The sequence below is a fragment of the Aythya marila genome, assembly GCF_965140915.1.
Source record: "Aythya marila genome assembly, chromosome: 9".
NCBI classification, from domain to species: domain Eukaryota; kingdom Metazoa; phylum Chordata; class Aves; order Anseriformes; family Anatidae; genus Aythya; species Aythya marila.
The window spans coordinates 25459848-25604026 of NC_139050.1; the positions used below are offsets into that span (position 1 = coordinate 25459848).

Genomic DNA, 144179 nt, shown 5'->3' on the forward strand with positions numbered 1-144179 from the left:
AGCAGGTGAGATACAGTCTGTCTATATGGTAAAGACACAGACGTGCTGGAAGAAGTTTTTAAGCATAATAATCAATGTTATTGATTACTGGAGGCCTTTGAAAACAGGTGGACAAACATCCTTCAGGCCTGCAGCAGGAGGACAGGTGGTGCTGCCCTGGTGCCTGAGGGTGACTATCTGACATCAGGTGCACAACTCGCCACAGCTGTAAGTACTCCCAGGCAGTCCGCAGGCTGTTTGCAGAGAAGCAGCAGAACTGCCTGGTGGTAGCAGCAGGCGAGTGCTGCTTTCAACATGAGGAAAACCATCATTTTAACATTGGTTGCAGTGTTGGGAGAAGTCTGTAGCACAGAAGAGAGGTGAGCTGCAGACCATGCACATGAGGTATGTGACAAAAGCCAGCCGTGCTGCTGGGCTCCATGGTCAGTCTTATTGCTCTAAAGTTCACGTGAACGTGTCGCACTTTAATGATCTCCACCTCACTGTGGACTAGCAGAAAGGACTGAAGCCTTCAGTCATACATTTCGTGCTTTATTTTTGTCATGTTTTTAAAGCCTCGTAGATGTTTCCTGCATCACTAAGAGGAGGAAGAGGCATGAGAGGACCTTTTCTTTAGTTTGATCCCAAGGTGGGCTGATTTTCTGAATTTCCCAGGTTTTGTGTTTTGGTGTCGGCACACTTCTGTGCAGTACCAAGGCAGTTCAGACTCTCACCTATCAAACTAGGGCAGTTGCTGGGAGGGTCGCAGGTCTTTAGGTGAGGGAGGCTGTACCATGCAAATGCTAGGAGGCATCGCATGACATACCAACTTGTAGTGCAGTCATTTGAAGGTATGATAGCGTTGTCCAAATCGGCCTTGGTGCAATACTCAATGCCTTTCCATAGAAAGTTGGCTTTACGTAAGACATCAATGAATATCAAACTTAGAATAGCTGCTACTAGCTAAGGAACCTCAAACTGTTCAGAATCATGCAGGAGTTAACTTGTGAGGCCTGGGGATGTATTTTTAGTCTTATTATGGGGAAAATTTTGTGGAATCTATCGTAATGAAACAGAAGCGTGCACGTCCTTCAAAAAGAAAACATCAGGCGTGTTTTAAGGTTGGGAGGTCTGTTCTACAGCATAGTGTGCCTAGAATTGTAGGTCAGATTCAGAATGGCATCCTGTTTATATTGTGCAAGGGGGTTGCCTTTTTTTGATTATAATTGGAGTTAATTATATTTACCTGCTACGTAATGTGCCTTGAGACTGTCCAGTGACCTGTTTGTTTAAAATCAGAAGTGATCAGATAATCTGAACTACTACATTTTCACAGCTCAATTTTGAGCCCAAAGATTTCTATACTAAAATATTTCTGTTCTTTCTGTTCTGTCGTGATTCTAACAAGATGTACATTTAAGGAAATGTGGAAAAAACCTTAATGACCCCTTGATGAGGTTGGGTAAGAAACTCCTGTGACTCTTGCTCAGGCGCTCTGAATTAATTCTGAGAAGAGGAGGAAGGCACGTTAATCAGACATCCTGTCTCCATCTGTGGTCACTGTCTGTTATCCTTTAGGGAAGTGGGGGAAAAATAAACGTATTTGGCATTGGTGCAACCATGAAAATTCCTTTGCAACTCCAGCAGCTATTAGCTGAAGCACTGACGTGTGACATTTAGTTTTGGGAATTGTAACACCAAGCTACCTTGCCCCTTTGACATCAGCTCATTTCCCAGGCAGTCTTCCTCAGCTGCCCCGAGGGGATAAACCCTGCAGTCTCCTGGAGAGCTGCAGAGTCCAAACCTCTGCGGCAGCTGCTTCTGTATGACACCACCCGCTCTAAGCTGTCTAAGAGGCTAGTCTGAGCATACATTATCTCATTTTAGGGACCAATGCCTCATTTTCTAAGACTGAGACTGTCCAGTCTTGCTACTAGCTCTGACAGTCCAAACAACTGGGAGGCCCCTTGAAGACACAGAGAAGTCGGTGCACAAGTAGGTCAATTTTATGGTGCTTTTGCCCAGAAAACCTTGTGCTGAGAAGTTAGGTGACAGCCATTACACCAAGTCCCAATCTCTTTTCTCGTGAGCTTGTTCTTCCCTTTGTGAGCGGACAAAGCAAGGAGCGAGGCTCTTAGACAGCTTGTCAGCTGTGTATGGTTTGCACCATGCCAGCGGTGTGACAGAGCCGACAGCAGCTCTCCTGCAGCTGCCTCATGGCTTTGATCCCAGCTCCAGCCTGCACAGCTGCACTGTGCCACTCGCCTGGCCCCAGCTGCCTGGCCACAGCCACCGCCAGGACAGGGACGTGCAAACCGCACCTCTTCCCAAATCTGGAGCAGAATGAACACGTTTATGTACCAGGCACTGATGAACATACACGGTTCTGAAAGATCCAGATGTCCCAAGCAGCTTTTTCAGGTGTCTAACAACATCTGACATTAAATGTTTCAAATTAAAAAGTACAGATCTAAAACATAAATAGTTTTAGCTTTATGTGATGTTTGAGAGCAGAAGGATCTCATTTGGAAAAGACAAATAAATACATACTCTCTTCAGATCGTTAGGTAGTTCCCAGTATCTATGTTTGCTTTTATCATTAGTTATTTTTATTATTTTATTTTTTTTGCCCTACAGACTAAGGCATAAGATGGTGAATTGAAATCACTGCTCAAAGGGCAAGGGTAGGGCAAAACAAAGATGTTTCTAGGGTGGCTCGTATATTGTTGAGCTGTCTGCTGTTCAGTGGAAAGGAAGCTCCTGCCACTAGTGTAGACTAATAAAAAGAGGATTATTCTGAGAAAATATGCACCCTACACACTGCTTAAAGCATGCTGACCACTATGCAAAGTGGCCTTTTGCATCTGTCTGCAGTACAACCCACTCATGCGCCTTTTCATTACGAAACCGTACAATGGACTGCTGAAACTTCCCACACTAGCAGGGGTGGATTGGGAAATAAGTTCTGCAGGTTTTTTTTTTTCTTCCCATAAATCACAAGCATCCCCTTCCACTTAAGAGAAAAAAAAAAAAAAAAAAAACACACCACTATTATTATTTCTCAAGAAAACATACACTTTGGATTTCTATCAAAGTTAAGGTAGTGCTGTTGTTGTGTGGCAATAGCTCCAGTGTCTTCATCGCCACACCAGTACATGGGATGTGTTGTTACGACACTGGGCAGGACTTTGGTTACCAGTATAATGCCATTGACATCTGAAGAGCTGTTTGGCATCACCTGAGCTCCAGTTCCCTGTAAGCAGAGCTGATGGCCTTTTCCAACCCTCCCCCCTTTTCATGACTTCAGTGGCTCTTGGCAGCAGGTTGCCCTTGGCTTCAGCATGCAGCTTCAGCAAGCTTCCCTGGGCAGAGGAAGCGAAGCTGCTTGATGGGGAATCACTGCATCTGTGCTCCTTGGCTGAATTATTTAGTGATGGTTACAGGTTGTGTGTACCTGGTTCGTTAATGCGTTGGTAACAAGCTGACCGATATCAGCATTTGCATTGCATGGATTAGCTGAAGTTTCATCAGGCTGCCGCAGTGGGAGGTTATGTTAACCAAAACAGTCCAAAGACATATTTATAACCAGAGAGACTAACTGTAAGCTTCTGCAGAAGCTGGCAACAATCCTATAAGTTCCTTGTTGTTTTTGAAGCCTTTGGGTGATGGTTTCCATGCCATATCTATAAATACTTCCCTGACATTAACATTCTATGAAGGAAGAACCTCACTGGCACTAATTAGTTTGCAAGCTGTGATGAAAGTTATATTCTGGTTGTCACTGCTTGCTTAATGTCAGACAGCTTGCATCTAAATTATTAGTGCTACGTTTCTCTTATGAAGACCTGCATTTCACTTCTGCATGTGTGAGGAAATAACTGTCCCTAGGTAGAGTTTGGCTTCTAATACATGCCCGGTGCATTTTATTTTCCTGTTAAATGCTGCTGTGTGGTTTTGCTGCACTTGGCTGCTGTGCCAGGTGACTTTAGGGTAAGAACTGGAGAAGACTGGACTGATGGGAGGTGCTGGATGATGTGCCGAGCCCCAGGACTGGTGCCAGCAGGCGCTGAGGGTGAGGGCTGTACTGCAGAGGCACAATCACTCTTGTTTTCCCCTGGTCCTGCAGTGTAGTTGTTTCCTGCCAGGGCTTGTTTTGGTACTCATAGCTATCCGCACTGTTCTCATTCAGCTGCTTTAGCCAGGAGTAGAGCCGAGCCTTCAATTATTTCCCCACCTATTCCAATGGGGGAACAAGGCGCCAGCAGCCGCACTCATTCCTGAAGGCCTGTGGCTGCCACAGCTGTATAGAGGAAGGAAGGTGGGGTGGGTCTCAGGTGGTGTTTTTGGAAGTGATTTAGATCCATGGGCATGCACACACAGTGATAAAATGAGGGCTTTAGGGAAAATATCCTGTCACTCATGAGTGTAAAAGCTGGGTTGTTCGGAAGTGAAAAAACTTTCCTGGGTACTATGCCTGCTGTTGAAAATTAAAAGAAGGCATCCCTATCTCCAACAACAATAAGTATGCTTTCCAGCTTTTTGTTTGTCCAGCAAGCAAATAAAAAATTAGCTAGTAAGTGTATCAGAAAAAGCTTGCTGATCCACTACTAAACAGACGTTAGAATTGATCTACTTGTAGTGATTTATTCATATTACTATAAAGAGATTTTATTTGCTATTCTGCTCACTAATTAGTGACTGTATTTATTTAGTTACATTTATTATTACTTATTCTGTATGTAATGATCCACTTCTTTATTTAGTTACTTTCAGAATTTCTTTACCACCCGTGAAGAGTAGTACCGTACTTAGCTGTACAACAGGGCTAACAGTGCTCCCTGTTTCATAGCTTTGTGGACCTGGGTTTGTAAAAGATTGAATTTCCTTTGAACACCATCAGGTTAATGTCTTTTGTAAGAGAAAGTTTATTGCGGTCGATTTTGGTGTGATTTCGTTGGCGACTACACAACCTATTAACATCTGGTTTTGAAACTAGAACAAAGTGATCTGAATTCTCCTTGTCAGTTTTTATAGATGTTGAGGGTGCAGTGCTCAGGGGCAGGTACAGAAGTTCATTTATAGGGACAATATGGTTTTTGTGTTTCTATACTTCCTATAAAGAACACACATTGCATTTGGCTCATAATTTCAGTTTATTATCAAAATGTTTTTATCAGATGACAAACCCAAAAAGCTAAAAGGAACATAGGTTTTCAAATGTACCTATTGTAGCAGTCATCTGAGGTATCTGCTACTTATTTTTGGAAATCTGTTTGCTTTGGTATACAAAGCAGTAAGTTCCTTTGCAATCTGCATGAGGATGTCCAACACGTGTCACTGCAGATTTAAAGCCTGTTACCTTCTTATTTAAAGCTCCGTTCTTGCAAGCAGCTCTGCAGCTTTACTGATGTGAGGACTGACATTGATCAGAACATATACAGATTATGTGCAGGATCAAAACCCTAAATACTGAGAAAGTCAGCCTGAAAACTGTACTTGATGGTACACTTGCTGGTGTACTCCATTGAAGAGCTCTGTTTTGTAGACTCTGTCCTATTGCCTAACACCATGCTTTAATCAAATTTCCCAGTTCTATGCAGACGCTGATAAAATATATTACAATACTTCAAGTCAGAAGTGTAGCTCAGATTTAAATATAAAAACTATGGTTTGTACATTGCTAGAAACTTTTAAAAAGACCAACTTTAGAGAAAACAAGAAAAAGCTTAGAAAACCGTGAAAGGGTCTTAGTCTCAATCTTACAGATTACATGTTCAAAAATTAATAAATTACCTACAATTTCAGTTTGGCTGGAAAGTACTAAATAAACTGTTGTAAATAGTGAGTTCAAATAATATACACTGGCATAATTAGTGAGAAATTAATTACAGCAGGTCTTTGGACTCCTCTTTTATAAATGGTTTCAAGTAGAAATGAAAGCATTTGGTAGAACAGATTTATCCTAACAGCATAGGGTACAAAGTCTGACACAGGATACCAACTGTTGTCTCATTATCATAGTATGATGTCTAAAACCATGTGTTACTTAATATTTTCTTCCTCTGCTTGATTGCAACTATGCATTCACCAACCAGTGGGAGATGATGCCTCGTACTTTGATATTTCAAAAAAAAACAATACAATCCAAAGTGCCAGCGACCCATGGGCAACAGGATTAACTATGAGTGAAATGTTACTGTACACTGTCAAGTGTTTTAGATTCTGCAGGGTTCAGTGATAGGAAAAGCAGCTGGTTAGCTAGAACAGCTAACTGCTGCATTGGTATTAGTCCTTCATTTGAGAAATAGATTGATTTGATATGTGATTGTTTATGTTTGCTTGTTTACTAAGAATTACAGTGACTTTTGTAGAACGTATCCAACAATTTTCTTCCCTCCTCCCCTTCTAAAAAGTAGTTCAAAATTTCTCTTCTTCTGGAAAGCTTCTTGAGATGCCAGGCTTGCAGCTCCGTTACCAAACTCGGCATTTTTTAGTAGGGTCCATGTAGTTTTTCGTGGTACATGAAAAGGCTTCAGAAAACTCCTGAGAGTTTTGCAATGATCCTATGACCCTTTAAAACAAAACAAGAATATCTTGGCATTTTTAATTCCCTTCATTTAAAAGCAAAAGCAAAACAAACAAGCAAACCAAAGATCCACATTTCATAACATTTCTCCCCCATCACTTCAAAAAACTGTGGGAAATGCATGTATTTCTCAGCTCTGACTGTTGGTTCCCTTTCACCTAAAGTGGTGGCTGTGTCTTCTCCCTCCAGTCTTACATTCCCTTTTGCAACCCCCAGAAATATAGGACCAGACCTTCCTCATTATGGGCTCTACAAAGACTTCCATTTATTTCTATACCAACAGCTTTACTGCCTGTTGTTTGTTTTCACTGAGATTTTTTTCATAGCTATCTTTTGTTGATAAGTTTCCTGCTAATGGGAAAACAAGACCCAGAGGTGGAGGAATATGGTATAATTTTTCATCGAATATTCATTTACATTTTTACACCAACCAGATTTTAACTAATATCGTATTGCTTCTTTGGGCGTTTTCACAAATGTTCCGGTGAACAAGTTTCCTGGAAAAAAGACTCATACAAACAGCAGATCTCAAGTGAGTATGAGGACGTAGCAGCTAAAGTGGTTTTGTAGTTGTAATTGTGAACATGTGTGAATGTAACTGAGAGGAGTTGCTCATTCCTTCAGGAATGGAAATATAGCATGCACATGTCTACGCTAGAAAACAACTTCAGCTGCAAATGTCAAACATAAATACCGATGCACATTGATTGTGGACCGGGAATTATTTGAGGGACTGCTCCTGTGAGTAATTTTTGGTTGTTCTGTGAATAATCATAATGATTACATTCGACAGAAACAGCAAGTGTCCGGAGAAATTGAGGTGAAGTTCAGCAGGTGACATCTGCAACGATTTGACAGGCTCCACAAGATCAAAAGCGAAAATATTTCCCAGCTGGTCTCAGCAGCAGTGCAGGAGGTAACTTTCTATTTTTTAGCCATTTTTCTGGGCTATGTATTTAAGTGATTTAGTAGGGCTTCACTGTTTAGTGGCCAAGAACTGCTAAAGCGCGAGTTCACCAGAAACAGAACAAGAAGTATTTTGGGTCTATTTGCATATGTTACAAACAAAAAGTGTACTGAAATGCTTTCTACTTCAGATCTCTTAGATGGGCCTCATCCTGAAAATTGCCTCATGTTCTAACTATGTTAGTATAGTTCCTCATTGATATTTGTGTAATTGGATATAAATTTTATAGCCTTTCATCCTGATGTAAAACAGCACAAGCATGATATAATGTGTCCAAAATATACACAAATACAATTATGTGAAGATGCTGAACTGGTAAACTTCAGGGGACTCGTGCTTCATAGAAATTAGGTATGGAAGGAAGAGGCAAAGTTCTGCAGAACTGTGGTAGAGTCTCATGAGTGCTGTGGCTGAACTCAGCTGCTTGTAGGACTTGTGCACAAACTGCCTGTAGGAGAGGTCTGCGTATGGTATCAAAACCACCCACAGTGAAATGTCAGTCAAGGAGCAACTGAAGGAACAGTCACTGCTTTCACCAAATATTTAAGCATGTGGGATAAGTGAAATAGTTCTTTGGTGAAAAGCCATTGACAGAAAGATGTTGGAATTAATGCTTTGAATCGTATCAAGCAAAATCAGTTACTGTGCATGGGAGTCCTGGAGGTGATTCAAAGTTTACAGCTATACCACTAAGGAACAGGTTGCTCTGACTTAAAATGAAAAGATCCTAGTCTGGTCCTAATAATTCACACCAAACAGCCAAGTTTACGGTATGTCCCTCTTGAATTCAAGCTCACCTATTCTTGGGAAGGATAACTGACAATACGAGGCAGAAAACACACATTTGCTTATTGTACCAACACATACAGGTTTGTAAGTAATCTTCCACCAAAACCTCACTCTTGCAAGAGAAAACAAATGGTGATTTTGTGTAGCTTTCTATATGCCTAAATCAACCCTGGTAAATGAAACCTAGCATTTTGTGCTGGATTTTATAATTCAGTAGCTAAAAGCTGTGTTGCACCTAGGGAATTACACTGAGGATTGTTATACATGCTGACCTGAATTTGCCTGGGCTGTGCACGTCAGTTTTGATGGAGTTCACAGCATATTCTGGTCTGTATGTTCCACACCATACCTACACACGTAACAAAGAAAAGCATTTGTTAGCAATAAGATTGTCCAGGATGAGTCCTGCTGTCATTTCACTATGGAATACTTAATATCTCGAGATTAAATTTCATTTTAGAACATACCAAAAGTACATATTTTTTTTTAAAGGATACAGTCAGCATCAAACAAAGGCAGTATGAAATACCTGTGCGAAATTCAGAAAAAACAGCTGCTGATGGTTCATGTCAAGACCAGGAAGAAGCTTCTCTTTCCCATTCTTTTTCACATAATTTTCATAGGCCTGTAAAATGAATTGTGTAGCAATGTTACAACGTCTACTCCATACAGTCAAAATGAAATGATGACAAGGAGGAACATCATGGAGTCTTTGACATAATTTATCATCAACTACCTTGGCCATCCGTCTTATCACATGCAACCTTTATCCCTGTGCTCCCAGCACAGGGATCCCCAACCCAGTGTCTGGGCCAGGTGTCCCTGCCTGCTTCTGGCAAAAATTATCTCCAAGACAATGAAGATGTGATCAGAGCATTCATTCCCCCTCCTCTTACTCATCTTTCCCTCCTACCCTTGTTCTTTCTCTTATGAGTTATTCTTGTTCCTTTTCTTCTCCAATAAGTTAAAAAAGTGTGGTAAGATGCTTCAAAAGTGGAAACAAAACCAAAAAACTCTTGATTCTACAGAACATGTGTGCTGGTCACAGTTTGCTTTCCTCTCAAATGTTTATCAAACAAATGAATATCATCTTATTTTGCTAATTATAGGGTTAGAATCTGAAATAATACACCTACAGTAAGATAGGCTTTCCTGTATACAATGCAGAGCTCCAGGATCCCATTTTGCTAGCATAAAACTGATTGTGCAGGGAGAAGATCAGTTTTATCAACTATTAAATCAATCGTATCAATTAATAATGCTATATTATAAAAAAACATTTTTTCATTTTTAGCTATGTTTGATTTTTTAATGGACTAGGAATAAATGTATTTTTTTTTTTCTAACAATTGCAAAATACTTTAAAACTTTCCATAGTAATAAAAGCAGCATTCATGTTTCTCATGAAGACCACATGTCAAACAGTAAATTGTTAGCATGTTGCTACTTATAGAAAGATGCTGGCAAACTGGAGAAATGTTCTGACTGAAGACGGTGCCAAACTACAGCAAGAGGAAAGCCAATTGCACAAGTGCAAATTGAAGAACGAGTGGTTAACAGGTCTAGTGACAAGGCTCCTGTAATTTTAATCAATCATAAGCTGAACAAGAGCCAACAGTGCCATGATACTGCAAAAAAAGGCAAATGTCATACTGGGATGTATAAACAGGAATGTCTTATACAAGTCACATGAAGTAATCCTTCCCCTGTACTTGGCACTGGCCAGGTCTCAGCTGGAGCACTCTGTCCAGTTTTGGGCACTGCACTTAAAGTAAGATGTGGACCAACTGGAGAGAGTCCAGAAGAAAGCAGCAAGAATGAGCAGAGGTCTAGCAAACATGACCTATGAGGAAAGATTGAAAGAACGGGGTTTGTTTAGTCTAAAGAGGAGAAGTCTGGGCCTTCAAGTATGTAACAGCCTTCAAGTATGTCAAACGTTGCAGAAAAGGAAGGAATCGATGGCTCTGTGTTCCCACTGTTGGAAGCAGAGATGTGACAGCACTCACACTACAGCATGGAGGTGGAGGAACCTCCCTTACTGCAGGTTTGGCTCTTGGAAATGTTGGTTGTGCCTGCTGGGAGGGGGGACTGGGGGAGCTCTCAAGGTTCCTTCTTGTCTTTTTTTCTACTATTTATATGATGTCATAATAAGTATGGATAGCCAATTCTATTTTTTAAATACTTCTGACTTTCTACTTTTTCTCTGCCTACGCCCATTCCTTTCAGAAAGAGAATGGCCTTTCATGGGTCCATACTGCTCTGCTTTTTTGTTTGATTTGTTTAATTCACAAATGTTCTGATAGTTCAAGATAAGACTGATGTAGTATGCCATACCGATGCCTCTTTTAGTCTTCCAAGTCATTCTTTAAACTCTCCTTTATGATTGTATTTATGTATTTACCCTCAAACGTTTGTATTTCTAGCGGTGTAAGTGTTGCTGATGGCCTTGTTTGCAGAAGCTGTGATGTGTGAGTTGGCCCATGCATCCCAGCAGGCACAGCATGAGGAATTATAGCAGTCTAGTTGTCAAGTGTGGAGTATTTTGCTACAGAACGAGGTGTTCAGGGAAGGAGTGGAAGGATCACGTTATGATGGCCTGCACTGTCAGATTTGTAAGTAAAAAGAAAATGGCCAGGAAAGGAAAACCAAAATGCTTACAAGTCCCCCATGGAAGGCTTAGCGCAAGGAATCCAGATGTCGCTGACATCTTTGGATATCTATTTAGGGGACACCAGTCACTTGTATGAGATGACATTTTGAGCAAGGAGTAGTGTTACACATAGGCAGAGACTGTTTATGGACAGAGCTTAGGAGGAAATAATTCTAGCCCTCCTTTCTGGCATGAAAAGGCTGGTGAAGGCAGACAGAGCTGCTCAACATCATCAGTTTAGCTAGGTGATGGTCCAAGAGTGGCATTGATTTGTTGAATGGTTTTATTCTACAAAGTCCCTATTCACAGAAGAAAGAAAAAGTTGAAAAAGATGCAGAGTGTGCTAGCAGTAAATAATATCTATCCTGAAACAATTAATAGGATGAAATACAACAGCTTGGTCCTATTCCTAACACAAAAATAATGTTTCTCCTTCAAAGACTCTGAAATTCATTTTCTTAATATATGATGGTTTTAGCTAAAATAGAAAAATGGATGCTTCTTACCCTATATGCTTGTCTAACACCTCCGTTATCAGCAATGTTTTCTCCTAGGGTGTTGATTCCACTCAGCTGTAAAACAAAAAAAAGAAGTACAGTTTTCTGAAAGAGGAACTTATTCAGGGCCTCTAATGCCAAACTTTGTGCTTTATTCACTTTTAGAGGGGAGAATTCCCTTAAAATATGAAGTTTTAGCAGAAGATTATGACAGTGTCTCTGAAAGTTATCTGCCTCCCTTGTCTCAAAATCCATGCAGATACTCTTGTTTTCCCTAATCCTCTTCTTCCCCATCCAGGTAGCTTTCTAGTATCTCATATCTCTGTTACTCGGATTTTCTGATGCTTAGTCGTTTGTTCATTCATTCTTCCTTTTTTCCCCATGTCTTTAACCATCATCTTCTTATCACAGTTCCAGTTAGAAATGGGCAGAATCTGTCCGTAAATTAAATCCAAAGTCCAGATAGTTGAAATTATCAGTTAACAGACCTCAGCACATCTGCTAGGAAGTTAAGTATTTTCCAGTATATTAGGCCAGTTAAGTAGCTCTTTGGTAGCAAGATGCATAGAAGATAACAATTTAGCTAATACAGTACTTGTAAAGCAGTGAAGTATCACTAAAGATTATGAATCTTTGGTAATAGAGAAATGGTAATTTTATTTTTAAGAAATTATACTTTTGACCTTTAGCCTGGGCCTTTGGCTTCAATATTCAAAGCTGCAAAACTTAGCATCATCATTAGATTGAATATGATATGTGAAAAATGGCAGACAAATTTGCCAAAAAAATCTCTTTTATTTTTAATGGCTTCTCTGTCAGTCCCAGCAGTTTTAAAAAGAGATTTAGGAGATCCTCAGGGCAAGAACATTTTTCTTTTCCCTATTCTATATGAGGAATATATTGTCAGCCTCTAAGAAGACCACACAGTGGTAGTCAGAGAAGTACCTTCTTGTAAGCATTTTCTCAGTGGCCACCTAACTGTAGGAGGTCCCAGCCAAGAACTTTGTTCCTTACAGAAATAGGTGGTGGCACTGTGCAGTGCCCTGCATGGTTATCCAGTGAAGTCTAGAACAAACAAGGTGGGTGCTGAAGGTAACTGCTCTGCCACCATGCAATGCCAGTGAGCTGGGCTGCTTCCCTTTCTTACTGTGCCGTGGTGACCCAGCAGCTGCCCAGGGACTTCCCTCTGGAAGGTGCAGGAGAGTGAACTGAAAACTGTCCTGGTGCACTGTGTGCCTCTGCTGACAGAATAAAGGCACCTCACCCAGAAACGATGGTTGAAATCTGCTGTCTGTAGCTTTGAAGAACACGCAGTGCCAACCTGCATCAGTTACAGCCTTGTGGCACTACTGTGGGGGCACCGTGAAGATAATTAAGCTGTTTCTATATTACTTAAACTGGCTTGCATGTTAGAGGTAATGTGGATGCATTAGCAGAGCATTTGGTCATCCTCAGAATGACATGGCATGGTATGAAGTACTCTGTGCTATGGAGACAGAGCTGGCTCTTGCCTGTGGTGGCTTTGCAGCTTGCATTCAGGAGGAACAGGACCGGTTTCCTGTTCAGCAAGAGGAATGCTCAAACAGCTCTTACCTGTTCCTTTGAGTTAATGTTCATCTTGCTGGGACACAAAACAGACCTGATCCTGCAAACTGTGCTCATGTAATTAGGGCTTCCAGACACAGCCATTACACTCTATGCCGAAAACACCTAATAGTTTTAACCCTGCAGAATGCTATAAATGCAGTTACATTTAGATTGGCTGCCTCTCCTAAGTCTGCATTTCATCTTTTCCTCGTAGTCCTACTGTACTCTGGTTCTCCTCAGGTCTTATTGCTTTGTAGTCCGCATGTTTATTTTCAGGAAAGAGCAAGAAAATTGTGAGAGAAAGAAAGCAGCAGGGAGGATCTGTTTTCATGGGAGTATACATTATTTGCACACCAAGCTTTAGAGAAATGAGGATCAAACATTTAAGGTATTTTTTGTTTGTTTGTTCTGCCTTGTAAAGAATAGCCTTTGAGGGTCTAAAAAGGCTTCTAGGGTAACTACTCCTAGGACTGTTACTCCTTTGGAACATAAATCCTGCCTCTTTCAGCACAACTAGTGTATGCGTGGAGTTTTACCATTATCTTTAACAGTCTCTTACTGTTTTCCCTCTTTTCTTTTTGAGGTGTAGGGGGTGACACTGTTGGCCATATGCCAAGAGACTATTTATGTGGAAAAGGGTTTGCACGTGTAGGACAGAAGATTTTGTGTTCCCTCATTACAAACAACATTGGTAGTTACAAATAAATGCAACATACCTGCTGTCCCCCTGCTAGGTCCCATGAGAAGTTTCCATACTGGTACACCATACACTGCGACAGTTCCTTAAAATTGCGTGCTGATTCTTCGGTCCACCAGTCTACGAGGTCTCCATTCTCATTAAAATTTCTGCCTGTAATAATGTTTTAGCAGAATTAGCAGGAAAAGAGGTTTTTTGATGCACTAAAATGGGTCGCAAATAATTACAATCACACGTGCAATAAATAAATAAATTTCTGTAATGAGGAAGTCATACAGATGATGCTCTTAATTTTCCTTTTTTTTTTTTTTTTTTCCTAAACCAACTATATTCCAGCTAAAGAATAAAACAAACTAACCCAGACTGAATTAGAAGGTTGGATTAAGGTTCTCTTAGGAAGTCTGGCATACTTCTGACCTGTGATTGATGCTGGATTGATCCTGTGTGTAAAACTTTCCACTTACTCTAAGTTTTGTAACTAGAAGCTCAGTAACTTACCATTGTCATCAAAACCATGCGTGATTTCATGACCGATGACCATGCCTATGCCACCATAATTCAGAGATTTGGGCTGAGATGCACTGAAGAAAGGGGGCTGTAAAATGCCAGCAGGAAAGACTGCAAAAAAAGCCAACATGATTAAGGTACTGCCTCATTATGCCATGTGTACAGTGTGAACAGGCCATTTTAGCAGGCTGCAAACAAAGTCATGCTGTTCCCTCAGATTTACCAGCAAAAGTAATTTTATCTACATGTGGTAATGGCTGTAGGGAAGTAGAAACAGATCAGCGGGACCATTCCCTTTCCTCCCCAAGCTTAGGGTAAAGCAAAACTGGTCTTTAAACACTTGCATAATCATGATCAGATTTACTTTAAGCATTTGTTACGGTTTTGCTTTGCAAAGGAGCAGCTGTACTTTTCCAGTTCACAGCATTTAGCACTCTCAGACTCTTGTAGCATTATTAAATAGACTTTGCAACATCATGAAAGATGGGTGGGTGTTCCCCTAGAATGAATAAATTATTTGATCATAGCCCCCACCAGAAATCAATCTCAGAAGAATTTGTTCTTCCTTTGAAAATATCAGTAACTCCCACTAGAATAATAATAATAAAAAGCCATGAGAGCAGTGAAAGAACTGGAACAAGGAACTTCTTTTCACCCACTTCTAAGTTTATTTTTTTACACTTTTAAGAAATAGCTTAGTAAAAATAAATAATCTTGCAATTGTGGTGTTTTTTAAAATTAACATTTGTTCTTGTGTTTCAGTGTAAATCCCAGTACGGTTCTAGAGATTTCTTACAAGAGGAAAAAGAACCATGAGAAAATTGAAAAATAAGAGGTTAGAAAAGAAACCATTTCTTCTGCCCTGTGTAAGCTGCTGCCTGCTGTCATGGTAATTCTGTCGTTGTTACTTTGGCATGTAATTAAAGGGCTGAATGTTTCAATGTTCATTAGTATCAGAAAATGCTGATAGTAAAGACGAGTGTAAATGCCACACTGTGTGATGGGCCGTTTTGTTGGCTGGTAAAACAGCAATATCTGGAGTACAGCATCAGAAGGCTAGTCATTTTTTTTGAAGATTACTGCTAGCAATACATTTCCTCAGAATGATAGGCATCGGTCCTGCTGGCTTGAAACACAGCTGTAACTCCTTTGGAGCTCAGTGTGTTCTTCAGTTGAAAACCCATGGACATCTTCCCTTCCTGGAGGCAGGCAGTTCCCCAGGACTTTCAGTTTAGAATAATTAACACCCTGTCACCTCATCTAGTTTTAGAATAAAAAGTCAAAATTTAAAGATTTTTTTTTTTCATTTCGTCCTTCTGAAAACAAGTTATTCCCCAACTTCTGCTACATAACACAGTGGATAGCTCTTCTTCCTCTAGCGGGATACGTTTCAAGCTGATGGAACAGCGGGAATCAGCTGTATTGAAATGCAGTAACAGAGCTCTAAACTTCCTACAGATCCTGCATAAAACTCCTTTCTAGAGGCTATTTTTTTAAAGAATAGAATTACTAATCTAATTTGGACATCATTCTAAAGATCAGACTACTTTAATTATCCACACATGCCATAGCTGAAAGATGAAGTAAGAATTTATGGTTCAGATTAACAGCCATCACCTTCAGTCTTCCAAATCAGGATTTATTTTCTACAAATTATTGAGCAAAACAATGTCTAACAAGGCCTTCTGAGCACATTTTTCTGCTTAATATCCAGTAATATGTTCAAAATGCTCACTTAGCTTTACCACCTACCCAAATGACTGTACTGTCTTGCTGTCCTTAGTACTAGTAGGGAGCTCTTCTGTGCTGTGATTTGTAACTAGATCGTTAACTGCTATGGATAAGGTAGCTGGTGAGAGATTTTCTGAGGAAAGTTTGTCTTTTGGGAAGTGCTGATTTCATTAAGCCTCAAATGTTTTGTTCCAGCAGCCACAATTATTTTTACTTTGAGAAAGTGGTGACAGCCCTGTAGGATTGCTGTCTGCCTGGGATGTAAAGCAGCTCTGAACAAGGAGCATATATTCCAGGAATAAGCTGCTGGTTCTGTGCTCAGGACAGCTCACGTGAGGCTGCATTCCTGGAGTCTGTCTTCCTAGCAGTGGATCTTACAGCTGTATATGGGAAAGTGCAGGAGATAAGGACACAGAAGCTGAGAATAAGCTGTTTTCTGTACTAACGCTTTCCTGTCTGAATCTCAAGCTTGTCCTTGAGATCTCAAGGACAATCCTGTCCTTGTTCTGCACATGATTCAAAACATGAGGAGATGAAAAACGCTATGGCCACTGATCTCAAGCAATGAAACCTCTGAGCTTGCTCTACTGAGATCCTTCTACAGCCCCCATTTCATTTACAACTTTTAAAATACATGCAAATATATGTATATATGTAATTTAGCCATTAAAAATATATCCAGGTAGTAAGCTTGTAAACCTTACCTATCTGATTCCTACTTGCAGAATAAAAAGCATTGACAACAGCAGCTCCACTTATCCACCTAGGAACAACAAAAGAATAAAGGTTAGAATTTCAGTTCTCAGTGGCAGAGCTAGTGATTATAGGTACAAACCTAGAAATGGAAATCACAGGATCTCAGCATACTCGAGGTTTGAAGGCAGTTTTGGAGACTGATGAATTCAGTGCCTTGCTTACAGCCCGGTGAACTAGAGAAAGTTGCTCAGGATGAGCATAGAACCATAGAATGGTTTGGGCTAGGAGGGACCTTAAAGCTCATCTAATTCTACCCCCTGCCATGGGCAGGGACCTCTCCCACCAGACCAGGTTGCTCAAAGTCCTGTCCAGTCTGGCGTTGCACACCCTCAGGGATGGGGCAGCCACAGCTTCTCTGGGCAGACTGTGCCAGTACCTTACCACCCTTATTGTTAAAAAAAGTTTTTTCTTAGACATAAGTAGAATTTGTTGTGTAGCAGTTTGTACTCCTTGTCTTTTGTTCTGTCACCGAACACTAGTGAGGAGCCAGCTCCATCTGCTTTACTCCTGCACATCAGGTATCTCCACACATTGTTAACACTCCCTGTCACCCTGCTGCCATTTCTCCTTGCAGCTGAACAATCCCAGTGCTCTCAGCCTCTCATCATATTTGAGATGCCCCAATCCCTTAACCATTTTTGTAGTCCTTCCCTTAGTTATCCAAACTGCTTAATGGTGATACTTGGTTTGTGTTTTCATTTCTGCTCTTACTGCAGGACTGTACAGGCAAACTTTTCCATGAAAAAAAAAAAAAAACAAACACAAATGCAAGCAAACAAAAACTATCAAACAAGAAAAAAAAACACTAAAACATAGAAATGAAGATCATAATGATATCTAAGCACTTGGGGATGATGTAATTTTTTTTTTTTTTAAGACAATTTACTTAACAGGATTTTTGCATTTTTTGCATTGCTTATCATCGTCATATATCCAGATATCTCAAGTACCAGATTAGAAACTATTGCAGTTTTCACTTTAACACACTTCCTTGAGGAATGAAGTCACATGCAAAGATCATCATGGGATCTGTGGCAAGGCTTAATTCACAGTCCAATAGGTTAACTTCAATAATAACTCCTTTCCTTGCTGAAGACTCTTAGCCTTACTTTTGGTCCATCTCAAAACATAGGAAACAATGGAAATACAAGCATGATTTGATTTACAGAGCCAAGGAGCAGAACCAAGAAATACACAGGCTGATGGTTTTTGATTTCTTCTTAGGAGACGAAAATACTTCTTTTCTCTCTTTTCTCTCGTTTCATATGTTCTTACTGCTCGTTGCACATGTATTAGCATGTGCAGCTGTATGTGCTTTATCTGGTTCTATGGGCTTGAGTTGTGTCTCATATTAGCACAGTTCTGGGAGGTAGTCTTTGATCTGGGAACTGGTAGGACTAGAAAAGTAAAACTGAAGTCTTGCATCTCTGGTTCTGGTTGAGAGCTGAGGGCTATAGTGGCTTATAGGCTATGAGTTCTTAGGATGATTTGTAATAAACGAGTTTTTCCTTTACATTAGCAGTTAAGCCTGACCCTGACAGTTTTATTATACTTAATAAATAGTACCTGACAGTACACTGAAAAGTTTTTCATAGGAGACTTTGGACTAACAGAGTGAAGTTGTAAATGATTTATTTGGTAACTGTATTGCACAACCAGTCAAAAGCTATGAATTGTATCCCAACAGTGGCTATTACTCAATGAACTGAAAATTAACTTGCAGAATAAATGATACCTATCAGGAGATGATCACTCGTGGTTGATATTAAAAACCTCAGCTATAAGGTTGATGATCACTTCCAGGCTCACTTTAGGTAATTTTTGAATGCAATTAGGTTTGGTAATTATGGTAGTTACTCTTAACTAATATACTCTTACGGGAACAAAACAGGAGTTGTGCTAAATTAAGGAGAAGTAATTCAACAAGCAAAGTTCAAACAAAGTTTGAAGTTAAAATAAAAAAAAGTGAGATAGCTGTTAGGTAGAACATACATTTACAGTTAATAATATGTAAATATTGAAGAGAAAAAGCAATATTTGGTACTATTTATCTAAATAATGATTATATTTCTGAAAAAGCTCTGACAGAGTATTTGGAAATTTCATAACACCCGTTCATAATAGGTGTGAAGTATACGTCATCTTCTGAAAAGGTAAAAGTTTGAAGATGTGAGATGATTTGTTTTGTTTTTCTTAAAAAAAAAAAAAAAAAGTGTGGAACAGCACTGTGAAAATGATAAAATAATTAAAAATAGAAAGACAATCATATAATAATTCAGCTAAGTACCTTTAGAAGTCATATGGTCTCATGTGAAGGTAATTAGATCAGGTTGCTTATAGGCTTGTCCATTCAGGACTGGAGTATATCCAAGGACGGAGACCAAACAGTCTCTCTGGGTCTTAAGGTGAACAGTTTTTCCTAATATCTAGTCAATATTTTTCATATTCTAATTTGTGTCTTTTCTCACTCATCCTATCCCTGTGCATCTCCAAGATGCATCAGGCTTCTCTATATCCCTTCCAGTTAGGTAGTTGAAGACAACAGTAAAACCCCTCCTTTGTCTTCTCAAGACTGAACAAAAACAGTTCTCTTATCCTCTCCTCTACACAAATCCATCTCTGCAGCCCATATTCAAATGAACAGTCCTGCAAAGTTCGCATAGCCTATGGTGACCACAGTCTTTTTTCTGATTTGACTTAATTAATTTTTAAATGGGTCAGAGCTGAGGCAGGAAGAGTAGCCAGCACAGCTAGGGAATGTTCTGTGTCAGTCTTTTAGTACATCTACATCAGTATTTTAATTCAGAGCATGAGAACATTTCTGAAGTAAATTCCTGCTCATCTTCGTTTAATCATGCCTTGTTTGGCATTGCACAGCAGTCTCTGAGCAACAGAAATAAAACACATGGGGATGAAATTCATCTTTCGGATGAACTTAATTGAAAAGCTGCTCTCCAGGAGTCCACTTAATCCGCTCCAGGAGCTGAGAGACCAGAGTAGACCTACTCCAGAATACTTAACCTTCCACACCATCCCCCAAGTTTCATCGCCCTTCTTGATAATGTAGGTTCAGCCTTTGAGAAGATAGCAGTGCCCTCCTACTGCCTCTCTTAATGGGGGAAAATTTGCAGGAAGGTCAATAAAGCATTGATGATTACCCTCCAACCAAGTACTTCCTCCTGTGGAGATTGGGTGAAAACCTATATATGGTATTTTGAAGTACTTACTCCTCTTTGTCCACCTTTTCTCTGAGCTTTTTCAGTCTTTTCTTCTGGGTAAATACTAAATTTTGAATAATGTTTTCAAAGTATTCTTCTTCTTTGAAGTTCAACTTAAAAGAAAGAGGAGAAAATACTTAGTGGCCATGTTACTGATTTGCAGTTAAAGACAGAGCTGGAAAATCTAGTCTTCAGTGTTATAATCAAAGCAATGCATTTCTAAGAGTGTTTTTTATCTGGGGTTAAAGCATGGTTCGCAGTTCTCTGCTACATCACTGAGTTGATACTGTAGCCGGATATATGTTAGTGGCTATATAATCCTTACCAGAGATCTTTATTCCCTCTTTATATGTTTCAAACGAAGTTGAGCATTTGTTGGTTTTGACCCTAATTTCTGGGAGTTGCCTGCTTGAAACCAGTATCTGCCAGCCTAGAAAGCTGCAATTCTTCCTTGGAAAGAATGCATAAACAAGGTTTAAACTGTGTTTTAAAAGCATACTCTAATTATTTTTCAAAATGAAAATTTCACCTTCTAAGGTAAATTCTATGTGAACCTACATGGATGCTGATATGCTAATGGAGTTATTCTTAAAATGAACCTGCATCGTAAAAGAATACCGAGGACACGTTTGCAGTGAGAAAGCTCAGATGCAGTTTAAATTATACAGGTTGTCCACATGGTACTTCAGGGACTGATTCCCATTCAAGGCTAGGCAGGTGCAGTTACTAAGTTAAGTGTACCTGCATCCACGTCAACCAGTGTTAAGTCAATCTGTGGCAGATTTAAATATACTTGACTGAACACCATTGTCTCTATATGTTATTCTAGCATAATTCCTCTAGAATGTATACATTCCCTTGAAATACCATCAAATACACATTGCCATCGGTTCTGGATCAGCTGCACCACACTGAACTTTAATACGTTCTTACTTCTGTGCAACTCAAGACAAGATTGAGTTATTCTGTGCAGATGTGCATGATTTGGCTTGGCTAAGAAGACAAAACCACAATTTCTCTCTTAAGACCTTTTTCTAATTATGCTGCCTATTGTGGATACTTACCTCCTGGTACTCACTATTCAGCTTATTGTCATCAGTCATGATCTCATCTGGATAACCGATCCTCTCTCTAATTGCTGTTGCCTAGGGAAAAGATAATTTGATATCCTTAGCCATCAATCATGAATTAGGTAATAAGTGTAGTATGGAAGCAACTGCAGAAAACCCAGAACTTCAATTATATAGTTTTTGTACATTTCTTTAATCACTGAAATCACAGTGAGGTTTATGGTTAATTACAACAATGGAAAATTCCAGAAAACATATTGTTCCTTCTTTTATAAGTAAACCTAGAGAAGTGTGCACAAGACAAGCAAACAAACTCCAGCTATGTTTTTGAGCTGAAAATCCGATTTAAAAAATAGTAGATAACCCAAAATATTTGTCATACTTTATAATGTTAAAATTGAAATGGAATTCATGACTGGAAGTTTTTTAACTTCAGTATGTTATAGGAAATCACATTTACAAATTTTTAGAACCTCAGCTTCAGTCTGTATCCAAATTTCTTAACTAGCTCCCACATCTACATTGGAGTGAAATGTTTTATTAAATGTTCCCAAATTTTGGCAATTATAACTCCTGAACAAAGTCTTTTAACTTGAACTTTACTCGTTTTCATTTGATAGTTAAATATTGATTTACATGTATATTTGATGACAATACCAGATTAATTTAAAAAAAAAAAGAAAAAAAAATGATTATAGTAGCTACTTCTACCTTTAAAAGAGAACTCACTGAAGGTGTCCAGTCTATGATTTGACTTTTCGTTCTTATACTATTGCACATTTAAGATTTAACTTACTTTTTGCTCTGCTTTCTTCTTGGTTTCTAGATCCATCCATGTGATTTCATCTAAGGTTTTTATAAAAACATCACGTATATCTGCAATCATTTCCTCAACCTTGGAAGAAAACATTAGTCTGTTACATAGCCACATAAAATGATCAAGTTATTTTTCCACAGTGGTAATTTGTTTATTACAGTCTTGTTTTTCCTGCAGTAGCTGCTTAAGTGTGTGGACCACACTCAAAATCTGGAGGTCAAGTTAAGGCGTACTTTTGGCCTGTCCTATGGGAGGAAAGGGAATGGGCATGAGCTCACAAAACAATACAAATTATTTGGATAACTAAAAATCTGCCAGATATCCATCTGTGTGATGTTATGCATCTGATGAAATTATTTTATATGTGTCTACCACAAGAAATGGTGTATCTTAAGCTTGGATTACAGTAAGAGTGACAGGAGGGAACTAAGTCTTTTCAGGTTAATTTTCAGCAATGTTCTCTGTGACCAAAAGCAAACAGAAATAACCGACATGCGATTGTCCCTGTGCCTCGTGTTGGCAGGATGTGAACTAGCATCAGTCTCAAAGAACAAGCAGGGACTGTTGGTTCTAGAAAGTGCTGTTCCTTGCGTGTGCTTTTTGGCTTATGCATTGTCCATCACTATTGTGGCTGTGGTGATGCTTTAGGCCGGCTCCTAGAACAAGTGGAGCAGGCAGATGTCTCTCTCCCTCCAAGTGTGCACACGTACGATTTGTATTTCACATTACTTCACAGTGTGGCCGTTTGCACTGAAGACAGGCCAGCTCAAAGTTAGCGATGCAGAAGTATGCAGTGCAAAGGAATGACTCTCAGAGCCCAGGCATTCTTGTTCCTCCCTAGTGGTACAGTGATTGAGAAGCAAACCTGAAGGTTAGGGTTTTTAGAGAGTGAACCTGCTTTACAGAGAAGTTGAACTGAACATGTAACCCAAGCTTTTAAAAGAACTGCATGTTAAGTGGCAATTAGGTGACATTTGGATGGCACATGGGTTAAGTTAGCTGAAAGCCTTACCACATGTTTACTGTCTCCAGCAAATGCTTCCTCTACATATAACCGTCCCACTGCATTTTCCATGTTGCCGTTGACATAGTTTGCACAGCGCCGCCACACAGCAGTTTCTGATGTTGTGCCATAAAGTGCCTGCCAAACACAAACATCAGATAAAAGAGTGTACATAAACAAAAAGTTTACATTTTTGTATATAGACAATGGCAAAGCCCCTTGCTGTTGTTTCAAACTTAGACATTTTTCTAAATAAAGCTTCCTCAGTGAAATGCTAAAATGTAGTGCTGGATGTTTATAGAGTTCAAAAAGTAGTATTCCTTGATGGTGCAGACTAAGCAAATATGAAGCTTCATATTATAATGATTTTAAAGAGCAGGAACAAAAGAAATAAATGATGAATAGACTACTGTGTTCAGGTATATAAAACTGAACAAACTAAATGTCCATTGACTGCCTTCAGTAATTATTCCTTTTTTTTTTTCCTTTTTTTTTTTCCTTTTTTTTTTTTTTTTTTTCCTTTTTTTTGTAACGAGCTGAATCCTCCTTAAAATGCTGCATATGTGTGTGAAATTGTTTTCTTTCTCACTAACAGACGAAACAAAATGGCCTTAATCTTTCTTAATGGAGCTCAGCAACCTTTCAAAGCAGAAAGTTCAACTGGGGAAATAGAGAAGATTTCTGTTTCCAATCTGTGGGATTGCTCAGCATTTCCTTAAAAGCACTAAAATATCTGCAAGATCAAATGACTGAAAACAAGACTGGGCGCACATTGTTTGGCTGAATCTATTACATTAAATGCTGAAGAGTTTCTAACAAGTCGATGAAAACTGTAGAGCAATTGTTTGCAAATGAATATGACTGTTACCAAAATGACCATATCATAAAGGGATTAATTTAGATTTGGAAGTAACAGAGACCAACTACCAGAACAGTGCTTTTCAGACCCACTTCAGCTATTAAGCATATGTCATATAAATGATGCATACACTCCAGCAGGAGCTTCAGCAAACAAATTTGGCTTTTGTGCACAAAATTCAAAATACATTAATTTTTTATATAGGAAGGGCATAAAAAGAGAGATGAATTTCTGCACCTTACGGAAAGCATTCCTTGTGTCTTTGTAGTTACGGCTTAGGCTGTTTACCAGATCCATTACAAATCGCCAGGCCATGTAATTTTGAAGTTCTCTGTGTAATAAAACAATAATAATAAGCTGGTAATGTTTTTAGACTTCTGAGATTTACTGTAAATAAAATGCAGATTACAAAAATACCTAACATACCTACCTTGGAGTATACTTATTAAGAATAGACTTCAGCTTGGTAAGGTATTCTGGATCATAAACAACCACATCTTCTGTATTCTCAACATTAATTTGTACAGTTGACATTATATTATTTATGAATTTTGACCAGTTGAATACCTGGAAAAGGAATATACATTATTATATGGTTAAATCCTGAAAAAACACTATTTAGCTATTTTGAAAAATATGTTTGTGCAACACAAATGCTCTGACTTTAGTTCTCCTAATAGCTTCACCACTTGTAAATGGCATATAATAGTAACTGATCTGAGATAATTTATATCCACTGTGCTCTAAAATCCCATTAACATATGGTGGTATTTAGCAGAAAGAGTCCAGATACGGTTTTGTTTTCAGTCTTACACAATTAAAAATGTTATGGCACTTTCCATTTAGCCTGGAAAAACAGATTTATTTATTTATTTATTTATTTATTTAAAGTAAAATTTCAATTGCCTTCTTGCTATATTTGGCTATGAACTTCTAAATCAAACCATGACTAAAAGCTTTATTTTTTAATATGGTATGGGCAATAAGAAATTCATAGTATACATGAGAATACATTCTCAAGCATATGGTAAGGGCTTTCTCTGAAGTACACTGAAGTCCATAAAATGATTTATTTTAATAGGCTTTAAAACAGACACACTAAATACCCAGTCTGTAACAAATTTTCCTCTGTATGCTGTAGTACAAGGTACTGAAAAATGAAATAGATTTGATAGCAGATCTGTTAATGTCTGATAGCAGCGTGCTGTGGCAGACAAATCTACTTGTCTTCATTTGCGTGGTACTGCTTGAGACAGATCCCTCAGGCTGCAGTCCTTTGGGCAGTATGGTGTTATATGGTTCTTTATGGTTTCCCTATTTGATATGGTTATATGGCGTTATGGTTCTTTTGACAGGAAAGCTTTACTGGAAGAGATAACGTCTTTTATCAGACAAACTCTGTAGCTGAGGAAAGTAGATAAGCTTTCAGGAATAGATCTCTTCAGGTTTGAAAGAAAGCAGCAAACTTCCAGCTAATTTTAGGAATAATTGCTGTACTATCCTTAGACCATTACAACAACACGACCAACTCCCATCATGTGTCTTTTGTGCATTTTTGGATAAATTTAGAGCAGATGATTATTGCTGATCTGCAGTGCTCCCCAGGAACTAAAAATAACCAGGGCAATACCATTCTGTGAGCAAGAGAAGTTAGTTTCTGACATTATGATTGCATTCTGACAGTAATGGTAACTGTTCAAAGTAAGATCTGTGGGAGAAGGTAAATTATGAAACAGATTAAGCTAGGCAGAATGGAACTGCCATATAATTTAAAGTTGAAGAATCTAAAGTCAATAAAAATAGCAGAGACTATGAAACTGTGTTAGTAATAATAGTGTTTCCTAGTACCTCGCTGGCCTCAGAAGACTCAGTAACACACTGCTGCCAGTCAGACCACAGTGCTTGCCATCAGTGAGCCTCCTTGTCTGCATGCAGGGCTCTGAAGTGGAAGTCGCTTATCACAAACACGTTCGTGTCTAGTAAGACATGATGCTATCGGGAAGGCTCACCCATGTATCAAATCTTTCGATGTTCTTTAGCTGGACTTTGTGGTTACTTGAATTAAAGGCTGTACTGTGGGAACAGCACATGGCTCAGGATAGGAGAAAATTCAGAGCTGAAACGTCTTGGGGGAGCTACAGTGGGAGGAATGGGGAGAATTTTCCTGGTGTATAGTCATGCCATCCTGGGCTTCTTTCTGCATGGTTTGGGAGCCCATCTGACAGAGGAAATGGTGGAAAACCAGGACTTTTTGTTCTGATTGTGTAGCTCTGGATAAACAGGGAGGGTCTGAACAGTCACACACAATAGTGCAACATATTTGAATGGACTGGTGCCTGCATTTTTTTCCATCTCATATTGATGCGGAGGGGCAAGGTCTGCCTTCAGATTTGCAGGAACAGTGGGTACAGAGGCAAAGACTTTTACATATATTTTAACGTCAGCAGACTTTTAGGTAATACACTGTGCAATTCAAGTATCTTGTTTAATTTTAGATGTGTCTAAGCTCAAGAAAGAAATGCATTTAAAGAAAAATATGTCAAGCATTATCATTTAATCTCATCAGCCATAAATTAGAGGTTAAAATACCAGATTATTTATCACTCACCGTATGATTGATTTCCAATGAAAAGTTGTTTTGGAGTTGTGCCAGTGTCATTTTATTATACAGCAGAAGTGGATCGTTTCTGTCTTCAGATTTTGTTGTTGCCTATCAAAGTTAATCATGAGATTAATCATTACTACATAAATTGAGTCAGTTCACAGGAATTTTGCTAAGTAGAAGTAAAAAGAAAAAAAATCTGGCTTAATACATTACTGTGAGACGTTTGCATAGCTGTGAAGCGTCTCTTGTATATACGCAGGAGCTAAGCCTTGGGAGAAGGGAGTCAAGGAAAGGTATTTGTAGAGTATAAGGTGGCCTGTGGTAGGAACACAGCATGTGTGTTCTGATCAGCATGTACGTGCTGTCTAACATATTCCTTCTGGAACCACTGTAGGATGGGAGGCATAACTCACTCAAGCTTCACATTAGTCTAGGCAATATGGTTTTGTACTGGTGTGGTGTTAAGAATGTGCATACATTAATACCTTAATGGAAAGACTGCATTAGGCCGTTTGTTACAGACAATAAAACTGCCTCGCTGCCAGAGAACTGTGTCTGCAGAGGTGCTTTATGAGGAGACTTTATCCCTGGAGTCTCTAGACAGGAAATGTCAGCAAGGAGGTCTCTGGGATTAGGGTACAGACAATGTAAATTAGGGAGAGGAAAAAAAAACACAGGACTCAGTAGTATTGTCTCCAAACTCCTCCCTTGGTCTCTGATTTCTGTCTTGAACATGTTTCTGTTGTTTTCCTCAAACAGCACTGTGTTCCTTGCCTGGATGCTTCTAATGTGCATTCCTGCATCCCTTGTAGTGTGGACGTAACTTGTGACAGCATCAGCACTCAGTCTACCCATACTTGAACTCCTTTTCACTTAGACTTTTTTTTTTAAGGCAAGGAGAGAACATGCAGGTACACAAGTGACTGTGGGGAAAGAGTGATCTTGTGACCCATGAAAGTAATTCATGGGAGAATCCGTATCACTACTGCCTGGAGTACTCCACTTGACTCAGTCAGGGGCAGGAACAGTAGTTCCCACCTATTTCAAGTCTTTTTCAAAAGTAAGTCATGCCAACTCTGATTTTATCTCTATCCTTAAAAAAATAAAAAATAAAATTATCTTTGTTTTCCTCTCTACTACTCTACACCCTAATGTATTGTGCAGTCAGTATTTTGTTCTGTTTTCTTCACCAGTTCCCAAGAGCACAATGCCTCCTCTACTCTAGTAACATTCCGGATGGTGCCATCTTTCTAGCTTTGATGAAAAGGTTAAAAAATGAGGCAGTAGCAACTTACCCACAGCTACCTGTACTCTTTACCAGCAGCAACTGCTGTAGAGAAATTTCAGTTGTGGCTTCCTTTCTTACTGCATTTCAAATGTTTCTCCAATTAATTCCTTTTCATTTAATAATTTTCTCTCTCCGATCTAAGCCCAGAAGTGTGTTTCTCAGTAAAATGTGAAATAAATCAAAATCATATAGCTTTAGTTTATATAAATGGGGTGGAAAGGTTTACCTCTGCCAAACACATGCCCTCACTTAAGCGCAACTAAAAAAAATTGCTGAAGCTATTGGCTTGTTTTACAGTAACCTTCAGCTTCAGGATCTTCTGAAATGTTTAATAATCACACGCCATGTTTTTGCTCGTGGATGCTTTAATTTGCTTTTCTCCATGCAGATTCAAATTCTAGTTATTTCTCCAAGGCATATTTTCTGGAGAACAGTGCTTGATTAAAAATGCACTTGAACCAATCGGTTTTGTGGAGAAGCTTGTGTAGGACAAACATTACTTTGTGTTGTGTGGCAGGCTAAAGGTTGGGAATCTACTGCTCTGATAATCAAACAGCCCATGTGAAGAAATGGACAAACAGAAAAGAGGCCCCGAAAGCATCTCCCAAAACACACTTTCTAAAACTGAACAGAAACCAAGCCTGTCTCTTTCTTTCTCCTTCTTCTCTTGAAGGGTTTCCTTGAATAGAGTAGGATAAAATATTTTGCTATTTGGAAAACAGCTAACTCAAATATTTTCCCTTGCTCATTAGAAGGCACATCTTATGTGTTCATTTTAGGTGTTCCAGGCCCCATATATTTTTGGTCAACATTTGGTCCCACAAAGTAGCAGGAGCAAGTAACTTAATAACTTGATTTACAGTTAGCTTTCTTAGGTATTAAGAAAGCTATTTAAAGAATACTTTAAAAATGTTTTCTTACATTAGCAATCTCCTTCTCCAGGTCCATAACTTTTTTCATTTCTTCAGAAATCTGGGTCTCATTGAAAGAAATATTTCTCTCTTGTAGGATTAGTTTAGCTACAGAAATCATGAAATCAACATAGGCAGAACATGCCTGCAGGAAAAAGATACAAATAATTTAAACTCCTCAAAGTATAGCACAAAACTCTTCAAAGTATAGCACATTTTGATTATCTTTAAGATTTCATCTTCTTTTTTATGAACTATCGTTCTTCATCTCTTTTTTGCGTAACTTTACAGTAACTTACTCTGATATACTGTTAGATCACAAATAGAAATTTGAAAAGCCCCTCATGGAAAATTGCTGTATGATTCGTAGCACTGCTCAAACCTAAACACTGTCAACTACTGCACTGTGTTTTCATTATTTAAAATGAGACATTTGTAGGTCCATATTTAAACTACCACCTGTGTTTTTTCTAGCTCACTTTAATTACAACTTCCAAAAATACTGCTTCCAAAGAGTAGTGTTCCCAGAAACGTAAAACCAAGAAAAATGTTGATGGACTGTGTAGGATCAGCATTGTGGGAAAATTGCTCCCAGAAGCAGTGTACCTCCTCCCTGCTGCACCCTAGAGCATTCAGCATATAGATTTTTGCTATATCTAAATTTGGTATAGGTAAATACACTATGGATATATCCTAATGAATATATTAAATTTAATATGTCTGAATTTAGCAAGGATTGGAATGGATATATACAAGTATATTCTCTTAAATGTTACACTATCAAATATCTATAAAGGTCTCAATATATTTTATGGAACTTAATTTTATTGTAATACCTCTTTGATAAGTCACACTCTTTTCTGTAAGCAGAAATGCTGGTTTCAATATACTTTTAAAATGCAAATAAAAATACATATTAAATTAGTTAATAATAAATATATGTTATGCAAAATATCTTAATCTACTAAAACAGTGATAGAAATATGATTAATAAGGCGCATAGCATCAACTTTATTAACAGAAGCATTTTGGTATGTTCAGCTCCTAAGGCAGTAGGATGCACCCTTTTTAATGAACGCTGCATTTATGCAGCCATTCTGATAACTGCCTTCCTTGCCACCCATCTCCTGTCAGCCTCCCCTGCCTGCCAACAGCGCTGTGCTATAACAGGCTGCGTGTGCTGGCAAACTCTGAGCAGCTCATGAAAAGTATTGACAACAGACTTCAAAAGAAAGGTGGCTCACAGCATCCTGGAGGACTGAACTCTCAGTGTTATTTTTAATTAAGACAGATTATTTTGTCAGACAGAAAGCCCATCAAACCACTGACAGCCACATTAAGTCACAAAAGAGAGTGCATACCAAGCCTTAAAATACCATTTCAAAATACCCAAATCTGTGTAAAATTTATGCAAAAAATGTAAACATTACCCCCAAACCAGCAAGTAAACAGGAATTTTCAGGTACCAATCAATGCACTTTATTTTTGGCCTAAGGATCATTGCATGGTCATGTAGCCGTCAAAGAACTGTCAGCTAATTTCAGACAGACTGTGTAAATATACTCAGATATTTAGTGGGAACTTAGATGTCAGAGTAACGCCTGTATGAGCACAGGATCCATGCATCTTACAGGAAAAAAAAATAAATCTGTTCCCAAACTCCACTTGCCACTTTGTGGTGTGAAGTCCTGACAAAGGCTGAGGTTAAAGTGCAGGAGGCAGGTACCTTGTTTAAGGTGCACAGCTCAAAGAGTAGAATGAGACAGCAGGAAACGGAGCCAAGCAGAGGTTATCAGCGTGCAAGGACTGAAGGGAGGAACAGCTCACAATTGAGGTACTCCAGCTTCAGGTTGGCAGGGACCTCAAAACATTATCAGGTCCAACCTTTCATGGGAAAAGGGAGCCTATATGAGATTATCTAGCACTATATTTGCATATAAAACCTCCAGTGACGGGGGTCCCTGGGGAGGCTGTTCCAGTCACTGACAGGTCTCCCTGTATCTGCTTGTTTCATGATTATTTCCTTCCAAGAGGTCCTAAAAAGTCAAGGAGCTGTTCCTCTTCTGACCTGCATAATCATATATGAATTGTGTGGAAAACTACTACTTTTCTTCCATGTGAATGTCCAGAGATTAAAAAATGAGACAAAGAGAATGTGAGATACAGGAAATGAGACAGGTTGAGGTTTTGGGGGCGTAGTGATGCTAGAGAAACATGCAGTTGTCTCATCCAGTGCAGAGACAATTGGTTAGTACCGGCAACTGGAGCTGAGATAAAAACACTTGGCTTCAGTGCAGCCAGAAAGGTCACACAAGGACACCAACATTAATAGCACAGTATTATAATACTAAAACTTCAGGACAGTTGTGATACTCCCTCCCATTCTTAGCCAACTTATTTCTATTTGTCCTTAATCTCATTCCTCTATACCCTGTTAATTTCCTTTCCTTTTAGCTCCTGGTCTCTTGTCTTCTGACACACTTACCCATGTTAGAGTTTCTCTCTCCAGTCTGTCACACATTCTCTTCCCACTTGTAGATCAGCCTTGTTTAAATTCTCATCATTATTACCTTTCTATTTCGGTTTCCTAGATGACTCTCAGGGGTAGCATTACAATCTCTTTGGGACTGTCCTGCTCTTTGAGGGACTCCAACCCAACTCTTGAGGGTACACCTGCCTTGAAAATAGAGGCTAAAGCTTCTAAAGCAGTCAGTGATCTGTCAGCTTCAGCTTACCTCTTTGTATGCACCAGTGCATTCATAGTAGTCACGAGAAGGCAGGCCGAGTCCAGGTTGATCAATCTGTAAAGTCAAATAAAAATTTAAAAGTGCGTAAGGACAAAACTTTATAGCATTGTACTGTTCTTTGGCCAGTTATAGGTTGCTGATGCTTCACTCTTGCAAAATGAACTTCTGGCCAAAGGAGAGTTTCTCTCCCATCCTGTTGCCCTTGTTTAATTCTTTTCACTCTCCTCTTTTTTTTTTTTTTGTCTTCACTCTTTTTCTGTTGCTGAACAATGCATGATATGTGTAATCCATGCTAAACGCTGGATGTAGAGAAAACAAAGCAGTCCCCAGACAAGCAAGAAAGTTACTCCACTTTGAAACTCTGATGTGCAAAGTAGTCAAGGATCTGTCCACCCATATACAAGAAAGATTACCTCGTCACTGCATCTGTAACAGATGTGTCTCAGGAGTAGCTGGTGAAGATTCAGCATACACAATCCTGTCTTCTCTGGACTTTCCATTTCCAGAGTTTCCATTTTTCATCTTACATTTACAGGCAGGACACTCTCAGCATGCTCCTTAAGCACATGTCCTCAGCCATTTTCCTATCTGTGCCAGCTGCCTGCAGGTCCTGTTACTACTTCGGCATCTGAATACCTTGTAAAAACACAATCCCCTTCTTTGTGGGCTCTCTGCCATTGGGACCATAGCCAGGTTCTCAGTGACAGAGCTTTCTGCCAGAATTACATGGAAGGAAAGTCATGCTTACTTATTTCCTTGCATGCATTTATAAGTAGATCATGTCTGTCTTCTGTCCAGCGTACATATAACCTGTGTGTGTATCTACACATGTCTCAATTCTCCTCACCTCACTAACAGTGTATGAGTGCACAGAATAAAGATTATTAATCCTGGGAATGGACAATGAATGCACTGTCAGACTGATAATGGAAGTTTAAAAACTACAGAGATTCACAAACTTACCTACAACTGACCGGTAAACTTCAAATCAATAACATTGCTCCTGGCCAACATTTATGGCTGTGCTTTCTGGTTCTTTTGCTACACTTATATGATCAGCAAGGCTGTGCCACCCAGGTAGACTTACGTGAATGATATGTGTTGTGGAATTTTTATCATCCGTGCCAACAAAAAAATTAATAAGGACTTTTTTCCCATATCTGGAGTTCAGCTCTGCAATAGCTGTCTCAGCTGTCCAAGCAGCACCTAGGCAAATGGAAGGTGTACTCAGTCTCTATTTTGGGTAAACAATGAAAAGTACAATCACTTAGAAATTCTAATGGAGAAGGAAATAAACACTGATTATCTTACCATAGGAAGACTCCCAGTTATTTGTTGCTACAGGCCAGTCAGATATATTCGGCAGCAGTTTGATTAAAGGCATTCCACCCCTGCTATCAATGGTAGCTTTTGGAAAAAATAAAATGAATTAGCATGGTATTTTAAAACATACCAATGGTATAGTATTATAATGTGTTCAGAATTCTGAACCCGAGATATTTTTTCTCCATCACCACAATAGGATTATGTTCTGATGTATGACTCTTCTTTAACTTTTAAATTTTTTAAATATGTTTCAGCCATGACTGCAAAACAACTTATGCAAATCTCTGGGAAGATGACATTTAAAAAATGTTATTTTGACTCTGCAAAGAGCTTGAAATAATAGCTTTAAAAATATTAATAATTTTATGGAAACTATAAAAACAAATTACTAGCACTGCTGTTTTATTGCTCCTCATTCTAGCAACAGCATTTAGCTCAAATTATTGAAATAAATTATCTCTGTATCTTTAAAGAAACATGATATACTGGCTATTTTCCACCTCATCTCTGGTAATTTCTACAAAATAATTAATATTTAACTGAAAGGATTTGAGTTTAAATAACTGCAGCAAACTGGTAACTCAGGAGTAATGTAATAGCACCTAAAATACCAAAGTAAGTAAAATAGGAGGTACAGTACTAGTTTTACTATTGATGTTCTTATTTAACCCTCTAAAACTGGTATATTTTAGTTCTCACCAAGAATTTCTGAAAAATTCTGCTCAGATACTTTATGTATATAGCTATAACTGACTTTGAAAGATAGGTTTCTTGGATATCATTCTTTAGATTACATTTATTTATCCTATATGCACTAAATTCAGGAGGAACTTACTTTCATTTATGCACGAACTGTACAGAGTTTTTGCCTTCTGCACTGCTGTTATATCATTACTTTTTGGTGTGTCGAGGACATCTGAAACACACAGCACATACATCTTAATATCTGATCTTTCTGGGAAAGATAACTGAAGGAACCACAGATGACACCATCCTGAGCACCAGAGGATGGAGGATCGGTGCTTTCATTCCATCTCAAATTCCAGGGAAGCTTTGCTATTTGAAAAATAGGGGGAAAAGCTCTGGAGATAACATGCCTTGAAATTATGTCAGCCTGTGATAACGTGTTGAGCATAAAGGTGTCAAGTAGATATTCTGTAGATCATCCCCTGTAAAACAGAAATGCCTTGACCTTTCAGTGATAGTTTTTAGACGACCAACCTGTTTGGTGAAGAGAACTGCTGTTGGGGCCTTAAGTGTATCAACAGGCTCTAAGTGCACTGACCAGCAGCCCGAAAGGCTCATAGCATCAATGGTGGGTTGATCTGTTGGCTGAACCTGGTCGTTGTCATTGGACCTGCTCTTCCCTTCTGGTCTGGGTCCTGTGGGACTCTGCTTCCTTTCTATGAGGCCTCTGTCCCTGCCTGACTTGCCTTCCCCTGTGGGGCAGCCCACTCTTGCCACTCCTTTAAAACTGCTTTGTTCCACAGGAACCGAAGCCTCGGGAAGACCATGACATTCACAAATTGCAAGCCTGGCAAAAATAAAAGCTATGCAAGTAGAGAAAGGATTTTAAGTCCAAAGAGTAGTTGGAAGAATCTTTCATGAGTATCAACTCAGTTATTTCTGCGACTTACTTTTGTCTGTAAAAGGTGACTGGATAATTTGACGGTATTGCAGTTTGTGGAAAATGAAGTATTTGTAAGTTTATGATGTGATTCTTTATAAATGCTTGCCTGCTATTTAGGATGTAGCTGATGGAATACAGATATGCAGGACAGGGCTGCCAGAGAGCAATTTCCAGCATTTCAGCTGACTTGGGTACAGGCAGACCTCCTTCTTTGTCACCTAGCTTTGCTGCTATTGTTAGTTCATGGGGATAATGATACAGATTTCAGTTATAATACGCAGATGAGCACACAGAGTTCAGATATCAGAAAGGTCAGGTCTATTCAACTCTGTTCCAGTGTCAGACACAACAGCATGACTTCCAAAGCATTCTCCAAGCAAACAGTTTGTGGTGGTTTTATCCTGAATTGAACGTAAAGAAACTGAAATATTTAGTAGTATTTTAAGCTTTGCTAGATAACCACATCTTCTTAGGATTACATGTAAGCCAAAGAAGAAACTTTATATAGTCCACAAACATAAACCCTACTGACCTTTTAAAACAACTTCTAGTTCATCTCTTAAAATGTCAAAGTTACTATAACGGGAGCTGGTTTCTGGAATGACGTTCTTCTTAAGCCATCCTCCACAGGCATATTGGTAAAAATCATTACAAGGCTCTGCAGTCGTGTCCATGTTCTCAATGATTCGGGCAGCTGTAATATAAGACAAATCAAGGCGTGAAGACTTTTTAGACAAAAGCAGTGAATACATATCTTTTTTTTTTATCTCTGAAGAGGAAAATAACAAGTAGTTTTCCTTTAGTTTAGAATAGGCTCATGTCTACTATAATGCTCTAGACCAAGCAAAGTATTAGTCAGTAAACAAAAAATTACTATTCTTTTACTGCCCGTAACACATGTACATTTCTATTGCCTGTGTTTACTGGTGGGTAAACTGACTCTAATCTTGCTACTTATCGAGAGTGGTTACTTGGTTATAAGATGTTAAATTTACTGTCTTATACTTCTTTGTATTGAAATGTGGTGAAAAGAAAAATTAAAAGCACAAGACATATAGGTTAAGTTTCCAGTGTGGTGTAACTTCAGTAATTAGGTGTGATGCAGGCTTAGCTGAATCTAATCTATTTCAATAATATAATGATATTTTTTTCTTCACTGTTTAAATTCTTGTCAGCAAAGTTTTCCTATTAATGATTTGCTGAATCAACATCTGATTTTCTAGACCTATTCCACAGTTTTTCTAGAACTGACACTGTTTCTTGATGTCCCTCTTGACCCTATTAAAGTGGCTGGTCAAAGACTAACTGGTCAGTGACTGATTGTGACACAGGATTCCCTTTTTAAGCCTGCCTTTCTTGATGACAGTTTCCCAGCTGCTGTTCATAAACTTACTGCACTTTTTCTTTTTTGTCTACTTATTCCACCTAGCTTGTTTTCACCGCTAGTATGCTAGCACTAAGGGAAGGAGAGATGATAGGAGTCAAGCAACAGCTAGTGAGACATCGGATTTGCCAAAATACTGCATATCCTTCCCGTTTTTCAGACATTATTTTTAGTAAATGGTGAGGCTTGTGATTATAAGTGTTCATTCCTCCCACATGGGTGAGTCAAATATTTATAGTTATTTCTCCAGTATTTTCAATATTTTCCTTGTCTCTTATGCCGGTGGAAACAAGAGGTGTAGGCAGCCTGTAGTATTTATATTACTGGCTTTTATTTTTCCCACCTGCTTTTCTTGGGATCTTCAGCTGGCTAAAGAAAGTTACATTTGAAGCCAACATCTGATGTAATTTTGTTATCAATGAAGCCTTGAAGCATATGCTTGGTGTCGACATGTGAATTGCCCCTTTGAAGGGGAAGTGGGACCACTTATGTTGGACAGAATCCTAAACATGCTCTAAGTTATTTATGAGTTGATACTTGTACCCAGGGGAGATTTCTGATAAGTTCAAGGCTGTACATTGAGACATTTTTGCCCTGTAAATGGTTAAGTGTGAGACTGATGAATATTTTGTTTTTTAAAGTTAATACACAGTACACTTTTCCTTCATCCTCAGTATTGCTTTGATGAACCAGTGTTTGGGTTGATTCCCATTCTCACTTCTTTATTTGACTTCCTAACTGTGACTGAATAATGTAGAGCCTTCTCAATTACTTTTAATGATTAATTTTATTGTAGTACTCATGACTGCCAGTTGTTGCTTTAACAGCTTACAAATAAAGTAATAAAAGCTGGCATAACAACCAGTGACCTGGGGAGGATATGGGAGAAACACTATGTGCTTATCTAGGTGAAATTTATATGAGAGATAAGAATTCCCTATTCCCATCATTCTGTGCTGTTTGAGCTCAGGAAGGTTAGCAGAGTTTGTCAGCATATTCAAAAAATGTTCAGATATACAAATTACAAGGTAACTTTAAATGCCACACTGCAATAGATCTCACAAACTTTGATAACGTTATCATGCAGTTACTCATATTCCACTCTGTATATAACCAATTGAATTTTCATTGCATTTTTTCTTCTGGTCATTTATTTGAAGCTCCTCTATTAAATGTACTATAAATTCTGTCAGTATCTCCACTTTATCCTTTTTCAGTAGCTTGTTCCTATTGCAAAATTTTGAAATACATCGGGGAAAAAAATCACAGTATTGGCCAATTCTGGTGTAAGGCATTACCATTTCACTTAATGCCTATACCTAATTGTATTTCCTGAAGGTTAATACTTCCTGCTTTCTATGTGTATTTAACTTGGCTGTCTGTTATCCTACATGGTCTGGAAGGAGATCCCAAATTAAACGTGGAACAGAATCCTGATTTGAACTAGCATTACAGTTATGGATTCATCCCAGTAAGATTTAGGAGCAAAAAACACAGTTTATTTCTCTTGTTTAAGGAGGTTTTTTTTTTTTTTTTTTTAACTATAGTTGATTAATTTTGTTATTAAATGATACAGTTCTGAAAAACTTTTTGAACTCTGTTTTGAATTCTTTGAGCACTGAAAGCTTGAGCAGCCGCTAGCTAACCATTCTGGACCCGTGGTTCGCAGCATTCTGATTCTGGAGCCAAGAATTCACTCATTCTAGTGACCACCTAACTGAATTGGTCTTTTCTGTGAGTAATTCCTTATCAACACTCCCATTTAAAGAATTTAATGATCATATAGGTTTAGAGGAGGCCCAGCACTTCTATATCAACTTCTGCCTTAAATGAATTATACCATGGTGGGACAGGGAAATCCTGGCTCAGTTAAATAATCTAACACTTTAAAATTCAAGCTGGTCACTCCAAACTTTGCTTAGAGCTATGCATTCAAAATAATTTACACTCAGATGCAGTATTCGGAGCTGAATTACAGTTCTGTAATGGCTAACACATCTGAACATCATGTGGGGGCCTCCTTGTCCTAACTGCTTCCTTTGTTGTAAGCAAAACAAAGACATCATTGCTACAACAGTGTAATAGACCAGACAGATTTTTAGGTGCTTCTGGTAATTGACCCTTGCTAGGCAGAAACACATCCTAATGCTGCAGATTATGATATGGTCAGAAGCATTCTATTTTGGCGTCATTGCTTTTGCATCTGTTTTTATCTTATTTTAGGTATAGCCCCACAGCTAAAACTTAAGTATATAGATTATAACTCATTAGATACACTGGTTGCCTCCCCAGAATCCTGAAGTAATCCTTAGCAGCATTCCTTGGAGAGTCTGTTTCTACCTCTTGAACTAGCCTGACCCCAATGACTTTATAAGATCTGACAAATCACATCACAGGATTTTACATCTGTAGAAGAAATATGCTAAGAAAAAAATTTGGGTTAGCAGATCTCATGCCTCAATGTGCCATATTTGACTGCAGTTAGCTGGGAAAATTATGTGGTTATATATATATATATAAGTACATAAATGTGTATAAAGGGTATATATTTTCATCCTTACCTGATTTTATACAGTCTGATGTCTTGCAAATCCCATCTAAAAAAGGATATAATCATACTTTTAATTTCTACTGAATGTCAATGTAATAAAAGCTTCTGTAATTTTTACTTCCATGGACAGTCACCTTAGAAATTGCATTTAACTGCAGTGTACAGTAAGATAAAGGACACCATATATTCAGAAAGTGAATATTTATAGGATCAGGTTCTAAAAATACCATTACCTTCATCCCTTTAGGGTCACTCAGTGCTAGTCACCCATCATGCAGAATTTTTGTAGAAAGAAGAAAATACTCTATCAATCAATCAGAGATGGTAAAAATACTATTTTTACAAAGAAAAAAAAAAAAGAAAAAAGAATAAGTTTGGAGGAAAGATAGAACACATGCTGAAGAGAGTTGCAAAGTCAGTTTATATTTAGCAACTCCCAACAAAGACAAAAACATTTTGAAGGAATTATACAAAAATTCTGAGACATTCACTCTGAAGCCTTTTAAACAAAACAAAAGGTTCCAGAACATAAAGATACTTCCTTCTGAGACTTCAGAAATACAACATTTTTTGTTTTTCATTTCAAAATGGCATTTTGCCATTCCATAATCAGATGATACTATAATAAAAGGTTCAAATTAAAATTATTAAGTACTTTAAAATGAAACAAAGCAATTCATTAGTGCTGTAATGAAACATTTTAATTTGACACAAAAAGGAATTCTGAGCTTCCTTGCATTGTCTTTTCCAAAAATTATCAGAATACTTCTGCCTGAACTATTTTCAAATATTTTGGTATGACTAGTGAATCACAAAACCTTTTTATATGACTATACACATTAAGAATTTTTGCAGCAATAGCTTGCGAAAGGAAAAAAAATAGATTTTTGTACATATACAGGAATATAGAGGAACCATTGTAGTTTGGTTTTCTTCAGAAGCATTGTATTTTGTATTTTTCTGCTTACTGAAGCATTAATTACAAACAGAAATATTGCTAGGACAGAACAAGCAGATGGTTTGTGTTTACCACAACTTTGCATGAACAAATTAACTTACAGAGTCCTAGTTGGAAAAACAGCAATTTTGTGTCAGTGCCCAGCAATAATGAGTGGGGATGCAGCTTTACATTTCATGTAATTGTGTCATATGGTTAATCACATATGTATGAGATACAATTATGGTGTAGCTGTTATTAATCATTTAATTTTATACAGTGGGCAAGGTACAGTCTTCCACTACCAGGCAAATACTTCTAAGCTGACCATTTAACATTTTTTCTTAATGTTTTCTGTCTAGCAGTTATATATACCATGCAACGTAGGCTTTCCTAATACAACATTTTAATATATTGAATATTCAGTATTTTTTACAATATGAACAGCTGAATTCTATCTGATAAAGCACTTTGCATAATTTCTTAAAATACTTTTACATTAGTATGTATTTGTACATTGAAAGACACTTTAAGTGTACTCACCATCATAAGTTGCATACAGAACTATCATTGTGATTGCTACAATAGCTAGCAGGATCACTACAACAGTTAGCCCTATTTCCAGGCCACTCCATCGCAGTTTCTTCTTTGGTTTTGGAGTATTCATTTCAGTTATATCCATCTGGCTTTCTGACTTGCCCATAACCTAGTGTCTGAAAAGGAAAAAGGAAAATTCTCTGGAGGACTTATGCTGAATCATAGGTCTTGAAATTGGCTCCTCAACTGCACAGTAACAAAGATGTTTCCTGGGTGAATTTTCACACTTGCACAGAGCTTATTTGTAACATTTCTAGTAAGTCATGAAATTAAAAATGACATCCTTTTGTCATACACAAACACACACACACACACACGGTACGTACCATGTACTACTTGTCATTAATGGAGAACAGAAGAGTGGTGCTCCTTCACGTGAAGAGGCCACCAAACAGAGAGGGAAGGCCAACAAACCAAACCCTATTTTTGAACCTTACCCACGTAGTTTAATCTTGTATGATGGTACAGGAGTTCACAAGCAAGCAAAAGCAAGTCTCCCTGCTTGAATAAAAATTAACTTAATCTGCCAATTACTTATCTGCTGCCAAAGGTCAAAATATGCCATTGTGCTTCGCTGTCATCTTTTAAAATATAGTGTAAGCAATTCTTGACTACAGCTTTACAGCTGTCACTAAAAATAGCGAAAAATAAAAAAATAAATACTCAGGCTCTGCTGGGAGCTTGTCACTCTCACACTGAAGATAATGACTCTTTACAGTGATCTTTAAAGAAGTGCAACCAAGTCCTCTCGTTTGAGGTTAGAACACTGTAAGTTAGAAGTAACTGCGGTACGTACATGCAAAACCGGTGGGAGTGTGACCAGACTCATCCTCACTCGTGGAATGTGTATGCAGCCGTAGCTTTTAAGATTGCATTTCTGTCGCTCTTTAAGATCACCTGGCTACCTTTTGCAGCACTGCTGTTGTATAATTCTTTGCTCCCTCTCTTCGTGTACTCCCATTTGCTTAGGGCCAGGTCATTTTCTTTGCTGGCAGAGATTCGTATTGCTATACATACAGCAATGCTGCTCTTGTCTGTATCTCACGATGAAAACTTGACAGCTTCTATTTGCAGCATTTCCTGGAGATCCTCTTGTATTCCTCACACCCTTTTCCTCCCACTCTTTGTAAGCAGCAGTAACAGCAGTAAGGGAACCCCTCTCAGCTTCTGCATCCATCCAAGCCCAAGACTTGTACTTCAATTATTTGAAGCTGTTTCAAGTTGTGCATTGCTGGCTTGAATTCATCTTTGTCTCTTCAAGCTGCTACAGTCTTTCAGATATCCAGTCTTTTCTTCTCAGCACCTTCTGTTTCTATCTGATTTCTGTTCCTCGGTTTCAAAGATCTCTTCCTCCCTTTTCATGCCCACCTCACAAGCTAGCTCCTCCTCTGCAATAACGTGTCACTAAAGTGTGTATGCTTATGAATAAATCAAAAATATTAAATAATTCAGTATCATGGACCTAAGTAAACAGAGACTTTGTGTTCCACGTGTTTATGCAATACCTGGTTCAGTGGATCCTTGGACACTATCACTCTAACACTGTTTATCTAAATGAACGAGAAAACATTTTATTGGAGTGTCTCATCCCCACCTCTGTCACTACTGCCTGGTGACATCAAGATGCGGGAAGTGACCAGCAGTGCCAGGATCAGGGGTCTTCTGTAGCTCTGGAGGCTGGCGTCCCGCAAGGTCTGCCCTGCCTCTGCCTTTCCACATCTATAGGCACTATTTCAGCCACTTCCACTTTCCTCATGGGCTTCTATTTTTCTCTGAAGAGTAGGTTTTTGGCCAAATCAGCAAATGGTTTCTTGAGACATAGGATTGAAATCCCCCAGAACCGTGCACAAGTGAGAGCTATGCACAGAAACTTGCCCTTCATTAACTGTGAGCTAGAAATTTGTAGGTAATGTAAAAACACGTTAACCGTGATACCCTTCTCACTTTGATCATATAAAGCAGCAGAAAATGTTATTTCTATTGACTGAGGGCTGACTGGTTCCCAGAACCCTCTGAATACTTGGAGCCTAATGTAAGAAGTGATGTTTGCCTTCTGCCTCTGAAAGTGTCTTTAAAGCGCTGAAAACACGGTTTATTAGGGCAGCAAGAACTCCTGTACCTTTCATGTGCTAATATGTTCCTTGCAGTCAGCTAAGTTTTTCCAAGTGAGCTAATCTTTCTGTTCCTGCAGGAGTGTTCCTCATGGTTAAAGGCATCCCACTGACTCAGTTTTACCTCTGGTTATTTAGAGAACTTATCCCGTCTGCATCAGGGACCACCAGGTAAAAGCTTCTTTCTGCGCTAATTGCAAGCGCAGCAAAAGTGTAGGAATAATTTAAGCAGATCGAAGGTTAGGTATTATGGTTTTCTTACATTTCCCTTAGTGCTCCTGTGATTCCCTCTACCAGCTAAGGCTTAGATACAAGAGACAGCCGAAATTACTCTGGTCTAGGTGGCACGGGGGATTAATTAGCCATCTTTTCCTTTGGGGACGCGCACGTTTGAAGCTGAGCGGTGGCACAGCTGGCTCTCAGGGGAGCCAAGAGAGCACATCCCCGACCCACCCGGCCCCTTTGTGCCCCCAGGCTCCAAGGGGCGGCGGGCAGCCCTCGGGGCGCTGTGCCGCAGGGGATGGGGGCATCGGCGGCCGCCGGGGGGCGCCCCGGGCCCGGCGGGAGGGGCCGCGGGCGGGGAGGGGCCGCCAGGTCCGTACCGCGGCCCCGGGGCTGCTGCCGGCCGGGGAGCCGAGCCCCGAGCCCCGCCGGGGGGCTCCGTGCTCCCACCGGGCCAGGCCGAGCCCCCCGCGGGGCGCCCGCTCCGCCCGCCCCGTCCCGCACTCACCGGGCGCCGCTTGGAGGGGTCCGGCCGCGGGGTCGCCACGGGCATCCCCGGGAGGCTGCGGCGGCGAGGGGAGCCCCGGGGCCGCGGTGGGCAGCGGAGGGGCGGCAGCGGGGCAGCAGAGGTCCGGCTGAAGGCAGGCTCAGGCCGTCGGGGCTCCGGGCGGCCGGCGGCGGGGCTCAGCGCCCGGCTCGCCCGCGGGCAGCGGCGGGGACGCGGGGCGCCGGCATCGCCGGGACATCAAAGCCCGGGGGCTCTCCCCGCTGCCCGCCGCCCCGCAGCGGAGGAGCCGTGGTGTGGCCGCCGAGCGGTTGTGCGGGTGACCGGGAGGCTCCTTCCTCTTCGCGCTCATAAGCACGCGGTGGGGCAGGAAACAAGCGAGCAGGCTCCCCCCCGCCCCGGCAGCACCGAGCCGAGCTCTTCACCTCGCCGAGCCTCCCCCGGGCGCGGCGGTGGAGCCGAGGGGGGAAGGATGCGGCCGCGGGCGGGTGGCGCGACCCACGCGGCCCGGGACGGGGCTGCCCCATCGGCGGCCCGGGGGAGCCCCGGGGGAGCCCCCGCGGCGCCCCGCTGCCGGCCCCGGCCGCTGCTAGGGGGGAGGGCTGGGCGAGCGGCTGCACGGCCGCGGGGCTCGCTCCCGTGCGCGCTCGGTGCCTCTGCCAAGTTCCCGGCGGCACGTACCCTCCGCAGGATCCGAGGTCCTCGCTCACCCAAGGAATTCTGCTGGCGAGGGAGGCGGCTGCGAGTCGGTGCCCGGAGAGGCAGCTCTGAGCTCCCGTCAGATTTATCAGGCAGACGATATCAAAAGATACCCGTTTCCTTCTTACTAAGTTTCGTGCGAATAGTTTCATTTTTACTAATGAACAGGCAGACGCCAGAAGAAGCAGGGTGAGGTGCTGCCGCTCCTCTCGCTCGAACCAGATACCCTGCTCCCTTCTGCTGCCTTCCTAAAGGCATCTATATTGCCTCTAAGGCAGGAGCGGCAGCTGAAATTTCTGAAACCTTTTATCACCGGTTATACACGCTGCAACATCCACTGCTTGGGAGAGGCAACCTTCCCCTGCTCTTAGGAAAGTGGAAACTGAGAAGTGGCTTCTTGCTGGAACCGCACAGCAAGTAATCCACGGAGCACATGCAATGAAGAGGGGAGGGCAACCAGGTACCAGCAGAACAGAACAGGTGAAAATGGAGCACTTTTGTAAAATGAGCATATGAAGAAGAAACAAGAACAAAAAAAAAAAAAAAGGGTTTATTCCCTGAACAGAAAAGGCAATAGTAAGTACCCAGAGTAGGCAAGAGAAAAAGTCTAGAGAACAGAAACATTGCATTTTCTTACAGTTAAGAGTGGGGAAAATGCTGGTTCTATCATTTCCAGAATCAGTGTTTAAATTAATGTAAGCATCTCACCTGCAGCCTTTCCTGCATTAATTCTTGCAGAGTCCCACTCCAGTTACTCGAAGAAGCCATCTGCTCCTGCAGGTCAGTCCTGACATTACCTGCTGCCTTCAAGTCACCCCAACACAACCAGTGCAAAATCTCACCAATCAATGCAAGGGCAGATGAGTCATTAAGGACTATTGTACGGCCCTAATTACAGCAAAGCTGGACAGGCAGAGGGTAATGTGTGTGGACAGACAACTAAAATGGCAACAAAAGGACTTCTTTCAGAATCTTTAGGTAAACCAAAAACCTGCCTTATTCACCACAAAGGGAGAGAAAAGGGAGACACTCGACTGGAAATCTTTTAATAGTCCAATAGGGCTAGCATGCCTGACATACAGTGTGAGAGTTTCCACTCCTGGAGAACCTCGTGCTTGGAAAAGCAGTCGGACATCGGTACATCTGAAGGCTAAAGGAGGTGTGACCTGTGATTCAAGTACTGCAATTGCTGTGTGGGCCTCCTTTAGGGAAAACTCCCACAAAGTAAATAGTGTAGTATCCTGTCTAAAACCCATTATCTGTGCTCCCATGGACAACCAGAGTAAGAGGAAGCTTGTACTCGCAGACGATGTTGTAAGCCTACGATAGAGCTGGAAAATCTCCGGGTCAGCACAGCCACACCGCTCCTGCTGCAGGCTGGCCCTTCAGCTGCCCACTGCTGACAGCTCCCTGCGAACGCATGCGCTCCTTGGCTCGTGGGGCTGTCCTCCTGCCACCCACCGAGGTGCACCTCGGCTGCCTGGAGTGCTTTTGGTAGGTGGTGTACACACTGAGCTCCTTCTTCCAGTGACCTTCAGGCTCTGCCTGTGAGCAGCTTCTGCAAATTCCTAGCTGAGATCAGGAGTGTATGTGATTATTTTGTATGCCCTCTGAGTTTAGAGATAAGAGAAGATGTACAGCCTTGTTCTATTAATGGAAATACTCTGTGCATTGATAAGGTACACCCTCATGCCAAGATGAACCAAAGAGCACATCACAGCTTGCATTAATTACTGTCAAATTCTAAGTATTTTCTTTCTTCTTATTCAACTTTGTCATCTTTCTAGTATTATAATTTCACAAGGATGAGAAAAAAAATAAAAACACCCCCCAAACCTACAACAGAAAGCTCACACCAAAATTGAAAACATAATGAAACCCTCACACTTAGAGATGATAATAAATGGTTTGTCCTTATGACCCTTTTGAGTTATCTTATGCTTAAGTAATCTTCCTGCTTTCAGTGAAAAAAAGCAGGATTAAGAGTGTGCGGGTCTGTCCTTCAGGGATAAGTTTAATGGAGTCTGGTGCTACTGCCGACAGTTCTCTGTACTTCTGATGGACAACCACCAAGTTAAAACAAATATATGGTGAATTTATAGAGACAAATAATACTCAGTGGATGATTTAGAGTTAGAAACAAACAAACAAACAAAAAAAAACAATGAATCAGCACAATGTCATTAAATCAGTGTCTTTGAAAAATAAAGGTTTCTGGTCAATACTAGCTTAAGATGACATAGTGGTACTACTGCCTCCTAAAAATCAGTGGCTAGAGAAGATTGCTTCTCCAAAAACTGTGCCCACGGGTAGTTTGGAACAACGCACAAAATGCACTGTCCGGCCTGGAGCAAAACAAACTGCGTCACAATAACTGACAGCAGTAAGACCTTATTCTCAATATGACCTCTGGATGACACTTAGGAAGTTAGGACTCATTTACATTGCTGTGAAACAGAGTTGATGATACTCGTTGTATTTCCTTTTGGGAAAGCTCACTTTCCCGAAGTAACAAAGTCAACGTTCAAGAAGCAGACAGCTGCCAACTTTAATGCTGCCTATGTGACTGTGACGGCCCATCCTAATCCTGTTACATTCTTCTCCCTATCAAGTCTGATGTTGTAGGCAGCAAAAGAAAATGGAAAATCTCCTGCCTTCTGTCCCTGGTCTGGGGCACAGTGAGCGCGGTGGGGCTGTGGGAGAATGTAGATGCCAAAGTCTAACACACTGGGAATATACGCAGGGTTCTTTGGGTACATTTATAATGAATCCAAGTCTGGGTGATTTTTCATTTAGGAAAGTAAACAGCCTAGGCCTTACATGTATGCTTCAGTGCCTAAATTATTCAGGTCTAATTGTATTGTATTACAAAGCTTTGTCTTTGTAGATGACAGTCTTTGTACCGTAACTGATTTGCAGGTGTTCACAAGCCTGAAAAAAATGTTTGTCCAAAAAGCAGTGCTTTTTTTTGCTATTTTTGAGCCTGCCTAAAAGCCAAACACAATGCTTCAATTAATAAAGTCTAATAGGCTTTTGGGGATCCTGGGATCCCACCACACTGGTGATCATAGTTGTGGTACTGGAAAATGGTGAGTGTTTTTTGTGGAAGAAGTGGGTAAAAAATAAAATGATGCAAGACTGTATGTGATACTTGCTAACACATGAAAATTATTAATAATGTATGTGCAGAAGCAAGAGGTAAGAGACAGGATTTGGAGGAGTTAATTACCATGTTTCCTGCACAGTTCAAGTATGACTTTGCAAAGCTCAGTCACACTTGGGCTTTTCCGGCTCACTTCAAAACCACAGCTTTGCGAAAAGCGTACAAGCACAGAGAGGCCTTCAGTCCAGCAGCTACTGGAGCAGAGACTACTACGGATGTACAGCGTGTACGCTGCCAATAGCACATGATGTTTCCAAGTAGTTGCCAGTGCTTGGGCTTCCAAGCGTGGCAGCCCCCCAGATGCAGCGCCAGTGATGCTCTGGGCTCCTCTCAGCATCTCCCTTGTGGTGCCCTTCGGCCACGCTTACCCCAGGGAGCCACTGGCATGGCCTGGCTGCTGGCGAGCTGCGTGACTGCTCTGGCTGCTGCAAGCTGTGCTCAGCAGCAAGGAAAGGGCAGCGGCGGCGTGGCACTGAGGAGGAGGCAGCGCTGCCTCTGCCAAGGCACAGGCAGCTCGCACCTCATGCCGTGCTGCACCCGAACCTTCTGGAAGGCCGATGAGGTGGAGGCTGAGGCAGAGGTGGCCAAGGCACCCTGAGCAGCAAAGCTCAGTGACTCCTGTGGCTGTTCTCCCCTGTCAGAGGAGGGCTCTGGATGCACCACGGTACAGGAGCAGGGCCCTGCGGGTCGCCCCTCAGCAGGGTGGCTCTGCCTTGGGTGCGCTTAAATGTGGTGTGGTTGTGGGGCTGTGGGGAATGTGCCTTGGGAGTCAGTCCTGGTAAGTAATCAGCACAGCGTCATTGCTGATAGGAAAATAACCACCCACCCTACTTGCCCATTTGTGTTTGTTCGTGAGGGTGTATTTCATGTTTAAACATAAACACTTGTGTTTTGGAGAAGTTAGCTGCTTGCATCACCTCAAAAGCTTAAACTTGGGTTTTTGTTTTGTTAGAATTTACATCATCTTTATTATTCTCAGGCCTCAGGGCTGGTAATTTCCTGTCTGCCTTTCTCAAAGAGCTGGATAATGCCAGGAGCCCCCAGGGCAGGGAAGTGGAGGCAGGCACCAAGAGATGGGGCCTGTGTGGGTCGGGCGGTGCGGGGCGTGCCGAGGGTGTGCTCCTACAGGAGATGCCAACAGCAGTAGCAGGCAGAGAGCAAACTGTGGACAGGGAGATACATGCAGACCGTGATGGTGGAGAATACTTTGATATAAAAACTTGAAAAGCATACGAATGCCTTGTATTTCTCCAGGCTAAATGAAAGAAGCTAGATTCTACTAAATAATGATTGAAGGCTAATAATATATTGGACTGTGGTACTGTTTGAAGCAGAATTTTAAATCTTGGTGAGTCTGTACAAGATAATTAAAGTTCAGCCCACAAAATACAGGAACACAGGTCTTGGCGGTGTGTGGTTGTTTGTTAGTTTTGTTGTTATTTGTTTGTTTGTTTTGATCTTTTCTGTAGTCCACATATGCCTTGGCCATCTAGGAAGTGTTATTTTACCAGCCTTACTCAGGCTTCAGACTGGAAGGCACGGGGTGAGTTTACAAAAGGTCCTATCCTGGTGACAGAGGGTACATGATTTGGAACAGATTTGTGCAAATAAGTACTTCTATTGAAAAAGAAAACAGAGGGCTGTTTTGGATTCCTCCAAGGTTCAAATCAAGTGTGTTCTCCAAGCTCTGGTGAATTTTGTAAGGGTATGTGTCTGCTGAAATGTCCCTGTTGTGATAGCGGTACTCTTAGAATACCTTACCCGAGTGCTGGCTCAGTGCTGCCTGGAACTGCTCTGATTCAGATCCAAGGTATAAAAGCACTGACAGGTGAAGAAAACTTATGTGTGGTACTCGGGAAAGACAGACTGCTGTTTTCATAATATCCAGGAACAGAACAGATTAAGTGGTCTGAAGTGGTCTGAAGGACAATAATTGGCCTTGCATTTAGCACTAGAAATTTTGAGTGATACCATGTAAAGTCTTAAATGAGCCTTTTTAATGTGGATGCTTGAATATAGTAGCACCCTGGCAAGCTCATGGGTGTCATGTATAGGATGGCACACTGCTGAAGTACTGCACATCTGTATTGTGTGTTGACCACATTTGATTGTTTACAGACGGGCAGCCTTTTATCAGGAGAGATGAACTCTTTGAAGAACGGATGCTGGAGTATGTGTTTTCTCAGTAGGGTGGAAAAATGTCAGACTGGTACAGCCACTAATCAGGTTACACCATGCCAAAGGGTGTGATTCTTCTCATTGTCATATTATGTTAAAAAGATGAGCCGTTGACATACTGCAAACCTAATAAACATACTAAACACTGAAGGCCATGTTTGCTCAGAGTGTTGAGTACAGTTATAATCAAGAGGATTATTAAGGCTGGAAGGTATTTAAAGTGAGAGGAAAGAAATGTCTAAATTTAGGATGAGAGATTAAAAATATTCATAAATATTGTCTAGGTCACTGGAAAACAATCCATCACAACAGTAAGTAACCTCACCTTGCCTGGCACAGCAGGAAATTAGTAGTCAGTTTTCTTTCTTGCTGTTTGCATCCTAAATTAAAGTTTCTTTTCCCCATCTGAACGACAAAAGCAAATAGTCTGCAAGAAAAATAAGTTCTGTCACAGATTAGCTGGCTCCACATCTCTGGACAAAGAGATAATCTGAACAAAGTCCATTACTTAAATGTCTCTTTTTGGTCTTTTCTTAATCACGAATGGCAAAGTACAAGGCATAACACAAGCACTGTATAGAAAACGGGGAGGAAAAGAACTAACATCCTGACTCTGGACTGTCAGAACACAGTGAGATACAGTAGCTTTTGTGGAGTGCCTTGAAATACGGAGGAGCAAAACTTTGGCGTGCATGAGTCTGAAAGTGGGCAAATAAATCTCTATTAATTGTTTCAGCGAGGACTCGTCTTGCCTTCACTGAAGCCCGTGGCAAAGCTTCTAATAACTGTAACTGTGAGGTCAAGTCATAGGATATCATTCAGCCCTGAAAGATCTTGCCCTTTAGTTAGGTGCTTGTGTGTGGTATTTAGCTGCATAAGCACAGTAGCAGATGTCTGAGCACGCATAAAACACAGTACCTACAATGAAAGCAAATACCTGCTCTACGTTCAGCTTAAAAGGCATCATCATGCCTCTGGTGGAGTTCTGCAGTGATAGCTGGACACTTACAGAGGCTGGGTCTGGCCCCTGATGAAGCACCCTACCTCTGGGAAACATGAGTGCAGAGACAAAGAACTGGTCCTGTATTGTGTAGAGGGGTGGCATGGCATCAACAGCTTACTATTTTCACTTGGTTTACTTACACTTGGCTAAAAATAGCTTACACAACGCAAGTGATATCCTTTTTTTTTTTTTTTTTCCTTTCTTTAGCTGAAAGTCTTCCCCTGAATCTGAGTTTGTTCCCTTACTACATAGTGTTTTCAGTTTCCATTTACTTTTCTCATATGTTTAGTTACCTTACTCTCTGAGCCTCTTTTCACTTTATTTTCCTATTGGATGTCTTTTTTTTTTTTTTTTTTTTTTTTTTTAAATACTCTGTTTCACAGAAGCTATTAGTGTAAGGCAGATCAAGTAATTTCAGGGTTAAAGCAAACCCTTGAACTCAGTGTTTAATGGATTTGTAATTAGGCCATGTATCCCTGTGAGAATGGGCAGTTTGAGAATTTACTAGGATTTGCAGACGGATTTAGTAGCCTACTAAGTGTTTCCAGACCTATTAAATTCCTTAAGAAGTTTTAAAGACACCACCTATTTAGGCAGGGAAAGATTCTGAACTAGGATGTCTCTAAATACACACAAGACTGAGAGATAAGGAGTAGAAAAATGCCTGTTTTGCAAAGAAGAAGGAAAAGTTTCAAGGATTTTATAATTTTAATGCAGGGATACATTTTGGAAAAAAAAATCTATCGTGGTAACACATGGCTACTTTAAACCATATAACGTGTTTTCTCTGAGACCTTATTTGCATATTTAATGGTACATGAATGTTAAAATACACATTAAACAGGCATTATATGTGTATCATACTGTAGGTATATATGACTAGTACTACTTTCTGATCCTAGAATATATAATTGTATTTAAATAAAAAATCATAAAGTATTTGCTTTCCATAATCCAACCTGTTTGCCATTAATACGATTCTGAGGCATTACACCTCTATCTTTTGAGGAGATCAGATCGTATCTGTTAAATGCCAAGTGATATAATTATGAAGTAACGGTTTATTCTTACCCGTAGCTACTTGGACTCTCAGGATAGATACTAACTTTTTTGTTGTTACTTACTTTCCACAAAGAAAGGGCAAACTACATATAACCACAATACCTTCCTCCCCCTTCTCCACCTCTCAGTGCATCTGGTTAAACTTTGGACAAGGTGGAGGAAGGGGAATGGAAAGGCACAGAACAAGTGGTCAGTTTTCTCACAGTAGCATAATGCTGCTGTTTCTTTTACCAGGTTAAAGATGCCCAAAGAGTAATGAGTTTCTTCTTCGTTCAGTGATTACCCTGTAAATACTACACAGTATTAAATTGGGTCCAGTCACCTGTACAGCTAAGTGAGTGCAGAACTTTCTTTAAATTTGAGCTGTTTGGATCTACTTTGGGGTTAGCAGTGGGTTTGACTTGTGAAATTTGGTTTGCTTGAATTCAGATTTTCTCTTAACCGTAAAGTATACCTTCATCTCTCAAAGTGGTTTGAGTCCATACCCCTATCTCCTGACAGCAGCAATCTGAATGTGCTCATAGATACTTAATTTGTTCAGCCCTGTGTAATACTCATGTCCTGCAGTTACAGTGAGCTTGATTACATCTTGTTAAGGAATATAAATTCATCTGTTCCTGTAACTACTCTGACTGCTGTCTCTGTTACTTCCCTAATTACCTGACTGATGGCATCCTCAGTGCTAAAAACATGTTTCTAAAAAATGCTGACTGTTCCGAGTGGTGAGATAACAGAAATGTACTACAGCCTGCCTTGTGCCTAACAGCTTGCTCTTTATACAGAGAGCTACAATGAACTTTTATTCTCTCATTTACACAACTTCAGAGTAGCTTTGTTACCTGCAGGTAAAGCAGTTCCACTGCAGTCTTTGGCACTACATTAGGTTTGTACCACCGATCATCCAACCTAACAGCGTGGAGTTTGGCTTTCTTTAACTGATAGCAGCAGCAGGAGTTGATAGTTCATTATGTCATGCTGTGAGTTCTTAAAATATAATCAAAACTATTAATCTGAAGAGTTTCTGAAAATAAAATTGCTGTTTAAACATCAAGCACAAACTGTCCTTTCCTCTTTCTTCACAGAATTAGCTTTTGAAAGGCCAAGAGCTGCTGCAGAGATAACAAGGACTGAAGAATTTACAGCAGGTGGTACCAACTGTGCAAGTACAACTCCCAGCCAAAATAATGTGACACCCAGCTGTGTGGAAGCCTGGGGAATCAGCAAGTGACTCAGGCGGAAGTGAGAATGGAGAATCTGGCTGCAGCACCAAACCCATTCCAGAAGTGTGTTATTATTCCCTCTCATTCGGTGGGATAGCCCCCCAGGGAATGCCATGTTAAAACTAAAAAAGACTTCTGATATAAAAATCTTTTTTCACCTGAGACAAAATTTGTTTGTTCTCATGTATGCTGGTGCCATCATTATTAATTTTTGGTTACAGTTCAGTATTTGCTTCTCTTAAGTAAATAATATTCTGTTCCAATAGAGATTGCTGAGACAAAATAAAATTCATATGAATGTAAATAGTCCTGTTTTCCCAGTTTTTGTCTATCACATTCTGTGAAACACCTTTGGAACAGCCTCCTGTGTCTTGAACAGCCTAACTGCAGATATCCTGGATGATCATCCTAGTTGGTATGGAATGATGGTGATAAAGAAAAGCTATTTACCTTTTCTCTTAAGATTTTATTTTATTCTTTTAAACATTTTTTGATGTGGATATTGGTTTCTTAAGAAGCCGATGAAGTGTGAAGAGGGTTGATTCTGTTGGAATGATAAATGGATCGATGCTATATATTTTATAAGATCAACTATGTAGAACTGTGTGTAAGACAAGACCTAAATGTATACTAACATGGTCGATTTTTATTTATTTATTTATTTTGTCCACAATGAGCCTTGTACTCACTGGAGGAAACTTGCTAGAGTTCACATAAACACTGAAACAATCTGTGACAGTGGTGATATTGGCTACAGCTTTCCAATTGCTAACATATTTAAGGCTTGAGAGAACGAAGCCTATCACAGTTATAACAAAGCCACTGCTGAGGTAGAGGTCATGATGTTTCAGTTATGTGGAGATCAAAGGATAAAAATGCTAAGATGCTTTATGATTAAAACAAAAGTTTAATCTTTCATATGATTTAATAGCAATTAGAGAGAACAGTCCAAATTGGTTTGAGATTTAAAAATTAGCTTTTTCTGCTTGCAGCGTTTTAGGAGATTAGAAATTTGAATTAGCTGTTCTCCATTTAAACTATTCATAGCTTTGTTAAGATGAATTCCAGCGTTAGTTATTTTAAAGGTATAAACAAGTGATATTTTGTTTTAAAATTTCTTCTTATCTTATGGTAGAGGAGCACAGTATGGTTTTCCAGCATAATAATAATAATTAGTATTTTGTATGAGGTTCTAATAAAATAAAAATGCACATAAAATTCATTTGTTTGAGCTGAGATGCATAGAAAGCTTTGAAAACAATGAGAAGAGGGGTTTCTCTGATGTTGGTAAGGCTCAGGAACAGATGCAATTCAGTGTTGTTCATCTTTGAGCTATGTTTCTCCCACACGATTGCAGCTAAGACTCAAAAGACTTTGAACGTTTGAAACTTTAAAAGTTCTGAAGTTCTTTTGGAAGCTCTGAAGTTTTAAGTTTACCTCCCTGGACCATTTGCTAAATTTAAAGAGTTCAGATGCTGGTATAAGAACAGCCTGATTAAATAAGAAATGCCTGAGGAGATGACACCACTGGCTTTCTATGAGTAAGTTTTGTTAAAATAAAATTAATGAAAATGTTTACTGTGTTTATTGCAGCTGAAAAAATACATATAGAAAATTTCAGTCAAAATATATGCTTGTGTAACAAATGTAATTGTACAGTTCATTTTGTTAAGCTGTGACCTGCTTTGTTTTTGTGTTTCTGATTTAATGGAAAAGTGCATTAACAGCCTGCTGTGAAATCATGACTTGCCTGGGGCCAATCAGATGATCTATCAGTAATAACTTAAAAAATACTGTGGTAAAAGGAGCTCCTGGCACATATCCTTTTTAAATTCTAATAGTCTTCTCTAATGATGGCCAAAATAAGATACAAGACTGAAGCAAATGGAAGCTTGTACACTTTTGGAAACATAGTCATTGTTATCCTTTGTTCTGAAATGCTAATATTTTATTCTTGACAGAAGAAGCCTTTCTCCATTCTACTCCTCGTGAAATTCTGCAAGGGCTCTGTATAATAAATTCAGGACACAGGAAGCCAAGCTAACATTCAAATAAGTGGTAGATGGGCAGAGGTGTCCTTGAAGTCATCAAAAGCTGATTGCACAGAAGTACTGAAAACAAAATTTTTAAGTTTGAAAATACTGGTTACAGTGAGTTTCAGTGTATTTCCTTCACATTTAGCATGATATCCATCTGAAAACCTGTCTTTGATTGTATCTCTGCATGCGAGCAATGTTGCTGCATTTTTCTAAGATACTCTCACTTGGGCTAGTTGCTTTTTTACAGTAAAAAGAATGCAAGAAGGTCTGAAATACTATGCTTTTAACATAGTGTATGCTTCCACTATTTTTTTTTTCTGGATACCATTTATACAATATAACCTACTAGAATTATTTCTTTCCAAGAAGAACTTAACGTTTCTGGATCTTGTGTCTTATGAAGAATTTTCTATCGTTACCTGATGGTATATTCAATGAGCATTTGTATTCTCTAGAGCTGGAGCCATTTGTAGCACAGTTCCCACCTACTTTCCATTGGAACTCAAACTCATAAATAATTGATGTGCTTTTGGAAAAATCTGGTCTGTCTAATAAATTCTTTCCTGTCTTAATGCACTGGAAAATGGGTTTAAATAGGGCCCTGTGAACATACTGGTTCCTTATTAATCAGTTGCTGTTGTTACTAGGAATTTTTGTTTAGTTTATTTCATTTCTGATGTGACCTGCTGAAATGGTGTATTTTGACTAAATGTGAGATGAACATATATAATAGTATAGGGAAATATCATTGACTGGATTGAAATGGAAGTTATTTGAAACAGAGTAATGCCTGTGATGAAATGGATGCTCTGAAATGTGGAGTGCTGTCACAGCAATATGAATGTTAAAGGACATCCTCATGTGGTAAAGTGTGAGTCATTCAGCATTAGAAGAATGAAGACTGAGAAACAGCCCCAAGACCATCAAAGGCATATCTTCAAAGCTTGTCTGGGATAGTTGGATTCAAAATGCAAGAACTTAGTCTCAGAATAAAATTTAATACATTTTAAAGCAGGAAGAGTGGTTTGGGGTGGGATGTGCACCATACAATTCCCAAGTCCAAGACATAAAAGCTGTCTTAAGTCAACTAATACAAACCAACAAAATAGCCTTTATTCATATGAAGTCCACTGATGAACTAATGAAATGGAGTTTTAGTGATTTATATATATATATATATATATATACACACATATATATGTATTACTGCCTTTCAGAAAGGTGAAAGGAATCCTGGGAACTGCTCTCCTGTTCTATGTACTTTAAAATAAGTGCATAACCTGTGTTTTCTCTATTGTAATCTCCACCAGAAGAAAGGAATAGTTTTCAAATCCCTCTCTTGTTATTACTTAATACGTTAGAGTTGTTCATTGTATGGGTGGAATATTAAGAAATGTTAAAAAAAAAAAAAAAAAAAAAAAAGAGACAGGATTTTTTCCATTCTTTCTCCTAGTAAGGCTCTACTGGCGTATGTTTGAATACCACCCAGTCTTTCAGGACTGTCTCACACAGGAGATGGATAACACTTGTGCCTTGCTTTTTGCTGTGTGCATAATACAGACTGCTGTAATGGTATCTATAAGCTGAAGCTTTAATAAATTAAATATGGTAACTCTTGAATTTGATATAACTTAATTATACATGCCACTCTCGTTCTCTGCTATATCCACATAAGCATTTGGTACATTTGATGTTCTTAGCAAAGAAAACAGTGTACTTCTGGAACTGCTTTTGTAGAAATGTAGGCTGCAGCTAGACAATGCCATGCAGATAAAGCAGCAGATGTAGAATGATGATACCTTGATGTAGTCTACCCTGCCCTATGCCAGTAACTTTTCACAGTAATTCACTGCTTAACGGCTCCTATGAAGAAGAAATGGGGTGGGAGTCTAGGCCAGTTCATTCCATTAAGGGAAGTTTTCTCAGCTGCGCTGTCCTGGTTGTGACTGTAGAAGTAATCCTGCTGTGCAGCACAGCAGTGGGGGGTTTGGGAGAGTTGAGGATGTCAGCTGTACCTCCTGAGATGAAACAGGTACATCTGAATGTAGTTAAACTTCAACCTTCATAAAGGAGAGAGTGTGCTCACAAGGGTGAGAGTTGGGCTCTTAGAACTAGGTCAGGGCATGCTGGCAGATAATATCTGTCTCTTTGAGTGTGATTTGCTTAGATCTGTATTTTTGGGGGAGTTTACAGAGAGTACATAGAGAAAATATGTCTAGGAAACTTTAAGTTCTGTCTGCTGAGTAAAACCTTAAAATGGGAACATCTGGCCAGGCAGTGTTGCAGCATACATGTTTTTGGGCTTCTCATTCTAGTTCAACTGTGTTGGGGCAGGCAGGCAGGTGGGTGGGGAAGTAAATTGAAGTTTAGGGAAACAATGTGTCAAGTAGTAATTGCACTCAGGAAAGGATGAATAAGAGTTTCCTAATTAAAAGATGTTTTGCAGGGAGCTTCAGCTTAACAGAGTGACTGCTTTGTCTTAATTGTTTTCTGTCAGTGTATATTTATATGGGTGTTTGTCTCTCACTGGCCTCTACTCTGTGAGTGAATTGTGCTATCTGGTGCTAATGAAAAGACAGCTGTAGTTCCGAGAGAAAGGTGTGTGTTAAACTACAGGCCTGCTTGCCAAGCTGCTTACTTCATCAGGTGTTATTCTGTTCCAGTTTCAAGCCCTGTTCCTGGTTGCCTCTCCAGGAGATGAGGGAGTGATTGTTTGGAAAACTTAGGAAAGAAAATAGGCTCAGTGGAATGTGAGGTGAGTTGGATCTGTGGGAGAGATGTACGTACAACTGAGAAGCTGCTTAAGATTCCCTGTGCAGAAACTTAGAAGAGGGAACAAGGTACAACCTTGGGCTGCTTGTGATCGAGCTTGATGAATATAGAAATACTTAACTTTGTAATCTAGCTAAATCTCTGCCATTCCTCACGAGCCCATGTTCCTAAATTAAAGAGGCCAGGTATGTAAGTTGAATATATCTTATAATAAGAGAATCTTCTCTTTGCTGCTTTTAGGTTTAGTATTTTTCATGTAGATCTTGGATTTCTATCTCAAGTTAATTATGAATCCTTATAGTTCAGGAGCAGTTGCCAATGGGTTCTTAATCAAGAGAATGCAAGCTAAATTATGCTTCTTGTCAGTTAATCGTAATTTTTGTGCTAGTGTTCATAAGAGATCTGTATCATCCCATAAACAAGAACAGAATTATTTATTTGGGGAAATTATTGTGTGTATGAAAAAAGAGTTTTATTGGAGTGAACTTTTTTTTCTTGCCAAATGCTACAGCACTTTGCCTTTGCTCTTGCTATTTTAAAATTGTGTACTTTTGACAGCCACTTAAATACATTTTCCAATCATAATTTACTGTATGAGGTTTTTTCCCCAGGGTGACAGTTAGGGACTAGAAATAAAGGATGATATTTTGGGGCAGTGAGAGTGGATACTAAATTAAAACAGAAATTAAGCATAATACTGTTTTCCAGTTGCACTCCAGTGCACAAAGAAAACAAATCCTGAGCGTGATAACTAGTATTGCCACCAAAGATTTCTAGGCCTCCTTTATAAATGAGTGAGACCATGCTTGCACTGGTAACAGGTTCAAGTCCCACTGCAAATAAAAAGCACTCAGGCAAATATCTCCTGAAGAAAACAAAATTCTTCTTTCCTCCCATGGTACTCGGTCACCTTTCTGACAGCACACTCTTAGCTCCAGTGTCTTCAGGAACACAAGTAAACAATACTGAGCTCATGTCTGGGACAGAAGGAGGGCATGTTTAAAAATGAGAGAGTTCCGAACTGTCTCCAAGAGTTGAATGTGGTCAGTGCTGGCAGGAACGTAAATAATAACAAATAAGATAATGCAACTCCTAACAGTGAGATCAGCTGGCCTGAGCTCATTTTTGCCAGCTCCTAAAAGTAAAATGTATTTTGGTTTGAAGCTTTTCCATGTCAATCAAAGACCAAAACATTGGTCTTTTTTCCTTGTCACAAAGGCCTGACATGGCAAGTGTGTGAAAATGATAATTCTTGGTCATCAGGGTTCAGAAACTGAGGAAGTCACACAACAAAAGCCACAGCTGTGCAGATATTGTTGACCACTAGTATGGAATGCAAATATTACATAAAAATCAATGTCAGGCCTTGAATAACTTGAAGTCTTAGACAGGGTAAGATTTACTTGATGCTGGTACAGAAAATCCACAGTTCTTCTGATGAGCATCTACTTTTCAGGTTACCTCTTTGTGGAGCACAGCAGACTATTGAACTTTGAGGTGAGCACAGGTTGTTAGGGCTCTAAATATGCCATATCTAGAATTCTTCTCCTTCAGAGCTTCCCTCAGGAGCTGTATTCATGCTGTTGGTTATATTGTGATTTTCTGCAGTATTGCACTGTCATCTGACCAACTATGCTATGTAAAGCTGATGTCACTGGGCTGAGGATTGAAGAAAGTTGTTTTGTAGATACCTGAATTCTGTGAAACCAGGGGGTGGTGCCAAGTGGTTTTAGACTGTTCTTAGTGTAAGGAACAACTGTTACAAAACAAAGGGCAGAGCAGGACTCAGGTTCTAGAATGATTCCTGTGGGTGTGTAATCTCATAACACCATCAGGCTGAGCGAAGAGCTAGTGGAGAGCGTCTATTCTGGGACAGCTTTTGTCTAAGTGTTAGTTCAGACACACAAAAGCATTTCTCATTTGTTTAGGCTTTCTGGGATTTTAATTGAGCTGTTTGTCTGACTTTTTTTTTTTTTTTTTCCTTCCCCAGTGCACATTCTGGTATAAGTAATATGAATGACTTCACTGCCCCTTCAGTGCCTCACATTCTTTTGGACATTGGAAAATATCTACCGCTCCCAACTGCTGGAGTTTTATGATGTTTATTTTTGTTTACTTGACTTTTATACTGAAGATACCACAACAGCTTGTTTATCGTTGTCCTGAATACAGTTCAAGTAAATGCCAGACCCCCTCTTCTTAATATCTGATGTTTAAGCTTGATTTTGATGCTGTGATTTTTGTCGCATGAAAGCCAGACAAAAAGACACAGCAACTTTATATTTCAGGTGGAAATTCCACTATTGTCTTAAGGTGTTTTTTGGTTCCTTGGAGAAGTGCATTTTTTTGGCTGTCACACAGTCTGTTTTCTCTCTATGACCAAGCACAGGATTTAGTTGCAATCATTAATCCCATCCTCTCCCTTGTATCTGTGACACTTGGTTCAGCGTTTTGATGTCATTAGAAGTAGGTGTCCCAGTTAGCAATCTTAGCTGCCTTACTTAGTTTTTGAGATAAGTTCATGTCTCTGTTGCTTAGTTTGAAAATAGTTCATTAGTTGCAGGCAAACTGTAAATCACAAAGCTGGGCACTGCAGAGTGTGAACGAAAGCTCTTTCCAGTCTGGTCACTTTTGAGATGCACAATTCATAGTGTAGGAACTGAGAGCTTTGGTGGTGGAAATTGTTGACTCCTTGCAGAGACCGGACTGCTGACTGCTTTGAAGGATTCTTTTTTTTTTTTTTTTTTTTTTTTTTGAGTATCTACTGATAATGTAGCTGGTTGCAAAATTTCCATCCATGATTGTAAAGTTAACAGAAATTGTTCTATCTGTTTGTGACTGATAAGATCTTCTGATATCCATCAGAGCTTGTTCTAGAGGTGTCTTTTCCTTCCTGTCACAATCACATTCTCACATGGACCACTGTGAGGCTGGCTTTGTAACACATTTCCTTGCTCAAATAATGAGGAGTTGAGAAATTATTTGCAAAATGAGTGGAAGATTTAATTCTTCCTGATTTCTGAATGGAAGTTAGTGATTTTGTCCCATGAATCACACACAGAATCACAGAATTTTCTAGGTTGGAAGAGACCTCAAGGTCATCGAGTCCAACCTCTGACCTAACGCTAACAGTCCCCACTAAACCATTTCCCTAAGCTCTACATCTAAACGTCTTTTGAAGACTTCCAGGGATGGTGACTCCACCACTTCCCTGGGCAGCCTGTTCCAGTGCCTCACAACCCTTTCAGTGAAGAAGTTCTTCCTAACATCTAACCTAAAACTCCCCTGGCTCAACTTAAGCCCATTCCCCCTCGTCCTGTCACCAGGCACGTGGCTGCCTGTTTCCAGCTCTACTACATATGATTAGTGAAAGCTCTCAGGGCTGAACTCTTTGAAACCTAAACCAGAAGTGTCTGCAGACTTTAACATTCACCCTCTCGTGTTTTTTGTTTGTTTGTTTGTTTGTTTGTTTGTTTTTCAGAATAGTTTGTAGTTGTCTGAGCTTGAGATAAATACAAGAGTGATCTTCAGTAAAACTAAAATAAGAATGTCTGTCTGAAAGCTCACTGGGAGGAAATGCAATGTGATTTCTGTCGTGTCTCTGTAATAGGGAGGATATTAATTTTCTGGGCCCTTACTTACTAGATTTTGTCATACTTAAAATATATTGTGGTGACAAAGTCATCTAAATGCTTGCAGAAATAGCTTGCTTTTTTTCCAGTCAGTTACGACTGCTAAATACCTGTCTATGTTTACGTGCCAGATGACTGCTAAAAGGAGCTGAAGAAATGCTTATATTTTTATTACCCTTTTTTCCTCCCGAAGCTGGGAGGATACATAAATCCTTTTGCCGTGTACCCTTAACTGCACTGCTCCTCCTGGAGCTCTGGTTAGGGATCCTCAGCTCTTTGACTCGCACTGTAACTGCTCTGTCTTTCATTGCTGGAGGTTTAGCACGTCAGCCCATGTCCTGTTGTTAATACAGGGGGTGACGTGCTGGAATGGGCCAATATTCCAGCTGTGTGAGCGTCTGACTCTTACTAGTCAGGGCTTTACCTTGGTGACATTATAAAGACTGAGCCAGACAATTACAGACCTCACTTTCATGGCGTGGGGTGGGCTTCTTTTTCTAGACGGTGCTAAATTACCATGCACCCAGCTGCTGTGGTTTAAAGACCAGATTAGGTTCAGAGTCTCAGTATGCGCAAGTGCTATGTGTCAACTTTGTAAGTGATAATCTGTTCAGATAGACCTTTTTCCCTGTCTGTGAGACACCGTATTTTTAGTTATGCACTCTGTGAGATGATGGCCTTGGGATGTGAATTGATGCATAAATGCAGCAAGCCATTTCAACAGTTCAGCCAAATTCTCTTACAAAAGCTGAAGACCACTTAGCATTCAAACTGTTATTTGAAGTGTGATTTTTTTTTTTTTAATTTTATTTATGTTCTTAAGAAAAAAAATAACAACACGGTCTATTAGTAAGCAGTTTCACCTGGCTGCACTTCAGTGGAGTGTTCAGAAAGGGCTTTGAACTGCTTTCGTAACGTCTGCCTTTGTCCAGGGACACTAGATACTGTTGGCATCTTCAGAAATAAAAATTTCTCCTTCTCTTACCTTTTCTTGACGATTGGTTGTTAATCTCACTTTAATAATCTTGTCCAAATAGCTATTCTATACATACTTTTGTCATGGCTTTTTCTTGTAAATCTTTCTTGATTTTCACACTTGAGCCTCTGAAAATGGCCCACCTGCCCCATTTACTATATTGTATTAATTTATTAGCCATTTTATGAATGTTTATCCAAGGATGACATTTGCATGTTGCCAAAATAATCTTACAAATAAGCTTCTACCTAAAATTACACATCCTCAATAATGTTTGTGATTTCTACATACACGTAATTCATAGTGATAGTTTTATAGCTGGTTTTATGAGGTAACAAATTAAATTTGTTATTCACTTCTGATCTTTGTGTGTGCAAAATAATAAAACATTCAGGCACCTGGTAATACTTTTTTTGAAGATGTCATGTTCCTTTTCCCAGTATAATTTTTGTCCACATTGTGAATCTCAGTCCTCACAGAGGCAGTATTAAATGCTTGACCACTTGGATGTGTTGATCATATATCCTCTGATCTTTGAGGTGGAAAACGTGGTACTTTGAATGCTTTTAAGCATTATTTTAAGGTCTCAAATTTCTTTATATGTATATATATCTGTGATCCTTAGAACTCTAAAAATTCATTAGTTCAAATATCATGGTTCTGACTGTTCACAGAACTTACCTTTATAACATGCATTCATGGCTTTTATGTAGTTGTCACGATCAGTATTGAGTATAATCAGCTTTGGTGCAGAACACCCTTCAATCTTCACACCTGACAATTAGTGACAAAGTAGATGAAGCTCAATCCTTTAGTCTTCCACCCATCCTTCCTTTAAGTGCCCGGGCTTTTCAGTCTGCCTGGAACATTGGGAAATTGGCTCGCTGAAAGATGGGGAAGTAAAAATGCCTGATTCAAAGGATAGAGGGTACACTGTGAAAAAGTTCACAGCTGAGAAACTTCCCAACTAGGTGCCTCAGATCATGGACATGGTGACATTTGGAGAGAGAACTGTTCCCACAGCTATTGCCTCAGTTCCTAAAGATAGTGTCTTAAATTGTAGTCAACCACTACTGTCTGTGAGGAGTGTTCTGTTTGGTATGTGCTCAGCTTAAAAAAACATAATAAAAAAGTATTCTATTTCATACAACTCTGATTTTCTAATCGGCTTAGATTATTGTGGGGAATAAAACAACATTGAGAAGACAGATCTCAGCATGAGCAGCTGTTGCAGCAGAGTAGAGGTAGGTGTACACAGGTGAAAAGCCTTGTGATAGTTTGGGCAGCAGATGCCACATATCTGGATAGTTAATAACAAACTCGTTTGAGTTACTGGATAGTGGACTGTGGTTTCTAAATGGAATGACAATGTCAAATGGCCAACACCCTCAGCCTTCTGTTGAACAGATGTATAAATTCTGCTTCTGTGAGCAAACCAAGAAAAAAGCATTCAAGAGATGAACAAAATCAGAGGGGAAAATATCTGAGTCATTTAGTTTTCCAAAATACAGCTGAAAGTGTACCATATGCTCTGCATCCTAATTCAAGTTCTAATTATGTACTTTCAGTCAAATTCAGGATTACTGCAAGGTGGATGTGAATTCATTGAAGTTGACAGAATTATATTAATTCCCACATAATTGACCTTAATCCAGACACGCAAATGATTGTAGATGTTTTATGGATTTTTAACACAAAATCATAAAACTAGATTAAGAGCCCTGGGGTTACATGTAGAAATTTGGCTTATGTCAGTGATGAAGTGGCTTTGCCAATGTCTTTGTAAGAGGATTCTTTTAGGTTCAATCTAAGCTAGTTAAATTCCTTGTAGTTGGGTTTTATTATGTTAAAACCTAACCCCATACCTGGCATTCTAGTTAGCATGTTGAGTGGAGAGAGTAAAGACTAAATAAGTACAAAATTCTGGTTAGCTTTCTTATATTAGTTAGCTCTCACTCCTAGGTTGAATATTTGCACTTTACACAAGAAATTTCCATATGTTGCTGTGTATTCCTCAGATGCTTAAGTCCTGTTTAAAAGTTAATTTTTAATGGGGAAGTGTAAGGATATACTTGGTCTTGAATCTTTTCTTAGTTGGTCTGGTTGAAGATACTTGGATTTGATAATTGAAGTTTAGTCTATGCATGGCTGCTCTGTAGATATTTGGAAAGGATAAGTGCAAAAAAGAACCAATGTATGTGAAACAGCTGTTAAATATTCTCTATCTGTCTCCAATATATCTTCATGTGATTCTTAGGAGGAATGAAGCATGGCCCTGGGGAGGATGAAGGGAAAGTTTTCATATGCTACCTGAGAACTTGTTTTGACAGGCGTTCCCACACTTGTGCTGTAACAACTGCTGGGTAAGCTTTGTCCGAGCTTATGGAATCTGCATCACTGCTGTAAAAATCCTATTTAAATGACATGGGTGAACTCTAAGGTCTTTTAAAATATAAATCAATATGTTTAAGAATGGAAATATACCATAAATACTGACAGTACACGGAATCTTTTGCCAAAATTGTGTAGTAGTTGTGCTTCTTTTTAAGCTGCCCAATTAAATACAGATATAAAATGACTGGTGTGCTTAATGATTGAGCACGCCATATCAGGCAATATACATTCCCTGTACAGTGTTTCACTGGGACAAGCCTAGGTTCATTTTCAAAGAAAGTGCTCCCAAATATTGCAAGAGTTGTAGCATTTTTCCTGATGGGAACTGTTGTTGGACTGTGTTGTCTGAAACACTGGCAGCTTTGTGACACTTAAGGAAAAGACAGACATATCGGTGTGGTTGTTCTTATGTGTGTAACCCAAGAGTGGAGATGCATAAAATGTGTGAACATCAGTAGCATGTGACTATGTGAGAGGTGGGGTGACTGAAAGAGGAGTGCTCTTGGCCATGTAAACCTCAGCAGCTGTTTCAAAAATATCCTGTGCACTGAGATATAAGCAGTCATAGCACTATTCCTAGAAAATATAGGATGGAAAGGAAACTTTCTTGAAAGATTGCTTGGTAACTAAAGTACTGGACTATAATAAAATACTTGGAAAGCATTTTCCTCTGGCAGCGTTATCCCCAACAATGAAGTCAGTGTTGGAAGAGCAGTATTAGATGAAAAGGCTATTTTTTTGTTTGTTTCTAACAGTCCTCTAGCAATAGATATAGTTATTTCCCTCCTCTTCATCTCTGTGCTTATTTTTTGTATTCATGTCTTACATTATTCTGATTTTAGAGGCCAGGTTTGACTTTCCATGTTCCCATTCCTTTATGCTTAGGTTGGTGTAAATTTTTGGTACTTGAACAAAACTCTGAAGACAACACATTCAGAAATAATGAAGGCAAATATTAACAAAAACTACGAAGCTTTCTGGTGATGCTGTTTTGCACTTTGTCTCTGTCTCTCTCAGCAACATAGTATGTTCATCGTATCCATTGATGAGAGAAGTGGTTATTAAAGCATAATTATAAGGGCTTCAAAATAAAGATTAATGTTGGTGAAGAATAACGGAAAACTTTAAGAGTACATTAGGCTAAAATAAAAGATACAAGTTTTTAGCCTTTTTGTTGTAAATTGACCATGATAGGAGTAAAAAAATAAAAAAAATCTGCCTAATAAACTTAATCCATACTTGTTTTCTAGCTTTTTTTTTTTTTTCCCTTGAAGCTTTCACAGCATCATGGGTATTTCTAAAGAAAATGTTGGAATTAGTTCTACCGTGTATTACAGCTGGAGTGCAAAATCTTACAATCTTCTTCGTTTGGAAAACCTCTTGAATAAAACAAATGACCAAACATAGCAGAAGCTGGTACCCAGAGTGCTCGTTCCTTCTCTCTAAGAGAAAAAATAAGAATTTCATTGTGTTCTTAAATTGCAGAGTAATTACTATGGAAAATAAAGAGTCTCTGATGCATTCATTAAATTCAAAATACATATGGAAGTCATTTATCAAACACAGTGAACAAAACAAGAGGAAGTGTGTAAATGTCAGAAATGATGCAATATGATTTCACGGTCCTTGAACACCAACTGAGTTTAATAATGTCTGTTCAAACTTTTCTCATTTTCAGCCAGGTGAACTGTTCAAGTTATTTTCTCATTTCACATACAAGAGTGGTTCTGGGTGACCAGTCACTCGGTATACCATAGAAAAAGAATGGTTGGGTTGGGGTAGTTCTTAACACGCTGAATGGTACCAGTTAACTGGCTGGAGCTGCTTGCTGTGAGGAAAACCTCAGCCTCTTGCTCTTAGTGCAGCTGGCCGCTGCTCAAGCACCTGCATAGGCCACCGTGCTGCAAGCTCTGCTCACGCTGGGCTGTGACCAGTCACTGCGTCAGCACGTCTGCCATGTCTCTTCGGTAGCTATAGGAAAGATATCTTTGGTGCCAGTGGCAGGGAAGGGCTCAACTGGAATTCCAAAAACTGAAGGGCAAGATGGCTAGCAGCATTAGTATGCCAGCAGTTTTACAAGGAAGAATAGCAAAAGATGTAGATTCACTTCTGTGCTTAATCTCTCATGCCTTAACTGAACAAAACATCCAGTGTAAGTAAACTGGTAAATTAAGGTGGATAATCACACCTGGCCACTCTTACAGTTACAGAGCAGAACACTGCTCTCTTTGAAAGTTCTTTTATTACTGCTCTCTTTGGAAGTTCTTTTATTACTGCTCTCTTTGGAAGTTCTTTTATTCATTTTCTCTGTTGATAAGATAGCTTTGATCTAAACAGAACAAATTGGAAGAAGTCTTATAAAAATACCTGCATAGATTACCAGTTATTTAAGATAATAAATGTTATACCACTTTAAGCAGAACGAAGGGGCAAATCTAGCTAGTCATACAAAAGGAGGCAAGTAATAACTGACATGAGAAATATGTAAGAAAAGGCAAAACTGAAGAAAGTACAAAATTATCCATCAATACATCAAACAATGTATTTGCTATAACAAAATTGCCCAAATGTTGAACTAAATTGATTTTTTTTTTTTTTTTTTTTTTTTAACTCAGTTATTTAGACTTGTATGTGATGTGTGAAGAATGTTATACTTGCATTGTTGAAGCAGATTTCTCAATTGCTTTTCACTGGCTTACCTAGCTGTGGTTGGTGTCTGAGAAGATAAATATGAATCACAGTGTAATTCTTTCACACGTGTCTGAATAAATGCAGGTGTTTGGCAGCAGGAGTATCACAGACCCCAAATGTACAGTCACACAGAACATCTTTTGTTGAGCAATAAATGACATCTTATTCCTTCTGTTTGTACCAGATAGAACAGCTGCAGCAGTGTCAAAGTGTCACTGACCAGGGTGATCATTTGCAAAAATGAAGCAAAGGCTTTGCCCTTTTTCTAGGTGCTTCAAACTATTTAGCCATAAATGAGCAGGTATTGCTCTGTGAGCACATGCTTTGTGCAGAACTCAGAGTAGTGGCAAGGCGAGGTGCCCCATGAAGGACAGAGAATTTGATCAGGATTCAGGAATGGCATTCTGAGAGAGAAAATGGTGCTTAAATACTGTAATTGATTTGGGAAGTGTATAAGGTGCTCACTACCACTTTTTTCTTGGAAAATGCAAGTCTCTATTGACTACACAGATGATGCAATTGTGAAACGTTCTTCCTGCTCCCATCTTTATCTTCAGTGTTTCCATTTCTCTCATTACCATCTGCCTGGGATCACAGCTGGCTGCATGGAATACTCTCCCTTTCCCTCCCTCCTTCTCCCAGTGCCCATCTGGCTCCAGAGCATCAGTTCCCTTCATCTGTTCATTCCCATCGTTGGTTCCACAGTGCTCTGCAGTCTCCTCCTCTAGCCTCATTTACTGCTGCATTTCCTCGTGTCTTTGCTGTCTCTTTCTGTCCATTTACATGCTCTGAAAAAGTTCCCTAACCCTGCTGCTAATGTTTATACTAGCTGGTTCATGTGAAGGAAAATAAAATTATGTTTAACCAAACTGTCTCAGAGCACGTTTTAGTTTTCTGGATTTATGATAGCGCAGCTGTGACTGAATCCTATTTGAAAAACTTTTGGATTTTTTCCTGTAAGTGTGAAATTATATAAACCATTGGAAAGCAGGAAAAAAAAAATATCTAAAGCAATAACAATAAAGTATGTTTATGTTCAGATTATTTGCAATATAAGACTGATGCATTCTTTCACCAAGAAATTTCAACCTAGAAGAGCTGTCTTGATCAGAATTCAACCTGTAACTTTCTGTTAATAGTAGACTTAAAAGGGTCTTTTTATCAGTAAAAGTCTTCTTTCTACTCTTCCAAATTTTATCTGGGAAGAAGTATAGTCTAAAGTGGTATGGACACAGGGAAAAGTGATACAGAATTAAATACCAATTCATTGTTTCTGATTGCAACCTAGCAATTCCTGGTGTTTCCAGCAGCAGTCAGGGCCTAGTTTAATATTGAGGAATATATGTGTATGTATATATACATAGATAAAAGTATTTGCTAACCTGAGCTTCAATTCAAGAATATAGGAAATGGAGATAGGTGCTCTTAAAATGAAACTTCTTCCTTCACAAAAACTCTGGGTCTGCATTGAAACAAGGAAAGAATGCACAAGGAAAGAAAGTACAAGACAAAAAACATCAGCTTGAAATAAACTGAAACAGTGTATTCTAAATTGGATTGATGATCCATAAAGTAAAACTCTTCAACCTTCTCATGTCATTTGATATCCAACTCTTCTATTTGCCATCAGTCACTGCAAACATGTCATACATTTATAATAAAGATATGTCTTTACTGCATCTTTTTGACAGTTTTTAGTATTATCCCAGAATTTGGGGTAGATCAGTCTTCAATCCTAGGGGAAAGAGTGTAGTCCTTGTGTAGTCCTGTCTGAGATATCACTGTCTGACTCTGTAGCAATGATTTTACTTTTATATATTATTAGGAGAGGGGTAAGCCCTTCTTCAAGGTCAAAAAGTTTTACTTTTTTTTTTCTTGGAACTTCAGAAAAACAAACTTATTTAACTTTTCTTTCCCCTTTTCTGGGTTAAATGGAAAAGAACCAGTGGCATGAATGAAGCTGGACACAAGGTAAGTGTCACGGGTTTTTGCTGAGACAAATTCATGCTGACTCCCCATGAAGACGTGTGGATGGGGTACTCCTGGACAGACAGCTCATACAGCTGCAACCTCTTCAGGTGTGCGTTCACTGCTCCTGTCCTTGGCTGTGCTCTGACCCAGAGCACAAAGCTCATGTGAAGGGGTGGTTCTTCTTTCTCGCCTGCTGCCATTTTCTGAAGTAGGGGAAGAAGAACCTAAGCTACATTTTACAAACTTTGTGAGAAGATGTTGGTTGAATAGGGCCTGTCACTGATAAAGTAAAAACTGTACTGTTTGTGGTGTGTGGAGGGGGGCTGTCAGAACTGGCTTGGTTCTCCTTGCACTCCACTCCTTAAGAAATTTGCATGATTCTGGAAAAATGTTGGAAGTTTTGGGCTCTGTTTTATTATTGTGTTGCTACTGGAACGTAGAATGGATTTTTTTTTTTTCCCCCATAATCATTACACTGTCTGTATATCCATCACAGGGTTTTGGGGCAGCCTTTGGTGTCACAGTTTTAAACCTGAGGTCACCGAAATGGAATTCCTCCTTATGTGGTCAGCTGAAAATCCCTTTACACCACAAATATCATGCTGTTGGCAGACACTACTTTACAGCACAGATGCCTCCTAACTCAGTGAAAATATAGTTGCGATTTATAGTCAAGAAATAGGCCAACATATCTGCAGCGAGAGCGACGTAGTCAAAGCACTGCAGTACAGTGGGACCTGAAATAGTGCTTTGAGGGGTTTTGGGAAAGGAATGAGAGCTCACCAGATGTCTTTGAAAATAATATTCTTTAAGCATCTTTTGACCTTAAGAAAACAGTTCCTTGGTGAGACCGTTAAAGCATTACTTTATCTTCCAGTACCAGATACAAAATCCATGTGACCTTGTACTCTTAAGTGACGATAGGCAATTTATCACTGGGAAAGATCAGAATTTGAGGTTTTGTTCTAGCTTGTACTTCGCTGCTTGTCACTGTGGGGCTAGAAGCACAGGGATTGAAAACTGATTTTTATCATTGACATAAATGAATGCTCTGTCCAAACTTCTTTTCAAGATGGTATTGATTTCTTTAACAAAACCTCCCTAGTTTACCAGAGAGACTGTTATCTGCTTTTCCACGGCTTCGGTCATTAGAAACCGATGTTTCAAGAGCAAGCCCACCCCTACCAATACCTGCTTGCATTTATTGAAACGACAGGCCCTGTGAGTAGGCTTATCTATATTCTGACACTCTGGGTAGGATTCACAATTTACTAGCTCAGTGATCCATAGTTAAAAATAAACTCAGAACTAACTAAATCAGTCCCATTTCATTTAGCACAGGCCAAAGCATTTAGCATACAGTGAGCTGACCAGGCTGAATGGGCCTTGGAGCAGCTCGTCACATTGCTGCAGCCCTTGGTGAGAGGCTCAGGGGGGCACAGCCCGGCCAGAAATGTCAGGACGTCCAAAACTCTGGCAAGAGGCAAATGCAAGTAATGCAGTGGAAGAATGTTGTCATTTTTACTGGCAGAAAGCAGCAAAACAGATGTCACTTCCCATCCCTAAAGAACGAAAAAAAAGCAGAAAGAAAAACCCATCCCTAAAAAAAAAAAAAAAAAAGTAGTGATGTAAAAGGGAAGAAAAAAAAGATCATGTACAAATTCAGTGTAGAAGAAATATCAAAATGAAACAAATACATCTTCCATGGCTTTTCCAGTGTCATTTTGTAGAAAATGCAGAAATGTTTTCTCGGTGAATTAGCATTTGATGTAGTTCTTTCCTCTGCACATAAATATATACTAATAGAAGCTTTAAATAATAAAAGAAGGCAGCATTTCTATGGGGGTTGAGCAGAGCAGTCCCCAGTTTAGCTAATGTAACTGTACATTAATTCTGGACCTTTGTCAACACACATTAAAATTACTTCATCAGTTTAACCCATTTATTTTTTTAAGAGAATCTGGGGAGATCATTGCTGCTAAATGAATTAAGAGACGCAGCCAGTCTGGAAGAGGAACCTTTGAATGTTTAATTGTTCTGTTGCATAATGCACTGACACGCATATTGTCTCAGAAGACATCGTATGAAGCAACGCTATGGTGGTGGTGGAAATGGAGAGAGTTTCATATCCTTGTGTCAGTTGCTGTGAGCGCTTATAGGTTTGCTCTGAATCCTACAAATGCTACACCCTATAGAAGGACTACTCAGTGCGGAAAGTATAAGATCTCTGTATGCTTTTTTCTTCTGTTATTTCTGTTATTTTTTTGGCATCTGCTCTGAACTCCGCTAAAATCACTGAAAGCTAAGTTTCAGGAAACTTTGAATCAGGCCCTTGATAAGGGCAATGTGGATGAGTTTCAAATTTTGTTCCTAGTCTTTGGCAGTTATTCATGTTATAGACTTCTTGGCTTATGAAGGAGCTGGATTTCAGTGCTTTCATGTTGCAGAGGGAAATGAACTCCCCTTACAAACAGAAAATAAGAGTGAGGCAAAGACCGTAATTTTGTTACCACCAGAGTCTATTTTCATATGCTTAAATAAATGTTCCATGTACTGGTAAAGCAACATTATTTTTACACCCAAGGACTTAAAGGGAATATTTGTGCTTGCATGAACTGAACATTTAAGAATTTTCTTCGTACATATTTGAAATTTGGCAAATAACAGTGCTTTGCTGTGGGTTTCGAGGATAATTTTACTAAAAAGTCTTGCACATAGGAAAAAAATTATCAGGCTATTTTTGCAGCTGTTAGTTCATGATCATTTTGTAAGGGTGGAAGTGGTTAGCTACATCATACTGTGCTTAGAAACCGTCACAGAGGTGAGCACATTTATCTTAGAGTAGTATTTTCCTGTTTCTTCATCTGTATATTTTTGCATATGCAGCTGCGCACTGTACAGGAAAAAGATGGGAGGCATGGGGCTGAGAGGGAGTGGGAGACTTTCTCATAATAAACAGTGTGTTTGCCTCTTCTGTTCGCTGCTATTAAAGACTGACTTCAAAAAGCTCATTTTATGAGAGTGCTGGGGGCTGTTTTATGTTGAGCAAGAGTTTGCTGCTTTAGTTCAGCCCATCAGGTATGAATGATTGCTCCCCAGGATGGCTCCATTGGGGTGCTGAGGAGGGCACAAAGTGGGGACGGGCTTGGGAGCGCACGGGGGAGCGCCCTTCGGGGTGGCTGCGGATGTCACTGGCAGGCACTTAAGGAGGCATCACATTATGCTTGCATCTACTTTATTTGCACTATAAATAGAGAACTTGAGCTCTTTGGAGTGAAATACTCCCCTTCGCTGCCATTAAACAAGATTTCAGCTTCCCTCTGCCTCATGCCTATCAAAGGCGATGTGTTTGTCCTCCTGGATGTCATCACGTATCACCCTTCCTTCTTAAAGTTAAATCCAATGCTTTTTTTCTTTTTATTTTCTTTTATTTTTTCCCCTTTGGTTTCTTTGTTGTTGTTGTTTTATTTCTAACTTTGGGCTATCACTATCTCTCTTCACTGAAATCAGTAGCAGTTTGTACCTGGAAAAAGTGAAACACCAGATTAAGTGTTTTCTTGAGGAAAAAATGCCCAAATATACTCGTCTTAGAAATCAAAATGCGGAACAGTTCCCTGCGGCTGTCCTGCAGAACGTGTTTGTATCTGATAGTTGCTACCCAGCCACAGTGACCTGAGAAAAGACGTTTTTGGTTATTCTTGGTATTTTACTTCATTCAACTGTTTAGACAGCATGGGGAGAGAAAATAGTTTTCTGTTTGATTCTTCAGCACAGCACTGCTAACTTGGCCAGTGCTTCTGAGGTTGGGATCAGTGCGTTAGGGAGGAATGTTCTCAGTCCTGTCCCTTACTTCCATCATAATCTTTTCTTACATCTTCTTTCCGTAGGTATAGAACTACCTTTAAATTCTTCCAAATAAAAACTTTATCGTAAATGTTTACTTAGCATTAGGATGATTTTTATAAGGTTTACCTTTTAGGTCTGAGAAAAGAATAGATCACATATGTCACATGAATACCACGTGTCCATTAAGGTGAGTTCTGAATGTGGAAGGGAAATTTTCCCTCATGGAGAGGGAATTAATTAATTAATTAAGTGTCCTTAATTACTGTGAGTGTTGTTGTTGTTTGGTCAGTGAATTCACATCCTGAACTTCACGTGCACTGGGAGTTCTGGGCCTAAAGCTGGGCCTGCTTTGTGTTGAATTTCTTCCATGAATACAGTAAGATTTGAATAACCATTGCTAAAAAGGAAAATCATTCAATAATGCTTTTCACTTTCACTCTTATTTTTTCTTTAACTGTATATAATTGTTTCCTATAGACATTAAAGACTAAGGGAGGTAGCTAATTGCAGTATAGAAATCTCTGTAAAAGCTTTCTCACAAACTTCTGCTAATGTTTTTAAGTCCTGGAGATCTGAGTAGTGTTCAGCTTTCTAAACCCTGTGAAATAATAGCTCAGACTGCCCATAGTGCTCACAGTAAAACTCGTTCCATTAAGTCATATTCCACAAACATATTCTGAGACTTTATCATCAGCTCAGTATTTAGCTCATGCTTTATGGAAGTTTTGTGAAGCTTCACAAATCTTTTCTCTTTTTTAGCTCAACCTTAAGTAGGATGCAGTGCAGTGTTTTATGCATCTCTACTAGTGTGCAACCAAAGAGAGGTTTTTTTTTGTTGTTGTTGTTTTTTGTTTTCCCCCACCAAATTGATGTGATTTTTAAATTGACTGAACAGAACTGTAAGCTTTTAGTTGGGTTTAGATATAAAGCTCAGAGTAAATGAAATTTGATGCATTTTTGCATTCCTCCAAAGAAAGCCTCTGAAGTTTATTGCAAGCTAATCACAGACCTCTTGCTCCTACAATATAGGAATCCAATTAGCAGCATTTGGTTTTAAAACATTGAGCATATTTTCTGAGTGGGAATTATTCAGGTTTAAAAGCCTTAAATCTGTATCTAAGTCTAGTAGGTCTTGTGTAATTGTAAGGAATCATTTACTTTGACAGCAGTTTATATTTTTCTTTAATGCTGTCTCTGGGTTTTATATTAATGCCCACAAAAGCAGAAACTAGAGTTAAATCTGGGCAGGTGATTTTTTGAATAGTTTGCTAAATATATGATGGAATCCTTTTTGTTTTAAATTGTTCCTGGCAGTATATGTTCAGAAGATCCCACTTCCTGTTTGACAAGGGACTCTTCCTCTGAAATGGATGGATACCAGCCACCACAGAAGTGCGTTTATCAAACCAGATATTTTATGACTATTAGAATGATATATGGCATAAAACTAGATCCCGGAATTTGCTCTCATGGTGATCAGTTGACAGTAACAATATATAAAGTGCTACCACCTATAGAAGTCCAGGCAGGACATTTGTTCCTCTGCTGTTGCCAAGGGATTGGATTTTGATTTCTGTAATGCTTCCAGCTTCCATTTAATTGAATTGTGGTTGATGATGCTGATACATTTGATGTACTCTGAACTAGCAAGCAAATAAAAATAAAAAATGTTTTAGAATATTTTTGTAAGCTGCAATAAAAGACTATTTGCACTGCTTTTTATGCAGTGATATATTTTAAGAGAATAAATTAATTTGATGGGCCTTAGTGATCTCATATATTTATTATTTTGAAGCATGGATTTTGAGGATGTTATTTTTTGTTTTTACAAGTCAAGTATGGTAGTAGCGGTGATGTAATACAACTGTCACACATAATTTCCAGTAGTTGAAATTCTTAATTTAGGTTTCTTTTCATTGGGCTAAAATTAAGTTAGATTCCCTTACTACCTTTGTTTTACACTTATTGTGGTCTACTGTTGTGAATAAGTTTGCTTCTTGTTTTAGTGCAAGATGAGTTACACACATCCACTGTGTATTGTGTAGTTATGGAGTTGAAGCAAAGGTTTGTTGTTGTTATTTTGCTTGTTTTTAAGGCTTGATTATTGGTTTTCCCACTGAAATTTGAGAATGTGATGTCAGATGGAAACAAGTGAAGCTGGAAAGCATAGGAAGTCTGGGAATGGAATAACAGGTGAAGGGACTGGTAATCTTGGGAGCCTCACAAGAAGTACGTGGTCAGAAGGGTTACAAGCAGCTTGAGGCACTGCTGTTGTAGCATGACTGACAGCCTGAACCTGAAGCAAGTACGTAAGAGAATGATTTATTTAAAAATATATATGTATAGGACTAAGGAGAAACCTGTGCCTACTCCCCTCCCATGAATCTGGCCTCAGGTACTGTCATGTTTGTTTAAGATCATCCCATCAGAGCCTGGGTGTTTCCAGAGCTGTGAGGGCAGCAGCCTGAGGTGTGGTGTGCTCCTCTGGCACCTGCCCTGCTCTGCCTGCCAGAGGCACCAGGGATGCAGTGCTCCATAAGAGCACAGACAGCCCTTTGCTTAGAAATGATACAGCTCTGTTCACTGCAAACAAAGGATACTGCTTAGCGTGCCTCAAATAGTGCAGGTGGCAAGGTTCAAGTGCTCCCCACGAGGAGCTCATTGAGTAAGGAGCTGACTGCCCAGGAGGAAGGTCAGTCTTCTCTGGGATGCGTCAGCCACCCTTCAGGAAATGCTGTTGCCAATAACTAAGCTGCAAGATTGGATTAGGCACTGTGTGGCCCCGCTGTGTACACGGACCTCTGAGGATCTGTTTTCACCCACTTTTCTGTAGTGGCGTTGTGATAGAGCCACTAAACCAACCCCTCTACACCACAGCATGTTTTAAAATCAGAGATGTGTTCACAAAACTGTGACTGTGAGCTGTGAGAGAAGAGAAACTCTTGTGACTGCTCCAGTGTCAGAGCATTCCTGGCCCTGTCAAGCAGAGCAGACTCCAAGCAGCACAGTGGGCTCAAGGGTGTTGGCTGTAACAAAACTGCCATCCCAGTTAGCTCAGGTTTGTGATTAGCCAGCATCTACATTGCTCTGCAGCACAGATGTTGTTTAAATCTTTTATTTGAGCTCTTAACTTATTTAACATTAGATTCCTGTGAGGCCTCACACTTGCATATCATATTTTTAAGTGCTCCTTAATGTAGAAGACAGTTTGCATTTTTGCTTTCTAGACAAAGAGCAACCTACATGCAAACACTTCATTCTGACATTCGTTTCTCCTGATGGGTTTTCTTTGTAGGCTTCCTGTTGTTGGACGATAAGTTGATGGTAGTGGTAGATAGTTTGGATGGCAGAAGGAAGAAAACTATTACTGAAATACAGAAATGACTCTTACTATTTTTACAATTATTTGTTAATATTTTTACAGATATGTCTTGAAAAGAGGACTTATTTTGAAGAGACGTGAAGATACACTGGCATGCCTGAAAGAAATGATTAATGAGGAGAGCAAAAAGAAAATTTTGGGATGTGGTGAAAGATGTAAGTAAAACTACAGTACTACTACAGTGTAATAAGTCAGGTTATATGAATGTTTTTTCCCTGGTATGCACACCTGCTTATTGAAGTACTGCATTCTTACTGAAAGAATTACCAAAAAATGTGGAAGGTTTTCATTTCATGCCCTTTCACTCAGGAGAATTTGTGACTGTCTGATACCCGTGAAATATATGGGAAGTTATGATAGAGTGGTAGTACTGACTCCTGGTTTTGATAGATTGCCATGCAGGAATCAAATCAAGCTTAAAAACTTTTGAGTTGTAGCAATCATGTGGGTGATGAAATCTATAGCTGCAAAGAGGTGTGATTCAGGTAGTTTGGCTTCAAACCCTTTAATTTTCCTGCTTGGTTGTGTCTTCTCGATCTGCTGGCATCTTCTATGCTTACCTTCCACAATTACCTGTTTTTTCCTTTGCTGATTCAGCTGTACACCCAGGTCTGACACCACTTCAGGTGCTGCATCTCGAATACAAACATCACAATATTACACTTCGAGTCCTGCCACACTTTGGCAGCTTTGCTGGAAAAAGTGGCAACTTTTTCCATCTGCAGCAAGGCTGAGGTAATCCTCTTCAACAGCGCTGCCTGGAAGGCCATTTTGCCCCTGAAATCTAGTTAGTTCCAAAGAGAAGGACAAGAAAACTTTCCCCCTGCAAGGAGGGAAAGGACAGATAGCTCCTATCTGGAATTTGCATTTGGGACTTATGGAGGCAACACTGTCATGAAACTAAACAAAAGTTCTCCAGCCAAGCCATATCCTCCTATTTTTGCTCCTTTAGCTAGGAAAAACCTTTTTGTTTGGAGGAGAAGATCAATCAGGCTGTTTGTTGCTCTGTAGAAGAAGAACGTGTGAATTAAAAACAAGCTTGGGTGGTGCAATGATTCCCACTGCTGAAAAAATCTTTAATGGTTGTATATTTAGCTTGGCAGTCAAAGAACTTTTGGGATTAAGTTTACAGAGGGAGCAATACTGCCACTGCCACATTGTTCCAGAGTATTGCAAAATGGATGTGGAGGAATCCCTGGGGAAAAGCTCTATTGTCCTTCGGTCTTTGATTTATGAAAAGTTAGAACTTTTTCATTTTTAACATTTTAATGGAAATGCATATTTTTGCAACTTTTGTATCATAAGTAAAGCAAGCATTTACTTACTAAATGCTATGATGCTCTCAGTGATAGCTTTAAGCAGATGATGCTGGTTCACTTTTTGCAAAGGTGTTTCACTCTGCCTAGCTTTTCTGCAAAATCTTTGAGGGGAGAACAACAAAAAAAAGGAATGCAAAATAAATCCCTCATTTGGGTTTTAACGTAATACAAATGCTTTCTAGCTTTCATCAGAAAAATCTTGAAGTTGGTGCAATATTGTAAAGTTACCATACAGTGCGATGAAGACATACAACTCTAATTCTGTGATTGTTTATTATTTAGAAGAAATTCTTTTCATACATTCTCACAAAATGTATTAGACAAGGAAGCAATCTTACTTTTAAATATGGAAAATCTGATGGGCTGTAATGTTGTACTGCAGCCGGACATTGTGTGAAAAAATGAGTTCAGCTGCAAATTTACAGAGCTGAAATTATAAAAGTTGATGATAAGTTTCCTTCAGTAGATACTAGAAATCACAGAGCAGACTATGCCTTCTATTTTAAATGAAGTGTATGCATCACCAAATTTAATTTGTGTACAATTAGAGGCAAAATATTCACTAGTCTATAAAGAAAATAAATGAAGGTTCCAGAAATCAAAATTCTGGGACATTATCATGAAGCAATACAGAAGTGAAAGGCATGTGGACTATTTCTCTGATCCTAGTAACCCAATTAGGATTGACATATACAAACAGACCATTTGTGCTGAAGACTATTACTCAATTCCCTTTCTTTTGAATGCTGGATTTTTTTATTTTTTATTTTTATTCTGTGTTTATATTCTAGTATACTACAAGCATGCAGGCTGACATCTTAGTGAAATAACAGTAGCAGAGATGCAGGTACTATCAATGAGCATGTAATTGAAATGGACTGTTCAATGATCTTGAATCATGATATCTTGCAACAATCACAGTGAGATTCTGCTTTCTTCCAAAATCATTCCTTTCTTTTGTAATGATCAGCTGAGGAGGGAAGGAGTAGCATAAGAATGCAAAAAACTTTTGCAGAAGCCATGTTCATATCCCTAATAAATAAAGAGATAGTCACAGAATGTTCAAAGGCACATTTCTGCCTGATTTTCATGTTATAAGTGAAACTAAAATAATTATTCTGGTTCTATTTCCAATCATCATTTTAAGAAATGGTCCAGATTCCTATTACCAGCTATTTTTATACTTCTCCAAATGGAGTTCTAAGTGGGTGCAAATTACCTCTGTAACTTAATAGATGTGAATATGCATCCCATTATTAGAAACAGTTAGAAGGAAGAATTGATAGAGAAGCACTCACACCAGCAGAGCTCACTGCAAAATTTATTATTCTCAAACTTTATACTTTTTTTTTTCTTTTTCTTTTTGTGCTTCTAGAAAACAGTGGAGTGAATTTGATGATAATGAAATGGTGATTTTACAGCCTGGGATACCAGAATTCTGTTTATGCAGTGAACAGCTTTGGTAAGTATTTCTCTCATAATTCAATCAATGTGCATCTCTTTGAACTGTGAGACTATGTGGAATCTATGTTCACAGTCCTTTTTAAACTTTTATTCAAAGTTTCCTCAAACAGGCTAACATCAAAATCAGCTGAACTTCTTTTGCTTAATATTTGAGTGAAAAATTGAGTAGCCCCTACTTCCACACACAAGATTTTTGAGCATCCACTGGACCTGCCAGCTAAGGTCATGCCTGTAATGTTGGCAGTTAGCATTGTCAACGTTGGCTGGCTTGAAATTGCCAGCTATTTTTCATCTGGGTTCTGAAACAGCTGCTAAAGGGGCAATGACTTCTGGCAAGTGGTGATGAGCTGGAATTTAAAGTAAAGTCAAGTCATCCTGTTTTCAAATCCATGTACATTCTCCTACACTCCAGCTCCCACATATGTACACATTCTTGAAGAAATCCCTGTTTGCAGTATAAATAGTTTGCAGCAGCGTAGAATATTTAATCAAAGACAGTACTCTCTTGGGCCACACATAAATGGGTCAAATTGCAGCTTGAGGTGCCTTCTAGCTTGGACCCCCTGTGCTGAGACATTCACAGTGTGGATAGCTGCTGCTAGAGCTGTCTGCACTAGTTTCTTGGCTTTCATTCCTGCAAAGCTGCCAGGTGCAGATAGAAGTACATGGTGTAACTCTGACCTTGTCTGTGTAACAGTGAGCCAGAGGGTTTCCTTTTAAGTCACTGTCTGCACAGAAAGGGACTCAGAAGGGCATGTTAGAGTGTAAGTTTGCATGTATTTGTAGGTGGGGTAGACCTAGCTGGAATCCCACCAAAAAAAAAAAAGAGACATGATCCCTCTGCACTGTAGTCTAGGGTGCAGCTAAGGTCATCTAGATTCATGTCTGTCCCCATTTGAAGCTGATCAAAATAGGAGAGAACAAAAAGATAGCACACAATTATCGTCAGCATTTTTCCTTTCTTTGTAAATTCTCACTTCAAAATCTAGCAATTTTTGATTAGCACTGCTCTAATTGCCTATTGGAAAACAGCCTTATGTGGCCACACTCTTCATAAGTGAGTGATGGCAAAAAAGGTTTCTAAAAATTCTTTCTTGTCTTCCCCATCACCTGTATAGAAATGCATATCCAGCTGTCCCAAATGGGGCTACTGCCCCTTAGAAAATTTCCAATCAGATGATAATGGCAGTGGGGCATTAATAAGGAATAGCTTCAGTGCTTTAGAAGTATTGCTTCCATTCCTTGCTTGCAAGCTCAGTTTCTGTTTGTACACAGCTGTGTTGACCTCATCACGCTTTGACATGTGGTTTCCCCATCTATCGATGAGGATTATAAATCTTTTTTGTTCCTCACAGACAGGAATTTATTCATGTCTGGAAGTTTCGATAGCCAATAACAGGAAAAATGTAGAACCATAGATACTCTTGAACGTTGCTGCAAATGGAAGCTGTGTATTTGAACTTGTAACACAGCAGTCGGGATACCTGTAGAGTTACAGGAAAGTGGCAATTGGAGTAAATTCCCTCTTAAGAAAGATATCTAGAACCCGAAGGCATTTTCCTCAATTGAGCTGGTGTTACAGAAAATCCTGAAAGACAGAGTTCTGGAAGTCCAGACACTCCTTGTAACATTCTGCCAAGGCTGTTGGTTTCAACTAGAATTTCCAGAGCCATAAAATAGGAGATTACTCCTGTTTGATGAATACTCCGATATAACTCCCATTACTCCTAAAAATTACTCAAGATATAATGTTTCCATGCACTGCAGTTAAAGATGTGTTCAATTTAAACCAAACTGTGCAAGCCCATGTAACTCCTGAGACACTGAAACAGTGCAAAGGTACTTGAGGGGGTACTGATTGCTGTTTACCTTACTTTTTTCACACACCAGGGGTTGAAACTCAGATGAAAGACATGTAAAATCTGGCTTGGAAGATGTCAAAAAAAGAATGAAATCTTACTTTCTGGCTGGTACAACAAATGTCTATGGAAAAGAAGGATTATAATTATGCCAGCTAGTCATCAGGACCTCCTGCAAATACCCACAAGGGCTGTGGGAATTAATGCAAGGAAGAGAATGAAACCATCCAGCTAGAACATCAAAACCCCCCCAGCGGCAACAGTGGAATTGGTCCAGCTGGACATGTTACCGCCCGCTTGCAGAGCTGCACAGATCAACAACCACCTCTGCTCCCCATCTCATCGCTGAGCAGTGGTAGGAGTTCCTGCTGGAAGATGCTCCAGAGAGGCAGCAGCTATTCGGAAGCAGAGACCTAGCTGAGCCCCTGTGGGAATATTATGGTCTGGGGACACAGGTCAAGGTGTCTCTTAAAACTTGAGACATTTGGCTATGGGATGCACTTTTGCCCCTTTGCTAAATGTATGTTGCAGCTACCTCTTAACATCCCTTCTCTTCAGTGCCTGTCTCCTCCTCTGTGCCCCATGAAGGTCTCCCCAGCAGTAACACTCAGTTTTTTCACCTTTCTCCCACTTCCACATTCCCCCATGCTTGGCCCTAGTTTCTCCATTTCCCTCCATGTACATTTGTCCATTAAATATCATTTTAGATCTCTCTCTTAAGGAAAGAAAGGAAAAAAGAGAAGAGAGGCAAAGCTCTCTCAGTGTCTTGTAACCATGTTTGCTCTTTCTCTCTGCTAGATTTATCTCCTTTCACCTTTGAAAGGTTGTGGAAAATTTAAGAATGTGTTTGTACAGTCCAGAAGTAACTGGGACGGGTAGAGAGAATAACGAGAGGTTTGCCCTTACCTTTCTGACAGGGCTAAAGTTTTTTTTCTTCTTTTTTTTTTTGAGGCAGTTGGCAGCAGTGTGGCTCTCTGTGCAGATGAAATGTTGGAAAATGTACAAGGAATGTCACTGTTTGAACTAGTGTTATAGATAAGAGTCATTCTTACCCAGATTACTTTCTGTTTAACTTTCAAAACAACTTAATGCAGTTTAGCAGCTTTGAAAATTTCTTCTGCTTTTTTCTTCCTGCTGCATTCAGTAGAGGTGAGTGTATGTATACGTGAGGAGCCCCCAAGTGCACGCTGAGGAAAAAGCAGGGATGTATTTACTATGGATTGTGAGGTGAATGAAATAAGGAGCAGCCATACTTCTGGACATGTCCATCTTGTATCTGAATTGATGATTTCCATGCAGAAATTCATCTGAGAGTTCTCTTTTGCAAGACTGCTTCTCTCAGGGACATTCACTACACATAATGTGACCACGCTGATCACGAGCTGCCTCCAGCCTTTATGCTACAGCCCCCCCCCCCCCCCCCCCCCCCCCCCGTTCTGACAAGAATTGGAACAGATTTTGGGTACATATTTCGCTCAATAAGTGGCACTTCCCTTCCTTTTATCTTTTCCCTTCATTTGGTACCAATATAGCATTAAGTTGCAATGGATCATTACATTGAAGAGGGAGTAAAATAAGCCAGCTCCCACAGTAAATTCTGGAAATGCAGCATTATCTCCCACACATTCTCTCACTGATATTTATTTCTTTTTCCAGGATTTATGCTTATTAACACTGAGTTTTCAGCTCCAGCTGCTCCCATCTGTACACAGTGATACTCTTTTGTGCAATGTCACCCTCCCTGCAACAGCAAATTTAAATATGATTAAATTTGCAGGTGAGAAACACACAGGAGAGCAGGACTTGGAGCTGCCAATTTGGGAGAGCTAAAGATATCAAAAAAAACGATTGGACACTCTTAGATATTGCTTTTTTTAACAGGAAACCCTGACAACTACTTTACAAGAACAAATCCACAGACCTGATGGAAGTATTTATGGACCACTGATGGTCTACAAAGAATTTAGTTAACTTTGAGTGTTCATTGATTACTGCAGATGAAGGAGGAAGAATTAAGTTAGAATTCGGTGGGGGAGGATTTTATTTATTTCTGATAGAGCAAGCAGTTTAAAAAAAAAAAAAAAAGAATCACAGAATATTTTTTCATAGATATTAACCTCGATTTGGTTACAGCATTTCATGTATTTGGCATATAAGTTAGACTTAATTTAGTATTGTGGCTTAGAGATTCATTTGAGACCAATTCTGCAAAGATGCAGAATCTTTAAGTCTTTTATTGTCTTTTTTGATCTCTTCAAGTCCTTGCCAGTGTTTAAGTACTTTTCTATGGCTAGGTTAAAGCACATGCAGAAATTTCCAAGGTTTTATTAGAAACAATTACTTGTTTACATAATAAAGTGTAAAAAAAAGTAACACAGTGGCCTAAAAGTAGATGAGAGACCCTAAGATTCCTTGTTAAAAATAATAAACATATTGAATCATTAAGAAAGCCTGTGTAAGCTCATAAAGTTGAGATTACACAAGAAAAATGCTGACCAAATTGAAGTGGCAAGTACTCTATCTTTCCAGAGGTCAGGGGATATTTTAAAAAGAAGAGTGCTTCTTCCTCCTCAGCTCATTGTCTCTTTGTTGCTGCTGTGCTGAATTCTGTCTGACAGCATAAGAAAGCATGGATTATTTTGGAATATAAAGCCTAGTTGTGTTTGTCAGTCTTCACCTGCATATGAATGATAAATATACGAATATCGAGGTTTCTTCTCGTATGAAAAAGTGTGTAATTCTACTTATCTGTGTTAAAAAAAATCTGTGTTGGGAGTCACTGAAATCTCCTCAGGCACAAGGACACCAGTCTGTTCGGTGGACATCAGTGTGATGTCCAGCATTAACTGCGAGCAATGCTCAGTAATGAACATAAAGAGATGAGCAGGATCATCAGTGGTCACCTGTGTAATCACAGAATAGGTGGGAAAAGCACTACTCTGATCAAGGCATTGTTGAGAAGCTAAATATTGCATCTGCCCTTAATGTTCACATTGCAGCCACGTCTTTTAAATTCTGCAGTTTGCAACTGGTGTTTCAGCTAGGAAGAATGCTAATGTGACAGCGTGTCCTCTTTTGGTGAGGAAAAGGAGGTTACTTGAGGCAGACAGCTGTTAAAAAACATTCTGATAGCCATCAAGTCGATAGATTTAACATCTCAGAAAAGACTTGGTCACTGAACAAAAGCTTGAGGACAGCCAAATCAAAAACCTTCTGCTTTTAAGCAGCATTTCTTTGCTGTTATGGTTTTATGTTTAGCACTTATTACCTGCTGCCTCCAAAGCTCACCAACATGAAAAAAATGAAGGTTAAAAGAGCAGGAATTGTGACCCCAGGTCCATCCTGGGTCCAAGCAATTTGTACAACCCATGTATTGACTCCACCCCACGGAGTGGTTTCCTTATTGTGCCATGACTAAGGGGAAGTGGGAGCAGGGATGTTCGGAGTGTTGTGTTTATTCCTCTTGGGGGCTCAGAAGACCATAAAGGCAGCCGGAGAGTGAGGCCTGACAGCCTTCAGGCCAGGAGGTATGCAAATCCAGAAGCTGGGTGTAAAAGCTGTCATTCCCCACACTTCCCATTCTCACGAGAGGTTCCAAAAAAAAAAAAAAAAAAAAAAGAATGGGGAAAAAATACTAGTGAGTAGTAGATATCGTGCCAAAAGGGAGAAGAGACTCCATCAGACAGAGAAAAGGTTCAGAAAATTACTTTTCCCATCTGCTCATTCAGAAGAATGAGAATGCACAGAAAAAAATAATACACAGAAAATGTTGATTTCTTGTACTCCTCAGCCTTAGTTCAGTCTGTGTGTAAACTTCATTTTGCCCCAAAACAGTCTCTTCTGGATTCCCAAGAGGAGGCAGTCCATCTAGAAATTCTGTCACCTGTACTTTGATTTAGGAACCGAAATGCCTGAGGTGTCCCGGAGGTGACTGAGACCTGGTTTGAATCACACGGTTCCTGGGCATCTCTAATCTCCTGCTGAGCCCCAAAGGCAACAAGAAGCTGCTTTCCCCTGTCAGAGCCTTTGGGGAGATCTTTGACGTTCCCCTGAACCAAAGGGGAGTGCATTCAAAACAAACAGTGTTTTGTGTTGCTGGACTCCCCCAGCTGCCTTCAGAACTTGCACAACACAGGCATCTCTGATTTGGCAGATAGGATTTTTTAAGAATCGACTTCACAGATTGGTTTTGTTTTGCTCTTGCTATGGGGTGAGCAGTATGAATGCCACACAGAAACAAAAGAAAACACGCCTTCGGCCAAATTCTCTCTCACAGCCCTGCAAACCCACTCAAGCCAACTTAGCAGCAGCAGAACTGAGCAAATGTGTTTTAACTCCAGAGATCCCTGCAGTTTATGAACCATTGGCAGAATTTGGGGGACAGAAAGTGGTTCACTGGTCTAAGCAGAGAGGGGCCAATCACCATGCTGAGTCTCGCTGTGCTTCTGAAGCCAGGTGTTACCAATAAAGCCTGGGTTCGTAGGTTCCCCAGCAATTTAACACCACATCCTGCAACCATGGGCAGGGCCAGTCTGCTGGTCTGTTTTGTAAATAAGGTGAAAGAAAACAGGATTCATGATGCAAGATACCTGCAATCTAAGTAAATGTGTCACAATAAGAGTATCAAAATGTCACCTCTAAGAGGTAGGAAGTAATCCTCTCTTTCTTCTTGATTCCTTGGGTGAGCTGGAACCTGAATAAATGATCTGCTTATCTGTGGATGTGGAAGGCAAGTTGAGTGTCACATTTGGACTGATAAAGTCACTGGAAGAGAGGGTATAGGCAGTGCATCTTCAGGTTACTTACTCATCCTTGTTATAGTGAGATGAAAAAATGGCTGCTGTTAGGATTCCTCAGCATCTAACGAAGCCTTATGTGTGGTCTTTAATCTTCCCAGCCCACGTTGAGTGATTTTCTGCTGCAACCCAACTTTGTGTAATGAGGCTCTGAAGAATTAGGTCAGTTACACACCCCACGCCAACACTGGATAAGCGTTTTTTTTTTGTTTGTTTGTTTTGTTTTGTTTTGTTTTGGTTTGTTTTTTTTTTTTTTTTTGTTTTTTATTTCAAGTACAGGAGTTGGGGGGTAAAATTTGGTGATTATCTGAATGCCATCAGCATATCAGTGAAGATACTGTGTGCACACAGTGCCGAGTAAAACCCGTGAGGTGATGACAAACTGACCTCAGGGACAGCCCACATCAGAACAGCTGGAGCCAGGCCTTAGGCTACAGGTTGAGAAATGCGTATAATAGTTTTTTGTTGTTGTTGTTGTTGTTTTTTTTTTTTTTTGTGAAACATCTTAATTACATGTTTGGAAGTCCCAAAAGCATCTTGTTGGGCAAAGAAACTACACCCTTTTAAAACATCTTTAATAAAGAAGCAGCTGACAGTCTTGCAGAAATTAACTTGTGGATTTGTTTTGCTTATTGTGCTGTGTGCTGTGATGGAGACTACTAATACATTTTGTTATTGCCTGTGTAGAAAAGAGTGATTCACCCCAGGCTCCTTGGACTTCTTGCTATAATGGGTATAGAGGGGGATTTGAATTTAAGCACAGTTTTTGTGTAGGAGAGGGAAGGGAAAAATCTGACCCAGAAGTATGAACTACAGAAAATAAGAATAATTAGTAAGATGTAGTTTTATGTCATTAGCTATGAATAATTGGTCAATTTCTGTTGTTGTTGTTATGTTTTTCCATGTGGAATCTGGGTGCAGCAAGTCTAAGATGAATTTCTGTGTAACATGTAAGGAGAGACAACTATTGTACATTGCTCACTGCTAAACTAGTCTAAATAGAAAAGATGTCTGATACCAAATACAAACAAACAAACAAACAAAAAGCAGAAAAACAAACTAAACAAAACAAACATTTCCCTTCCTAAAGCCTCCTTTCAAAGCCAGAGAACATAAACTCTATTCTTGGACCTGCAAGTTAACCCCAGCTCTGGTGGACCATATGAACCAGGCAGTATAGACTGGGCAATTTATGCAAAGAGCATCTAGGTGTTTTTTTAAAAAAATTATTATTATTATTATTTCGATGTTCACATTTAGCTCAGTGTATTAATATGTGAAAGTAGCTCCCTCTAGTGATGAGAAACTTTCATAATTTCCATCCTCCTAATGAAAATGCAATGGAATAACGATAAAGCTTGCAAGTAGTGACATTGAGTCCACAGGCGTACATATAGTTCATTCAGAGATATGGTAAGTTCTGTAGGTTGCTTAAATGAGTTTGCTTAAGTGCCTTGCTGAACTGGGACCCAAGAGCTCTTTATTGTTGATTAGTACAATACTGCAGTGCTTATGGGATTTAAAAAATAATTTAAAATGGAATTTTAATTGTATTAGCATTGGGACAAAAATCTTCAATGCTTTTCACAGAATCACAGAATTTCTAGGTTGGAAGAGACCTCAGGATCATCGAGTCCAACCTCTGACGTAACACCAACAGTCCCCACTAAACCATATCCCTAAGCTCTACATCTAAACGTCTTTTAAAGACTTCCAGGGATGGTGACTCCACCACTTCCCTGGGCAGCCTGTTCCAATGTCTAACAAACAGGAAGGTCTGGTCTTGGAAAACAGATATGGAAGAGAAAAATACCTGCTCTGGAAAACACACACAGGAAATACATACACTTCCCAGTGGAGACTGGGGAAGGTGGCATTTTACCTCATACTATGTCAAATTTTCATTTTTATTTCATTAAGTAAAGCAAAGTGTAAGTCAGGAAGCGTGTGGTCAAATCACTCAAAGCACTTGACAGTAGACATACTGATAACTAGTACTAACTTCAGAGGAATCATTTAAGTGATTCTGTTGAATTTAACAGGATGAAATTTAACAGTGAGCGTTGTTTTGCCTGAAAGTGAGTATATGTGATTCATTACAGTAATATGATTCCTTAATAAGGAGAAAATATCTAGTTGCTATGTCACTCAATATAATGAATATATTACTTATTAAATTAGTTACCAAGCTGAGTTGGGAGAGCACATGCATATGGCTGTCCTGACATCGCTATCACCATTTCTTCAGACAACTTTTACTAATCCATCACATGCTGTTTTTCACACTGCTGCTGGGAGGTGAGGGGTATTTTCCCATGCACATCTTATGCAGTGCAACATGAACGCGACTAATATCCATATCCCTTTATCTGTCTCTGTGGAAATATCAAAGTGTTTAGGCCAAACAGCTGATTTGAGCAGCATTCTTAGCTTAATTGTCACTTGTAAATTTTTTAACTAATTTCTACCCTCCAGCCCTTTGAAGTAAAGCTTCTTTATTGACTGTAGATCTAGGTTTTGTGTCATTCACATGACTTCACAGGCAGTTGTTCCACTTGCACAGGCTGTGTCATGTGAGAAGGCTTTTTTAACTGAAGAGATGAGACTGCATGCAGAACGTCAGATGACTATGGGCAATTGGAAATCTGCACTTGGAAAATTAGTATGTTCCAATTAGGAACATTTTGCTAATGTGATTATTAATAGTGCTTGTTTTCTAAGGTAGCTACTGGTTTCACATTCCAGTTGTGACTGGAGGATTTCATTTAAGAACGAGTTGTCTCTAGTGAAGAAATGCTCCTAACTCTCACTCCTGCCTTACTCAGCCAGATCAGTTCCATGAAATTTTACTATTTAATCATGAAAATTAATGTGAACTCCATTGTCTGAGACAAAAAAGCAAAACCTGGTGCTTACACCATGGGCTGTTTGAGCAAGATCTGTTTCTTTTGTGAGTCATATCTATTTATTTTCTATGTACATGCAATTATCTAAGATACTTCTGCTGCCAGGCTTTCTGCTGAAAGCAGTAAGTCAGAACTGAGAGACTTTTAGAGAGGAAAGGTTATATTGGCAGTATAAATGTACAGGTAATTAAGAGAGAAAACTAGAAAACAGAAAAGCAAGTTGCAAAATTAGCACGTATTCCGTGTCAGTAGTCCTGATACTGAGTAAAGAAAAGCACAAGCATTGCATTAACCTGATGCTCACCAGCTACCAAACTAGGAAAGAAATCAAAACAAATTGAAAGAATGGCCCATGTCCATCTTCCCCCACCACTGAGAATGCACAGGAGCAGTGGTGATGCAGATCAGCCGTTCTCCTGTATCCCTTCTCCCTGTCCAGCAGAAGAGATACCTGTATAATGCCAAAACTTTTAGGCAAGTGATAGCAGAGTAGCAAATCCAGAATATTTCAACATCAACCTTTCTAAAGCAAAATCTTTACTATTACCTAAGACCAATTGCCAAATGCTTCCTTCCATCCTTAATTTTTGACACTTTTGTATTTCTTAAGTAAATCTGTTTAATTTAAAGGGTAAGAATTTCTATATTTTGAAAAATCTTGTTGCCTCTTTCAACTTCTGTTATAACTGTTTCAAGACTATCTCAAACTGTTTCCTGAGAGGAGACCTTTCTTTGGCTTCAGGAGTCTTGGCTCCACTTCTCTGAAATCTTTTAGGAGCATTATATCTCTTGATGGGATGCAGGGTTCTAATTGATTGCTTCATACATTAGTATTGCGAGATAGCAAGACTGAAAGCTATTTTCTGCCATTAGTGTGTGTTCTGAGAAGCTCTCTACAGAGATTGGTTTCCTTGATTCCAGCGGCTGAACTTTGACTGCAAAAGTTGTTTTGATGTTCTCACTCGGCTTTTAGGGACATTATCCTATGTTTGAAAAGATATAAAAAAGGCAAAACTGCTCAGTGTTGGCAGAAAAAAACTAAACCTGAGTTATCACAACTGAACAAAGCAGAAGTGAAATATGCTTGTATCTCACTAATGCTCACCTGATCTCCATTTTTTGGCAGAGGTATCTATGCAATGAAGATTATTTCTCTAATCGCTTCATGTTAACCTTTGCTTAGAAAGGTTATCAGGCTTTCTTTTCAGAATGTGAAGTGAACTTTGCTGTCTTAGGTTTCTGGAATTTTATACAAGTGAAAATGAGGCAAAAGCTATGGACTATGCATCTCAGAACCAATTACAAATAGTAACAAAAAAGATGCATGAGAGAAGAATGAAAGGTAGAATTCGTAAATGACCTCAAAAGAGACAACATAAAACTTTGATTTGTTTCCCTTTATTGTACCAGAACACCCACCACTCCACTAAATTCTTCTCTAATTCTGCCTGAACAATCGCATTAGAGATCTCAACAAAATACAGGTGTTCAGGCAGATATAAGAATGAGTAGTGAAAATTCATTCATGTTGTGCTAGTGTATAGCAGTACGTTTTCAGCTTTAGTCAGCTGTGAGGCTTTCTAAATGAGTTACATTCTAGGGGAAGACCACATATATCCTTTTTATTTGCTACATCCTTGTCATGAATAAGAGAAAATTTATATGCATCTTGTAAAGCTGTGTGGTTTATTGTGAATTCAACAGAAAGGCGTGACTTGTCAGAGATGGGAAAATGTGTGTAATGCTTATGATTCAGTGAACTAAGTCTGCAATCAGTTTACTTTTGATCACAATTTCTGTTTATAAGGGGTTCTTTACAGAGACTCTGGCTTTACTCACCTGTACACCACATTGGCCATGACTGTTTGCCTGGGTAGCAGCACGTGCACGAACGTGGTGGTTGTTGTCTTCACTCTGAGTGGCACTAGTGCATGCCATTTGCTGTCTTTGTCATCCTGAGCCTTGTGTTCCTTTTGAATCTAATGCTGTCCCTTCTAATATAGTGAGAACAGTGTGCTTGCAGTGTGGGACTGCAGCTGGAGCTGCTGCGGCTGTTCTGTGCCTTGGTTTTGCGTTCTGAACGCTGGGGGACACTGCTCGCTTGCCTCTTTCTAGCTGTGCTGTTGAACACACAAAGCACGTTGTTTCAATTAAACTCAAGGACCTGAATTCATGTTTTATTCCCCTGATGGTCCTCAGATGCTAACATTTGATTAAAAGAGTAAAAATTCTGCACAGTGTGACTTGTGTTTATTCTTATTAACTGAATGAGTGGGTTAAAGACTGGATTGAGTAATGTTGCAGTCGTGCTGGTGAGAAGCTTGCACTTATTTTTCTACAACAAACACTATTGGAGTAACAGAAAATTTAGCAGGTGTATACCTAGACCACATACAGGACCTTTTAAAGGTTTCGTTAAAAATGACCTTCTAAAAAAAAAAAAAAGGAACTTTTAAAAGGATCTTTGAAAATATATATATATTTCAAAGGACCTTCAGTTTTATCTTAAAGTGCAAAGCATCTGTGAAGTGCAAAGCAGAGAAAAAGATAAGCTCTTATGATAGTCTTGAATATATTTTGCTGTGTTGATAGGATTTAAGTTACTTGCCAAATGCTTTAGAACCAGCTGTGTCCAAGACCTCAGATCTTTTGTGTGTGGGTTGGGCAATTCTTTTCTCCTCAGCTCACTTAAACCATTCATGCCACCACCACTTTTTTTACTATTACTGAATTGTGTCCTTTAGCCAAAACCAAATGAATTTGCAAGGAATGAGTTTAGATATGTGTAGAAGAAGTATGAAGTAGCATGAAGTTTTACTGACTAATGAACCTACCTACTTTACAGCAGGTTATAGCTTGATTTTTTTAAGAAAAAGAAAGAACAGTACTGCACACCCTTACATTGTCTGCAGAAAGGCAACTTGTGGCTGTTGGGAGAACCAGGGTTTCCACCTGGCAAGAAGTGGATGGTGAACGTCCAGCCTTTTTCTTTTAAGGCCTCACCAGAAGGAGAAAGATGCTCAAGAAGAGGAAGGGTTTCCATTCCAAATGTAAGTATATGAGTGAGCAACATACTGAAGACAAAAACCTGATCGCACACAATTTAATGGTCTTAGCTGATTATATTGTGTTCTGATATAAGGATGTTGCTTTATTTCTTTTTTGAACTTATCAGTTGAAATCCAATTAGTATGGATGAGATATTAATCTCATCTGCCTGCCAGGTGAACTATGGCTGCATTACTCATTGGTTTATATTGATTTTGGAATTGCTGTATTTTTTGGTGCATTGTCTGGTAATGCTAATAAGAAACAGTGTTCTCTTCCCCCCTCCAAGCTTGCTGTTCACAAAAGAATCAAAAATTGAATATCTGACAAAAAAATCAGTGTTACCTTATTCCTACCAAATACATTTTTCCCAGGTATCAGAAGTAGGTACTTGTAATTATGTAATGAGTTAGGTTGTAACTACTGAATCTTAATTGTGGTGAACATATGGTAAATTTGTAAAACTTCTGAGGAACATCTTAATGCATCCTGTAGGGTAATACAAGTCCATTTCAGTTCTAAAGGTAGTTGGGAATTTCACAGGTCATACACAGTGTGTCATTGCATTTCTTGGTACACCACTTTACCGAGCTCCACTGTTATTGTGGTTTCTGCATCCAGTAGCATCTTCAGCACATCTTTCAGTTTAGTTTCATCTAAAGGAATTGTGGTCAATACCAGCCAATAACCGTGCAAAACTAGGTACTGCAGAACCCCAGAGACATCTTTATAGCTGTACTTTTCTGAATGGAGTTATGCCATTATTAAATAGTATTGGTGCTTGGGATCACACCAAAACAAATAAGAGAGTTTAGGAGGCCTTATACCCTTATACCTCCTTTCCTTTTTTGATGCAAAGAATGTAGACTTTGAAAGTTCTTTTTTTTTTTTTTTTTTTTTTTTCCATTATAGGCACAGAGAAGAGAAGAAAGGATATGGCAAAGTTTTACCCCTAAAATCCTGGATGGGAAATACTTGCAGTAATTGGACAATATAAGGGATCACATCCAATGCATAATTTCTGACCTTGGTATTCTTTACTGTTTTCTTTGCAAAACAATGACAAATAATTACTCTCATGGAAAATTTCTGGTTTTAGAGTTCGTTTCCTGTCTTTTTGAAATCATGGAAACACAGTTGAATTGACCATTTTTGATATATCTAAATAGAGACAAAAGTTCAAGTGCTTTGCACGCTTTCTTGATGACACATTTTCATTGCATGAAAAATGGAGAATTTCCTTGTGCGTTTGGACAGAATCTCTGTGTATTTAGATTGTTTGAAAATGTGTCCCTGAAGCTGCCTTATTTTTGCTATCCTGACATCCCATTCATTCTAACTGCCTGTTAAATTTTCCAGTTACTTTCGGCTGTCTCTCTGTCTGTAAAGCATTTATTTCATACGAATGAAAATAATAACCTTCCCTATTATTATTATTCCCTTCTAGAAGGATAATTACTGACTCAGATGTTTCCAAGAATGGTATTAAAAGAAAAGCCACTTTTACCTGCTTAAAGCTGTATAGTAATTCTGTTCAAAATACTTGTAGATGTAAAACCATTAGGACTGACATAAATACACCGTTACCATGGGATTGACTGCATGTCACCTATAGCTCACCTCTCCCCATGAGACGGCTCTCCTCTAATTTCCTGCCTCTTCTTCCCAGAACGCAGGAGAGCAGAAGTGGTAATGATGATGCTTACAGCCGTTGTTGCCAGGGAGGGACAGCTTTACAAGAGCTGTGTGCGTGTACACACGTGCAAAAAAAGAAAAAAGAAAAAAAAAAAGATCAGCTTTGGCATTTATACAAGAAGTTCAAACGTGCCTGTGATTTTTGTGTTTATTTTACTTACATGAAAACAAAAGATGAATTGGAACACTATCCCCTAAGATGTCTTTTCCCAAGCAGATACTTTGCAGCCCAATACACTCCCATTAAAAAACCAGAACTGCATTATTGACAGAATGCATTATGTGGTGGCACAACATAAGTCCTGATTGTTCCTTGCTTTTCCTGTTTTGAGAGATACACCTTCTTGCCCTAATATCTTTGATCTGCTAATCAACTTTTTCCATACATTTAAGTATTACAACACTTGTACCAGTACCTTGTTGAAAGGCCAGTGTTTTTGAAGGCTTTATTCCAGTGTCCAAATCCCTCACCTCTCATACAGCACTACAGAAATAATCTTCATTATTTCTTCACATACTTCTCTGAAAGGAATTTGAAAATCTTTCAGCACCTCTCAAATATATAAAGCTGTGAGCTCTTTTTATTGCCAAGTACCACTTGGTTTAGTGTTAGACCTGAAAGGTACTGATGTCTGTCTGCAGAGTGTTAAGCATCCTGGCTGGGGGAGAAGCAGAACAATCTCCAAAGGAGTTCTTAATGTTTTCCAACTTTGCTGCCAAAACGTACTTCAGATAAACTGTTGCCCAGCCATAGTCAGCGTGTTTTTTTCCTTCTTGCAGTGCAGCCATTTTTATGCATTTTTTTTTTTTTTTTATTTCGGTGCTCTATGTCTTCTCTCTCCGTTATTATTCAGCTCTACTGATTTCCCCCCTTCCCTGATTTCTCTGTTGAGTTTCAAGCCAGCAAATCTTTTCCTTCCATTTGCACATATAAAATCTCTCATAGCATTAGTCACAAGCCGGGAAGATCATTCAAAACAGCGTCAAGTGCTTTCCTTTTCATACCGATGCTCTTTATCCCTAGGAGCCTGGAGATGCTAAAGATTATGGACAAGGACGATGCCTTTTAGAGTGTTGCTGTTTCCTGCATTCTCTGTGTGTGCTTTCCTCTTCAAGGAATTCACACCTAAGATGGAGGCACAGGAATTCAAGGAGACGAACAGAAGTGTTATCCCTTCTGTCCAGGGAAGTATCTTCTTACAGAAAAGTGCTGGCAGACTTCTGAGGCCTGCGATCAAAGAAAAGAGTCTCTTGGCTCACCTTAGCTGACGGTATTAGTGCAGCACATGGTGCAGCTTGGTTTTGACCTCTTTGACCTTGAATTGCTACATGAATACAAGTATTAAATAATAGAAGTGGAGTACCTGTTAAAACACTGTGTGTGATTTTGGTATCAGGAAGGTACTTGATTCATCAGTGAAAGTTGAGAAAGTAGCGTGTACATGGGCAGAGAGCTGTGCCTTGCTCAGGCTCGAGCAGTGCACGGCTTCTTAGCACTAAGATCAAAAGGAGGAAAGAGAGAAAAGAATGCCAGTTACTTTGGGTTGGAAAAGCTGTTCATCACTCCATCAGATGCTATAAACTTTAACCTCAGGACTGCTTCACTCTTCTATGAATAAGTTTACCATGGATTTTTACATCAGAAAATAAGCCATTATTCTTACAGATGTAATAATGTTGAGTAACCAGTGGGCAGCATAAACTCTAGCAGCAGGACTTGGGCTACTGTCATCCATTAATTTGGTACTTCATTAGATTGTTTTGCCAAAGAAGGGACTAGTCCTTTTACATACACTGCTGAATGCTGAATTTGTACTCCACTGCACTGCAGATAGACCTGAACATACTTGTATTTGGCAGTGGTGTAAATCTGAAATAACTCCATCAGGTTCTCTGTGGTTATTCTGGATTTGTGCCTGGGGAAGAATGTAACCCCGTATTGCTGCTTTATTCTGACAAGGCTTCTCAGTGGCTATTCTCAGAAGGTTGTAGAAGTTTTTGAGCCCTTGCTGAAAATTTAATTCTGAGTTCTTTTGAGGTTTTCAGCCTGACTAAAGACCTCAGAATTAGTCCCAATTTGCAGGGCTTCAGCACAGTGCATGAAATGTGCTTTTTTTGTGTTCTTTTATTAAAGAATTGTTTTTCTGAAGAACAAAGGTAATAGATGAAACAAAGCAGATACCTGTGTACACTGTGCAGTGTTATATTCTTATTGTGTCCTGCAGCTTTCATAGCTTATAGATTTGAAAATAGTACTGGTACACCTTAAAAAAACTTTTAGTTATCATTCTGTATTTCTATCTCTTACTCTTTCATATAGATAACTTCATTGCTAAAAGACACCTTGGTGTGCAGTGAAGAGCCCCATATCTTCGTGGCAGGCAATTAAGCAAATATTCAGATACCTGCACCGTATCAGACTTACTCACTAGGACACATCCTTTGCTGATTCTAATCAGTGCAGTTCTGCTGATTCCTGTGAATCTTTGCAGATTGGTCAGACAGTTTCTTATTTTAGTGTAAATAAACGTAACACTCTTTTAAGTAAAAATATGTCACTTGACATGCTTTCCTAAGCAATGTGAGAGCTAGATAGCATTATTTGGTTAGTCTGCTATGTTCTTAGTTCAACATTTCTGTAGCATATGAATTTTCTTAGAATTTTTCTTATGCTAAATTAAACATAGTTCTTCTTTTTGATTGAAAATTTGTGTATTCCCTGTTAGAGCTCATCCTAAGTTCTCTTAAAAAGCTACTCAGCAGTTTTTGTTGGCTGAATAAATTATATGGAAGATGTTCCTAAAAAAAAATAGAGAATAGTTTTTCTGAAGCAAAATGTTTGGTTTTGTCTATATAAGTTATTGGCCATGTGGGAACAAGCTTACCCCAGACTGAGCAATTAAGTGTGATTTGCTGGAATGCTCTGAGCCCAAAGCTACTATGGGGGACTTCTGGCTTGGTCCAAGGATTTATGACTTTCTGTCGTAGATCCCAGCTAATCTGGTTTCGCAGAAAATGTTGATGTCGTTGACGGGCATTTTCTCATTGGACACCCTTAGTCCTATTGCTCATGCCAGTGAACAGATTTCTTCAACTCAAGCTCCACCGTATCTACTTTATTTTTACTCTACAATATGAAAAGATTTGGGGATTAATAGAACAGTTCACTTCTCTTGGCATTCATTTTTTTGGACCCCACCATCATCACTTCCACATGACTCATTTTCCAGACCTCTTTTTGCCTAGGAGGACCAGTCAGACTGCATGCACAACTTTCAAAATGCTGAGTACACAGTAATTCCCTGATCTTGCCCATTCTGTTTCTCCCATAAGTTATTGCTGCCAGAGAAACAGAAATGCTGAATTCAGCCAGGAATGTTTCAGGATTGGATTTACTTTCTCATCTTTTTAATTGTGATTTATGTACCCAAATAACAAAGCTATTTTGCTTTTTACTTCAGCTGCTTTAATCTTTAAATTAAAAGTTCATGGCATCATTTTTCACAGTTAGGTTCCATCCAAGCTAGGCTGTATGAGAAAGGTCAGCAGCAAGCTCGTTTGAATAGATGGGTAGGTAACTTCAAAATGCTGTCTGGTTTGAAATTGATTTGTAAGATGCCTTTTAAAGCTGGCTCTGAATCTGGGTCAGTGCTTTTCAAATTATACTCCATCTGACTCAAAAATAATTTCCAAATTGCATGCCTTTAGAAACGAGTTTCAGAAAAAGTTTTGTCTGGGAATAAGAGGGTCAAGCCTGCCTTTGTAAGCAGATTATGCTTACAGTTTGCTTGTAAAAAGAACATAAACCAGTTCAAAATTTGTTAGAAGCTATCAATATTTCCTTACTTCCTCCTCCCAAATACAGTAAATCTGCTCCTCATACATCAGAACTGAAAGTCTAATGATAGTTCTTCCAGTCTTCCATTAATTATTTCTGATGATCTGATGAACTCACATGGGAGGCATCTTGAGCCTAAATGTGCCTTAATGTCTCTGCTACAATACTTTTATGACTTCAGATGCCATGGACTTTAATTGTATTAATTTATCTCCTCCAATATTACACACTAGCGTAGTTTTTCAGGGGAAGGAAGTGCACACTACTGTGACAGTGACCTATCAAGAAGAGTTGTTTGTCTTTCTTGTTAACTATATTAACTCTAGTAAATATTTGCCTATTGGCACTTTGTTCATACAGTAGGAAGTTTCTAATGTGCTTTTGTGTATTAGAATAAATATGGCAATGATTTGAAAATCACATCTAGTACAATGTCTCTTAGGTTCAGAGTCATAGCAGCATCAATTACAGCTGAATATTGATTTATTTTTGTTTTGCAAGGCTCAGTGCTATTTATGCAAATACATGCAAGAACACATTTACTGTGAGCTTTTAATGAATAAATCTAATTAAACATCATTGTCCAGTGAATATGATTACATTTTCAATAAGCTTATAATATCTCATATAGTAATACTGGACCTGCTATCCATACAAACAGATCTGCTTTACCTACTGCCTGCTGAACTTCCATGCAGATGTGTATTCTCTCTAATCTATTGTATTCCATAAAGCAGAAGTTAATAAGATTTTCTGATTTGTTTCTTGACGTAATACAATTCACATTTTTATAAAAGAAATCATTAGGTTTAATAGCGAAATATGAATAAAAACAGGATGAAAAATGGCCACCTGGTCAATCTGCCACTGAAATCAATAGGAAAGTGAGCACTGAATATTGTGGTAGATGAGTAGGAGGCTTTCAAAATAATCTCATTTATGATCAGACAGAAGAAAAGTCATTTTTCCCAAATTAGGACTTTTTTCATCATAGGATTTTTTTTAGGACATAAGAAAACTAACTGAGGACTCACAATTATGCCACGTAAGAGAAGCAGTACTGCCATGAAGCAACTTTGATGTGATGCTGCTGTGTTTTCCTTTGCGTATCCTCTCCAACCATCTTCTGTAAGTGGAAATCCTCTCATAGACTCTTGTAGACTGTATCACACGTGCAGCAATGTAGGAACCATAGTTTTGACTGATTTTGCCAATAAGAACATTTTTGGGTTTAGCTGCCATGAGTTCGTTTTTTAAAATTCTTCTTTATAGTGAAAAAACCTAAATATATAATAAAGTAATGGTTTTCATTGATAAGTTGGTTTCATCTGGAGAATTGTCATTGGTCCATGCAAGCATGTTAGAGATAATGGTGTGACTTACTGTGGTAGGTTACAGAGGAAGGCTCACATTTGGATGATTTGGATGTACCCAAACCATACAATTTTGTAGCTTAATTTCTTAGTTTCTCAATTTCTTAGTCAGAGAGGTGATCAGCACACAGAAATGAGGGCATGCAAGGAGAGAAGTAGCATTTACATTTTTGAAGCAACATATATTTGTAAAATGTATGCTGATGTCAGGTATATGTCGTCTTAGCCTCTAGTACCTGCCCTTAGCCTCTAGCCTTTTGCAGAATTTAGAGCTGGTATTTGTTAGATTTGCATGCATGAACAGCTGTATACTGACTCACAGACTGGTATCTAGTTTACTTCAAAAATTGTCTGCCTTTTCCAATGTCACCTGTCACCTTTGTTCAGTCACAAAATCCTTTTCTTAGATCATATTGTCTCCCATATCACAAACAAGCTTTTGCTCTGTTATTGTCTGGTTTACCTTTCTCCTTATATTGCTGGACCAAACTATATATCTACTAATGCTATCATCATTCTGTACCTGCTAACAGGTGTCCTAGAGCCCTGATGGCTAGTCTCCCATTTTTCTCTTCTTTCCCCACTTTCCTCCTCACAGAGGTTACAATGTAGACAGAATCAAACTCTATGTGCAGGATGTTTTCTGTCATTAATGTCTTAATATCATATTTTCTTAGGGCCTTTGATTCTAGACATCATCTTGTGTCCCTCATCCATAAACCTATCTCTGCATCCATTTTCCCAATTCTGTATGAGTGATAGAAAACTCATCTTTTGCAGAGAGTAGCATGGAAAACTACTATATAACCTTGTTTTCCTGCTTCTGTAACAGTGACGTAAAACTCATTTTTCTGCTGGGAGTAGCATGGAAAACTACTGTGTAACCTTCAGAACATGTTATTATTTCCAAGTGACTCACTTTTCCCCCTCGTTTTCTAATTCTTCTTTTCTGTACCCTTCCTTTGTCGGCTACGTTTTCCTAACACTTCCCTTAATCCACACGTCCTAAATATTTCAATGGTAATTTCAGCAGAATGGAGAAGTAGTAAATAATTTTCAATATCATTGCTAGCTTCTTCTTTTGTATGCCACAGTCTACATAGCAAAGTTTTGTTAGATTTTATCCCCTGTGCAAATACCCAGACTTTTTTCTCCCAGAACCCATACATTATTTTTCCAGATCTCATCCATAAGGTCAGGGCTCAGCCCACATAACTCTAGGTACATAATTAAGTACCTAAATTAGGATTTAGGACTTCCTCCTATTTTCATTGGAAAGAGAGGTGGAAACAGAACAAAAACCAAGTTATTTGGATAAATGGATTCGAACCTCTAAGGTTACACAGAGCTGATTTTAGTCCATTATTTGAGGATTTTTGTGGTTTAGAATTTTGTTGAAAAAAAAAAAAGTTATAATTGTTTGCCATTTTCAGACAGTTACTTTGCTGCTGATGTTTTCCAGTTACTGCTAATTTTAATCTGCAGTGAGGCTACATTATGTCGTTTGGAACTGTGAAAACATCGCACTGATGTTTCTCGTTTGGGCTATTGCATTAGTGCTTGGTTTTGTCTCAGCACTCCCAGCTCCCTCAGCCCCTCCCAGTGCATCTGGTGGCCCAGCCCTGTCATCATCTCAGTGGTCTGATGCTGTGCTGGCTCTGCCACCTCTCCTGTGCTGGGGTGCCCAGCACTGACCCTGGTGCTCCGGACTTGTCTCACCAGTGCCAAGTGAGGGGGTCACCTCTCTCGACCTGTTGTCAGCGCCTCTCAGAACACAGCCCAGGGAACATTTGGCCTTCTTTACCATGAGGGTACACTGCTGGCTTGTGGTCAGCTGGTTGTCCTCCAGGAGCCTCAGGTTCTTTACAGAGCTGCTTTTCAGCTGGTTGGCCTCCGGTGTGTACTGGTCAAGGGCTTGTTCCTCCCCAAATGCAGGACTTCTCATTTCCTCTTGTAGAACCTCGTGAGGCTGCTCTCTGCCCATTGCTCCGGCTTGTCTGTCGGAGCAGGGGCACGACAGCTCGTGTGTCAGCCGCTCCTCCCAGTTGTACATCACCTGTGGGCTTCAACATGCAGCATTAAGTCTTCTCTGCAGGCTGCTGCTTTCAGGATGGAAAAGCATTCCACAAACTGCTTTCCTCCTCGCTGGTGCCCTCCCAGGAGAAAAGGAAGGATCAGAAAACAGTAACACTCTTGCAGGAGCACTGCAACAGCTCATATTTTCTAAGTCTCCAGGAATATTTTAATGTGGTAGACTTACCTATTGCTTGCTTGCTTGCCTTATTTTTTAAAATTATTTTTATTTTAATTTAGATTTTCTAGCTATATGCCCTCATGACATAAAGCAGGCAGAGAAATAAAAAGGAATGCCAGATTCATTAGTTGATTAAAAATCTTGTTTCTGTATCAACCTTATTTTGCAAGGTCTTCCCCACTAATCCTTAATAACTAGACTGAAATTGGCCTAATGTATTTTTAGTGAGAATTAAATAACTCACTCTTATCCTTTTCAGACTCTTGTTTGTTTTTATTATGTTAGAGAAGAGATACAACAGCTTTTGATTTTATGGAATTACCCATCGCTTTTCTGCAGCTAATAGATTTTAAAGATTCATACTACAGTTTCAGGTAAAATTTGGTAAACAATAATATTTCTGAACAACCTATCTTCTTTCTTTTTTCTTTTTTTTTAGTGCACATTTGGGAAAAGGAAAAGTGAAACAAACTACATACTGATGCACAGAGCATATGGTCAATTTTTACTTGGCAATGGGGCAAACAACACAGCTGCTGTTGAAACATTATTTTTTAGATATACTTCTATAGGAGCTGGCCACCAGAAATTACTAAAAAGACTTCAAATTTCTTGGTTTCTATATTTCTATATGCACTCAACTTAGTAGAGTTTTCTTTTTGTGAACATAATGAGGGATTTTATTTTGATTTTTAAATCTGTGATAATTTTGAGCTGAACAGAAGCAGTTCCTTTCAAGTAGCTATGGTAATTGATGCAGTAATTGATTTTAGAGTATACTGGACTGGACTAAAGATTAATAAAGGAAATATGATCCACTTTGCAATAGCGTACTGTGGAATCCTGATTAACAATTTTTTTTGATTCACTTTCCCTTGTTGGTCATTTGGTTAGTGCACTTGGTTTGTCATAGTTGTTTTTCTAAAATTGAGACATGGTTTGGATTTTGGTTTTCTTTAATTATCCTATTTAAGATTATGAATTGTCCATCAGATGAGTGAGTGTATAAGGAACTGTTTATCAGGTACTTGCCAAGAGTACTTACAATTATTAAGTATGCCAAACAGTTCCAATTTTCAGTGTGGAGGTTGTAGTTACATGCTGCTGAGTGTTGACACTAAAAGTTCAAGTTCTGTGGCTCCAACCAAGCAACATGTGTATGTAATACAAAAAAGAGGGCTATGGAAGATAAACAGAGTTATGGGGATAAAGTAAGACCTGGTATAAATGTGCAGCACACCCAGTCTTTCATTACAAAATACCACTGAACTGTGTCTGATAAAGACTACTCTGTCAGATATTCTCTTGATGCTAATCATTTTACTGTGTTGTCTGATTCTCATTTGCGTGATTGAGCCTTTTTCCTTTGCAGTATGAATGTTAGAAAGGTCTTTTTTTTTTTTTCTTTTTTTTTCTTTTTTTTTTTTTTTCTTTTTCTTTTCTCCTTTTTCTTCTAATAGAGAATTGGATTGCAGGACAGCTACCATAGTTTTTCTGTTGCCTGTCATCCAGACACCATCAGACAATTTCTGCTACAGTGTCTGGCTCCTGTGAAAGAACACCCAAACAACATGTGTGTACAGACTCCAAGGGATGAATACACTGCTCAAGGTGCATTTGGGGGTGTGGTGTGTTCCAGATTTTTACAGGGTTTCACATATTCCAAATACTGATACTCAAAGAGAAGTTAAGATGTCTTTTTCACTGAATACTCCCTATGTCTCACCAGAGCTAGAGATAAAAGCTGTTAATGTTCATAAAGGATTCAATAAATCCCTTGGAGGTGGTGAACAGTATTCTGCAGATGACTATAAGGGTTCAGAGACTAGAGGCAAATGATACTAGATGTGTAAGAAGGAGCCAAATGCCTGAGATCTCATAAAGGGTTGTTGTAGATTAACAAATGGCACATCTTATTGTTCTTTGGAACCCAAGTCTCATATTGGTTGCTGTATAATTAGCTTCTTTTTTAATCTGAGGAAGAGACATAAAGTAGTACTGTGCCTCATATAGCAGCTCTTGTCGCTACATTTTGAACTTGCTGTGTATTTTGTATTCAAGTACAGGCAACACATTCCAGGAAAAATAATTGGATCCTTGAAAATGTGAGTACGTAAAAAAGTACAGAGTAAATGCATTTACTTTTGGCAGAAATTCTGGACAGCACAGTACTTGATCCAAGGGAATAAGAAGGCTATTATCATCCATTATCTTTTTGTGCTTAAAGCCAAATTTTCCTGAGTGCATTTCCCCTGTGTGAGTGCTGATACTTTCACCATAAGGATGGATTTGAGGTTCCTTTACAATGATTATACCGCATCACCTCATGTTCTCAGATGTAGGATGCACTACTAATCACTCCTGGACAGTGTCTTTCATCAGGCAGAACAATTTCAAGGTGAGAGGTTGTTAGGAGTAAACAAAGAGTTTACAAGGAATGGAAAAAATGAAAAAAAAAAAAAGAATTAAATACAGAAAAAAAAAGTGCTATATATTAGAATTCAGAAAGTTTAGCATAAAAGATAATTGCAAAAGTCAAGCAGATTTGGATCTGTTCTTGTTGAGCATCATCTCTGAGTCAGAGCTTTACAAAATAAAACATCTGTGATTTGCAGTTAACTTTCTACATTGAAAAAATATTTGCTAAAATCCGTATAGCAACTATTACAGTACAGTATATCAAATTTTACTACCTACTAGTGAATATTGACAGCGTAATATTACTTGTAATGCAAAGCAATGGTGTATCATAGCTGCTCCGATATAATCAGCTCTATGTCTAGCTTTTAATGTTTTTTTTTCTTTAATGACACTTTTTTGTGTAACTTAGAATTTAGAGAAATCAGCATTACAAACAGTCTCAATTTGTTTTTTAAAACATTGCTTAGTAACATGTTCCTACTACTGTTTTATTAGTCTGTGCATATTTAAGTGAGATTAAATGTATGATTACTTTGTGATTGTATGTCAGAATATTTATGTAAATTTGACTTTCCTAGTGCAAAAAGGGAAGGTGGTGGTAATGGAAATGAATTAATTACAATTTTTGGTTCACTGTGAAGACCTGCACATGAATCACAAAAGGCTTCTTCTGGTCTGACTATTTCTGTTGAAAGAGTAGTTTACCAGGAACATGAATATAATAAAAAGGTTCCTAATCAGATGTATGAGTTCCCACCTTTGATAACACAGTACATTTGATAAATTCATAATGGACACATTCCCTGCTGGTGAAATGCATTCTACTAGAAATAAATAATAAATTACCAATGGAAATTTAGTTCATATATCACAGTGATCTTGATACATAACCTCATCCATGGGTCTTCACTGTGTATCGGGCTGGAATACATAATGATGTGCTAGAGCAGACCGATCTCTCAGCTGTCAATAATGTTGTCTGCTCTCCTCCTCACACCTGTCCCTGTCCCCTGCGCAGTTCGCATGCCAGCCCCACTGCTTGTGTTACCTAACCGTGGATCGGGCCGGAGCAAGGCTCTGTAGGAGCAGTGTGTAGCGTGACTTTGCTCTGGTGTTGTGGAAGCAGCACCATGCGTGGTGAAGGGAAAGGATTACAAGTTTAGAAGGGAAAACAGGACTGAATCTGTGTTTTGCCAGGGATGAGCCTTTGTGTACTGCGACAGGCGTTCAGACCGCATTATCATTGTAGATGTATGACTAACAAAGGAGCTCTGGGACTTGGCAGAGCTAATTATGCTGAGAACTCGGTGTCCTCACATGTATTCCTGCCAGAATTTAAAGGTATAGCTGCACATTGTATGGCTCATTCTCATCCGGGACTACTAGAAGTTTTCTTGGTGTGATTTCTTGGCATGAGTATCTTCCAACAACCACTGCCCCTACCTGAGCTGAACTCAGAGCCATGATGTACACAGATAAACAGGGATTGCTGGCGTTATTTGTTGCTGGAGGTTGCATATCGGACCTTATCTGTGATTTCCAGTTCACTTCTCAACCTTTCATGTCAGGACGAATGGAAGAAATCATGAACTGCTCCTTCTCAACTGGCACATAGGAACCTGACACAAGCCTCATCATTTCAGTTGTATTAACTTACTGGTTCCATTCCCTTTCAGTTTGAGTTTCATTTGTTTACAGCCCTCCTGATTCTGATGTGCTTGTGTCCAGCTGGGAGGTGAGTGAGATAGACAGACAGACATATAGGATTTCTTCTACATCTATAAGTGAATTTGGCGATGATAAAATACATTCTGTGATTAAACAGTTTGCAGTTACCATTGTCATGGTGACTTTTGCTGCTTTACTAATTCAAATCTAGCAGTAGATAAAGGGTATGACAACTCTAAGAGTTGGAAGAGAACAAAAAGAAGCTCAAAAATATTTCACTGAAAAGTAGTGAAATGAAAAAACAGTTACTCTCCTGAATTCTCAGAATGCAAAATGGCAGTACCAGCCACCACTAGATTCAACAGGGATGTGTTCATATTTTCATCACTTGTGCCATAAAAATTACTGCACTATTCCATTTTAATAATGTAGAAAAGCAGTCGTTTTACTTTATATGCACAGTTAGAGAGGTGCATTAAAAGCCCAGTCCCAGTGGAAACAAAACTTAAAGTAATCATCAACAGAGCTTCCCTACACTGAGTCGGCATGATCAAGCAATTAACAGTAAAGCAGAATTCTTGCAATATTTTTAAAGAGTACAATCTTTAAAAGTGTGCAATACCAAAATGTTGTCTTAAGATTCTTGTTCTGTTTTAATTGAGGAGTGAGGGGAAGCTGGAATACAAACATGAGTATTGTCTCCTCAAAATACGTGTGATGTAATGACTTTTGCATGACAGAGGTTAGACTATTAGGAGCTCTAAGACAAGTGATAGTGTTATTATTAAAAAGACTTGTGGAAGTCTGTCAGAAGCATTGATATATGATACATTAAAGTAATAACAGAAGCTGATTCAGAATGCAGCTGAATTTGAGAACACATCGCTGACTGAATGTTTATCAGTTACCTGGTTGAGTGCAGTCACAGGCGTGAATAATACAAAAACTGCACTAAAAATACTGGTAAAACTGCCGGGAAAACAAAATCGTCACTCCTTTTCCTAGAAAAGAAAAAAAAAATATATATATATATATATTTTTTTTTTCCGTCTTCTAAGCTTGTTTGTATGTCATTTATGACAAAGAAAGGCAAATTTTGCCATCTAATGAAGATTGCACCAAATAAGCTTTAATTTTCTCTAGACTATGATTTTTTTTTTTGCAGATATTAACAACTTCAGAAACTCTAGTAGACAAAGCATTTGACAGGATCCTGAAAGCAGTGTTACCGGCAGGTGAGCATGGTACGGGGCAGTGCTGGGTGCTGTTGTACAGGCAAGGGCACCCTGCACCCAAAGGGGATGGCCAGGAGCAGGCGCTGGTGGTACCGCTGTCCTGGAGACCTCCTTGGAGTGCTGCCGCTGTCTGTAGTCTGATGGATCTCCCTGACATTTCAGGTGGAAAACATTTTTTTCCAAAGCATTGTTTTGGGTTTATGTATTTAATTTCCTTGGCTTTTAACAGAATCCTTTCTCTCCCAGGGTGCCGCTCCGGTGGTGCTCACCTGTTAGGTTACAGCTAGCTTTGCTGTGTATCCAAGAAGCACAGCTCATAAAGTCAGAGAATCACAGAATACCCTGAGCTGGAGAGGACCCACAAGGCTCACCAAATCCAGCTCCTGGCTCCACACAGAACCACCCAAAACCCAAACCCTGTGTCTGAGAGCATTGTTCAAGCAATCCTTGGACTCCAGCAGGATTGGTGCCATGACCAAGTCAATTGGTGCCTCCCTGAGGAGCCTGTTCCAGTGCCTGACCATCTCTCAGTGAAAAACCTTTTCCTAACACCCAACCTGATTAGAAACTTAGAATATCCTGAGCTGGAAGGGAACTGGTATCTTATGGTGGTGTTTAATTGCATTTAACCCAGTTGATTGCAGCAGAACTCATTGTCTTTATATATGACTTAATGTCCCTAAAAACACTGCATAGAGCTAATGACGTACTTATGACTAAATCCTAAAGGAGTTCTTTACTTGTGATTAAAGTCATTTATCGGTCAGTTCATTGTTTTGGAGTGTGTTATATTACTCAGCTAAGTAGTTGAAATACTGTAATTATGTAAGACATCTACAAAAATGCATTGAGTTTAACTAGTGAGGTATGCAGGTCCTTTTGCCAATTTGTCATCATAATAACACACTAAACCAGAGAAGTGTACTCAGGTAATGTTGCTCAGGTAACCTTAAAATCTGCAGTCATAAGGATCTTGAATAAGCTTGAATTTTTCTGGTCTTATCCTCTTATGTCAATCATACTTTTATGAAACCTGGGAGCATGGCAGCCTGGTTGCTCCAAGCTTGCAGAATACAGCTATAAATCACCTTACCCAATTTCTCTTTGTAGAATTGTATATAGAGAATGATGTTGGGTTGTAGTTTTGTGACATTTTGTTGTAGATGGATCTAATTGAAGAGGAATGTTACTAGTTATTGACAAAAGATAACTTCAGGGTCTCTTTGTGCAGATTGACATGTTTAAATTATGATGAGGTTGTTCAGTGCCATGAAATACAGAGCTGGAACATGGGAAACGAGGAAAGAGGAAAGAGAAAGCAGAATACAGAGAGGGAGAGAAAGAACATGACATAAGAAAAATAAAAGGCAAAAAGGTAACAGGAAGCAAAGACAAAATAAGAAAAGTAGACATCTAGTTGGGTGGGAAAATGGAAGAGTGTGAACAAAACTTGTTTGGAAGTGAGTAATGGAAAATCTATGAGAAAACTTGTGAAAGAATGAAAGTAAGAGAGTAGAAGAACAAAAGTCAGTTAGAATATAAGCTTGAGAATAGGATTTTTTTTTCTTCCTCTTTCCTTTTCTGTTTTCATGCCTATTTTCTAAAGCTTCCTCATAGTATGTTGTGATGTCATCTTTTTTTTTTCTCTTTTTTTTTTTTTTTTAATGTTCTGTCTTCTAAGAACACTCAAAGCCATGTTTGATCAAGTCAGATAGCTTGCAGCAGCTTTTTCACTGCACAATCAAGCCAGGAAAGCAGCCAATTTTTGAACTCACTTTATTCCAGTTTGAAGACTGCATATCTTCATAACAAATAGAAAAAGCTAGCATCATCTGTCTGCTAAATCCTGAAGAAACAGAATCCCCTTTTCACTGGAAAAAAAAAAAAAAAGTCAGTCCAACATAGGGCTACAAAACTGGCCCTCTGCCATGAGGAGAGGCATTTGTGCTGGGGCTGCTTGGCCTGGCGAGGAGGTGCCTTGGCTCAGGGGGAGCTCCCCTGCAGCCACCCAGACCCACAGGGAGCTGCAAGAGGACGGAGCTGGGCCCTGCTCAGGGGAGCCCAGCACCAAGGGCAGAGGTCCTGAGCACAAACCGGAGCCAGGAGGGTACCACAGGGTGCTGGGATCTCCTTGACAACCTCCAGAAAATGTCAGGATGTGGCCCTGGGCCCTGCTCTGGGTGGCCCTGCTGGGGCAGAGGGACCTGGAGGTGCCTCCAGCTGCAGCCCTGCTGTGGTTCTGTGATTCCTGGGTATGAATGTGTTGTCTGCTGTAGCTTTAAGGAAAAAGCATTAAATGTTTTACTGATAATTCAAATTAAAACTTAATTAAGAAACAGATGATGAGCCTGACCTTGAGTTGGTTCTTAATTACAGTGTACTTTGCTTCTGTCTCAATGCACTGTTGTGTACTTACTGAAGAGGCATGCTTTGAGTACTTAACGTAGTGATAGTGAAAGTCATTGTTTTTCCTTGTTAGATCTAAGTGGGTCTTTACACATTAGACAACTGAATTGGAGGATTTTTTCAATATTCCTTCAGAATTGTTTTAGCAAACCAAAATCAACGGTGAAATATGTATGAGAAAAGCAAGCTGCTGTCAATATGTGAGGAGTCTTTAAGCACTTTTTTTTTTTTCCATAGCACTAACCCTCAGGCTGCAATATTTGTAATAAATCAAACAAACTCCAACATTTAAGGCATAATTGACTGGAAATCAGTTGGTGTGAAACTACATGGCCCAAGGGACTTTCAGATGGATATATCCCTTATAAATTCTATGTATTCACATGAGAGTTTCCACAAGGTTGCTACTGCCTTACAGTCAATATTATTACTTTCTCTTGAGTGTTTTCTTACTTAAATTAATTAGGATAACCTAAATGTAATGCCTTCTGGATAAAGGAGTGCTTAAAAATGACTATGGTTTTGAATATACTTTTTTCCTTTTGTTACTATTCCTAAATATTTGTAGGGATATAATTCACATTTTTTTGGTAAATGATTTCACCAGATATGGTTCATATAAAATAACTCTCAAAAAAATCTCTGTATTCATCAAGTATTGGAGTGTTAATGCTTTATTGAACCTCTGATGTTACAGTAGTGTCCCATATATTTACAAATAGGCAGAGAAAAGATACTCTTTGATTTCTTTCATTCCCCAAACTTGAGTAATGTTATAAAGTAGGCTAACTGCCATGAAGTCACAGACTATGCAGTCATAAGAACTTGACTTCTTAGAACTTACTAAATGATACTAGCATTTCAGTAGTATCAAGCGAGTGCTTTTTGGCATTGACAAGAATAAGTTTTCTGCCCACAGACTGAAATAATCTATCTGTGATCAACTCTATTCTTCCTTCTAAACAAAATATTGTAGTCACATAGTTACAAATGTGGCTTTACTGATTGCTGTTTAATCGGTTATTGCTTTCACGGTGGCTAAAACACTTTGTGAAATGACTAGTGGACGTGCTACAGATGGAGGCTAACTGATTATCTTGGTTGGATGTTTTGTCCTCAGACCTTCAGGGAAAAAATTAGCAAAGAACCAGTTGTGAGAAATAATGTCAGCCAGAACTGCCAGCTCCCTTTCCGTGGGGCTGCTCTCCAGCCCCTCGGGCCCCAGTCTGTATGTGCAGCCAGGGTTGCCCCATCCCAGATACAGAACCATGAATTGTTTAATGCTTCCATTAAAGTTACTTACTGATACTTTAAAAGCTGATGAGAATGTAAGACTGTTTGTTGAGGGGATTGAGGACAATTTATTCCTGTGTTGTTAAATAAGTCAACTAGAAATCTGCTCACTTTACACCTGATTACTATGCTGTGCACTCTGACTAAGTGTGCTTATTTAACCATACCTGTTTTCTCGATGAGAGAATGACTCACTTATATTGAGATTTGGCTGTTCCAAGCTAATCACAAATGTCAGTTCACTGGAAAAATACATGGGTTATGTGCATTTACAGTATGTATTTCTTGGCTCTTTTGAGTATCATATGCTAGAAAAAGTATTGATGGTAGCTTAAAGCTCCAAATAGGATTTGTGTATCTCCTCTGCCACTTCTGCCACAGCTTATAAGGTGCCTTCTGTGCCCAGAAACCATGGAAAAGGCATCAGGATCTGGAGCATCAAAACAAAACAGCTGCTTTTTAAACTCTTGTTGTGGTCAGCTGTGTATGTGCACAGGCATTTTGAGAATTTGGTCCCTTTTGGAGTGTAAATGCAGAATTCAGGATCTAATGGGGTAGTTGGATTTACTGCCTTTTGCACTTAATGCTTTCCAAGTGCTACAGGGTGACCGAACACGATGCCCAGTTTTCACGTTAACTGAATGGGACATATTTCAGATTTCTACTGCAGTTTGGATGGCCCAGTGGGGACTTCTGGGGTTGGATTACATCTGTCCTTTCCAGCGCCTCAGCACATAGTTTAAGGGATTCAAGCTGGCATGGGCTCAGCCTGCTGCCAGGTTGGCTGCAGTGAAATACACAGTGCTGATCTCCAGCCAGTGCAGGGGGAGTTTGTGTTCTCAGATATGGCTCTAGTACCAATAACAACATCAGTGAGACAGTAGTGAAAACTCAGCCTCCCAGGGGGTAAGACAAACATAAGAGTCCAGAGATGCAGTGTTTGGAAATAATCTAGTGTTCTTCTCAAGCATTTTTTTCTTTTCTCTCTCTGAAACCTTAATCTCAGAATGGAGTGATGCATGGTTTCCATCTGGTCTGACAAAGTGAGGGATCTATGGCAAGGCTTCCTATACATTGCTGTCACAATATATGCAGTTCTTGTAGGCACCAAGCCTTGATTTTGCAGTCTCTTTATTGCAGTTTGAGTCTCAAAATTTGCAGATCAGAGGCTGGGCTTGTTACTGTATTTGAAAGGTTGTTTTCTAAGTGGAATTTGATCGTGTTTGGGAGGTTCTCTTCTACACTCCCATTAAAATATTCATGAGTTCTTGAGTAGAATCATTAAGAAAATGCTTGTAGCATAGCTTTGCATATCCCTTATTGTTGCATCTTTTATTATTTGACAACTTTCTGAATATGTTTATTTTTTTTAGTTCTGTAAATTAACTATTTTATATTGCTAGGGAAGATCAAACTGCAGTATTAAAGAGGAGAGCTTCATTTTCAGTGTACTGAAAATTCTAGGAAATATTTATACCTTTGTTGCCTTGTTTTTCTTGGAATTACAGTATCTGTAATTTGGTAGTAAAAGTGGAGATTTAAAAGCCTGCTGGGCTTTCCTGTTTCAGAGTTCACCAAATTTGAGAAGCAAAATCTCCCTGCTTCAACATGTATAGAATTGAGCCAAAGGAGAAAAAAAAATAATAAAAAATTTATGACAAAGAAGGTGGAATTTTGAAACCTAAGATTTAATTTTTGTCATTTATTAGCTTTCTAATGCATGTAAACAAAAATACCACAGCCGAGTAAAAAGCCCTATGTAATAGATATTATTCTTCAGTGTCACTCCCTATTAAAAGTTTGTTAATTCTGTTATTGAGGTTGGCTGGGTATATGAGATTCCTTTATGTTGAAGTTTCAGTGAATGCAGCCTGACAAAGACAGCAAGACTACTGCGCTGCAGTAAACAAATTGCCTGTGTCCCTTCAGATGAAGCGGATCTCAAGATATGTGGATATATTTGTGCCTTGGTGCTCTGAATGTGAATTTTTGCAGATCTGCAAGCTGCTCTGAATGGTTAGGCAGTTCTCTGTGCCTCATTCATTGCAGGTAATGTGAGCATCGACACTAACGAGATCGGGCTGGTAGTGGCTACTGCCAGTTTTGCAAAAGAAGAAAGATCTGTTGTGATTTTATACTTTGCTATAAGGAGTTTTTAATAGGATTCTTGAATGGCATTTAGCACTTTGTGTCATGGCCCACACTCTCTGCAGGTATTGTAGGACTTAAAATGGCACTCTCATTGCATACATTTTTAAGGTGCTTTATGTATGATATAAATTGATTTGGTGAATACACTGGTAGCCTTAATTTCCTGTTTCACTGGGTTAATGGGCTTCCAGTGAAGTAAGGATGCTGGATGCTTGTTTTTCATTCTGTACTTTCATTTCCAATGGGAAATAGCCGTGCTTGCTGCCGGGATGAGCTCGGTGCGTGGGGCCCCGTGTGGACACTGATGTGCAGCTGCTCAGGGCTGGACAAACAGCTGTGAGTGTCAGTGCAGGCAGCTATTCTGCCCCTTACTGCTGTAGGGTTCCTGTGCATGGCCCACTTAAACATCTTAAAACATTGCCCAGGCCACTGAAGTACTTTTTGTAGTTATTGAGTATCCTGCTGTGCTCCACAGTGAGTCTCTCGAGCCCTGTGTGAGCTGGCAGGCTTCTAAAGTCCCTGTAAACACAGGAAATAACAAAATGATGGGCTCTGTACGCTCAGCTGGCTGGGCACTTTTAGGAACTCGTGCATCACAAGGAGTTTGGTTTGATTTTGTTGTATTTCAGGGAACTGGGGAGCCTGTCTTTGTTCTTCCTGAGTAACCTAATGGGCAGACTGGAAATGACTTACCTGAGTTAGCAAGGGTCAGCTCCAGCAGGGTGCCCGTCCAGCCGGGAGGTGCATGTTTCCAGGGAACTGGCACCAGTCTTTGGCCACCCTCACAGTAAAAAGGCTTTTTCATATTAAAGTAAGAATGGAAAAACAGAAATATACTGACTAACCCTGTCAGTTTACGCACAGAAGTGGAAAGAATAATCAGTTGAAGTTGTTTAACTGTTGGCCTTCCATTCTGTGCTCAGGTCGTCACTTTAAGTAGGTGCTTTTCTGTCTCCAAGTTTCAAGAGTGTTTACACCCAGCAGCTCGCCATAGTGGAGGGATGGAGAGCATAGCATGATGGACTGATTAAAGAGAATAACATAATTCCTGAAATACAGCTCAAATCCTTTTAGGTGTTGTAAATGCAAGTGAAAATATGATTCTATATGATATGTCTGTACATATTCTCTAAAGGTGCTGATCTGAAAAAAAAAAAAAAAAAGTGAATTTGTGAATATTAACTTCTTCAGTGATAAACAGGAAAGTGAAAACAGCACAATCCGACATTCATGTTTCAGCTACCATTTTGCTCACTGAAGGACACACCTGCTAAACATATTCAGTAGTTCACAGCTGTGCCGGGGAGAGAAGGACCTTGGGCCCAGAAGAGGAATACAAATATTTTATTATTATCATATTCTCAGCAGGGAATACAAATATATTAATCATCATATGCATCACTGGTATTTTTGCCCTTAATGTTCATAATTCTGGAAGTTTTAATTCAGTTTCAGTTTTAAATGTCTTCGGCACATTTTTACGTTTTGTTTAAAATTCTAGGTAGAGTATACTCCACTGGGGAATACGACTTAACGGAGACAGCTTCCAGAAACCTGATGCAGTGTGTGCTGTGCTGTTTGCAAGTGAAGCCACACTGCCTTGTACCTGTGGTGATTTCTGGTTCACATGCAGCACAGGGCAGAAAATGGAAGCCCCGCAGTCTTGAACATTTGGCAGGCTGCTTCACAGGGCCGGGACAATCCATGGATCAGCAGCACATAGCCTCAGAGAAGACTTGACTCCTGGTTTTCAGCTGGTAAGAACACACCTAACCTTCGTTTCCTAATGCACAATGTACACTGCCTGTGCAAGGGTGCTAGTCCTGGATTTACATAGCTGCTTCTTGAGCTGCATCTGCTTGCTTTTCTTACATTCACCTTCCCTCTCTTGGTGACTGTGACTGGAAGCATTGCTTCGGTGCTTCCCTTTCCACGGCACCAGTCCACCTTCCTTTGTGGAACTCACAGCACACTTGCTGGAGGTCCAGGGGTGACATCTTGGCAGCTCTTCTGACAGTAGGCATGCAGCCGTCCCCGCAGGGATCACCATGCCTCTGCAGCACCAGTCGGTAGTGGCATTACTTCTGATACAGTTCAGGAAGGCTCACAGCAGGGATGAAGTTTACCTGTCAAAGCCTTGTGACTGAGGGTCTTTAAAGTCAGTTGTAGTTCTTGGGATTTGCTTTACAGGCCTGCAGGAAGCTGACTGTGTGAAGAACACAAGCCTATGTTCATCTCTTGGCAATATGGTGTTAAATTTGTCACAATCTTCTTTGAAATTATTTTGAGGTTTATAAAGATTTGATTTTTTTTCTCTTCAGAAATTTCAATATTCATACCAGGAAAATAAATAGAATAACATTTTCTTGCTTTGTTCCACAACTGAACACAGAAAGTATCAGACATCTCATGGGAGAGCTGGATTTTATGCTAATTCTGGCCTGATTTTTCAGCTCCCATATACAGCTGTAACTTGGTCTGGGTTTAATGGGGTTACTGGATGAATCCAGATAAGTTCTTTAAAAATGTTGAGGTTCAGTAATCATCATGCATAGGGTAAATCAGTTCTGAATGACCTTCTAGTTTTCAGTCTGTCTTTATTCAGAGAACATCTTCAAATTGGTGGGAAAATGTCCCACTATCTTAACATTAGGCATCTTGTTCTTTCCTATACCTTTCTTTTTCTCTGATTTCTCCTCAGTGCCAAAAAATACATGGTTTATAGATTTTACAAAACAGAACCTGTCTGATCTTTTAGGTCAGAATACAGAATCTTTCTGCTTCTGGGTTGGGAACCTGTCCTCTGGTTAGACATGGCATCAGAACCTGGGAAGCAGTTGACAAAAATAAATGTTTATTATGAAGACTAAGTGATGATGAATAGATTTACAGGAGACCAGTGTATTTGTTTTGTTTCTTGTTGGTGTAACACAAGTTATTACACTCTTAATTCAGCCTTTCCTTGTCTGCAAAATAACCTTACTGAGAACCAGTAGGTCCCCTGTTACATAAATACTGATGAATGATATTAAACTGACTGGAAATGGAAGAAATTATGTTTTTCATGAAATAATGCATTTCCTTTAGCTCAACCAGTAGAGTTTTGTTATCATTTCCCACCTTAGTTTGTTAGTTTGTGCAAATATATAAGATGATACCAAACCTCAGATAATGCCACGTGGTTTCTGTTTCATTATGTGATATGTGATATTCTGGTTTTTGAGCCAATTGTTCTGGATAATTATAGACACTTGAGCAATTCCCAGCATCTCCAAAGCAAACTGTTGATGCCCTTGCAGATCTGGAGTAGGATCAGCCCAACGTGTACCTGGGGGAGCTGGGCGAGACAAAGCCCCAACATCTCTTCACATTGCACTGCCTCCCAATCTGATGACCTTTGGCATTGCACAGTGGTTTTTAAAAATAGTTTAAAAACAAAAATCCAATTACTGGAAAGTGAAGTTTATTTAGAAGAATCTGAAACTAAAAACCACCATAAACCGAACATTTTCCTTCTCAAGTATGTACCACCTAGTGAAAGGCAGTGGGAAAGTACAACTACTTTCTTCTGAAGTCTGCAGTATTCCTTCTTTGCAGTGCTTTAGATCCCATGAACACACTGTCCTTTTGATGAGCTCATACTTCAATTAAATCATTCCATTATAAAAAAAAAAATCTATACAAAAATTCCCTTCTATAAGAGGAAAGATTTCATTGTCTTCCTGTATCCTCTCTTACTACCTTTCTGACCCTTTCTAATAGAAACCCAGTCATCCTTTACATCAGCAAGGTTAATGGACCTTTTTACTGTCACTCAAAGTTAGTTAGCAGCCCTTTCTTTATTCAGTGCTCTGAAAAACATTTCAAAAGCACATGCACAATTGGTTACCCTTTGGGGAAGAAGCTAGAAGATATGGGTATGTTATGAACTGTGATTTTTAGGGACTCCAGCACTCAGGTATCACAAAAACAGTGCCTAGAGCTGGCACATTCATTCTCAGCCCATATGACTTTTAGTATCTTTTCAAATTTGTTAAGACTGTGGAAAGGAAACATCTACTGTTTTCTTCCAACATTTTAACAGAATATGTGAAATCTGCCAAACCTGCTTTATCACCTGTATTTCTTCTACAGTATTACTTGTGTTTTTGGTTTTTTTTTTCAGCTTTACCCCAGACTCTCTCTCTCTCTCTCTTTTTTTTTTTTTTTTTTTCCCTGATTTTCTGACCTTTTCCAAAGCTTCAAGTCAGAATAGAAGAATTTCTAAGGAAGTCTTAGGAAGGGAAATTTCTACACTCTAAGCAATAGTAGTCTTCTGTAATGGGGAACCTTAAATTTCTCTGTAGCACTTCCTCATTCAGGCTGGTGAAAGGCTGCCACCTTCCTGCAGAGCTGCTCCTGTCCCTGGGACTCCTCCTCTGGGAAAGATCAACACATTTCTGCTCCTGTTCTTATTTGGAGAAATACTACTGTGGTGCATGAAAGCCATCTCCCTCCTTAAAGTAAGGTGCCCTAAAGTCTTTGTAATGTATGTGCAGAATAGACAGCGTTCCCTTTTTTAAAACAAGATTTTATCTTTGTTGTTGCATGCAGTAAGGTTTGTCCTGTGCTTTGTCCAATTTCTTTGGATATCATTTATGATAACATTTATGCTTGTGGTTTCAGGGTAAAGCAACACTGGCTTCCTTTCCAAAATAGCATCTCTCCAAGAAACAGATCAGTGCTAGGAAGGTGATAATTTTGTTGGTATAGATAACTGGCAGTCATAACCAGTAAATACAATTCTTAGTCCTCTAGAGGCAGAATTAGGTTCCGAAGCTTACGATCTTCACTCTGCAGGACTCAGTTTCATCCTAACTCCTGAGGCTTCTCATTCAGCCTTCCCTGAAGGTTAGTGGGAGAGGAGATGATGAGGAAGGAACCATGAAAAGAGAAATGAAGGGCCAAGATGACCCACTGCAGAATTTTTGAGACTATACAGCAGGAAGTGCAATGTGCAAACAGTACTACAAATGGTTCTTGTGGTCATTAATTTTATTACTATTGGAAAAAGTTCTACAAATACAGCTGATCTTTTTGCTGCTTCCAGTTGGGTTCATAGCAGGGTCAGTCCTTGCCTTTTTCCATTTTTTTTCCTCCCATCAGAAAGGGATAATTGTTTCTTTCCAGCTGTTTGGATTCTCCAGTTAACTCTCTCAGTGCTGTTTTCCACAGCAGTGTGGTGTTACTGTCCAGCTCCTGATAGATGCACAACATTTCCCTTTTTTCCAACATGATGAATACATTTACCAGTGTCTAAAATAGGGGTGATTATAGAGCACAATGTTACATTTACTGGATTTGTTCAGTGATTAGGTATGACCACACTAATACAGCTGCAACATGGGTGTTCTACTGCTAGTAGAGCTGCACAGCAAAATTAAAAGCATTCATATCATGCTGTTCCATGAATTATATTCATAGCCTGCTGTGCTCTCTATTAGAAAGCAAACAGTTACTGCGAGGAGGTGTACTGAAGAATAGCTTCCCTGCTAGCTGTCTGTCTCCTCCTATCAATTCATTGAGCCAGTGGCTGCTCAATAAAAGTGACATTGTGGAGTGTCTTGTCTCCAGAGAGCCATTACGCCACAGCTAGCAGAATGTCTTACTCTCCACACTACCCAGAACCAAGCTTCTCTCCACTTTGGGAGCTGCAGATTTTGCTACCACCTCTCTGTTGTGCCATCCACTAGAGAAATAACACCTTCCTAGCGTAACAGACCCTTCTCCTCCTGGTACACACTGCAGCTTGCCTCTTCCTTAATGCCTCTTCCTTCTCAGCATTGCCTTCCTGGAATTATTATCATCTTACAACTGCTTCTTTCTCTTCTCTCTGATCCCACTTTGGACGTTTCCTGAAGGACAGCACATAATCATCGCTGGCAGTGTGCGTACAGAGCAGCCCGGACAGATTCATTCTCATCTCAGCCATCTTGTCTACTGCCAGCCTCACTGAAGTGCTGGCACCAGCTTCATTTTTCATTGGCATGCTGTGTATAGGTTTCTGAATGTGTCAGGGAAAGACACACACGTCATGATTATACCTCGCCCAGTGGACACTTTGGGGCTTACTCACTTTTCAGCTCCATTTGTCCTTTACTAATTCTGCAGTTCTCCAGAAACGCTCAGTTCACTGCAGTCTCAATCTGCTGTCTACATTTGCAGCACAGCAGCAAAAAAGAAAAGTTGGAGATCTGGCAGTGGGCAGTGCTTAGAACTAGCACGTCTGTTCAGAGAGGGTGCTACCTCTCACAGGGACTGTGAGCAGCAGCAGTCCCCTGGCTTTGAAATGAGCATCCGCACAGCAAATTCCTGTTTCACTTGAGTTAGAGCTATTGCAGGCTAACCCATAATGAGCACATAAGTTAAATCATATTTTTAGGTTTAATGGAATTATTCCTGATTTACACTGCTCTAATTGCTCCAATTCAGAAAGCACCCTTTTCCTACAGCACAGCAATACAGCTGCAGCGGAAATGGATTAAGTATCAGAGTATCTGCCTTTTCTTAGAAGCCGGCATGGACTGAGTTCATCTGGGGCAAATAACCAGATGAAACAATTAGCTGCATTTAACCAGCTTGTATCTGGAAGTGTTGTCTGAATCCAGTAGACCAATAATGGTCATTTAGTTTGACATCTTTTTAAAAGTCTGTTAAAAAGTCTAGAGGAAAAAAAAATCTATCAAATGCTATTGAGGAATAAATTACAAAGACATTTATGGAATTTTATATATATACCTTTATGCCTGGCATAGAGGCATATATTACTATCTGAAATAAAATATTTGTACAGCTGCTATAATAACCTTGTCTCTCATGAGTGAGAAAAGGAGGCAAACCCATAAGTTAAAGCTTAGCTTAGTGCAAGGTATGAAAATAAAACGACTTATACACTAAATAGGATAAATTTTTAAAAACCTGTTTGTTGATTGTATTTTATGAATGGTGAATATTTGATTCATTTCACACACATTCCTGAATTGCTACATGCAGTGTGTCTCTTAGAAATCATTTCATAGACTGTGGAGTAGTGCTGACTTGTTAAAGAGACCTTGTGCAGTGATGTTTGAAATGAGGCCAGAGAGATTTCCATGCCTTATATATTTTCTGTTTGTGGTCATTATTTAGCACAGAAGAGAGCTCACACCAAGATGCATATTGCAAAGGACAGTATTGTATTAGGAACCTCCCATAATCCAGGAGTCCAAAGGCAGAGAATGAAGGGAATATGTAGGAAGGATCTCAGTCTACAAATGCATGCCTTCCTTGGCGCAGCCCAAACCAGGGACTTAACAGCAGAGAAAAGTGTCTTTTTCTTTGTTGTGTTTTCTGCAAGGTTGCTACCTGTCGCTTTCTTGGCACTGCTATATATTCCATTCTAGCACTGTTTCTTTAGAAAATATGAGGGTAGAAGGGGGGTTGTGATGACGCTGTCTGCCTTCTGCTTGCTCACCTGTCACCACCTCCAGCCATTTGAGCCTGTTCACAGATTTCAGTGAAATTTGAGACTGAAATTGAAATATGAAAGGTAGTGTTCCTGTAAGTTCTGAACTATTGCAATATAAACTCGTTCTTTAGAAAAGAACAGAGAACCCAGTGCAGATTCATGTGCCCTGGTCATAAGAGAAGTTTTGGGGCTCAGCCCCCGCTGGATGTGCCAGTCGAGTACCGTGAGGCACAGCTCCGTGGGAGATCAGGCTGCTCTCGCTGGCACTCACAGAGCTCTGTGCTCCTTACTGCAGCTGCATTCTCTCTTTAGTCTTAAGATTGAAACTGCTCTTTCTGTACTTGTTTTATTTTATTGGAATTTATCAGTTACATTTAAAAAAAATAAATAAGAGGGGAAACTGCTTGAATTCATGGCTCCTAAGACCTTCAGGTTATAACTACGAAATGACCAGAAAGGAAAGAACATTTCACCGTATTCTAACTTACAGTAAAAGCTGCCACAGGGAATGGCAAGGTGCAGTTCATATAATTAAATACATTCTGTGGGAAGAGAAGCTGAAGTGAGTAATACATCACCTGCCTTGAGTGGATATGGGGGTAAATAAAAGTGACTTTCTTCTTAAAAACACTGATGAGCATTTCACTCCAAATACAAAGGGAACGCATGGAATGAACTGCTCATGCCAAAGTGTCCAAAAATGTAGAGAGGCAGAGAAGCTGTGTATGCACAGCTTGTAAAGCAAGGTCAGTAAAGAAGTGTGCATAGAAGATTGTACTAAGGGAACTTCCAGAAAATTTGTGGTTGATATCTGCAATCAGAGCTACTGGACATCCAATGCAGGTATAATGGCTTGGGATACAGGAGCAAAAATTCCCAAAGTAGGAAAATTGCATTTTCCAAGTATTATTAGCATTGTTTCTAAATACCTCACAGTGACGTGGCAAGAGCAAATGAAGACAACACAGGCAATGGAAGCTTAGAATTTAAAAATAAAGCAATTGATCATGTGTCAGGAAGCACTAAGATATGCCAGAGTGAATGAAGCCTATTTTCTGCAGTTTAACATCTAGGTTAGTTGATTGACTTTGATAGCCAGGAGGGCATGAATCCCAGCCGATGCTTTTTCTTATGGTTGGGATATTTACAAAGTCTCTGCTTTGTGTTCACTAGTGTCCAGTGAAGAGTGGGCTCCACTGCACACTGCCTCCTGGCTGGGGAGCCTACCGGCATCTATCTCCTCTCATCAGCTGCTCGTTTTCATAAACGTTGTGGGAAGTTCTGACACCATCAGATTGAGATGAAAATGATCATTTTGTCCAAGTGAACTGAGGAATTAGGAGTGGGAGAGAGACATGCACATGCACATATCCACATTCAGACAGGGTGGTCGCATGTTTCCTGAGAAAGACAGACTGGAAAATAGGGGTCCAAACAAGGGTGAATGATGCTTCTTTCTCTTATCTCTTGTGACTGTTCTTCTGATCTGGCTCATGCTGTTAATCTCAAGATTTAGAACACTGTCCTCAATTTAAAGTTGACTTGTGGGGGCAGAGGTGACTGTGATTTGTAAATAGAAGGAAATGAGCCCTGGCCTTTAGCTGGCACAGCACAGATTAACAATCAATAGTCCAGCAGGACGGATAAATCACAAAAGCCAACTCAAATCCTGTACAGATAGAGGCCAGATGGATGGTCCAGATCCAGGACTGTGCCCTGTGTGGAAGGCAGGATGGATGCCATTATTCTGCAAATTCATGACATAAGGGTTGCCGGTCAGTCCTGGTAAATAGTGCAGGATCCTTGACAGAGGCAGCTGCGATGGGAAGGGGAGAATGGAAGGGCAGTGGCTCCTGGTTGGGCTGCATAGGAGGAGTGCATTTTTACGTTGGTCCTGTGGTGAGGACAGCTTGAAGACCTGGCTCATGCTGGGGCATCAGCCTTCCCAGTGCCATGGCAGGGCAGCTTGGGAATGGGAAGGGAAGGAGGGGTTATTCAGAGAAGTTGTCATTGTCCTTAGCTCTGATCCCTGCATTGTGGGCTCGTCATGGTAGAGCTGGGGCTGTGCCTTTGTGTTTGTTGCTGGTCTTGCTGGGGGCTCAGCACCCCTGAGAGTTGCTGCCTCCAGCCCTGTGCTGCCCTGATGGGGGGTAGAGGCCCAAGTCATGCTGGTTTGGGTGGGTAGAACCGGGCAAGGATCTGTTGTTAGTAACAGGTTTCTAACCAAGTGGATTTGTACTGTTACACAGATTAGTACGTAACTGGAGCAGCCTTACAATATAAGCCTTAATCAGAAAATATTTGTCCTGCATCCCTGTCGAGCATTTGAATGCAAAGTGGTGCTGAAAAGAAAGGAGAGGCAGAGTTCTCCAAGAAGACTGCATTGAACTTACCCATCTGCTTGACATCCGAGTGCTGAAAATTTTGTCAGCTTGTAAGCTTCAGCAGTATTCCTCTTTCTCAAGAGAAAACGCGCCTAACATACCAAAATGCACTTGGCCGTGGTTCTACCCATGTATTTCGTTAGAGCAGACAGTGAGCATTTGGATTTGAACCACACGGGGAATGAAAGTTTTATAAGCCCCAGCCTGAGCAGACACCACAGAGGCAGGGAACACCTTGCTGATGTGCGTGGCTCTTCCCTGCCATTACTAACAGGCTGCCACCGAGTGACTGCACAGTGAGCGTCTGTATGCTGTGTGCACACACGTGTGCAGCGGGAGCAGGAGCACAAGAGGCAGAGCAGACACACCCCTTCTCTTTCTTCTTCCTATAAGGCTCCTGCAGCTTTTCCCCGTGCTAAGCTCGGAGCGCAGAAGTGCAGAAGGCTGAAAGCAGCACTCCAGCTTGTGATGCACAGCTGTGGAGCAGCCATGGGCTTTACGGGAATGACATTTACGGCTGACATCAGATCTGAGTATTTGCATTGGATTTCAGTGTCAGCATCGGAGGTGTGGCTTGGCGGGGACACTGTCTCAGCCTTCTGATCAGCCAAGAGGCAGCTCCGGGTGGGAAGATACTCACTCCCCTCTTCCCTGCTATCCTGCTTGCATCTGACTCCTCCCTCCTGCAGCTCCGACCAGCGCAGGGTGAATCCAACAGCCTCCCATTGCCACTATGTTCTCCCCGAGCCACTAGAGCTTGAAGATACCTGACACTGCCTTCGTTGCAGCTGGACTCGTGAGTAAGGCACGTTGCCTGATATCTGTCAGAAGTGAATGGCTTGTTATTACCTGAGGAGACTAAATTAGCATCTTCCAGTACTGAAAGGGTTATGAAGAATTGCATTTTTTCCAGCACCTTTGGTACTTCACCTTTGCCTGATTTTTCAAGAGCATGTGTTGTTCTGGTTATCAGGGACGCTTAGACCTGGATGTTTCTTCATCGGATGCCACAAAAGATAAAGGAAAACAAAGAAACTTGTGATGTGGAGCTAGCAGTTATGGTTTCAGCTCGTGAAAACTTGCAGAGTCAGTGAGAAGGCGAGGAAAAAGATTTTCCAAGGACAATGTCGGTAACGCCTAGTAATTTGTCACTCAATGGGACAAGCTTCTTTGCTGAAAATCATAGCATTATGGATAAACCTGGTGAACAGAGAACTTTGAATGTCTTTCTATTCTGCTTGACTTTTGTCATTGCATTCACGGTGCTTCTGGGCAGCATTTATTCTCTAGTTTCTCTGCTGAAAATGCAGAATAAAACCACAATTTCAATGATTGTGACCTCTTTGTCAATAGATGATTTGATCAGCATTGTGCCAGTGATTATTTTCATGCTCACCCAGTGGTCAAGTGACATCCTTCCCCAGCCTCTGTGCACCACCTCAGCACTTATATATTTATTCCAGGGCATTTCTAGCAATCTCAAAGGGTCTCTTATAGTTTCTTACAACTTCTACAGCATCAATAAAACTGAGACAATCAGCTGCAGCACTTCCAAACGGCGAGTGAGCATGGTGTGGGCAATTCTCAGCATTTGGATTGTCAGTTTGCTGATCTGCATTTTGCCTCTCTGTGGTTGGGGCAAGTATGTCCCCACCTCCTGGGGCTGCTTCACTGACTGTGCCAGCTCCTACATCTTGTTCTTATTTATTGTCTACTCACTGTGCTTTTGCCTCCTCACAGTGCTGTCTGTCCCTCTGACTTACCAGCTGTTGTGCTCAGACGAGCAACAGCTGTTGCACATCGATTACCAGGAAATCTCTCGAGGCTACATCACCCCTGGGACACCCGCGGGCTGCAGTACTGCCACCCCATCGCTGTCACCGGTGGACCCCGTGGATAAAACCCTGAAGCATTTCCAAAACACATGTCCAAGCTCGGAGGCAGTTTTGAGGAAAGGTGTGGCTGAGAGCAGCGGCCTTGAGCCCCGCTGTGGGAGTAGTGCACAGAGCAGGAGCTTCACAGTGGGCTTCGCCCAGAAGCGATTCTCACTGATTCTCGCATTGACAAAAGTCATTCTCTGGCTTCCAATGATGGTAAATTATCAGATCGCTTTAATGTTTGCTTACATTTAAATGGGTCATGAGTCGTTGTGCCATGAAGTGAACTGCCATTGCGTTGTTCCTTATAGTGTAGTTTGTGTCAGCAAAAGTCCTTTTAAACAGGTCTGTGTCACACTACGTGAACACAACGGGGTTTCAGCAGCTTTGGCAGAACCTGATTCATCACTGTGTTACTCTGTCACCACATTATTTGTGTCAGCTGAATCCAGGGATGAATAAGGTCCACCTTTTTGTGTTTCCAGATGCCTGACAAACATTTCTTCAGCATTGTGGGGTCTGAATGTTAGTAAGCTAGCTTTTCTGCCTCTTGTCAACAGCAGTGAGTCACGTCCTTTGCTAGGCTTGATGAAAAATAAGTTTGTTAGAAAAATGAGGTTTGTTTGCATCTTTGTAATCTGTGTACAAAGAGCATTTGGTGGGGATACTGTCCGTGTGCATGCAGCAGTGTATTTGGGAAGAGGCACATTCACGTGCAGTTAGGAAGGAGGAGGTTGAGGACATGGAGTGTGGCTCTGGGTCGGTGTTTCCTCTGCAGCTGGGATATGTTCAGACTCTGTGTCTGAGCTCCCCTCAACTGAAAGAGAGCATCACAGAGCATCTGCAGCACCGTCCTGTGTGGTGCTAAGTTCTCCTGTTCCCCATCAGGGTTTGGAGTTCCTCAGTACCAGGCAAGAGAGATCTAGCTAGCGTCTCACCTAATATGCTTGGATTGTGAGTAGTTTGTTTTAACAGTGCTCAGCATCTGTATTTAACATTTTGCTTAAGCAAGGGATTTTCTGAGAAATGCAGAACGAGGAGGAGAGTTGCTGTCAGTATGTTTTCCCTGCTCTCTATTAGAAATGAAATTGTTGGGCTGAACATACAAACATACATGAAAACTTTGGGCTTTTACTTGTGTCACATTCACAGTGGGATATTTTGTGAATTCATGGAATTCATGTGCCCAAAGCTATTTACATTTCAAAATGTTCTGCCTTTCAGATACAAATGGTTGTCCAGCACATCACTGGCTTTCAAAGCCTTTCATTTGAGACTCTTAGCTTCCTGCTGACTTTGCTGGCTGCCACCGTCACCCCAGTATTTGTCCTGTCAGAACACTGGATCCATCTGCCCTGTGGCTGCATCATAAACTGCAGAAGGAATTCGTATGCTTTGTCTTCAGAAGAATTCAAAAGTAAGGATGGGAGGATGAAACGCGGGTGCGATGAATCTCGTAGTAAACAGGGCAGGAAGTTGGTGTCAGTACCAGTTGTTGGTACTCCTTGAAATCATTTACCTGAATTACATACACATTTTTTTAGAACAATATATGAGCCTCACAGCATTCTTGCAAGAGAGCTGGAGAAAACTAAGTTAATTGGTACTAATGGATACTGAGGCACAGAGTCTTGGTGATTTTCCCAAGCCACTGGCAGATATGTTAGCAGAACTAAAGGACTCTGAATCCTAGTTTCTGCTTTCTCTCTTACCTGGGAAAGATTTATCTGTCATAATCTGGCTTTCACTAATGAAATACAAGGACCATGCTAAACATGTTTAATGTCATGGGGAAAAACCAACATGTTAATTACGAGCAAATTATAAGAAGGAGAAGAGCTATTGTTTGTACACCTGCCCTACAGCTGTGGCTGGAAATCACAGCGCCACCAGAAAGCAAACAGCAGAGGACAGGGGCTGTGGGAGTGGCATGTGTCCCAGAGCATGCATGGAGCTGGTTCAAAGCAGAGGACCTACCACATGCTTTTTAGCCTAAAACTGCACATTTATAAATTTTAACTGAAGGTAACAGGCTGCCAAACCTTCACTGATAACATTTTTGGAATCTTCTAAAGGCCTGTTTTTCTCTGTGTCTCAGATGTTTGCGACTAATATCGTTGAGAAGTTTTAATACAATGACTGCTAAGGTCAGAATTTCACCCATAATTAAATGTGATGTAGTAAGCACACAAGCTAGTGAGTAGAAATACAAGTTTTATAAATGTACCACTTAACCTTTTCGTTTAGAATGTAGCATGATAGGCTTGGTGGGAAGACATTTTCATTAGTTCAATAAGACGCTTCTCCAGTTACTACATAATGCAAGGTCAGAAAGTGGGGGATGAGGAATCTCAGGTGATTTGTTATTGAAAAGAGAAAGAACGAAAGGATATAAATATTGATCGTGAATGTGTATTTACTTAAATTGAACAGTTGTTCAATTACTGTTTTAGATTACTTGGAGCACTGAATTTAGAAAGGAAAATACAGAAATGTTTCATTGTGTAAATACTCCAGCTATTTGTTAGAGAAATCTGTTTGTCTTGCTTGACTGTTGGCGTTGAAGGTTAATTATGAATTCTCAGAAATGTTTTATCATTTTGTACAATTTTTCACCTTTGAGAATATGGCCAAAACAGGCCTTGAGGCAGAAAAAAATATTACAAAACATAAGTATTTTCTTGTGTGTAGCCCACAAAGCAACATGCATTGTGTGGTTTTGAGAATGGCAGGTAATCTGCCGGTTTCTTGGAAACCCTGAACTTTGGAGTGTATCACTTCTGAGTTCATTGAGAAGGTAGCACAACAACACACTCTCTGAGAAACCTCTTCTCAACAGTTCATTCTTTTTACGGATAGAAAATTGTCTAATGGTAACTAAAAACTCGTTCTATGCTTTAGAATGTCGTTTTCATCGTTTCTCTTCTTGCCTTTGACTTTTTAACGTGACGTTGTACCCCTCTCTCTTCAGCCAGGCGCAGGGGTTTCGAATTCAACCTCTCATTCCAGCAAGGCTACGGAATCTACCGGATATCCCCCGAAAACCACCACCGCGACGGCGACGGCAAATCCGCCTCCTGCCCCAGCCTGGGCAGCCCCGGGAGCGCTCCCGGCGCCCCGCAGCCGCCTTTCAGCACCGCGGCTCCGGACAGCTCCCGAGCGCCCGGCCCGGCCCGGCGCCTGCCGCAGGCGGAGGGGGCAGGCACCGAACCCCCGGGCTGGGAGTGGTGCCGGAGCAGGTCGGAGAGGGCCCCTCGGCAGGTAAGGAGCTTCCTTCCGGCAGCGGGAGTCACTTTACAGAGGAAAAAGAAAGAAAAAAAAAAAAAAAAAAAGTAAAAAAAAAAAAAAAGTTAGTTTTTCCTTGCTTTGAAACTCCTATTAGTTCTGTTGGTCGAGCAGCTGCTTCTAGCAAAAAGCTTTCTTAGCATTGCCTGTTTTTGTCTGTTTTAGTACCCACACATCTATTGCAGGTCCTGGTCCTGCTCTTGATGAAAGAAGGGAAGGATTGTTAGCCATTCCCTCTCCAACTGTCAGTTAAGCGGGCAACAAGTGTGAGATTTTCTGTCTCCTAAGAACTGGTGGTTATGAACCAAAGGCTGAACACTGGCGTGAGGTACCAAGCAAGCCTGCAGTCTGACATCTGTAGTGGAAATTGAAGCGAGCAACAGCTGCTTGCCCCTGTGGAATTTACATGCTGCTCTCTTTGCAGGCTCTAAAAAGCATCTCAGGGTGGTCTAAGGACTGAAAAAATGCAATGGTGTATTGCACAGTTATCTGCTCTTTCTGTGTGCACCTGCATTGGGCAATGGTGTTTTTGCTCTAGCACACAATTTTGGTCTGCAGAAACAATGTACATAATGATCGTCTGGCAGCAGAGATACATGCCCGTTCTCAAGATAAACCAGTGCAGTTTTGTGTGCATAGTTTTCATGCTTTAGATGCAACACAGTCACAGTTATGTATTGCTGCTGTAAATTGAGACAACTTAAAGTGTCAGTTCTGCCTGCTCACCTTGGAGGCTTCTCTTGGTGGAATGCAAAAGGAGCTAGGATCAGCTTTTTAATTTATAATGTCCAAGCAACCAGGGAGCACATGCCCAAGGACTAAAACAAAGAGCAGAATCCCCTCTCCCTCTGATAAACATGAGTTTATAAATTGAGCTGAAGTAGGAATTTCTGTTTGATGTTTTGGATATGATTGATCATCCCTTTCATGAAAAGGCAAATGTTCACTCCCTTGCAGTGTGCTGTGATGAACTATGTTTATGAGCAAAAGTAAATGTTGACTGAACCTGGTTTTAATCTGCTAGTTCTTGGTGCCCCATTGTGTGCATGTATAGTTTAGTTAATAGTCGATATATCACTAGGCTCATTATTAGCTCTCCCTGCCAAAGTTTCCATATATATATATATATATATATATATTTTTTTTTTTTTAAATAAAACCATTTTCCCATCTCCCATGGCTGCCATTTCAAATTGGTAGACCTGTGACTTCCATTACAGCAGGTATGAGTGTCTTGTTGTGAAGTAGTTGGCAATGACTGCGTGTGGCTGGCTTTACTTGCCCTGAGGCTTTATATGTCACTTTTGGACAGACTTCTTCAGTACTTGCATTACAAGGAATCCTAATTCATCCTTTTCTGACATTTTCCAAGTTATAACCCAGTGTGCAGTTGCCAGGCATTAAGGCTGCTACGGTCTAAAAGTTCAAGGCTTCTAAGTTACAGATCTCATTGTTTCTGACATTCAGCACGAGCTTCCAGAGCTTCACAGTGCTGACATTTGCTTTGCTGGTGAAAAAGGGCAGACTATGAAACTCCTGCAAGCATTGTAAAAAGAACTTTAATGCATTTCTCAGATGTATGTTGGGTGAAAGATCAATTTGGGCCAAACATTAAATAAGTTAAAAGCCACCGCTCTTATTCAGCTTATCCGGAGTCCCTAAGTATCTAAAAAAAGTCACTTTCTCCTCATTTCTCTCCATTACTCACTTTGTTAAAAAAGGGAGTCTTTCCCTAGTGTTTATTGACCATGTACTTTGCTTCATTTGCCAATTAAGCTAGCTAACTGGGGAGAAGACAGCATACCTTACCAGGAAATGGATGATTATCTTAATGAGATAAAAGTTCCTCATCTTCAGTAGTTTCAGACTATAAATGCTTGATGACAGAAATAAATATAGATGTTCTTATTAGGGTACTTCCAGCTTTCTGTTCCACAAACAGAACTTGTAATAACTTACAGTAGGAGGAAAAATAGCAATTACAGATGAATTTTCTGTGTAGCTGCAAGTGGCGTGGTAAAAGTGTTCTAACATGCTGAATTTCCGCATAGCAAAGGGCATGGATGCTCAGTGTGAGAACTTACTGAGGAAAACAGAATTTCAGTCCCTTTGCACATACTGGTTGCAAATACACAGTGGTTTATCCTACAGGACGTTCGAATGTATTTTTCTCACATTAAAATTCTGTATCACTTCTGTTCTACTACCTGGTTTGAAAGCACAGAAAGTACCAGGAAATTTAACAGAAAGTACTGTAGTTACAGGGGAAAATATGTTCCTCACAGAGTGTGCTGACGTGCTTTTAGCTCATAAACTCACCTTTATTTCAGCTTTTGTAAAGTGTCTGTGTTAGGAGCTGCTGAACCCAGTAGGCTAGCAGAGGCCAGGTAGCTCCGTGCTCCCATTTGCATCCTGCAGCATGGCTGGGCGCCTTCGCAGCGCAGACCTCAGGCACTGCATCCCAACGTGAGCCCCTGGGACAGGCTCAGAACCCCCCCAGTGCTCACCCTCAGCCCCCAGAGCCCCCAGTTCTCCAAGCATCTGGCCTGGAGTGGCTGCTCCAGTGCTTGGCTCCCCCATCCCTTACCCTGCTCAGCAGCCAGTGGGACCATTGTTACTGAATATGCATGGCTGTGTGCACGCACGTAAGCTGCTGCCACCCCAGGCATGTGTCAGGACCCTTTTATGCTCTATTCCTCCTTTCTCCCATGCTCCTTCCTCCCAAAAATACCTTGATTCCATGTTGCACAATCCCCAAATGCTTTCCCCCTGCGCCCCACAAAGCCCCATGCCCCTGCAGGCAGCAGCCCCCCAGCAAGTATTTCTTTCCAGCAGGACAAGTAAACTCGCTGGTGCAGTGCTGTTGTTTCTATCACCACTGATCTTACTGTGCAGGTGAAGCCAAGGACCTGCCTCAGCGGTCGCCTGGTGCTGGCTGCGGCTTTCACCTGTGCTGTGCCAGTAGGGAGATATGGAGCTGGCTGTCACCGGCATTTGAAGGGACTTTTAGTTAATCTTTCTCACAGTCACTTTGCAGACTAAATAGAAGGAGAGACAGAAAAGGGAGATGAGATGTAGTGTCCTAATAAAAGCAGGTTTGAAGGAGCATAGGTTCGTGGAAAATTAATTGCCCAAAGTTTCTCTGAGAAAGCTCGTGAGGAAGAACAGCAGCATGCTGGAAATGAGCCCGGCCTGAGCATGCTGGAGCCCTCAAACAAACCCAGAGCGCTTCCTGCTCAAGGTGCCTGCAGCACCTGATGCATTTTATCCTTTACAAGAAGGATACACACAGAGCACATAGACCTGTCGCTTCGTGTTACATTAAAAAGCTGTGGAATCATTAAAAGGTAAACTGTTAACTGAAGTAACTTCTGTCTGTGCTGGCCCTGTAGCATGGTGCTGCTTAATTCAGGAAATGCAATTAGGCTGTATGCTTCCTGCTGCAGATCGCTAACGCCACGTCAGTGTCCAGAGGTCGTAGCAGTGAGTGAGATTTTTAGTGGTGCTGCTTTAGAAAATTGACATAGTTTGAACAAATTTGTGTGTCTGTGCGTGTTGATTTATATTAACCCGCTTAATTGGTTATGCTATTTTTGTAGGCATCTGCAGTGATCCAGAGGTAGAAAAACATTACTCCAACAGCATTAAGATGGCCATGTCTCTGGGGGGGTGCGGTGCAGCCGTGTCCTGTGCTGCCTGCTGCACGTTGCCCCCAGGGAGGGCGGTGCAGGCTGCAGCACTTGCGTTAGCAGAGAACTGGTGGGGGATCCTGCAGCTGCTGGCTTCGTGCTCCCGCTTTGTGCTTCTCAAAAGGATCTGAGAAAAGCAAGAAGGATGAAGCATTGGAGAATGACCTATTGTCTTTTTTTAGCCTTACTTTTGAGGATTCTGTAATTTATTAGTTATCATTATTTAATATTGATTTCTTAGCCTTGACTTATTTATTCCAGTTCCTAACCCAGTCTTGTGCTGTTAGCCAGTTCTAGTGACTGCACGATTTCCAGACCACAAAAAGTCATTGCAAGAGCCGGGTAGGAAGTGTTCTGGTTTTCATTTCCAGAAACAGTCCATATGTGCAGACTGTGTTTTCCCTTCTACTTACTCTGATTATCTTCCAATACATCTATTATAAGCTTTGTCTGTACTTTGAAGTTTCACTGATGTTTTTTACAGGCTGCAATCAAAAAGAATTGACCTAATCCCATGGGAATTCTTCAGTCCCTTGCCTGATCACAGGCATGGCTGATCTCACTAAGGGTTAATCCTTTTTGTGTCTGTGCTTCTTGAGATCCTATGCACAATATTCTGTTCAGTGTCTAGTCCTGGTCTTAGAAACAAATTAGCTAATTTACCTTAAGAGTTGATGGGGGGTTGAGTTCCACAGCCAGCTCCTGTGCCCTTTTTAAGTTAAAGGTATTGCTGTTTTGGGGGGGCTGGATCTTGAACCTTGTGCTTTGTATGCTTTGTTGGAATTTTAGTCCCTTTACATTTAGTCAGGAAGACTGAATTTTTTTGTTGCTGCCAGTGGATGTGGGTTTGCACTATCCACTGACAGTATGAGGAGCTTTGCATCTGAAGCTCTAAGCTATTTCAGAAATCTTTACAGAATGTATTTTCTCTGAGAAATGTTTATTTTATAAATATTCACAGGCACTCATCTTTCCCTTTTAATTTGATCCTGTCCAAGTTTGTTTACACAAAGCCTGGGAAAAACTGATCTCTCTTCAGATATCTGCAATGGAAGCTTGTAACCATTAATTTATAAATATTATTTGTTATTCATCATTTTTTATTTTCCTATTTTAAAAGATTTACCTGGCTCCCCAGGGAGCAGGCACAGTTGCAGGGTATTCTCAGAATTCACACTGGAGCTGTGGTTTGAGATTTCTAGGAAGGAATCATTTTTGGTTATGCTAAAATTGAAGTTTGGAAAAACGGGTAAGGTAAATTAACAATGTAAGTGTATTTATTCACCATTTTGATTACTGGCTTTTCGATAAGACCTGTGGAACCACCGAATGGCAGAAGCACCAGGGGCTTGGATAAAAGCGTGAAAAGTTCTGTGTGAGTGCCTCAGCTGGGGTAAGCGGAGGTGGCCGAACTTTGGGCAGTAGATACCTGCTGGTTCCTGGGGACTTGCAATTTCTGTCTATTCACGGATGACCATGTGGAGTGCTTTATCAAGCTCCATGTGACAGAATTCAGGAGAATTAGCGAGGCTTCCCCACTGAGCGGTAAGATTTGAGAGCTTCATGCAGGGCGTGAATGATCGGTTGTTTATTCCAAGGGAAAACAGAAGTGCCGCCTTGCAAGGGAAGGCTGACAGGGGGCTGACCCCCAACTGGACAGATAAAAGAAATAGTGCCAGGTGCAAATTCTGACTCTCCAAGACTGAAGTCTTGAGATGCCACCACAGCGAGGTGCTGAATCTGCAGGTCCAGGCTGTCTTCGCTTTGTCCCTCGGCCAGGGAGGGAAATGCTGGGGGGCAGCAGGCACCCGGGAGTGCCCAGTGCTCTGTGCACCAGTCTCCTTGCTCCCACACAGGGAAGGACAAAGGAAACAACCTCCAGTCTGAGCAGGAGATGGGAGCCTGCTTGCTTGTCCAGTAAACTCTTGAGAACATGGAGGGAAAGTGGAATTTGTCTGTGTCCTGCACATCATCTGGGTAAACTCCAGATAAGCTGACGTAGAAGTGCTGCACTCTGAGCAAGCAGCAGTACCTTCCTTTCAGCAGAACAAAACCTGAGCACAGCTGAAGGAGGGCACCAGAACGTGGCTGCCTGTGACTGAGAAGCATGTGGAAGGAGCAGCATGGCATAGGTGTAAAGTGAGTGAATAGAATAGAACAGAAGAGAATAGTTCAGATGGAAGGGACCTACAAATGTCATAAAGTTCAACTGCAATGAAGACATACGTTTCTGTAATACTGGCTTACACATTATATGACTTTGGATTGACATCCTCCTTGCATGTCGGCATGTGAAGAGCTGAAAAATGTCACCAGGTTCCCGTCCTCACCCCTCTCCTCAAGGTCCTTCCTGTTGTGTCCTGTCCACCTTTTTCTTTCTTTCTTTCTTTATCACTTTCCAGTAAATTTACTCAGTCCTTTCACCTAAAAGCTGTGATTTTGCCTTTGTTTCAGTATGGGAAAAATGAGCACAAAAACAAAGCCTCCATAAATCTTGTCTTGCTGCAAAGCTGGCACATGGCAGTGGCTGTTCTGATAAAATAAAGACAGAGGTGGGAATACTGGGTGCAGTGCTGTGACTAAATCGCAGTGTTTACAGGCAAAAATATCCTCTTGGGCTGCATCCTCCTGGTAGGGACATAGCTGTGTTTTTCCCATTATCACTAATGGAAGTCAAGAGGCTGAACCCTGCAAATGTGCCCCCTTATTTCTGTCCTACAAAGCCATCTTGTACGTCTCCTCCCGGTGCTGCCTCTGCAGCACGAGTTGTTCAGAGGCATCAGGTGGTTGTAGTCGTCATGCTAGGGGTTACATGTGGGGTTTGCTCAGCTGCAGATGAAATGCTAATCCTTAACTTTCCCATTTCTCTGTCCCAAACATATGCCATCGGCTGCTGCCAACCCGCTGCAGGCTGCACTGCACAGGGGGAGTGGATGCTGCGACGGGCTCTGCCTGACACCAGCCCAACACCGCAGGCAGACCTGCCTAGCTTTGCGAGCTGGGAGGGCAGAAGCAGGTGTGGGTAGTTGACTTTTAGCTACTCAAACTTCATCAAAACGGATGAAAAATCAAAACAGGTTTTACTGAAGTTTGTAAGTAGCGGGGTTGCTGAACAGGAGGTCTGATCCAAAACACCCCAAGTGCAAACTTTGCAGCTTTTAGCCGGGTAAATACTCCGTTATAACTAGCAGGGCTTTGTCACAGTCTGCACAAAGCTTTCATTTGAAGAGCTGCGGGTATTTCAGACATCAGATGCCAACAGCCACTGCAGCACTTCAGGGCGAAGCAACTCTTAGCAGGACTGAACATTTTTCCTGCTGGCTGTGGGGAACAGGGCGAGCATGTGCCAGCTGGCCCACACTGCTCACTTGCCTGAGATTATTAAGGGAAACAAAGGATAAGAAATCTCTCCCTATATGACATTTTTTGAACCTCTGAGCAAAGAGTACCTTGCAGAAGGCTGTCCATTTTAATTTGCATTTTGAAAGCAGTATTTTTTGTCCTGTTATTTTTTCAAACCTTAAAGAAGCAGTGAGCAGGTATTAATCAATTTGATTCAGCTTTTGGAGAGTAGGGTGCCAGACAATATATGTGCTACTGTGAAGACGGTGCTGTCATGGAAAATGCCATCACTGGTTGTCCCCTCATCTTCAGTTCTGTGAGGAAAGAATAACTCCATCAAGGTGATTTCTCTGGGAGAAAAGTGGCATGAAAGAAGAATGAGGCAGTGTTTTTTATTTAATACCTATATAGGCCAGCCATAATTGAGAGGGAGACAAAAAATTGTACCTGTCATTTCTAACTCTTGCTTAGCTGCATTTTTGAAGGATACCTTTAACATCTTATAAAATAGCAGTGTATCTCCCTTTCCTAAAGAGATTGGCTGTAAATATGTCATGTATTTTTTTTGCCTCTAGTTAAGAGCCTTCAGGCAAAAGAAATCTGCCAGGCTTGCAATGTTTTATAGGCTTTCTGATTTTTTTTTCTTCCTTTGACTTGATTACCTCATCTATGGGTTGCCTCGAGCAAGCTCCTTCAAGAGACTCTGTGCATAGGATCTATGTACATGCCCTGCGGAGAGGAAGGGGGAAGCCTGCGTAAATGATTTCACTTAGGAGGAGTCAGTGCTGTATCTGTGTGTCTGCAGTCGGAGGGGTGATAACTCTGTCTCACTCCAGGTACACAGTAAACATCCCAGTTAACATGGAATGAGTGGACTTGAAGCTTATATTTGCTTTCCACTGTCCTGTATGATGCTAACTTACTGTGGTGTTCTCATCCCATCTTGTCTTTCAAGTGGTGTTCTCTTGGTTGGAAAATTGAGGTGGCATTTCACCATCATCTTCTAACTCTGCACCGAGCAAGACAGAGTGGTGTGGCCTTTGTGATGCCTGCTGACTCTGCTTGCAGTAAAACTGCAGTTAACTCTATCGAACTGCACCAACAGGAGGAAAACCTAGAGCAGAAACATTTGCCCAGGAGGACAAGGCTGGATGCAGGCAGGATCCCATGGATTAGTCAATCACTGTAGTTTCCTGGGAGGAGTAACCACCATTTCAGTTTAACTTTACAGTGCCAGCTGCTGAGCAGAGCATCTGTTAGTGTGGTGCTTGCAGAGGAACTCAGAGCTTTTTTCCAAGACCAGCAGTACCTACATGGAATAAACTTCACCAAGTGTGGTGAAAAGGGCAAGGCTCACTTTTGCAGCTGTTACAAACAAGGGGCTGAATGTGAGCAGATCATCTCCCATGCAAAGTGGAATTTTAAAGGACTTTCCATTGAGCTCATTTACTTCAGGCACAGACAGCTGAGTACAGGACTTCTGATACCTGGCTGCAGCATCCTTATCTTGGATGCCTCGGTTGGACCTTCTGTGGCCAATTTCATCCAAAGGAGAGTCTGTCCAGACTGGGCAAGCCAATGACAAACCCAGGTTTTCAGGTCATATGAGGTGAGTTTGGCTATTCTTGTCATACCCGACTGGCTCTAAATTTACTGCAGACAGCCTCTCAAAGGGCAAACCATTGCAGTAATTAATTTTACTGCAGCTAATTTTTATTTTTAGGGAAGAGGAAGACTAAGCCTCTGTTCTAAAATAAACAGAAAACACATTGTCTCTGAAAAGAAATGATGGGATCCTTACTGGAAACGTTCTAAAAATAAAACTTTTCATCTAGAGCTTGTATTCCACCAAAGCCACTGGGAATGCAGGCTCATTAAAGCTTTGTTCAGAGTACTGATATTTCTGTTTGGGAGGCAGCACGGCCTGATGGACACGGCTGGGACAGAGCCAGACCTGCCTTCTGCCGGTGGCTCCGCATGGTGGCTGGTGTTCAGCAGGCTTGGGAGCATCATTCCCCTTCTGGGCGCTCCCATCAGAGCTCTCCTACCTTTCCCAGGACAAGATGCACGTGCTAGTAGGAGCTCTTCCTCCCTGTAACACTAATGCTACCCCCGTCTAGTATTCTAGGCCCTGTGAGTCATGACATTTGAAAATTAGGAATCCTGAGGGGGAGTCTCTGAACTGGCTTGTGCTTGAGCTGGCTGAGCCTGCTGTGTGCTGCAGCTCTCCCCTTAGCCCTGAGTGGTGTCTGAAAGTTTTCTTATTTAGGTACACTGGAGTATCCTCCAGCCAAATTTGCTTCTTTGATCATGTAGGAATTCCAGGCTGTTAGGCATGTCCTTTCTTCCCCCAATTAACCTTTGTTATCCACCGGCTTTGCCAGTATTGCAATAGCAATTTATTGTCTTTAAAACCAAATTGAGTCAACTGTTGTACTCAAGCCACCATTCAGCTCATGTAGCAGATTTTTTATCTTTGATTTCAATTGCTAACAAGCATTTTCTAGCTAAGGATCTACTTCTGGAGCAGAGTCAGCTTTGTTTGCAGGAGATGAAATATTAACTGATAACCGTGTTTGCAGAACAGAGCCGTCATGCTTTCCTTTCCCTGCTCTGCAGTCGTTTGATCCCTGAAACAAACAAAAAAAGAATTGCCAGGAAATCCTGGGAAGTGTGTGCTTAATCCAGACTAGTCGATGGTCTGTACAGATGCTCAGCACTGAAGAACTGGGACCATGGAGTTTAAGGTCCTTGTAAGACAATGTATCCAGTCACACATAACAGAAAATGCGAAATACATGTAGAAATGTTTGGTACTTGGAATGGTAGTGTTACCCTTAAGGAATCTTCTGGGCTCCCTCTAGCAGAATAAATTCTTGATCGCTTGTAAACAACAATCTTAAACAAATTACTCTGAACATCAAATGCAAGTACCATACTGATGATAATACTGATAGCTCCTGCAGACACTAAAGGGAGGCAGAGGGAATGCCATACACCCTCGGGTGGCACTTGCCAGCAAGCAGAACAAGGTTCTGCTTTGGCAAGTGATGAAATTAAAATTTTCTTCAACTGTGCTTTCATCTTAATACCCCTTTATTAATCTTTCATATAAGCATAACCATTTCTTGGCAAAACAGATAGAGAAGGGTGTTCTGTTCCGTTTTGTGCCAGTTTGCAAGGAGAAATGCAGTGACAGACTGTATAAAAGTTACCTTCCTCTTTCCTTTCCTTCACTCTCAGAAAAGCCACAGGGGTCGAATGCTTATTTTCTCTTCAGGGAAGACTGTGGGGTTTCTGGGCTCTGTGAATGGCCTCAGTAGGGCCATGTGAAAGCTGGAAGCCAGGTGGCTCTCGGTGGCTCTTCTCCCTGCTCCTCCAGGGCCAGCTGCTGTAGGACTTAGTTGTGTCCTCTGCATGGGCTGAAACCTCCCCTCCCTCGCACATCCTCACCTGGTGAGTGGTTAAATTCAGCTCAGGCAGCCGGAATGGGATAGAAGAGACCAGCATTAAACCACAGTGATGACGCTGAAGGTTTGCCTCATAGCAACAACTATTTTCTGTCTTCTGCGAAGTCTGGAGGGCGGTGATTTCATTTAATAATGAAAGCGTTTGCTTTATCAATTATGTAGCGATTCCTCTGTTCAGAATGCATCAGCACTCCTTAAGGAACAAGTGCATTTGTGATTTACTTCATTGTAATTTTCTGTCTTTGCTTGTTAAAAAATGCATGTGCTGGTACACGTAGTCCTCCAGTGACAACTCCGTCCCAGATTCCAACAGACAGCATAGCCCACGGCCGTCTCTGGCAGGAGCTGTGCAGAGGGTATGCCCTGGGACAGGACGTGATGGAAATGAATGCTCTGCACAAGAGGCAGCGCGAGGCAAGGGAAGGGCCAGCTCCTGCTGGCAGGGAGCTTGTGGCGAGCATCACAGCATCGGAGATCCTGCAGCATTCCCAACTGGTGAAGAGCATGTGGAAATATATTAAGCAACCTCAGAAATTACCAACTTGGTGTTTCTATGATGCAAACCTGCAGAAAGCTCCAGAGGAAGAGCTCAGATTTAGTGCTAGCCTGCAGCTTTCATGAGACCCAGCAAATATTTTTCAGGATTCAATTAAAGCTGGTCTCAGCGCAGACTGCAATTTTAGCTTACAGTTTTGGATGGGGAATGCCACATTTTTTTTTTATATTTTTTTTTTAATGAAACATTTGATCATTTCCAATTTGACACCCTTCAGAACTACCAGAAATTAAGACATGAGCTGTAAGAAGGTACATATTTTATATATGTGTGTGTCTACAATGAATAAATAAACACTTCTGTGTATCTATGCCCGTGTACATGCAAAGTAAAAGTATCTCTAAGTGGACATAAAAAACAAAGCAGGCTTGATTTTCAGTCTGTTGTGTTGAGGTAGATGTCTGATCCTTCTTTCAGCTCTCCTAGGAGCTGAGCGTGAGTAAGGTTCCAGAAAGACAGGCAAGTCTTTACAGGGTCAGAATCACTGAGAGCAAGACTTCTCTGTCCATGTCTTAAAAACATCCTTGTAGTAGCACTTTTAAAAGAGAACGTGTGACATAAATTGTAGGAGAGAAGGTAATAGGTAATAAGTTCATTTCTTTAAAGGACTAGGTTGTATTTTAAATACAGGGATGCAGAGTGGGCAGAAGAGTGTGGAAAGAGCCCGATGGAGCAGGACCCTTTCAAAAAACATTTGGGGCCTGAGCTGTGGCGAGTGAGAAGGCAGATGTTCAGAAACAGCAGAGAAGATTTTTTTTTCTGTTTTTACTGAAGTAAAAATGAATCATAACCCTTCTGAAACTGTGGATGCTTTATTTTAGTGCTCACACTAAAATACTGCAAGGATGAGATCCAAGACCCTGGATGGATACACTGATGGCCACTGTCAAGCATTACTCGATTTGCCTCCTGCTCCTCCTGCTTTAGAATTAAATTGTATCATAAAACCTAAAATCAGAAAGCTGACCAGTAGGTAACAACGGGAAGGGAAGATAAAATACTTCTCCCCAGGATGTATCCGTGTGGTCTGGTTTGCTAGTAGATTCCCATTTATTGCCACGGATGTGTGATAAGGTAATGGGGTGTTAATAACATAGAAGAAGCAAAAATGAGAATTTAATAACGTTACCAAGACAAGGGCCACATTCTGTCCTTATTCACAGTGATTTACATTGAGAGCAGTTCCAGCTATGATTGATTTTTCCCGGCCATACATAAAACCAGCCATGAATTCTTACCTCTTTTGGAGTAGCAGTGGTCTCACTTGTAGTGTTTTTCCCTTGGGCTGTTTGACTTGAGCGAGGCTTGAAATGCTGCAGGACAGAGCCTGGTGGGGTGGTCAGGGCTCAGGGCAGGCAGGCTCAGCGGCAGCAGGGGCTCAGCTCCCTCCTGCCCCCCCCAGAGCCTGCAGACACCCCCCTGCGGGAGCGCTGGGTCTCCCTGGGGAGGGACATCAGTGCCTGGCGGTGAGCTTTCAGTTCTGGGGCTCGGATCTCTCCTCTGGCGTTATTCCTGCCTTCCCCTGCCACCTGGCCCCAGGGCTGGATTTAGTGTTTAATAACCTCTGCTTGGGAAGTTCTATTGTATTATTCAAACACTTTCTTTCTTTTTCTTTTTCTTTTTCTTTTTCTTTTTCTTTTTCTTTTTCTTTTTCTTTTTCTTTTTCTTTTTCTTTTTCTTTTTCTTTTTCTTTTTCTTTTTCTTTTTCTTTTTTTTTTCTTTTTTTCTTTTTTTAGTAATTAGTTGGATTTTGTAAAACTTTTACTATTTGCACTGGTGATGAATGGATCTGTTTCATACATGTGTACACAATGAAAGCTTGCAGGCAGTGGTCTGGTTTCTTGGCTACTCAGTTTCTGTGCTGAGAGGTTTGTGGTTGGAGAGCTGCTCCCAAAAAGGGCCATGGCTCCTGGGGCAGGCTCCTGTCACAGTCCTGACTGCGTGGCCTTGTGATGCGCTGGCTGCGGAGAGAGAAATATATTCTCTTAGTTGTCTAAACAGCTGGAGGTGTCTGTAACTGAACAGTATTTCTACTGGAATTTTTCTAGTTGAAATTTTTTTCTAGTTTTCTAGTTTCTAGGTGTTGTTTACTGGGTTCCTGCTTGGTGCCCAGGAAGTGATGCAGAAGACCTGGCATGTCCCTTTCACTTCTAAAAGTGAATATTGCTCTCTGAACAGAAGACAGACTTGTAGCAAGAGCTATTAAATCTATGGTCATTGGAAAATTTCTTATTCTCCAGATGTGGAGTACTCGCTCCAGCAAGCGAGGATTATTGATTCCCCCACCAGGTGCCTCAGCCATACCGTCCATCTTCCTGACATCCACTCTGACAAATCTGTGGTGTTTTATCAAGTAGAACGTAACCTTGCACCGAAGTAAGGAGTTCTCATTTAACTTCATTTTTACATATTCTTCAGAAGTCTTTCTGCATAATGTAAGCACTGTTTTAGACAGTTCTCCAGTCTGAGCTTGAGTAACTACCAGGAATGCAGACAGGCTTAAATGACCCTGCGAAGCCTTTCAGCACTGACTGCCAAAGCTAGACGGGCTGGAAGCATCTGGGATGGAAGGCGAGTGGAGTAGAGCTTCCTAGAGAGAAACAGCACAGAAAGCTGTTAGTCTCACATCTCACCTGGAGGAGTGATCCTAGTTACCAGTTAGTACAGAACATGCAAGTGCCAGCACCTCACTGTGATTGGAAAAAAAATGCCCTCATCATCACTTTGAAACAAGGGCTGCCAGTGCTCACCCTTTAGCGAGCGACCCTCCTGGATACCCCCGTGTCCAGCCCAGCCTTTGCTGGCTGTGACAGAGCACGATAGCTGCCTCTGTAACTGCACGTTGGAAGATGCTTGAGGACCGTTTCTCCCCAACAGACCTATTCAGGAGACCAATACAACTTTGATTTCCTTCCAGGAGAGCAGCCCAGCTCCTATTTTGTCAGCCAAACTCCTTTGTCGAAGGACTGTATTAAGTCACAGTCTGGCAAGATTTTTCTACACAATGAAACCTAATTTCCTTTTTGTGCTCTTTAGTGAAGATGAGGTAATGTGTCATTTGATTTAGCTGTGTGGTTGTAAAATTCTGCTCGTTAATATTAAGCAAGTAATTGCACTTCCCAGCTCCCTAAGAAAAATTTCATCTTTCCAGTACCCTAAACCCCTCTGTTTCAACTCAATTCTCAGTTTTACTGGAAAGGAAACATTAAACAGAACTGGTCCAAGTGGAAGGACTCCTTCCTGCGCCTGGCTAATGTTGCACATCTCCCCGCTGCCAGTTATTAGATCTGATGTTTCTGTTCCTCCTCCTTTTCTTCCTTTCTCCGTTCACACCATTTGCACAGGGTAAGTCATTAGCCCAAGAGGACAAGACTGGAACTTCTGCTTCCAAGGCTGAGCTCGGGGCATCCCCCTCTAACTCGCTAGGGAAAGACTGATCCTTTTGGAAGCCCAGGGTTTCTGTTGGTTGTCTCCTGATTGCAGGTGGATGGGGATGGGGAGGATGAGGTTTGGGCTGGCAGTGTGCCCCTCTGGGCAGCAGGGAGGTGCCGTAGCTGGAGAGGGAACACAGCAGAGAGCAGCACCGTAGGAGTAAGTCTGCATTTCACATAGCAAAGTGATCTGGAGATACCTGAGGTAGATTGAACAGATTGCCAAGGAGTCCCGAAGGCAGCATAGCAACAGCAGCACAGGAGGGTTACAGGGTGATTCACCTTGCTGGCTGGCAGCTTTTCAATACCCTCTGCACACTCTTCTCCCTGGTGTCTGTGTGGGTGCAGAGCTGGATTTTGCAGCTTTCCCTAATTTCAGTACCTCTCTGGTGTATGTTTCCTTCTAACCAGTGTAGCCCTTCCTTGTGGGCTGCCCTGTCTCAGGGCCAGCACTTCCACTGCCTGACAAGGAGTTTGTCTTCTGCAAAGCTGCAGTTCATTTTAATAGCAGATTTTAGCAAATAAGAAGTGTTCAGGTGCTAATTCCTGCCCCTCTCAGTAAGCAGTCAAAACCCAGCTGTAGCAAAGCAGATGAGGATGAGCCCCGCAGCGAGGTTCTCCAGAACCCACGTACGGTGTTTGGTAGCTTTGTGTCTCCTGCTGCCATCAACTTCACTCTCTCCACCTTGAGTTGCTGAATGGATGACCTCCACAGTTAAAAATGTGAGACCCGATGGCATGAGAAAAAGATACAGGATCTGTCTGTCCTGCAGCACTGTGGAAGGAAATGCAACAACTCACCCCTAAGCTACCATAGTCCACGTAGGAGCTTTTTTCCTCTCTTCTCCATGCAAGCACTCACACTGATTTCTTTGTATAATGCCTTTATTTATTTACAGTCTCTGAAACACTACTTTCATTGCACCTGCTAAAAATTATTACTTTGAGCATGACTTTTAGTGCTCCAGAGCTCTAACTGAATTTACTCTCTATTCCTTCAAGTCTGTGAAAATTTCTCTACTGATAAATTCAGCTTTGTACTAGAAAGAAATCCATACTGGTGTCTAGAGCCAGTGTGAAATGTGGTTGGGAGCAAGATGCTGGATTGACCCTCTGTCCATCACTGTAGGGAATTTGTAAATCCTTATTATAGATTTCCTACTGTTATTATTTCCACCATAAAAATAAACAAAAATGAGCAAAAACTTCCTTGAATAGTATCTGTCAAGCTGTTTTGGAAATTTTAGCTTAGTCTGTCTTTAGGCACGTAATTTAGTTAAGATTAATAAAAATGGAGCACCTAAGGGAGACAAATGCTCTCAATACAGGGTCCAGGTTTTGAACAGCTCTCTGCTGTCACTTCTCTCCCTTTAGTCACCATATGAGACGCCTCAGGAGATCAGTACCTCAGTCTGAATTAAGCAGAAATTAAGTGAAAACGCTTTCAGAGATGCCTGTTAATACTAGCTAGAGAGGTGCCTGCTGACGGTCGTTGTCTCATTGTGCACTGGCTGCCAGGAAATGTTACGTGTGTAGACTGCTGCTGTGAAGAGTCTGTGTCCATAAGCTGACTCACAGTAACTTGGGACTTTACTTCTGATACTTCTTATCTATGACTCTATACTCATATACAGTCTGTATATTAGTATAAAATACACTATACTTTAGTGTACTTTTTATAGTAAAGTACATATTAGTAACATTTTGTATTCTTTAAAATGTCATAATGAATACCAGGTTTCTAAAATAATGCAAGGAAAATTCTAACAATTTAATAAGTTAAGCACGATTGATCATTTATAATAGATTCTAACTTCAAAAATTAGCATTAGATAATGGTCATTCTTTCTCTTTTCAGCGATCGGGTGGGGCCTTAGCTATTCCCCTGTGTGCATTTCAAGGAACCGTGTCTCTTCAAGCACCCACAGGAAAAACTCTCTCTTTATCTACGTATGAAGTAAGCACTGAAGGACAAAAAATAACACCCACGTCAAAGAAAATTGAAGTTTATCGATCTAAAAGTGTTGGTCACGAGCCAAACCTGGAGGAGTCTCCTAATACATTTGCTGACACAAGTGTTAAAATTCATTTAGAAGTTCTTGAAATCTGTGACAATGAAGAGGCCCTGGATACTGTGTCCATCATCAGCAACATCAGCCAGTCATCCACACAGGTGAGGTCTCCATCCTTACGTTATTCACGGAAAGAAAACAGATTCGTCTCATGTGATTTAGGGGAAACTGCTTCCTACTCACTCTTCATACCATCAAACAATCCTGACAGCGATATTAACATAACAATTCCAGACACAGTCGAAGCTCATCGGCAGAACAGTAAAAAGCAACATATGGAAAGAGGTGGTTATCAGGAAGAAATACAAATGTTGAACAAAGCATACAGAAAACGGGAAGAAGATGACAACAACAATTAAATGACTTTTAACCTAAACATTTAAACTGATTTGACAGATGTTGCTCCTCTTGACTCAAGCTACCCTAGCAAATACAATGCCAACTGTTTTTTCCTTGCACATAAATTAATTTCATTTGGGTAGATTCTTAAATAGTTTAAAACGTTTAAAATATACAAATAGCAAAGCAAATACTTAAGTGCTTTACAGCTTTGCATAGTGAATTTCAAGTTATTTATATATCTATTTATTTGAGGAACACTTCTCTCTAAAAGAAGTCCTAAATAAAGTCTTAAAAACCATCCTTGGTTGCTTGGCACTGGGTGGTCTGTCTGTGGGAACCAGCAGAAAATGAGGGAACAACTTCATACGGGTGAAGGGTTAACAGGTTTGGATGACTGTTGCAATGCTGCTCATACTGACGTACCAGACTTGAATCATTTACCTGAAAATATGTAGCACAAGCCTAAGACTAACTCATTTATTTGCCTAAGCAAAGGACTAAAAGTTATCTAGATGGTTTAATTTTCTATCGCTCTGTACATGATTCATATGTAATACCTATGTAAGTGGCCAGTGTATGGACCTTTGGATACAAGTGGCTGAAATGTAAGCGTGCACATTTTGTAAGTCCAAAATTGTGAAATTCAAGTGTTCTCATGGCTTGACATTTCTGTTTGCAAGTGCATCAAATGTTCATTAATTTTCTGTCAGTTACTCTAAAGTGTGCCCTTTTCTGCCTCCATGATCTCTTAACGAGTTAAGAAGTTTCTCAACCTTGCAGATATTTGCTCTCCATCCAGATAAGGCAGCATTTGAAGTGTTTGAAGAGCTGTAACATCAACATTAATTTCAGTAATTTTTCATGGTTAAAGACTAGAGCCATCCCTAAGCAAGGAATAGATTTGCAATATTGTTTTCTTCCTCAGCTAGTAATCTCAGCAACACAGCCGTGAGAGCGGGCGCAG

The 144179-nt window shown here is 40.2% G+C and overlaps 2 protein-coding genes and 1 long non-coding RNA gene across 6 annotated transcripts; 2 read left to right on the plus strand and 1 right to left on the minus strand.

The window, feature by feature from the left end:
- Positions 1-276: 276 nt before the first annotated feature.
- On the plus strand, positions 277-51883 carry LOC309881619. Its single transcript, XR_014318163.1, has 3 exons — positions 277-384; positions 7359-7481; positions 51715-51883. It is a non-coding gene; the product is annotated as an uncharacterized lncRNA (long non-coding RNA).
- On the minus strand, positions 5072-43334 carry MME (membrane metalloendopeptidase). Of its 4 annotated transcripts, none has more exons than XM_082767774.1 (23): positions 43209-43334; positions 39636-39805; positions 38166-38201; positions 34753-34914; positions 33426-33506; positions 32576-32671; positions 32352-32470; positions 31253-31318; positions 28528-28662; positions 26322-26423; positions 24144-24280; positions 23951-24044; positions 22864-22992; positions 21831-21929; positions 21029-21109; positions 19974-20077; positions 16695-16753; positions 14251-14370; positions 13772-13905; positions 11478-11543; positions 8851-8946; positions 8594-8670; positions 5072-6550 (listed from the first exon to the last, which is right to left on the minus strand). In XM_082767774.1, the coding sequence occupies exons 2-23, from the start codon at positions 39793-39795 to the stop codon at positions 6451-6453; spliced, it is 2253 nt and encodes a 750-aa protein (XP_082623900.1). In that variant the 5' UTR covers positions 39796-39805; positions 43209-43334; the 3' UTR covers positions 5072-6450. The 4 variants fall into 4 exon arrangements, with proteins under 4 accessions (XP_082623900.1, XP_082623898.1, XP_082623901.1 ...); XM_082767772.1 differs by lacking the exon at positions 43209-43334 and adding an exon at positions 42531-43008; XM_082767775.1 differs by lacking the exon at positions 43209-43334 and adding an exon at positions 40486-41170.
- Positions 51884-122275: 70392 nt separating the features above from the next.
- Positions 122276-143232, plus strand: GPR149 (G protein-coupled receptor 149; the record flags this gene model as incomplete). The annotated part of the gene is made up of 4 exons (XM_082767245.1): positions 122276-123244; positions 124253-124445; positions 126000-126289; positions 142660-143232. The coding sequence occupies 4 exons, from the start codon at positions 122276-122278 to the stop codon at positions 143230-143232; spliced, it is 2025 nt and encodes a 674-aa protein (XP_082623371.1).
- Between the last annotated feature and the right edge of the window lie 947 nt (positions 143233-144179).

Bases quoted from the DNA above. Each gene is read 5' to 3' on its own strand.
- MME (XM_082767774.1), bottom strand. From the start codon at position 39,795: ATGGGCAAGTCAGAAAGCCAGATGGATATAACTGAAATGAATACTCCA. The intron at 26,424-28,527 runs GTAAGAAAACAT...TAACTTTGATAG, and splicing joins TGGAGAAGGAGATTGCTAAT to GCAACAACAAAATCTGAAGA. The intron at 6,551-8,593 runs GTCAGCATGTAT...TTTGTTTTAAAG, and splicing joins CACAGCCCAGGCAAATTCAG to GGTCATAGGATCATTGCAAA.